Source organism: Leuresthes tenuis, unplaced genomic scaffold (assembly GCF_036924035.1).
Source record: "Leuresthes tenuis unplaced genomic scaffold, fLeuTen1.0.hap1 SCAF_9, whole genome shotgun sequence".
In the NCBI taxonomy this organism is placed as follows: domain Eukaryota; kingdom Metazoa; phylum Chordata; class Actinopteri; order Atheriniformes; family Atherinopsidae; genus Leuresthes; species Leuresthes tenuis.
The window spans coordinates 17,592,686-17,730,979 of NW_027325363.1; the positions used below are offsets into that span (position 1 = coordinate 17,592,686).

Consider the following 138,294-nt stretch of genomic DNA (forward strand, 5'->3'; position numbering starts at 1 on the left):
ACACAAGATTTAGCTGTAAGAAGGTCTCAATCATGAACCTCCCCTGATGTCACGTGGTTGAAACATTCAGGAGCCACTGGACTGAATTGCTGTACATTTAGAGGCGTACGTGAGGTGAAATTCCTCCCGAGATCAGAGAAAGATCTCTCCCTCAAACACACACACACACACCCACACACACACTCACACACACTCACACACACAGTCCATCTGACTCTCCTCTCTGAGAGGAGCCCTTCGGGTGGGTTTATCCTGTGACGGTCATTCCTGTGCGCTCCACTGCGTTCCTGCAGAGCGATAAGCTGCGCCCCGTGCCTGGCTACGGCAGCATGTGACCAGCTTGTGATCGTGAAGCTGACTTTCTGCCCTGTGCCTGAAAGTCTGTGGGACTCAAGAGGGAGAGGCATGAGGTGGAAAATCTCCCTCGAGCTTTCCACGTACTCACGTACCATGCGCCGCATATGATGGGGATACTAAGACTCGCTCTTATCTGTGATTTAATGTTACTTCTTAGAGCGTTTTGTGACTTTGTCAGGCACCTGTTGCATTTCATTCATTGCATTTCATTATGTTGGTTGCTGGTTGAAGTTTAGGAACAATCTGAATGCTTTTGGTTTTATTCATAATTTCTAAATTGACAGGGTGTTATTATGTAGCAGTTTTTACTCCTAAATAAATCATAGAAAAATTGGGCATAATAGAGATAATATACAAAATAACAAGAAAAAGAGCAGCGGTCATGAGTAATGATCGCAATTATATTGATAATAGTAGAACAGTATAGCTACTCTCATTTAAGAAAAATCCTCTATAATCCATATAGCTGTCAAAACTGATAGAGCAGCTGATATATTTCAATGTTAACATAGCTGTCTACACATGTTTCCTTGGCAACACTGTCTATGGTTTCATGTGTTAGTCTCTTCTCAGTGCTTTAATGCACGTTTTCTCTTCATGAAAAAAAAATGATGCTAACCCCTAACATCAAGTTTGTTTTGTGCTCTTCTTTGTACGACTACCAGTTTTTATTCTCAATCATTCTTGACTGTCTCTGCAAAGCGAACACAAGGATCTGCACCTGTTCGCTTCATTTATTTTTCATATGATTTAGCTTTTACAGGGGAAATTCAAAGAGAAGGAGAGAAAACGCCAGAATTCTGACACCATCCAGCTGACTTTTATGTCACTGAAATTAAACATCTGTGCCTTGTTGCTTAAAGTACTCTGTGTGGCAGTGAACACGATCCTCTATGTAAACTAATCATTCACTAAATTAAACTGAGTACGTAATAGGAGACTGTCTGAGACTGTTAATTCTCAAAGTGGTCCAGATTCTGTCAATTTCAGCAGCAAACTTAGACCAATCAGCCACAACATTAAAACCACTGACGGGTAATGTGAGTAACAGCTGTGTTACTCACATAAAGTGCTTTGGAGAGGCTCAGAGAACACGAGAAAGAGTCTGAGATGTTCACCTGGCCTCCAAATTCACAAAAACACCATCCTACAACCCACTGGGCCAAAATAATCTGTGGAAATCTCAGCATGAGCCACTCTAGGATACCCTCAGATGCTCTTTGTCCACACCTTTGACTGGTCAGAGCTCTTTCGGTGGCATGAGAAGGACCAACATAAGACAAGGCATGTGGTCGTAATGTTATGGCCCATAAGTGTATGTGGCATTTATGTACTGATAAAGTTTCAACAGTGTTCCTTATGGCTGCGTTTTTACAGTTGTTACCCCTTTGCAGGTGTTTTTTAGAGTCTTGGTGTTCACGGGCAGTGATGATGTCACAAACCTTTACTGTTAAATGCTGAAATGTGAATGCTGTGAGGTGCCTGCCTCAGCGGTGTGAGAATTGATCGTTTTAAAACCCATCATCTTTTATTTGCTGTGAACAGGAGCGTAGGAACGGTGTCGTTTACTTACAGAAATGAACTGAGTCAGAAGTGAATGCTGAGCTGACATTAGAGATACCAAATGTGGTCACAGTAGGTTAGTCTGCCGACTAGCAGGTGATTTAGGACAGATGCAGAAGATTCTGGAAACTGTGTTTCAAATTTCCTTAAATTGTGTGGGGTGTTTTTAAATGTCATCAACTCAAAGTTAAATGAAAGCCCCAATTTTGATTAATCCAGTGTATAATGTTAGTTTTCCACCTTCTTATCCTCTCCACATTACTTCGTACTTTTCTTTTTCAGCAGCAGATGATCACACTTGATCATGCGTACATTCCTGGTCAGACTTTGCTGAAGGGGTTGGGGGTTTAAGGAGGGGGGCATGGTGCACAAAACCCCCCCCATTAAAACACACATTTTTGCCTGTGGCATAATGGAGCACAGGTCAGCTGGTCTCGAGACAAAGTAAAATAGGAATCAGGAGTATTATCCAGAGCATGTGATGCTCGTATTAATGCATGTGTGTGTGTGTGTTTTACTGAGTGCATGAGATCACACATTTTTTTCAGAGGACAGCCCCCAAAACAGCTTAATGAGTAGGGAGAGAACGGAACTCTGCTGGCTGGATGGATGAGAAAGGGGGTGGATGGAGGCTTGGTAGATAGGTAGATGGTAAGTTGTGGAGTTGGACTTTGGTAATTAAAGATTGTTCATTTTCTCCACTTATTCTTCATGTTAACTACAGAACTCATCTCTAGATTGAACAAGAAGTCACTTTTTGGCAGTTATTAATTATCGCTCCTTTTTCTACACCAAACCTTGCAAGCTGCAAAGTCTGTGAGGGAAGCAGGTTCTCATCTCTGCTACAGGAGTTTCCTTTGTGACTGTGATCGGGACAGGAGTTGCTCTGACTCTCCACCATGAGGAGACTGTATGTGTCTGTTGTTCTGATGCAGCTCGTTTGGACCTGTTTATGCCAATTTCCTCGGCCGTGCGCCAACTCAGAAGGGCTGCGAACTAAAGAGTGCTGTCCAGTGTGGGAAGGGGATGGCTCACCCTGCGGGGCTCTGTCAGGCCGCGGATTCTGCACAGAGGTGTTGGTCTCAGATGAGCCCAACGGGCCACAGTACCCACACAATGGGATTGACGACAGGGAGCGCTGGCCTTTGGCTTTCTTCAACCGGACGTGTCGTTGTGCTGGAAACTATAGAGGGTTTGACTGCGGCGAATGCAGGTTCGGTTACTGGGGTGCAAACTGTGCTGAGTACAGAGAATCAGTGCGCAGGAGCATCCTGGGCATGTCAACTGCTGAGCAACAGAAGTTTATATCTTACCTCAACCTGGCTAAAAACACCATCAGCCGTGACTACGTCATCTCCACGGCAACGAGAGCAGAGATGGGTGAAAACGGTGAGAACCCCATGTTCTCTGACATCAACGCCTACGACCTGTTCGTCTGGATACACTACTATGTGTCCAGAGACACCTTCTTGGGAGGTCCGGGGAATGTATGGAGAGACATCGACTTCGCTCATGAATCTTCCGCATTTCTACCTTGGCACAGAGTCTTCCTGCTTCACTGGGAGAACGAAATAAGGAAGCTAACTGGAGATTTTAATTTCACCATCCCATACTGGGACTGGAGGGATGCCCAGTCCTGTGAGGTGTGCACCGATGCTCTGATGGGTGGACGCAACTCCCTCAATCCCAACCTTATCAGCCCCGCTTCTGTCTTCTCCTCATGGAAGGTAAGAAAGATGGTCTCTTCCGTGTGAAAGCATGCATATCTGCTGTAAAAGCAAGTCTTTCTTCTCCCATTCATAAGAGACTGTAAATCATTTTTTCTTGGAAAACAAAGGCTTGCTTGTTTTCATTTAATTCTGCAGATCTTTTGGTTGAATTTTGGTTTGTGCTTTTAATTCACAAAAATCAGTCTTGGTTGAAATTACACAATTTCTTAAGGGTTTGTCTTCGATTGACCCAGAAAAGTTGTAAAAATTGTTTTACTTCAGGATATTTGGTGGTAAACTGAATAAAATAACAGTCTGAGATAAATCCATAGGAAATCTCTTCAGGGTTTCACATAATTTCATCTGTTCTAACTTCACCCAAACATCCGCCTGTTCTTGGCCTACACGAAGTCAAAAGCAGACAATTAGTTTAGACTGAGAGTTTTTTAACTAGTCATAACGGAGGTATGTGAAAGTTCTTTAACCACAGTGCATCCAGAAACATGTGCGGTTTTGTTTTGTCTTTATTAGGTGATCTGCACCCAACCGGAGGAGTACAACAACCGAGAGGCATTGTGTAATGCTACCTCAGAGGGTCCACTGTTGCGTAACCCCGGCAACCATGATCCGAACCGCGTGCCACGGCTTCCTACGACAGCTGATGTGGATTTCACTGTCGGCCTCCCTGAGTACGAGACGGGCACCATGGACCGGTTCGCCAACATGAGCTTCAGAAACGTCTTAGAGGGTAGATACACTGACATTTCTCTTAATGCTCTGTCATGCTTCAGCACGGAATCTGACTCCTGCCTCTAAAAAGGGCAAGCACCATTCCATCAAGTGAATATGGATAATGATGATGAGAAGTAAAGTAAAAACTGTGGTGTGGGGACAGCTTTTTAAGGATTGGCAGCAGTTCTCAGGTTTTGACCTGCTTTAAGAAAGGAGAAAAAGACAGAGGCCGGGGGGGTGGGCCGTGGGAAATGAGAACAAGGCTGGATGGGAATTTATCGACATACGACAGGATGGGGAGTGTTTCAGGTGTTGAACTGTTCCTTATAAATATTATTGCACTGTTGTGAATGAGAAATGGCCCATTCAATTCCTATAATGTGGACAAACAGTCACATAAGGCTTTGAATATTCAAAAAACACAACGAATGCACCCACAAGCAGATGCTTAAAGTTTACATTTTCGAGACACTACAAGTCTCCTAATCCACTTGAACCAAAAATACCTCAGTTGTCTCAAAATACCTCTGATATTCATAAGGCTTCACATAGTTACAAAGCCCATTTTGTTACCATTTAAAGGATCATAGGGTTGTTTTTTTTGGGTGGATCTACTAAAACAGGTTCAAAAAGAAAAAAAATCTTTTTAGTGCTGTTCATTGCTGCAGCACTTCTTGCCAGACTGTGTCTGAACCGACAAACAAATTAGTACAAGGGGGCTGGTGGAAATGTGCTGGGTCTGGAGCAAATGGTTTGAATGCTTTTACGTCGCTGCTTCACAGAACTGTCAAACTGTTGATGAAGACTCTCATTCAGGTCGATGTCATCATAAGAGCTTGAATAAGGGCAGCTGGACTTCTTGGATCTTGAAGACGTTTCGCCTCTCATCCAAAAGGCTTCTTCAGTTCTGGTGAGTGGATGAGAGGTGAAGTGTCTTCAAGATCCAAGAAGAAGTCCAGTCGCCCTTATTCAAGCTCGCATGAAAACTGTCAAACATTTCAGTTTCCCAGTTCGTTTGTGAGAACGGCTCAAGAGAGACCAGCTTTCCGGATATGTTTAATGTCCGATTGTAAGCTTGGTGTATGAAGGCCCCTGAGGCCCCTCTTCTGAAAGATGCAAAATCCTTTGATTCGTCAGCCAAATGGTCAAAATAGAAGACAGCAATATATGACTTATGAAGATGTGTTACATGATGACGCACGAGAAATGAAGAAAAAAACAGACTACAGTGGAGTTGTTTCAGACAGTTCAGGAGTAGTGGCTTCTGTGGGAGGAAGACACTTTTTAACCTTTGATATTCATTAAAAGTAAGAAATGGCTATAAACTTAACACTTGTCCTCTATTTCCTCTTGATCTGGTTCACAAATATATCTCAAGTCCTTCTAAGCTGACCTTTCTCTCCTTACAATTTACTAAAGCACTTGTAATTTTCCCATCTCTTTGCCAACACTTCAGTCATAATCGTTTTTCCTTTTCCTCGCACCTGGTTGTCCGGTTTCCTGCAGGTTTTGCCAGTCCACAGACGGGCATGGCGGTGCCAGGGATGAGCACCATGCACAACGCTCTGCATGTCTTCATGAACGGCTCGATGTCTTCAGTCCAGGGTTCAGCCAACGACCCCATTTTCCTGCTGCACCATGCTTTCATTGACAGGTAACACATGCACATACACGCCCGATTATTAATAACACAAGGGCAAATGGCACAGGTCGTTGTTGCAGAATGCCTTGTTGTTTTTATTTACTGCAACAAATAATCAGATCGTCTACCACTCTCAAGAAATGCAGGAGCGAGTATTTGAGTGGATAAGACACGAAAAGCTCAGAACTTACATTAAAACAAGCAACGGGATGACGGAAAATGGAAAGAGAATTATTTAAATTGCCTTTTTTTCACCATGTCTTCTCTAGCATCTTTGAGCGCTGGCTTAGGACTCACCAGCCTTCCAGAACCAGCTACCCTCGTGCCAATGCTCCCATTGGCCACAATGACGGCTACTACATGGTGCCCTTCATGCCTCTCTATAGAAACGGAGACCATTTCCTGTCCAACAAGGCTCTGGGATACGAGTATGCCTACCTGCTGGACCCTGGTCAGTGCACAGCAGCTAATATAGCCACTAAATGAGCTTTTCTTACTTCTCTTCTTACGTGACACCATCCTAACCCATCTGTCTCCCCATAGGCCAGAGGTTTGTGCAGGAGTTCCTGACGCCTTACCTCCAGCAGGCCCAACAGATCTGGCAGTGGCTCCTGGGGGCCGGGGTCATTGGAGTTTTGATAACCTCAATTTTTGCAGCGCTGCTTGTTGTTGCAAGACGGAAGTGGAGGCGTAACCAGAGGAGGAAGAGGGCGCCGAGCTACGGAGAGAGACAGCCACTGCTGCAGAGCAGCTCAGAGGAAGGCTCATCATCATATCAGACCACTCTCTAACACGCACAGATCCCGTCCATATAGCTGAATAGGACTATATGAACTGCTCAGGATGACCACTATTTCCATAAAGGCGATGAATGAGATGAATCTGAACCGAAGACTTCACAATAACCACACAACACTCACTCCACTGAACAAATACAATGTGTGATTCGTGAAAGGTGAAAAATAAACAGTGAATTTCAGTTTCTGTCAAATTAAAGTACTCGCACTGGAGAATATGTACGCTTCACCACTTGTGATTTACTCAGCAGTCCATGACAGGGCCTGAGTCTGGATCAGCAAAACATGTGGCCTTGCCCCTTTTTTTTTTGGAGCCACACTTTATGTAATTATTGTTTTATTACACTTTATTTATGAGCAGCTCAGTTTACAGGGTGCATACCATGTGTTAGTACTCAAAGTCATCGACGAGGGCAGTGTTTGAACTTCAAATAAACGTAGGCTAATCACAACTTCGAGAAAAAACATCACGCAGGCTGATACGGCCATGTCATTTACTTCCTCGCACTGAATAAGGAAATAAGGAATAAGGAAAACTAACAACTATTTTTCTAGATGCAACTTCAATCCAGATTCCTTTGAACAAGAATCTCTAAATAACACACATATATATATATATATATATAGAGAGAGAGAGAGCGAGAGAACTGGTTTATACATGTGTAAATGTGTAAATAACATATACATTTACACACGTATAAAGCAGTTCTGTTCAAAATAAGCCTCTCAACAGGTTATATCGCCTTGTAAGCTTGCAAAACTCTACCCTGTTTGCAGAAAATACCAACTAAATGTCAAACACACTCCGGTGTGTTACCAGCGGTGCTAAGGGATCACAGTGTGATATAATGTCTGTGATCTCTCACGTGGCAAAGAAACCACAGAAACCATGACAAAGGTGAATCGTGTTGCATTAAAATCAGATTTGATTCAAATTTCCCCGGTGGTTTTTCTTCATGTTGAATGTTGATTCAAAATGGTTTCCTCTGACACTTTTTAGACCAAAAAGAAAGTGATGCGTCTCACACGTACGGCTGTGGTGCAGTGAGCAGGATTTATCCTTTGACGTTTGAGGCACAGAGACCTCCCTGCAACACCACTACTGTTTTTGGTCGACAAACATCCTTTATGTCAGAGATTAGAGTTTAGGCGAAGAAATAACGTCTCATTAATATTAGTAAATAGTCTATTAGACAAAACGGCGGTCACAAATCGAGCTTTTGGGATGTAGAAGAAATAATACATTTAATCCAGATACAATAAATAGAAAATCTTTTATTTCATAGTTGGCCTTGGTCTTAGAAAAGAAGGTCATTGAGAAAGCAAACATCCAATTTACCATTTACACGTATTTCATAAATGTCTAATTATAGTAACAATGTGTGATAATAGGGTTGTTTCTTTGCAAAAACAAAAATGTGAACATTATTTTCACAGAACAGTCGACTTATTCTCATAATTCATTTCTCATCAGTCATTTTAATATGCGGATGAATAGATGCAAAAATATTAACAAATACTTTGTGGGCAAAAGGCCAAAGCCTGCTGAGGTTTGATGTGACATTCTTTACTCTGTAATAATATCTAAATTATGAATCGAAAAATAAGAAAAATACCCAAAACAACTAATAGTAGCTCAACCCGTGGTGCAGGTTTTCTTTATAAATGGCAGATCTTTGGTAAATAAATAAGGACACTGAACCATATGTGTCCACTGTATTTCAGTTTCTATTCTTTCCTGTTTAAAAGGTGAGTCTTCAGATTTAACACGCTTCCCTTCAGGCTGTCTAAAAGACCCAGCATCGACCAATCTGTGGGGAGCTGAAGTCCTGTACCCCTTTTCTGCGAGGGTGGGTTGGGACTGCTTTTTAAAAAAATTTGATTCTTAATGCCCTTTACAGTGGGGGAACATACAACAAAAATCAATCCTGAAGTGGCACTGAGCAAAGGCTTGACTTTATAAACTAATATGATAACATTTGGAATGCTAGCCAGGTGTCAAGTAAAGAATAAAAGAAGTCTGACTGTCTTTGGTGGTCACTGACCTCGCATTTGGTTAATACAGCTGACCTGTTCATATGGCTCCGCCTCTCTGCTCTGTGAGCACTGCATGTCAAACGTTTGTATGAAACCAGCTTGTATCATCCCTGAGTGGTGTTTCTGCCCTGGAAAGATGGATTGCCTCCGGTGTTATATTTAATCTTGTCACGTTTGTGGTCGGGGAATTGCAAGTTGAGTCAGATGTTTTTTTCACGTTAGCCTCCAGTATGAGGAAGCAAATGTCCCCCACAGAGGGGCGCGTCTAGGAAAAGCAACATCTTGAGAAAAACAGAAGGCTATGAGCGGAGACTCTGAACAGGGTGCTAGGTTCCTCAGTTTTTCCCTAATGATGACTCAATCACGTGCTGAAGCTGAGGCAGAGCTGATCTGTGGAGGGGAACTGGCCTCGTGGAGCGAGTTAAGCTTTGTCTTTGTCTTGAGTTTGTTCTTCTTTTTTTTTTAGGCAGTTTCATAAGTGTCACCTGACAGCCTGCAGATTCACAGGCATGTACAAAAAGTCTAATATCCAGATTTCCAGAAGCATACTTCAGCTCAAGAACTGTTGTCCCAAGATGAATGAAAACCCATCCATCCACGCTTTGATGTGAAAAATCAGCTGAACGACTCTTTGTTGAATTCAAAGGTCGTGCCACAGGATCGGGCTGAGTTACACAGTCTGTGCAGAGTCCTGGAGATGCCCTTTGGGCCACAGCAGAAAACCCCCACCTGCTTACTGAAACCACAAAGAAAAAAAAGAGGAGATTAAGACTGTTGGATGTTCATTTCATAGCAATGAATAAACAGTCCTCTGGATGTTCCTCTTCCACTCACTGGTTATTGCTCTTTCCGATCTCATCAAGAAGCAACTTCCACTTGGGCCGACCAACCTGCAGCCTTGATGCGAGTGTCCGGTATCGCTCCTCAGCCATGCCCTAAAAATCAAAAAGTAAATGACAAGAATGAAAAACAAGTTTAAATCCTCATTTTCATCAGTGTTGTTAATAAAAATGTTCATACTGAAACTCTTGCAGGAAAAATGATACATTTTGGTTGGGATATGTGGAAGCCAGCAGTGATCTGGCAGTTAACAGAGGAGGGAATAGATTGAGTGTTTGCTATATTCGCCTCCACGTGTCGTCTATAGTTTGCGGGTCACTAGACAAAGCAAATTACACTACAGACAAAGTGAGGCCAAGTAAATAAATATGAGCCGCAAGGGTTGTTTGCTTTAAAGATTTAAAGTACAACCTATTCCCATCATAAATCTGGTCAACACCACCCCCTATAGGAGGGTTAGGGTCTAATTTAGTTTTCAACATAAAAAAAAGAGAACATTTTGCTTCTAAAGCCTCTAACCTCTAATATCCAACTATTCCAGGAGACAAAGTCAAGCTTGAACAAGCTTTAAACAAACATTTTTTACCCACTAACCTTTACACAAGACAAAGCCTGAAGTCTAATGTTTTTTTTGTGGTCACTAGTTCAATGGTTGTTGTTTTTTCTTCAGCAACTCTGACCTTAACAGGGGTCATGTACACGGTTTGTTACGGGTCAGGAGCTTTCTGTCAACAGGGTGTAAGGTAACATACGACGGTGTTATCTGATTTCCTCTCTTTATTTGAGCTTGTCTTCGAAAAGAAAAATCAATAAAGCTGCTCGTCTGGGCAGTGCAAAAGCTGGAACTTTTCCAAATAAAAAAAATCACGATGTTAAACACACTATTGAAAGGAGTTTGGTGGTATTTCAATTGTATGCAGGAATGTGTTTTTGTGACCCCATGGAAACTCACTTCAACAATAAACTGACAAGAGAGAGAAAAAAAAAAAGATTTTCCTCTCCCCGTCGGGGAATCGAACCCCGGTCTCCCGCGTGACAGGCGGGGATACTCACCACTATACTAACGAGGAGATGAGAAACAATACCCACACCATACACTAAATAGCAATAAATAGTACGATACATTACAACGGCAAACCATATGTTTGACAGTAGAAATATAAACAATTACAAAACGTTTTCTTCCGAGTTACTTGACACAATAACAGATGGATTATGAGGATTACATGGATTACAGTGGATTATGACTGAGATGCTCACACTGTGTGACAATGAAGAACAATATGAAATATTGTGACACAATAAGATTCTTGTTTCCATGTATTAAGGAAGAGAACAGACTTAAATGGACATTCATAAGTGGAAGTCTTTGGTCTTTGTGCTCCAGTTTCTCTGTAATGCACCGCCCTCTAGTGGCAGACATTTAAATGTCTGGAAAAACATGGAAGATAAAGAAATGTATGGCTGACAAAATACAGTTTAATGTTAGTATGGAGAGAAAATGTGTGTGTGTGTGTGTGTGTGTGTGTGTGTGCATCACGCATACCTGCAGACTGTCTGTCTGACTGACATACAGTTTCAGATTAAAGTAGTCTGGTCTGTTCTCCTTCCAAAGCTAAATGCAAAAAACAAACACGAAGAGTTCGGTGTTTAGTGACGCTGAGACCAAATACTGCACAAAAAATACAGATTTGCAACATGGTTTACTTTCATTACTGTAGAATGGAATGAACAGCTTCTGTGTCTTCTTCACCTCAAAAGAAGCTCTTCATATCTACAATTACATCTCCTCTCCCACTTTAATGTTGTGCTAGTAGCTAAGAAAGGACAAACCACACAGCTCTAAAGAGGGAATTAAGCATTTTTCATGGTCACTGCTGTTTCTCATCAATGTTTTTCAGATGGTGATTGAGGTGATTGCAGTTTAATTGGCTGAAATCTGCATTTTTGTCACTAGATGTCGCTGCATCCCACAAGCTGGACTTTAAATGTTCTCAATCTTAACTCCTCAACTGTTTCATCATATATGTGCTGACTACTTTAGTGTACGCACACCATCATTGACAAAGAAGTCTGAGTTAAATTTTGTGAATGCATAATAAACTATGAACGAGTAAATTAGGCATTTTGGAGTACATCTTTATAACATACTGCTGGCAATGAAGTGATCAAAGACAATAATGTTGCAAGAATCACAAAACTGCAGTAAAATCCATACTTGATCCCCACCTTTTCATACAGGTTACACAGCAGCTCCGCAAACCAGTAGAAAGACTGGAGCTCCCTGCAAACCCATACAAAGTACAACCTCTGCAACCTGAAACCCCTCCGACCATCACTGGGTGGGCGACAGAAAGAAGAAACACAGAAATACTGGCTGAAATAGCTCATCGTTTGTCAGTTTGGGACAGTTTCACAAACTCACAGCAGAGCATGCAGCACGCAGGCAAACGGTGTGACTCCAATTCCACCAGCGACGCAAAGACTGACGTCGTAGTTGAACACTTCCTCTGAGGGACTTCCAAATGGACCATCAACATAAAGCCTAGGCACAAAATATGGATAAAAACACAACAGACAGTTGGCTGAGAAAATACACAAATATATAGATCAGAAAGTTGATGAAAATCCCACATTTGAAATCTAACAACAGCCTGTAAGAATGTGTGTGTGTGTGCGCACGTCAGCCATTGGACAGCAATCCCCCAAACACTCACACACACCATCCTCACAACAGCTGCTCAAATATTTGTGCCGTCAAAACACACAAAAGAAATGCACTTTTCTCATACACACGCAGACCCCCCACCCCCGCCACACACACACACACACACACACACAGACTAATGCAAAAATCAGACATACAATGGTCACGCCAAACATCTTTCCACATTAAGCTCCACTGCTTTGTTCCAACATAATCAACCCTTCTGGCCACAGGTGGGCACTGTGGTGCACAAACTGTGGGACAGAGTTTGGAGGTTTGTCCAGTTTACTGTCACAAAACAGTTTCCCTCCCTCAGAGGCACATCTAACTCATCCTGCTTGACTATGGCAGGAAGAGAACGGAGTCAGAGTTCAGCAGGTCGAAAAAAAAAACCCTCTGCAATCCAAAGCCTTTGTGAGAAATCAGAAGCCAGCTACCCCATGAACACATTATAGACACACGCAGAGACCTACTTGGGGTATCTCCTCGGCTGCATAATGGGAAGGATCTCCAAGTCGATCCTTGGCGGAGGGAGTAACAGCTGCGTGAGGCGCTCTGAAGACAGGAGAGGTCTTATGATTACACAGTTTTCTAAGAATCCCAATTCAGTTCACTCAATTTCCTCACAAAATGTAGTCATGGTAGAATTGGAGGCCAACATAAACAAGCCAACTTCCCTTCCTGTGTTCTGAAAGGATGTGAGCATGAATATGTACAGTAGCAAGTGCAGATACATGTGCAGGCTCCCAAAGGCAGCAGCTTCCTCTAAATGGGAGTCCCTTTTGAGTTGGCCACAACAATCCTTTTCTCTGACACATACAAGGGTTTTTTCTTTTGAAATACCATGTTTTAAATGTGAAAAGCAGAATGTTCTAATCATTTTAAGTCCAGTTTTCCAGCTTTTATGTTTAAAAAGAAGCCAAGATGTTAATGTTAATCGATAGTCCGTAGTGTGTGTTTGTGAGTGTGTGTAAACTGTGGGAACAATGCTGGCCTCAAGGTATAGGGAGTTCTCTCTCTCTCACACACACACACACACACACAGGGAAGCACATACTAACAGAGGAACAAAGATCAACACACACACAAATAAAAATGCAGTATCTCAGAAATGCATCCTCCCCAGAGATGCATTTCCCCAGAGAGAAGAGAGAAGTTCCATCCTGTTGACTCTGTGTGTCTTTTTGTCGGCAGATCTCTGCATATGTATGTATGTGTGTGTGTGTGTGTGTGTGTGTGCGTGTGTGTGTGTGTGTGTGTGTGTGTGTGTGTGTGTGTGTGTGTGTGTGTGTGTGTGTGTGTGTTTGCGCGCGCGCGCGTGCATGTGTTCCATGTCTGTGTGAACCCACCAGTCCAGTCTCCCACGACTCGCAAATGGATGCCAAAAGTTTCCTTGTTTGCTGTGGGACACTGTAAAGAGTTAAAGAGTTAGTCACAATGAAACACACACACCCACACACACCCACTTAAACACCCGTTCCCATCATAATATATAAATACACACACACACACACACACACACACAGACAGCTGTTGGAAAATATGAGCGAACACACGCAGATAGATGAATGTGCAGCAAACCAAAGACAATCTGGTGTGCACACAAACACACAATCCAGAGCCCACACAGAGCATATAGCTCCGACTCTTTTCATTGAATTGAACAATGCACACACATTCACACATAGGTGGACACACACACACACACACACACAGGCTTCCTGTTGGCAGACAGCATTACTGGCCTCAGGGGTCTGTCTGCTCTCTGTCAGTGTGATTCTCTGCCCTCCTCCTCAAAGCTCCACAGCACGCCAGGCACAGGCATGCACACAGTAATTGTGGTTCTGCGTGTGTCTGTGTATGTGTGCACATGAGTCAAGGTGCATCCCCGTATGCTTGGCAAGAAGAAAGTTATTCACTTATTCTTTGCTTTTGTCTGGTGCAAGCTGAAGGAAATCTCAAACATCAATAAACAATGGGAAACGTAATATCACCGCACAGCCCAGCTGTCAATCAAAAGCTAGCCAGCAACCAAGGGGGCGGAACATTAAGTGACACAGAACTGCATGTTCCTCGGAAGCAAAAAGAGAGAACGAGTACGTGAGAGAACAAGCGTGTGTGTGTGTGTCTACATATAAATGTCAGTGGGCTTGCATTGTGTCACGAATGAGGAATGCGTTAGAGGGAGTAAAACTTACCGTTGTCAGCGTGAAGGGATGGTTCTCAAACGACGACACACCTGGGCAGTTCAGAACAATATACTAGGGAAAAAAAGAAGGGCAGTAAGTGAAGGAGAGGCAGGATGCAGGATGGCAGAGAGGAGGAAAGAAAGTAAGGATTAAAGAGGAGGCATGTTGAGAGAAAGAAAGATATATAAAGCACTTAATACAGCAGCGGACATTAAACATCATTATAGATTTAAATCAGTCAGTAAATGTCCGGGAAGCAGACACCCTTTCCACTTTTAAGATTAGGCTTAAAACTTTCCTTTTTGATAAAGCTTATAGTCAGGGATGGCTCAGGTAATCCTGAAACATCCCATAGTTAAGCTGCTATAGGCTTAGACTGCTGGGGGACCTCATCTGTCACACCTTTCCTCACTTTGCTCTTTTTCCCCTTGTTTAATTTCACAATTGATTTTATGTACATGGGACATTATTGTGGTTATTAACTTATGTTTCCCTGTTCCAACAGATATCCTTTGAATGGCGTTATGGTTATGGTTTTTCCCCCCTCTTTTCCCTCTTTTCTGTCTTCTCAAACCCCAGCTGGTCGAGGCGGATGGCCACCCTTCCTGAGTCTGGTTCTGCAAGAGGTTTCTTCCTGTTAAAAGGGAGTCGTTCCTTTCCACAGTCGCCACAGGCACGCTCAGGACGGGAGATTGGACTGAAGACAAGTTTCGGTGCAATCTGTTGGTTTCCTTAGCTAGGATATTAATTTTTGAATTGGCTCTACATGAATTAATTGGATTATGATTACAATGAATTGAATTCCAATTGACTTGAATTGGAGTATATTACTTAAGTGCCTTGAGATGACAATTGTAGTAATCTGGCGCTATATAAGTAAAATTGAATTGCATTGAATTGAAATCATTTGGAACAGCTGAGATACAACAAAAGCAAAAATCTTGGGCGATGATCACATGACCTCTCACCTGTCCTGGTCGAGCTATGAAGTTCTTCTTCAGCATGCGCAGCTCGATCACATCACAAGGATGCCTGATGACTGTCACTATGGTAACGGGGTCACGGCTGCGGATGTAGCGGTATACCCGCTCCACGCAGTAGAGACAGAGAGGACCGGACACCCAAAGCCAAGTCTATGCACAAACACACAGCGCGGGTGATGGAGGCAGTTTTACAACAAAGCTCATGGTCAGGAACATGGAAGTTTAAAAAAAAAAAAAAAAAAAAGTCGTTTTTCTCTCTGTCAGCACTAACTTTAATATGAATGAGTCTCATTCAAACACATGAAGTGGGACTTTTTTATAGGTCTCCCACAAAGTACTTGTTCACAGCCTGTTCTGACAATTTGGTCACCCCGACAAAGTTTGCATTAATCTTAGCAGAGGGAACATATCTGAGCATAGCTATCATTAACCTTATCTACAGTCACACTCCAATTGTTAGTGCTCCGTTTGGATTTATTGTTCAGATCATTTCTAGTTTTGTTTTGTCACAAAATCAACACCAAGGTCACTTACGTCAGTTTAATTTTTTGGCCGATTTTGTTGAATTTGGGAGGAGATGATAACGAGGCTGAGCAAAACAAGAACAAGTTATGGCTTTTTGTGACACGGTGGGTGTTGCCGACAGTATCGAGGAGTGCTCCCTAATGTGCACACAGGGTGCGAGGAGTGGTGAGATCAACACTCGCTGTGAAACACTCAGTTCAGGCAACCCATCGCCCTGAGAAAGTGTCAAACAGTTGGGTTTTACTGAGTTGTAACCGATAAGGCCAACTGGCCTTAGAATGGGTCAAAGTCGCATGAACTCAGACTATGGATCGCACTCCCTAAAAACTACAGCTGAGGAAATTAATCCTTGCTATAACATCATTACATGTGTCGATGGACCGTTTCCTATTACCTCAAACTGTAGTTTCATAAGACCTAAAATAACAGCACTGTCACCATTTTGCTGAGAGCTTATTCACATCCAAAACTATTTCCGGTAAGTACAATTTAAATTGTAAAAAGAAAAAGAAAAAAGGACCAATGCATTTTTTCATGTACTCTTACAGGGAGACCAGTAGGGACATAACGAGTCAATGCGTTTTTTTTATGTTATACAGTAAAAAAAACACAGGAAACTGCAGTTTTGCTTTCTTACCGCTGCTATAGTTGCTGTGCTTTTGGCACCTAAAAAAATGATGGGGCTTTGTGCTGTAAAATGATGTCTAGTCTGGACCAATGCTATTCAAAATTCAACAGGATCATTTTCATCCTATTTTTACCTTAATATAGTTGGTTATTTTCTTGAGAGACTTTTTTGTTCTTCTAACTTGTTTCCCATTCCTATAACACAACAGGGATCTTAACCAAAACTGGTCTAAAAGAGTGTGTTCGTGACTTTAACTGCTACATCTCATCATAGACAGTTTTGTTCTGCTGGTAGTTACCCGTAACAGGCTAATTGCTAACAGCTCCAGTAAAGCCCAAAGAACACATTCAGGTTTAAGGAGGGAATTTATGAAACAAGCACCTTCCTTAACGACTATGTGCAAACACATAATCTCTCTCACACACACACACAAACACAGGCCTTGATGTAGAAAGCCCCTCCTTTACAGCTCCACACCGCTAATAAAAAGGGACCAACTCCCCCTGGTACTTCCCAAATACTCAGCTCACATGGAGAGCACTCACCCTGAAGTCACACAAACATTGGCTTAAGATCAAACACACACCATTAAATACAAGCTCAGACACAGACGTATACGCAAAGAAACGCAGAAAGACCTGAGGGTCGTGTGGCTGGAAGTGAGCATCCTCTCTGCATCTGCTCTCCTCATCTTCAGCCTGGTCCAGAGCCTCGCCCTGTTGTTCCGTGCTGCTCTGATTGGCTCCGAGGCAGCCGGGCGGGTGGGCCTCTATGTTGGTCTGATACTTCAGAGCTCCACTGGTGATAAAAGACAATAAATCAGCCTCACCGTAGTCTATTTTATGGCGGGTTTCATAGTCATGGAGACAGAAAAAGACAAGAAAGACAAATTCAAGAAATGATTGAGCCTATTTTCACTTCAACACTCAGACTGAAGAAGTGATGCGAGCTCATAATAAGACTGAGATGAATGTGATATCTAGAACAAATACTTTATATTGAAATAGGTCCAAAAAACTAAATAACATCAGAAGCAAGAACAAACCCAAATCGTACTAATTTTGACTGAATGTCGCCGAAGGTAAGTAAAAAGCTTTCCTCCGCCCCGTTTTTACAGGTAAAATTCACTGAAATGACAGCATCGTGCTATAAATATAACTAGAGCAACATTACAGTTTGGGAGGGTGAGGTTTAGGCTGCAAGCGGATCTTAGAAACCATCTTCAATATTTGCTGACACTTTTAGTGAGGTAAATGATTATCCATCCTCTGGAGGAGCATGAAGCAAACACACACAAACACACAGTCTGTTAGCGCTGCCTACCCGACCATGTGCACCATCAGGATGATGTAGAAGACAATGAAAAGGTTGTGTGTGTACCAGAAGATCTCATAGTTGAACATCCTATAAAAAAATGCACAAGGACAACACACATGATTATCTTTTTTTTTTTTCGTTTGTTTGTTTTCTATGTTTTAAAGGGCTTATAACAGCAAAAAGAGAGGAATAATAACTTGGTTATATGATGCAAAGAAACAAAAGAAGCAGAGAAACAAAAAAGTGGGGAGCCGGAAGAAGAGAGCCAGCTTGCAGTTTGTTCACATTCAGCACCGGACGGACTTAGTTCAAAGCAGGTTGTCAGAGGTCAGTATTAAAGGGGTCATTACACACAACAACAGACCATAAACCCAGTAATTAGCATTATAAAAACCCTGTTTTCCTCCCGTTCAAATGCAGCTTCTTTAATGGTTGTTTTGTTCAAGTATAAACTGAGGAAGATGATCTTCAATGTTAGATCAACTAAGATACGTTGCTCTCAAAACATGATATTTTGTTTTGTGGGAGTATTTTCTCATTTACTAGCGTTGCACCAAACTGAATTTTTTTTCTGGAGCCCAAATTAAAAACACTGCATCTACAAAACTGTGCAACTTGCAAGAAGAAAAGATGAGCACGTCACTTTTGCAAACCATCTTAAAAAGGTAGAAAAGACATTTCGGAGGAAAAACATCCAAATAAATTTGCATGACTCATCTTGAACCCTGAGGCATGCCCTACTTTGCATTCGATGAGGAAGAATGGGAGGTGGTGCCTGCTCAAGACTGTGAATCTGACCAGCAAAAAGTTATTTGACTGGATTTTCTCAGAAAGGGGGCAGCCAATGAAGCCTGTAAACTTATATAGTACTAATAGTAAATAGTACTACACTAGCAGTGTCATAAGGGATTTTAATAGACACACAAAGTATTATAATTGATAGAATATTATTAACCTTATGTGTGTTGCTAACATAATTTGTATCACTGTGATATTCCAGGTTAATATTCCTCTGATGTGCAGTAGCCATCATCCCAAGACTCCAACCACTTATCTAATGCCCCTAATGGTCTGGAAAAGCCTCTTATCCTCTGTTCATTTACTGAAGGAAGCCAGGAGAGCAAACACCCACACGTAAGGTTCACAAACCTGCTCTGTGGGTGACCCACTGTGACCTGAGTAATGACAGAGCTGTGATGTGCTGCTGAGCAGGTCTGCTTATCATCCCCATCGTGCATTACACAAGATATGAGACATCAACTCAGACAGAAAGACAGCAGTGACCAGACATAACATGAAGAATCAGACACAGAGGACGGGACGCATAAATGGAAAGGGAAACAAAATCCTATTTGTATTAAGAGAGGCTCGAATGTGCTTCTTATTCTTTGCAGATAAAGTTGTAAAGTGTAAAGGTCAAACTGATTTTCTCTCACACATGCTGTAAAATGACTCGGGGAGGCTTTTGGACACAAAATCTGATCAACTAATCTGTCGTGTCCTGCCACTGACAATGACTATCACTGGGTATACAAGGCCAAAGTAGATCCTCTGGGTTTTTTTTCTACTCACACAAAGACTTCGGGGATCGGGGGAGGGGGTGTTGGTTTAACCTACCGTACGCAGTAGGAGGAGGACGTGAACATCAGGAGGAGGATGAGAACCAACACAACACCAGTGATTCCTGGGACTGATGAGAATCATCCAGTTACAGAGCAGAGACGAACCAAATAAGAACATTAACAGTCGAGGCCACTTCAAGTCCTATGCTAAGAGATATGTCTGCTCACAGCGATGATCCTACATGATTCTACCAACAAAAATGGCACAAATTCGAATAGATATTTCTTAAAGGGCTGGAAAAAAAAACAGTGATACGGTGAAATAGAGATATGAGAATAAGAAGTTGGAAAATGCAGGATCTACTTGGAGCACTACACTTTCTAAGAAAATATTCTTACTTGTGGTCAAAATAATCACCTTGGGGTCCTGGGAAGAAAACAGAGAAAAAACACAGCTCAAACTTCAGCACTCATTTTTGTAAAAATGTGTCCACACCACATGAGTTAATGCTTTCATGTTTCAGTTGGTAAGTGCATTTAAGACAATTTAACAGCAGCTATGCTCCCTCCAATGCACCTTTACAACCTAAAACAGAGAAGACAGTTTGAGTATGCGCTTTAATACAGCTTTACGCAGCAAATAGCCAGATGTGAGGCGATAAGGAACAAGATCGATGGCTCATTTTTACCCCTTAATGACACCATCAGGACCTCAGTCCTTGTCATAATCGAATACTGCTGCTTTCAGATGTGGTCAGACAACATGTTTAAGACGCATGTTAGTTTAAAAATAAAATATCACAGCCTCCACCATTGAAGATGCGTTATTGTGATGGTTAAAGTAAAAGGCCAGGGAAAGGCTCGTGTCAATTGAGCACAAATGAGTACAGATTTGAGTCTCACCTCTCCTCTGTAGCGAGCCAAATTGAGAGCGGGAAAGTCATCTGAGTAGCTTTCGCTGAAGTTAACAACGTTCACCAGGTGGGCTGAAACGTGCACAACTGGAAGATAAAAAAAAAAGAGCACTGCACAAAACTGATTCAAAACACACAGCAGCACACATAGAGGACTTTTCTCCCCCAAACAGAGACGGTTAATGAAGTGCTGGTCGCTAGTCGTACAAACATCTCTTTGTCCATTCAGTGAAGAAACACCAGAACTTACTGAGACACACTTACATACTCTAAAACGTCTCTCTGACATCACAGGCTAACCACGCAGCCGTTCAACAGCTGATGGAGTTCAGGGGGCGTAATCATGAGACACAAGGGCCCCATATCCTTTCCCACTCCCACTGTTCCACTTTTTTCTCTCAGTCTCTTTTCCATCCTGCTGCCTCTCTGTTCTCATGCGTCGTCTCAGAACTTCCTCTGAACAAGAAAACTTTGCCCTCGGGAGGACACGTGTGCGTGTTTTTAGGAGTCGGGGAGTGCACGGTCACGACGAGAGAGTTTACAGACGATGCAGTCGTGGAGGAAAGATGCAGCTCTTGCAGCTTCTATCACTGAACTGGCTGTCAGCACGGCAAACAAAAAAAAATTCAATAAAAAATTAATTTGTTTTTTTAAAAAAGCCCCAGCCATTCCCATCAGCCTCAGCAGTACTTTGTGAATGATTGCTTTCTAACTTGCAAGTGTATAGCCCCCTTTGACCCATTATCATCTGCCCCTTTGAGTGTATTATGAAGGTCCTTCAGTCCTGCATCAAATAACTGCAGCGGTTGGAGGTATTCATTGGAATCCAGTGGAAAATAAGAAGATCCAGTGGAAAAACAACACCTGGGTGCGTAAGTGATAATGTTGAACATGCCCATTTGTCTTTTAGGATGTTGACGTTTGGCAGTTAGATCCCAGCTGGGCACTGCATTGCAGAGCAGCTTGTCCAACTATCCAGCTCATTGTGTTTATGTGTTCTTATCGAAGAAGACATTTATTTATGCTTAACAGAGCAAGTAGCATGCAGCCTGTCAAAGTATCTTTTTGACTCTTCATATCCAACTTAAGGCCTACAAATTGGGCATATTTAGTTTAAAAGACCTTGGTTATTAAAGCCACAGTAAAGAGAGTGGCAATTCTTTTGTTCGTTGGCTCCCTCATTGGCTCATTGGCTCCCTCATTGGCTCCCTGGCTCCATGGTTTTGGGCTCTAACACCAATGCCATAAAAGCAAATCTCTGTCGCAGAGTTGCGCACATCCACAGCCATTTGGAAAAAAAGTGACCGAACATTTTTACAACAGAATAACTCTGTTGAAAACAGCAAGCATCATCTGAAACTAGACTAAGACAGCTAACTGATACAAGCAAACAAGACTATTCGGTTTGAGTTTTCTCCATTAATCAGGACAACATCCAAAAATGACCACAAAGCTTGTGCACTACTTGTAGAGACTAACAAACTACGAAGGGACTACAAAATTTGAATTTCTATGAGGGCTGAGAGAGTGTGAAGGAGACTTCATAACGTCATTCACTATGGGCAATGTCCAAGGAAAGTCTTTCTAGCTCTTTGGCATAAAACTTGGCAAGCCTGAACTTTGCCAGAGAAAATACGAAGACTATTCAAAGCCTCTCCAGATGAAACTGTGAGGTCAGACGGTGTTCTGCATGTTTGGAGGGTAGAGTCCTTACAGTGAAGCACAGAGGTCAGAGTGTGATGAGCGGCGCAGGACAGGTTGGAGAGATTATATTTAAAGATAGCATCATGACTGTCTTTGGATGTATCAAAATACTGTTAAAGAATTAAACAAGAGAAAACCATCACCTGTCCTTGTAATCTAAGAAGGTAGAGAAATGTAACACCATCAGAAGAGAAAAAGAAGGACAGAACAACTCTTGGTTTCTTCCTTCCTGTGAAGGACTGAGTTTGTCATTAAATATAAGGAAAAAAATAACATTTTATCATAGATAATCAAAGATGTGCTTACCAGCTGCTGGGTCTGTATTTTCCATTTAGTAAAAAGAACTGTTTTTTTTTTTTTAATGTTACATAAATACCAATACCCTGGTGTTTTCCTTAGTTATAATGCAGTTACTGAGAGGTGAGGCAATAATGAATGAATCAAATCTAAGTGGTAGGGGCGCGTTCACTGCTGCTCTATGATGTATTTGATGGGCTGAATACTAAAAAACAGCATAGCTCTCTCCTCTAAGTCACACTTTCTGAACACGCATATATTTTTACTCAGTCTTCTACAAGCTGCCTAATGATCATCTGCCACCAAAGTTGTTATTAGTCAACAGATATCAAGACCAGAGCAGGACAGCAGAGGAGAAACTCCGAGCAGGAAGTTTAAAGTAGTGAGCGCGGACTTTTCTTTTGTTTTAAGTCATACTAGCATGTTACTGTAGATACACAAATACTCCCGACGTGGATAAGTAAAAGGTCTGCAGACCAGGGACCGAGAGGCCATGCAGCTGCCCGAGGCAACCGTCATGTCATGAGAGCAGACTCACAAAGATAACAACACACACTCACAAACCTGGACAGAAACACATACACACACACACACACACACACACAACCAGCAAAAAGGATATCCCATCTGCTGCAGCAGGAATGCTGAGCCAGCCTGGATCCATTTATCTTCACTTCACACAGGGGACTGACACATACATGATAAGTGAATAAAAGAACGTGTACTGGGGCAATAAGAGGCGGTTCTTTTACCGGAGAAGATGCAGATAGCGACGCCACAAGCAACGTGAAAGGTCTTGCTCTTGTCCAGCAGTCTGCGCGTCTTTCTGGTTGACACCTGAAAGAGTGTGCGCAACACACACAAGAGAATTACTGCCGTGGCTGTGGATCAGGGGGAAACACATACTGTTTTTCAAACCCAAGAATAGGATTTATGTATTTTTTTAGCAGTTCGCAGAGCTGTTTGTCTCCTTTGAAGTAACCTGCAACTTTACATGTTTCACAGAGAGAAAACCTGGTTCAAATCTATTAAAAAAAAAAAAAACCTTCTCTCTTTCATCTAAAGTAACTTTGTGACTGGAGTTAATTAATCTTGAGGCTCATAAAGTTCCAGTTCATCCACGTCTGTTTCATTACATTCCTCGGAGGCTGATTATCATGGCACCCCCCCCCCACCCACCGACACACATACACACACACACAAGCGTCCTGTTCTGCGTTCGCCCGACTGTGTCTGACTTACCGCGTGTGCTCCTCGTATGAAGGTGAGCAGGGAACGGCACATAGGCAGCAGCACCAGGCTGCAGTTCAGGTTCAGCACAGATGCAGACGCCCTGCTGATGCACAGCCCGAGCTGGGAAAGACACACACACACACACACACATTGGCTGACAAAATTAGGCCTGATTCAGCGGAAGTAAACTGATTAAGATACAAACTTCTTAGCTGTTCCTTTTCAGACTTGCTTTATCAACTCAAGGCCAGCTAACAGTTTGAGGCATGACTTCCCCACAAACCTTTGTCTGTCTCAGTCTCAGTGTGGACCAGTCATCCTTAGGGTGTTACTCAGCTTTCCCATATTCATTCCCAGCTTTATCCCATTAAATAGAGTAGCTTGCTTTGGCTTTGTTAGGACAGTGGCACATAAAAATTCCAAGCATGTTTAGAAAAAAAGAAAAATGTGCACGTCATTTCAGATAAAAGCTTAATGTAGACTTTACAATGAGTCATCTATTTGTTACATGTTAGCTCAGGTTTTAGCACTACATTTCAAAATAACATGTTGAGACAAGCTTTGATACCCAGGTGAAAAAGGGGCCTTTTTTTGCTGCAGTGACATGTTGTCAGCTGTGTAAACCGGGTTTATAAATCTCAATCTACAGCTCAGTAATCAAAACTGAGATCAGGCAAAAATGGTGAATGCACTTTGGCATCTTTTAAACTCAGTACATATAAACACTTATTTGGGAGTTTATTCTGTTTATTCCGTTGCCCCCGACAAACTGAAGAGTGGGTTTAAGAGAGAGATGACAGTTTACAGGTGTGGAGATCAAAAAGAGGCATAGAGACATGCTCAGCTTCAATGCACACTGTGATAAGATACCAGATCTAAAGCTCCCGTCAGCTGAAAATCAAGATTTAACATCATTAACATGTCTCTAAGGTGTATTTTATGCTTTACACAGCATTTCATGAGTAAAATTATCCATCAGTGTTGCGGTTGAAGATTTCAGCTTTGCATCTCTAGAGCGTCAAGTCTTTCCCCTGAAGAATGAAGTCAGACAGACCGTCTGTTCTACGTAGATTGTTTTCAGGAACCAATCCTGACCCCTGACAGCATGGGGCAGTACAGTTCATCTGTATGCATCGTGGGGAACCAATTAAAAAAGAAGATAGCAAGCTTTAAGAAGAAATTAGCAAACGCAAACTGGAGAAGACAGTAGAAGCGGGACTGAGCGAGGCTCTCGACTGGCTGAGTGAAAGTGCAGAGGTGGCAAGTTGAAACGCCACTGATGTACCTTTGATACAGCAAGGAAGGTCGTCACAGAGACAGAACAGCCCAGCATCGCGAGACATGTCACTCTGACCAACAACGCTGTCCTCACACAGCTGATGCCGCCATACCGGCTTGATTCTGTGTAAGCAGTAAACGCCAATGTGGAGCTGAGCCTCCTCTGCCTGGCATGTGTGAATTACCAAAGTGTTGCTGGCCAAGCATTACAACAATCCATCCACATGGATGTAAGCGCTCACAATTTGCTGTCCGACTGACTGAGGAGTTGAAATATAAGAATGCAGCAGGGAGCCGGCCAAAGCTTGAACCTAAATATAGTAAGTGAATGTTAACGCCGATGCCTTTACCCTTAAAAAACGTCTCCTGGACGACACACATTCAAACACGGAATCCAAAGAAAAGCAGTGACAGCAAAGGCACGAGCAGGAAATCTGATATCTGGCTGTATATCCCAAACAATCTTAACACACACACACACACACACACACAGTCATGCACACTGAGCCATACAGGTGAATGAGATAAGGTGCAATTTGAGGTTATTTTGAAGTATTAGTGCTTTGAAATGCATCTTGCTCTACTGCGTGTCTGCATGTGCACTTGTAGACGTGCAGATACCCTCACATAAACTTAAGCCCTCTGGCGAGGCATTCAGTCAAACCAGCAGCGTGCCCAAACTTGCCCTTTTTCCCCCTTTTCCTCCCACCGTGCAGGGAGGGCAACAGTTCACACATGCTGCTCGCTACCGCTGCTGATACTCTTTTTTTTTCTTCTTTTAAATGGGGCATTGCCTCAATGTGTGAAGCTGTTAAAGCTGCCAATTTAGATAAACTTTTACCACATACAGTATTTACACATTTCTGTTTGACTTATCAGCTGAAACAGTTACTGTTACTGAGTTACTCTTTCTACGTGCTAAATAACATAAAAATAAAAAGAAATGATGACGAACACACAAATGTTGTTCTTTCCTTCAAGTTCCCCGATGAGCGAGAACAAAAACCACATCATCATGCTCTATTTGTAATGAGAGAATGTCGTTTCCCTACAGTGATGCACAGATATATCGGCATAATAGTGGTAGGGACTGATTCTCAGCTTGTTAACAGCAGTCGGGATCAGCAAATGGGATAACATCAGCTGATGGCAGTTGTAAATATTCATGTGGCCCAGTTGTTTTGCATTGAGTTTGCCCTGAAACTTGTTGGGAACACGGTGTTCTAGTAGATTCGACTCAGAAAGCATTCTTTAATTCTTACAACTGGGAATCAATTTGTCAGCCAGATCTTTGGCATTCATCTCCCTGACACTTTTTTTTTTAACTCATTCAGCCCCAGATCGTTGCAATATAAGGCTTTATCAGGTCTCCTACTCTTGACCTGGAAGACAAAGTTTTAATTTGGAGTGATATTGAGGAGTGACAAGGCGCTGCACAGAGCTGTGGTGGCAATAAGTTTCTTGGTTCCAGTTCCAGCTGGGGGTCTTTCTGTGTGGAGTTTGTATGTTTCTGACTAACGGATGAGGCGACAAAGAAGGAGATGGGAGCAATGCTGAGCAATGATGTACATGTGTATCAACTGTAGAAGTCACATTGGGGTCTGTGAAGCTGTTGAAACAAGAGGTCTCATTTCGTTAAATGCATGTAGCCTCAACTCCTCTCTCCTTGGAATGCTTCCTTGTCTCCGTGGTGGGAGGGACTAAGACGTCAATAGAGGGACTTATGTGAGAAAGCAGGGATGTACAAACTGGGAAATGTGATAAGAGCATATTCTTTGTCCATATTTCTTTTTCATAAGAGGAAACTTATGGAGTTGTTTGGCATTTAAGGGATCTTGCAGCGGACTGTACTCACTGCTGATGTGAAGTGGATCTGGGGAAGGGACAACTGGCAGCATGTGGTTGAAAAAACTCTGAACAGTAATATCCGAGGTATTTGTTTGCTCTTCACCAAAGACAATGAAGGCTTTTACTCACTCAAGCATGCATGAGACACAAATACAGACGCAACATCACGAACTTGTGACAGAATTAAAACACGAGTCACCGAGCACCACATTCGAATCCAGATTTTGTGCGTCTCTCACTGACGGTTCAGTCTACAGTCCGCACAGACACACAAACACACACAGATAGCTAACCGACTGCTGTCACAAATCAGACTCATTAAATCTGCATACGAAGCTCCAACGTTCGTCACAAAACCTCGTCCTACACAGAAGCCTGAGGCAAAACATCCGTTCAAAGGCAGATTTAGTCTCTGCACACATGTGAACTCTAAAAGAAAGTGTAAAATGACTATAAAGTGACTTTGAGGCCATGCAACATCATAAACATCCAGGAAAAATATCTGTACTGAATGTAGTAATTACTAGTAATGACAGATGTAATCTGATCTATAGTTTATAAAAGTAGTACTCTGAGTAACCATCGTGGATGTATAAGGCTTTGTTTGACGTTACAATTCAAATGAAGCACTGATGCAAAGAATCTACCCTGTCTGATTAGACGAAACACGCTAAACATCTGTGTGTGTGTGTGTGTGTGTGGACCACAGGCATGTAGGAAGAAATCCAAAGGAATTAAATCCCATCTGACAACAGATCTATTCTTACTGTACTGTCACAGATAGCAATAAGAGTGTTTCCCATTGAAGCAAACCGCTTCCAGGTACAAGTGTTGTGTACTGTGGCTAAGAGTGAACCACATGGGATGAAGAGAGTGAAGAGAGTCATTTTGATTTATCACAGCAGGAAAATCACAAGTGTGACTCACGCCGAGCATCTTGTAGAGGTAGTGGTACTGTGGCCCAGTGGAGTACAGCAGGAAGGTGTTCAAGAACAGCCAGGTGTTGGTTCCCAGCCACAGCATCTACACACAGACACATCATGTTCAAATAGAGAAGGTTTGCACTGAAGTCAAACCTACATGTTCACTGCGAGGCAGGGAATACAACAAAAACAACGAACAAACAGCAGATTTTCACATGTTAACGGGAGCGAACTGTCATTGTATGCTTCTAAAATGTACATTTGGCCTTAAAATTGGCGCAAAGTGGTTATAGTTGTCGCAGCTCAATGTAACAGATTTTTCTACAGACTAAAAGCTAGCGCAACACTTCGTGAACATATTGTGTTAGCTGTCTTGAAAACTGCGTTTAAGCTCGTTATTGGCAACTCAAACAAATACTGACGACGTGGAGAAGGTTTATCAGTTTTAAAGTTTCTGACAAAGCTTTGCCCACCAGAACCAAGTGCTTCCCTCCTTCGTTGGCGACCCAGCTCCGCGCCGACACAGCCATGGTGCCTTTAGGGGTCCGCCGCTGCAGCTGGCAAACTTTTCACCGAAGTCGCGGTCCGGCCGAGCGGTTGAAGAACTCGTCCTCCCCGCGGCTGAGTCCTCCTGTGTGCCCACACGCCGGCCGGTGTCTGCTCCGCTCCGTCCTCCCAGCTCTCACGCCGCTCCTCTTTGCTCTCAGCGCGTTTTGACTTTTCATCCCCCCCCCCCCAACAACAGCTCCGAGCAGCTCAGACTGAGACACTACAACATGCCCACCTGCGTCCTCCTAACAGCTCAGTCTTATGTACGGCAAAATCAGCCATGGTGTAATGTAATGTAATCGTAATGTATTAAAAAAGAATAACGTGTTGGTAAAAATAATTATTTTTTTAAAAAAAGCAGCAAACAGACGAGAGAACAATGAACATCTTTTTACTGCCACTCGATGTTTCTTTCTGCCACTCGGGGGAGATATAGACCAATTTGTCTTATGACAAACTGTATGGGTAAACGCATTGTGACGGTTTCTAATTATTGACGAAAGCTCGTTGATTATGACAGGGCTTGTTCAGTGAAACTGAATAAAATGAATTTATCGACATCTCAGCAGCTCTCCAACATTCTTTATTAATTCTTGTCAACACTGCAGACAGTGTGGTAGTGAGAGACAATGAGTGTTCATGAACATCATTTATAACACCGGTATCAAATGGAAATGAGCCAGCGTTTTGTTTCCCTTGGCAACCGAATCTAATGACTTTATATCCAAGTACAAGCACCAATACAACAGTGTAGACTCGTTGGTCATGCATTTGTATCTTGACTTAAAATTTTTAAAAATACATCAGCCTCCAAATACACTTAAAGTACCAAAAAATAAAAGTACTCTCAGTGCAGAACAGCATAGAGCAGAATCATCTTGGCCTGTAATAATACATTCAAATATGTCTGATGATCATATTTTAATTGTTAATCAACACAGTAAAGTCACAAGATGAATACACTGGAATATAAACTACCATATTAGCTTCTGACTGATGACAGAGTAGAGGATGGTTCAGCAAAAATGAAATACTTGAGATCTGATCAACACAAAAAAGTCCCATGGAGTAAAGTAGCCTAGTTAAGTACATGGACTTTCCAATAATAGCTGTTTTATGTCATGTTGGGTTTTTTATGTTTTGCTTTACAGTCATAGAAATTACGTATAAATTGCGTTACTTCATTTAAAGGATTTCATGTTAGGAAGTGGCAAATGCTTCTTTAAAATTCTGACATGCTGTGGGTGTGTGTGGGTGTATTTGCAATTGCTGATTAATCTGGGTGACATGGTCTGGCTTGTAAATATGCAGATTAATGAACTGAAAATGAGTTAAGAGAGGAAAACCAGTTGACTGCAGCACATTTTCTCCCAGATGAGGTACAGCTACTACCTGGACCCTTCGATGTTTGAATAGATAAACAATTTCACTTAAACAGTTTGGGAACTGCGCTCTCTTGTTTCAACATTCCCCTGTGCACAGAGCCAGATCCATGGGGTCTTTCCAGACTTCTGTGGAAGAACATGACTGTTCTGATCAGACGCCTGACATTAACCCCCCTCTAACCATCTTTGGTCGGACAATCCATCTTTTTTGTGTTTTAAAATTCTGCCACTTGAAAGTACCTTTGTTTCAAGGCAGTGACTGAGAGATTTGTTTCATACGAAAAACAGAGAAGAAATACCGCAAAATAGTACACGTATGTATGGTGTTTTTGCAGGGATTTTGTTTAAGGAACTCCATGTCACTCCCTCCATATGGTTCTTACTCTTCATGACCACTCTCTGACAATATGTATATTATTAGTGTCAAATGTGTGATCTATTTATTAATTCCAGTGATATTCTCAATTCTTAATAAAACAAATGATTTGAGCATAATTCAAGCATAAGAGCCTCTCGTATGAAAAGTCTGAATGCATTTACATGCAGCTAATGATACTTTTAACACCACAGAAAACAAGTGTGAAAGACATGGCAGTCAAGTGTGTAACAGCAGTAATGTCCAACAGTAGTATCAAGGGGACTTCATGAGCCAAACAACAGTTCAGATATCTAAAAGTCAACCTCTCCGTGCCACCTAAAGGCCACTCGTTCAATTAAAATCCAGTCAAACAGCGTGCTGACGATTAATCAAAGCTGTGCCCTGTTTTTGCTCCCAACATTCCTGAGAGCAGAGAGCCTCCTCCCCACTTCACGCTCCAGCCCATTGCATGAAAGAGCCATCCTTCCATCTACACAGCTGTTCACAAAGCTGGGGGGGGGGGGGTCAAGCACAAGAAGGGCCTGCATGTTCCCGTAGTGTGGGAAAACATGTCTGACTACCTCTTGCAATGCCATGAACCAGTGGTGTGACATGTGTCCATCCCTGGACTGAGACAGATCTTAGAAAGGAATTTACTAAACTTTCTCACAACTTTTCTTGTATAACTCATCTGAAACTCTGTGCACCACCTGAATGGCTCGATATATCGCTTGTAAGCTCAGGTAGGCTGAAGCTGTTCAGACATGTCAAGAAAGATGTAGAGGGAGCACGCTGTGTATGAGGAAAACAGAGGCAAAATTTGTGTGGGGATTTTGATTTTCTCTTTATTCTCAGAATTCTTATCAAGTTTGACTTAACATAGCTTAGTAGACATGTGCTTTCAGTGTATGCAATGAGTGTAAAAGCTTCTGCAGCAGTTGAAATGTCCTTTAATTTAATTCCTTAACAGTCTTTTATGGTTTTAGACTATGTTTTAGTAAACAGATGCAGGTTTTTCTTCTTACAGATATCTAACATTCTTGCTCAGCATCTTGCTAATGTTACGACCGTGTCATGTGATTTGCACTATTTTCATCCTCATCAAATGATTTGGTGACTTGTACTCTGTACAGATGCATCTACTCTTGTTCTTACAATTCTTTGTTCAGGCCTCCTCTTTACTTTTGCCTTCAAAAAAGGTTTGATCATCATAACACACTGTGGTCACTTTAGCGCAGGGTAACCGTTTACATACTGTAAGTATGGCTTGTTTAAAACTATTTTGACTCTAAACAAATCTTTTTCTCATTAGCTCAGGAGCTACAGAGTATATGCTGACCCTATTTTACTCAAGAAACTCAAGTTTTTCCTCTCAACTTTCCTGCGCACTGAACTAAAACGCCTTAGCCAGGCCTGAATTTACACTGTGTCTCCTCAGAGCAGCCCTCTGCACACACACTGAGTAATACTGAGTCAGCACAGGAACAGCCAAGGTGCCCAAGACAGCAGGGAGTACACTGACAAAGCTTTGCACCAATGACGAGCTCCCTCTCTCAGCTTTTCACTCACTGCCTCTTTCAGCCAGAAACTATCACCTTCGCCCCCCTCCTTCTATCGCTCCGTCTCACTCCACTTCACTCGGCCATTCCCTCTGTGTGCACCGCTTAAACAAATTACACACTATCTTTGTCTCTGCAGACCATGCCTGCAGAGCCTGTCGGACCAGTGCGTGGACGCCTCGGGGACATAGAGCTTTAAAATGAGGAAGGAGAGCAGACTGATTCGCTGGATCTGGTGGATTGTAATTGTGACAGCTTTGTTCTTGATGGGCTTCATCATCGGTAAGAAACAGAAAAAGAACCTGGTACCAACTGAATGCTGTGCTCGTTTGTGTTGGAAAGCAACTGTTCGAACAATGAAATGAAGAATGCGTAGTTTTAACAATTAACTTTCTGATTACTTGGATGAGAGTCACTGAAATGATATCAAAGAATTCAAAATACAAGGGGATAAAAGGATACAACAGGTTAATTGTTTAGCTATATATATATATCTATATATCTATATCTCTTTTTTTAAATATGTATTTTTATTTTATTCTATTCTATTCTCTATATCTCGAAATAGATAGATATAGATATATATAAAGATATCTGTAGATATATACATAAAAACAACGTATGAGCAATAGTGCTGTTTAGCATCAGTGTGAGCTGTGGTTTGTCATCAATATGACATATTTCACATCTTTGTGCTCGGAGCAGGTTAACACTCACCACCCATAACCACAGGTTTCTTAAAAACATAGTAGTGACGACAAATTGCTGAGAGCCAGTAAATGTGTCATTGAGTAGAGCAGACTCTTTATTATGTACAATCCTCCTTGCTGTGTAACACTGGTATTACAATCATCTTTCTTGAAAATAGCCATTTTTAAACTCATGATAAAGTGATTTATCTCCAGATAATGACCGTCAAGAGAACCCATGATGTTGTTAAGACACTTACTGCTTGCTTATACTGTCTGTGTGTGTGTTTGCTGCAGGCTGGTTTGCAAAGCCCACACAAACAAACATTAAAGATGACAAAGCGTCCAGCAAGTATTTGAGACAGTTTCTGGATGAAATGCAGGCTGACCAGATCAGAGGACATCTCAGGTAATGACTACCATCAAAGCGAATGGGGACTGTCCAGTAGTGCCTGTCATCTAAAGCAATTTGTGGCATGTGGTAGACATCTTGGGGGAGGGGGGGTCCTTATATCCATACACCTTAATCCCCACCATCTTTAGCACCAGACTTATGTCTCAGACTAAAAAACTATGGTGATGCTCATATTTTTAACTGGTCAAAGTTGTGACTTGTACAACAATTCCAGAAAGAATGCAAAAATACTGACCCAGATTAGCTTTAAAGTCAGAAACCTCAAACATCGTTCTAAACAGCAAACATTTAGTTTGTTTTTTGTTTGATTGGCATTTGAGCCATAAAAGCATCTTATAATGTTTCATGTGTTTTAGTGAGGAGCAAAACTATAGCTACTGATTCTTAACACCACTGATAATAATAAGAGGCAAAATGTGGATCATAAAAGCAAAGCTGAGTATCAAGAAACCGCTAACTGAATAGCCTTACTTTATTCTCTGAGGCCTCTTTGGCCACAAGAGTGTCACAGCATAATGTCGACATCTACTTCACAGGAAATTTACCCGCCTCCCCCACCTGGCTGGCACAGAGCAGAACCTGAAATATGCAGAGCAGATCAAGAAAGAGTGGCAGGAGTTTGGATTAGACTCGGTGGAGATGGTGCCCTATGACGTCCTGTTGTCCTATCCCAACGAGTCACAGCCAAACTACATCTCAATAGTTGATCGGCTCGGCAGTGAGGTACAGTACATGCCTGCAGAGAAGGTGTGCGCAAAAAAGTACATGCATGGACATTAAAAAAGAGAAACACAAAGTAAAAAACAACTACATCCCGTTGAAGATGAGAATAACATGTCTTGTTTGTCTCTGAGGCTGTATTGTGTTTATTATGACCATTTGCATGTCTTGTGTTCATATTCACTGACTAATTTGAAACTATTTCTAGTGCCAGACATTTTGTGACACTAACCTAATTTACTATTTTAAGCATTTAGAGAAAATACTCCATTCTCCACACTTGCGTTCTTTGTGACTACAGTTTTAAAGCAGGCCAGTTTCCTCGCACACTTGAACAATAACATTAATTCAAATACAAATCCCTGATCCCGTCCCTGGGTGTGTGCAAAGTTGCAGCATGCATGCAGAAATCACAGTTGCAAACCACTCCAGGACCTCCTCCCAACACCCTCCTGCAAGCCTTTGCTCATGTCCAAAGTCCTTTTATGGTCTCATTGTGAGATAGACCTCTATTTATGTCTTATGACAAGAGATAATGATACAACACAGAGGCAACAAGGAACAGGGTTTGCGGCTGTAGTATGCTGTGATGCATTCAGGGACTTGTAGACAGTCAGAATTTACATTTGCGCTAATTCACAAATCAATTTCGACTGATAACTGTTCAGCCAACGTAAGGCGTCCACACCTGATGAACACCTTTGGCTAGCAGACTAGAATCACCTGGTGTCTGCAAATCATTCACAGAACATGTTTTGCTATATAAGGTGGACATAAAGAGAATGTTTAGGTCCTTATTGCAGGTAAATCTATCATTTAAATTCTGTAATTAGTCACTCAAAGTTAATGAGTGTCTTAATGTTACGAAAAGGCATGTAACATTGTCAGTGCAGTACTGACAGTGTGACTGTTTTACTGTAATTTACAATCTTATCACTTTACTGTTAATCATACATTAATGTAGTGGTGTTCATTTTCAGCTATGTGGCACAAGGATGCTTGTATATTCAGTCAAAGAAAGCACAAAGAAATTGTTTTTCAGATGAGGCCAAATAGCAAAAATCAGATATTAAAAATACTGAGAACACAATGACATAGATCTAGGAACTAAGGAAAGCTTTGAACAGAAAACTCAGTGTTGAACGCAGACCACCTGACAACTGAAAGGAAAGGACGTTGTACTATAAATAAATCCAAGACTGATTGACTAACTGATCACAAGTAATACAGAAAATTTAGAACAAAACAGAAAAAAAAACATGACAGCAGCAGTTTTTTTCCCTCAATGGATTAATCTGCTGAACACATCCTTAGATAATTGATTGATGATTTCATCCATGTAACCTGCAACAGTAGTCAGAGATGCCCATTCCTATTGCAGCTACTGGACAAGAAAGAACTAAATTAGAATAAGGAGAAACAAAAGAGAATGCAGCAACAGAGATTCTGAGCAGGATTTCCCAACTTGTTTTGTGTCAATTGGGTTTGAGTTTGATCTATAGAAGTAAAGTATTTAAGTAAGTAATCATCAGATAAGCTGCGTGGAGTAAGATGCGTAGACATCAGTGAGAGGCCATTTTCACAAGTACGTTTAGAGAGCAGGCAGACTTCAGGTTCTTTTAACATAGAGCAGGAAAGGTTATCTTATTACAAGAAATCGAATTATTGTGGTCTCATGCTGTCTTTGCTCGCTCAGGTTTTTAACACTTCCCTGGCAGAGCCCGTTCCACAGGGTTATGAAGACATTTCCAACATTGTGCCTCCATACAGTGCTTACTCTGCCAAAGGACAGCCTGAGGTACACAACACACACACACACGCACACACAATCCTGAAACAACAAGCAAAAACCTAGGATGGCCCCTTTTTCTCTCTCTGTTAAGGGGGATTTGGTGTATGTGAACTACGGCCGTACAGAAGACTTCTTGCAGTTACAGAGGGAGATGGGAATCAACGCGACCGGGAAGATCGTCATTGTCAGATATGGGAAAATATTCAGAGGCAATAAGGTAAGAATAGGTCTGATCTGAGTTCTAAATGCTTACAGAACACTGTGATGTCTCGGAAAGTTTTATATTTCTTAACATTTGATACAATGTAGTAGTTTAGGGATTATTTATCGTTACAAAACAATCGCTGTCCATCTGTCCTTCAGGTGAAGAACGCCATGTTGGCTGGAGCGAAGGGGATCATTATGTTCTCAGACCCAGCAGATTACTGGGCTGCTGGAGTCCAAGTAGGTGCTTAAGAAGCAAAACTTTCAATTATGTTTCATTGTTTAACTGCTGACAAATCATGACGGGAAAGAACAGATATTTGAGATCTTAACAAACAGTATGTAAAGGTGTGTTTGTGCACAGCCCTACCCTGATGGCTGGAACCTGCCTGGTGGAGGAGCTCAGAGAGGAAATGTTCTCAGCCTGAATGGAGCCGGAGACCCACTCACACCAGGTTATCCTGCTAAAGGTGTGTTGGTACTTTTTCTGGAGTCCATATAACTGTATATGCAGTGAGTTCTTAGATATGGACATATCTACTCTTTTATAGAATACACCTATAGATCCAACTTGGAGGATGGAGTGGGACTTCCCAATATCCCAGTGCATCCAATCGGCTTCCATGATGCAATTCACCTACTGAAGTATGACTGTTTCTCTTCTTTATAATGTAAATTTTCATGCAGATCCTGTTTTAATATACCTCTTTTAGCTCATTTTAGGCCAAGAAAGGAAAACCTTAACTGCAGTTTCTAAATGACAACGGTAATTTGTATTGTTTACATTGTATGTGAATTGGTCACCATTTAACAGGAACATGGGAGGACAGATTCCACCCAACAACTGGAAAGGAGCTCTGAATGTCTCCTACAGAATTGGCCCAGGCTTTGTAGATGACTACAAGACCCAGTAAGTGCACTTCTAACGCTAGTGTTCAACTGGCCACATACGTCCTCTTCACCTTGCTATAATGTCACTCTCCCTCCTCCATCTTGCTTCAAAATAGTTATCTTCCTTCTTTTGTTCACAGTCCCTCCTTTGCGACTTTGCTCGTTTTCACTCGTTTTAGAGCTTGAAGTGTCCCCCTCTCTTCAGTTGCTCTTCAGATAAAATGACCCTGCAGTGGCAAGCAGCCAACTGAAGTACAAAGGGGTCTCTTGTGCCTCCTGTTTGTGACACACATTCATACAGATTCACACTGCACAAATATGTCATGTTAGGCACCATTTGGAGGAGAAAAAACATCCTTTGTGCTTTTGAATAAAGAAGAACTGTCTTTGCATTTTCTGGAGCAGACATTCTGACTAGTTTCCTTGCACACCCTCTTACTTTTCCTCTTTGTTGGTCAATCTGCATCTGCCAGAGCATCAAATATCACACCAGTTATCAAACATTAAACCTATGTCTGGTGATGTGTTTCTATACATCTTTGCCTATATCTTTCTCTCATTGTCTATGGCAGGAAGGTGCGCATGAACATCCACACTAACAACAAGGTAACAAGGATCTACAACGTCATTGGGAGGATCAGAGGAGCTCTGGAGCCAGGTATTTACAAGTAACAACAACACTACATGCACAGTAGTGCTAACTGAATAAATTTGATGCCTGCAGGCAGGGGTAATGCCTGACTTCTTGAACTATCTGAAATTAGAAAACAGATTGTCTCTCAGTCTCTAACTCGTCACTAAACTGGTGCTTCTGCTGGGTTTGTGTAGACAGATATGTGATCCTGGGTGGGCACCGTGACGCTTGGGTGTTTGGAGGAATCGATCCAATGACTGGAGCTGCAGTGGTCCATGAAACTGTGAGAACTGCTGGCAGGCTCCTTGGAAAAGGTGCAATTCTGCAAGTGAGAGAAAAAAGGACTAATGGAGTCAGTGCTCAGTTACTCACTGTGTTTGTGTTTGTGTGTGTGTGTGTTTGTGGGTGTAGGCTGGAGGCCGAGGAGAACTATTATATTTGCCAGCTGGGATGCAGAAGAATTTGGACTGCTGGGATCTACAGAATGGGCAGAGGTATCACACACACGCACACACACACACACACACACATGCACGCACACACACACGTATTAAACAGGTGCCATCACTTTCAACAGGACAACGCCAGGATTCTGCAGGAGAGAGCTGTCGCTTACATCAATGCAGACTCTGCCATAGAGGGTGAGTATCAGTGTGTTTGTGTCTGAGATTCAATATGATATTAATTATGATATTAGTTGCAATCATTTAAGCTAAAGTCGGTTTTAATTTGGGTGCATGTGTGTCTTTATACATCAGGTATGTACACTCTGAGGGTTGACTGCACTCCATCACTGCACACTCTGGTGTACGACCTCACCAAGCAGGTGAGCAAGTTTAAACACACAGCACGTCTGAAACGGTCTGACGCTGACATGTGATTAACTTTGGCCTCTAAGGTTCTCTAATACCCTGTGTTCTTGTCCCTTTCTCTGTGTTTTTGTTTAGATAGTCAGTCCAGAAGATGGAGAGGAGGGAATTTCATTGTATGAGAGTTGGCATAAGAGGGACAACTGGACCGATGACCGTAATGCACCCAGGTACAAAGCCTCATAGTAATAAACTACAGCAAAAATACAGTGATAAGCAAATGGGGTAGGAGAGGACAGCGCATCATGCTGCTGAAATGAGTCTTGAGGTATCTAGAGCCGAGGATTGCAAATTCATCACCATGACTTTTAAAAAATGTGAACGTATGAACTAAACTAAATGTACAGCAGCAAATTTCAGGTTTTCCACTTTTTCTTGTGTCAAAGAAAAATGTGGCAAATTCCCAACAGGCTTCTTTCAGTCAGTCAACTGTAGATGCTTTAGTGATGTGTTATGTCCAATTAGTTAAACAAGGAAGAGACTTTGTATGTAAATTGATGTGGAAAAACTGAAATGTTTGAGTGTAAAACAACCAATGACAAAAAGATTGTGAAAACTAGAAGAATTCCTTTTACTTTTTACAAACTATTGGACAGCTTTTCCCATCTGATCTTTGGGTGGCCACATGTTGGGTTCACAGCAAGCTTTGAATTGAACATTTTATTTGGCCATTTTTATCTAATCATTAAGAAAAATCAAGAAATGAACTAGAAAAATCCCTAAATCAGTCTGTCCTTCACTCTGCTGTGTTGTAGGATCAGCAAACTAGGGTCAGGCAGCGATTTTGAGGCCTATTTCATCCGTTTGGGAATTGCTGCAGGCAGAGCAAGATACACCAAGAACAAGGTAATTTTAATTTGACTCATTTTAATTCATGTTGGGATTTGATCTGTGTAAACCTCTACCTCTTTGTACTCTGCTAAAGTGTGGAACCAATGCACTTGTCTCAGGACATGTTACTTGCTTAATAGATTATTTTTTTGCAGTTGCACCATAACTTGTGTCTTCTCTTCAGGATTGAGTTGAAGTAACAGTAAAAGATGAGAAAAAGGTTCTTTGCATCAGTGAAATGTTTTGCGTGTGTCCATGCAGAGAACAGAGCGATACAGCAGCTATCCGGTCTATCATAGTGTGTATGAAACCTACGAGATCGTGGAGAAGTTTTACGACCCCTCCTTTAAGAGGCTGCAGGCGGTGGCACAGGTGAGAGGCGGGCTTATCTTCCTATTGGCTGATTCCCAGCTGCTCCCTCTTGATGCTAACGAGTACGCAGGCTCACTGAGGAGGTACGCACAGAGCATTGCACAGCTGGCACAGAGGAACCCGGCGCAGATAGAGACGTACAAGGTGTCGTTTGGTGAGTTCATATTCACCATCACTAATCTGTACCGTTCAAAGCAATACTAGTACAGTAGAATGAATTTATTTTGATAATGTAATATCAAACATGTGGATGTTTTCATTTTAGTTGCTTATTTGTCTTTCTCTCTTTAGATTCTCTGTTTTCCGCGGTGCAGAACTTCACTGTTGCAGCCAGGGACTTCCACGAGCGTCTGCTGACCCTCAGCAGGGAAGAGTAAGTGCTCACTTTTTATGTTCGCCATATGGCTCAACGAATTCAGAAATGTGTTGAGCTGAATGCTCTAATCTATATAATCCTTGAAACATGGGGTCAGTCTGGACACGTGGTCCAAGGCAGTTGGAGATGTAGTGACGTTTGGTGTGTCCACCTCAGTCCCCTGCAGGTCCGGATCATGAACGATCAGCTCATGTACCTCGAGAGAGCCTTTACTGACCCTCTTGGCTTACCTGGAAGACCCTTTTACAGGTTAGTCTGACATAAACACATGCTTGCACACCATCTTCCTATTCTTTACTCACTTCAATACAAATCTCCATAAACAGTGAGACTCTTGAGTGCTGTGAGAGTGAGTAAAAGAATGCTGGTACTAGATGAGTTGCCATGGTCAGTAAAACTAAACCCAACATCACTGGATTGATGTTAGTTTATAAGTAACATTTTCCTAATTAGTTCAGGACATTATTTCCATCATTTCTCCCACCCGCTTTTTCTAAGCAGAGCTCTGTTTTCTCAGTGGACTGGCTGAGATGGGCTTCTGTGGGATGTGAGGAGCGAAGATAAAGCGACTGATTCGAGTGAAACACTAAAAATTCGTCTTCAGAACTGTGTTCTGTTGTTAAATGTGGTAACACTGCCACAATGTATCTATGCCTTGATGATTTTACTCTTCCCATACAGCACAGTTTTTTCATCATATATGAAATTTGAGGTTTCTATATTAAGCCCATTTCCTCGTCCATTTTTCAGTTTTCAGTAAGAAGAATTTTAAAGTTTCATGGACTGTTGTAGAGCTCTAACTAGGACAGATATGTTTGAATAACTTCACACCTCCAGTGTTGGAAAGTGTTTTCACTTTTCTTTCTTTTCTTCTCATGACACTTTCTTCTTGTAATCCACCACATCTCAGAGGGAAAAATAAAAAAAAAAAAATAAAACTTTCACTCTGACAATCTGACTGTGATAGTTACAACTTACTTTGTAAAGAAAGATTTTCTTTTTTTCTGATTTATCACGTTCGTTGGCCTAAAAATTCCAGGATCAGTCATGAACTAATTTTTGCCTTAAAGCAGTATCAAACATGATCATTTGCTAAAAAGTTCGTACCGTGAATAGTTGATTAGTCAAATAGTAACTGTTTTTTCTAATCATTCAGATCATTTGTGTCGCTAAAGTAAACAATTAATCAGTTGGTGGAGAACGTAATCAGCAACTGAATCCATAACTATTATTAGTTGCTGTGGGTAATAAAACAGCTCAAAATGAATTCTACCTTCCTGAGACAAAGTTATGTCTCAGAAAATGTTTTCATTATACATTCAACTCTTTTATTTTCAATAATTTAAGTAATTTTTCTGACAATTTTCCACTTTCAGGACATTTTCAGTGCCAGGCTTTGTCATTTAAATACTTTAACTTCAGGGAAAAGAAAATAATGCATATTTCACCCATGCATACAGTACATGGAATTGCATACTCTGCTGGTTCTGAATCTATGGCGGTAGTTTAGAAAAATGCTAAATTAAATCAGCTGACCACTAAAACCCTGAGCATGCTTTCCACATTAACACACAAATGTGTTGTCTCGGTTATCTTCAGCACATTCCTCAACACGACACTACTACTCATTACTCACCCCTCCTCTGTTCCAGGCATGTCATTTTCGCTCCCAGCAGCCATAACAAATATGCAGGGGAGTCTTTTCCTGGGATCTACGATGCATTGTTTGACATTGAGAACTCGGCTGACCCAGAGAGGGCCTGGCAGGAAGTCAAGCGACAAATCAGCATTGCAGCATTCACCGTCCATGCCGCCGCCATGACCCTGACACCACCGGCATGAATCGCAGTCTGAAACAATGTGAAGTGAGGATTTTTCTAGTGTGAGGATGTGATGAAACGGGAGCTACTAACTTCAACACGCGTACATTCAGAGCTGCCGCTGCATCTTATCTGGTCCTTTTTCCAGACCTTAGAAAGCACTGTGACTGGCCACATCACATGTCAAGAAATCCGTTACGTGGCTGCAATGAAAGGTTTTTCTGTTGGGACTTTGGAAGGACTTTTTTGGCTACAATGTACCCCGATCAAATCAATTCACCCTTTTACATGTGGGCAGATGTGAACTCAGACTGTAGCCATGTAGTGGGCGGACAAATGACGTAAATTGTGAGAGAAATGTAACTGATTTTCATTCAAATGTCTTCTGATTAATTATTTCACACAGCTTGTGCTCACCAAATATGATAAAGCTCTACACAATTTGAAGTTGTTGTTTTTTCCTCGTGGATATACAAACATTTCAGTTTCATGGGGAATGTTTTTTTTTTAACTGACAAAGAAAAATCAAGCTTTCATTAATGCTGAATGTTTGATTTCTAACCTCCCAGGGTCTCATCTGGCTTTCTCTACTCTTTCTCTACCTTGGGGAGAGGACAGAAAAGGGCTGAGTTCACAAGGCATCCCAGAATTCATAATTGTATTTCTTTTATTGCCACAAGAGGGCGCCAAAGTTACAACTTTTCATAGACAGAGCGACACTTCCCACTGGTTTTACTGCAGTCCAGTCAAATAATATATATATAAGCGACAATACCTTTACAGTCTGCAGGAAATCCTTCATCTTTCGAGCACCACATGTATGCTCAGCTGGAAGGATCACAGTCTGTGTTAATGAACATACTAAGATGGTGTGTATGTAAGAGTGAGAGGAAATTCCTGCTGTCATGACTGCAGGCCCAGTGTAGCATTGCTGTCCTCAACACAGCTGAGCTCAGACAAGAAGTTCTCGGAATAGCTGGAAATAGTACCCTGACTGCCGGTCTGGTGCAATTCATATTCAAAAGATGTTCATTCCCTAGAGACGGAGAAGAGCAGAAAAATACACGATGATGGAAACATTTAAGACGTTTTGAGAAGGCAAAATGGCAAAGACGGGAGGCAATTTTAAAAGGCTGCAAAATAAAACTTCACGTTCACGTCAGTTTTACGTGAATAACACATGAAAAATGACACCATTTGGAAAAAATATTAGTTTAATTCCTTCTTTTATGAGTTAAAAATTCAGAATTCAAGGATAAATAGTGTATCTGTACAGTAACAATAGTATCACCAAATATTTGCATCATCTAGGCTTGACTGCTTCCTGTGTGACCTAGTTATTTTTCCTCAACGGGACATCGTCTCTGCAGCCTCGTTGTAACAGAAAGGAGTCGCAGTCTGATTCAGTACTTTTATGCTGCAGACAAACGTGGCACACGTGTGAGAGAGCACATCCAACTCAAGTTCTCCACAAGTTAATGTAGACTTAGCGTGCCAACACAATAATGAATAATACAATCTGCTTCGTGTGCTCTTACTGTTCTTGGAAAGCAGGAACTCCTGGGTGATGTTTGCAGAATTTGCTGGTTCAGAGTAAGTCTGTTGAAGGGCCAGAGAGTCTAAGAGAGTCGGTAAAAACAAAACATGCAGATTATATTCTACAGACAACTTCACCACTTGTTTCCACGAATATCTAGATTGTAAACTTTACATTTTGGCCCCATTATATTTCTCTCTGCCTCCACATTGACTTGAATATGGAAGTGCCTCTTTTAGTAATGGGCCCATCATTTCTCCTCACTGCTAAAACAAAAAAAAAAAAAAAAAACTGATATAAAATTTGTGACAAATTACCAACCTCGGCTGCTCCGATAGTTCCGGAGCTTAAATAATATAACTCCTCCTCAAACCCATTTTCTTAAGTTTTCACCTATGGCTACACTGGTGCCAGTGCCTTCTGATAGCTGTGAGTAACCCTGCTGCACCACTCAGACACATTCACACCAAAATGTGTAACAGTTTGAAGCACTTACCAAATTCAGCCTCTCGTTAATGGGAATGTATCTCCATACTCCTCTCTGTGTAGACTCACTTTGATACTCTGGAAGTCTGAGGAGCCTTCAGTGCGCCTCTTGCAGCAGGACCAGCCCTGTAACAGGAGGAAGAACTTTGACAAATCATTCAAAGCAACAATAACACACTCCTTGTCTCAAAATTTGTCTCAAACGACATTCACAACACCATGAACTCACACGACACACAGAACACAAGAATGTGCATCTGGACGGCTTGTCTGAGTTGAGCCAACATACCCTGAGTGCATCATATAGCACAAAGGCATACCATGGCCTTTATTATTCTGATCTCAATTATCCATCTAACAAAAATAGATGAAAAATATTCTCTAAAAAGATCAAGAGTTACAAAAAATGTTGTAACTACTATATTGGATACATATAGATATGTATAAACGTGTATGTTTGTCTGTGTTTGTGCACAAAAGTATTGAATAAGGCCTTCTTTCCCATGTTTGGTCTTTGTCAAGCACACAGGGTTTACACGCAATGAAATGTGCTGTACAAATAATGCTGGCTAATTTGCCATCTCAGTGGTGAAGGATGATTTGCAATGCAAATTTACACGGTATGTAACACAAAGCGCCAAAAGAAGCTTTTCCTCTGTCTCCTGGTTTTGTGACACGATATATTTCCATGTTCCATTTCAAAAACTGATCAGATATATTTGCTTCCTATTTGATTGCACATTCTTTCAAAACTGTTCGGCCTTTGAATGTGCTTTTCCTTTTAGTTGGTGGAAACAGGGACTTATTGTTTAATCCATTTACTAATACTGCCATTTTATTCTTATATATAAAACGAGGGGGGGGGGGGTCCTGATCCTGTTGCTGTAAGATAAATAATTAAATCAGCGCAAGGCTCATTTGTTACAGTTGAAGTTGTTAGAAACCTTCAAATCTTAGTTAAGATTAAGTTATAAAGGAAGGAAAGAAAAAGTTAGAATGTGTGTCCTTGCCCTTTGATTGAGAATTGTAATCCTTTAACGTTCCTTCCTTTTTTAATGTCTGTTCCTCTACTTTGAAATGTATTGAATTAAGCACCATAAATGCATTTGAAATTAATATTATAAATAAAATAAATAAAGGTGCACAACAAATCATACAAAACAAGAAAGGGACAAGGAGATGTAAAGAGAAGGGTAGCACAGAAAATGTTTTTGGTTATATCTTCTATTCATTTATATATTTACATATTCTATTTTGCATATCGGTTTGCTTATTCACTTATAAATAAAATGAATAAAATAAATAAACAAGTCAGTGTAAGTTAAACTCCTGATGGGATATTTCTGTTCTTTAGTAACCATCCAACTGGTCTCCGTCTCAGTGGGAAAACCTCCACAGAAGCAAATCTTGATCACTTCACCCGGAAAATTTAATTTCATAGAGAAAAGCTACAAAGTCTGCAAATATCTTGGAAGATATGGTAGATTAACAGTGGAAATATACTTGGCTCGGTCAGAAAACAATATTGACACATATTTGTGGCTGACGGTACAATCATCATAACTATCAGTGCAGCTAGTAAATGTCCACCAAAAATGACCAGCTTAAAATACACGCATCACATCTTTGGTGCATCTGGGACCAATATTACACAACACCTGTCATTTTTCTGAGGGCAAATTACCACCCAGTTGTGGGTGTGTTTCTTCTGTCAAAAAGAGGAAGACGGAAACAGCTCGATACGTTCAAAACCACTGCTCTCATTTCTCTGCCAACATTTCTGTCACATTTTTGGAGACCGACAGCAGGTTTCTCATTGACTCGGTAAGTACACCATAGATCCAATGATCATTTACAAAATACGAGGGTAATAATCTGTATGTGATAAATCCTGACGAATGACACAAAATATCAATAAACAATTCACATTTTTCACCTGCAATGTTGCAGATGCTGTGTAGCTAATATATTCTCCCTCTACTTACCTGGTGAAGTCTTGGTGGAGCTAAACTGTTATTTCAGTTAATTTCCAAAAAGTCTTAAGAGAACACAAAGAGTTAATATCGCAGTGGTGCGTGCATTCCGAGTACTAATCATGCTGTGTGAATGTGAACATTTTGATAAGCATGTCCACGTGCTTAAGGTGCGTGACACAGATGTGGGATTTCTTTGTTAGTCTATTTATGAAGTCTTTCTGATCTGCTTCTGAAGTGCGTCCCACAATTCTTTCCTCAACTCGCCTGTTTTTGTGTGTTTGTGTGTCGTTTTATATCTGGTTACAGACCATGGTTCAGCTGATCTATCCATCACTGCTGCTGGGTATGTTACTTTCTCCTCGTTAGAAACCTTCAAATCTTAGTTCTTCTGGAACAGACCCACAAAAGATATTCTGAGACACCTGACTAATAGACTAAGACTAATATATATGGCACTAAGTTATAAAGGAAGGAAAGAAAAAGTTAGAATGTGTGTCCTTGCCCTTTGATTGAGAATTGTAATCCTTTAACGTTCCTTCCTTTTTTAATGTCTGTTCCTCTACTTTGAAATGTATTGAATTAAGCACCATAAATGCATTTGAAATTAATATTATAAATAAAATAAATAAAGGTGCACAACAAATCATACAAAACAAGAAAGGGACAAGGAGATGTAAAGAGAAGGGTAGCACAGAAAGTGTTTGTGGTTATATCTTCTATTTATTTATATATTTACATATTCTGTTTTGCATATCGGTTTGCTTATTCACTTATACATAAAAGAAATAAAAGAAATAAACAACTCAGTGTAAGTTAAACTCCTGATGGGATATTTCTGTTCTTTAGTAACCATCCAACTGGTCTCCGTCTCAGTGGGAAAACCTCCACAGAAGGAAATCTTGATCACTTCACCCGGAAGATTTTATTTAATAGAGAAATGCTACAAAGTCTGCAAATATCTTGGAAGATATGGTAGATTAATAGTGGAAATGTACTTGGCTCGGTCAGAAAACAATAATGACATATATTTGTGGCTGACGGTAAAAAGTGGTAAGTATCAGAAACATGATTTTTTTTTTTGTCCCTGCCTCGGAATATCAATAGCTTTAAAAATATTTGCACAAAGACCTCATTACTTTTAACCCATGGTGCATATTTAGAACCCAATCTAGCATTTGCACTTCCCAGAAATGATTTAACATCTCCAGCAAGCAGTAACAAAGCATCTACAATTCCACTTCTTGTGATTCTCATCTTGTTTCCAGGTTATATAAGGAAATCAAACGAAGACTATCACATATATAAAAATAAATGGTATCACTGGAGGTATAACAACTACAAAAGGTAAATAAGTCTTCTACGAACTCAGTTATTAAAAAAAATATTTCTATTTTTTTGTTTGCTAGTGGTATTAGCTGTAGGATCCAGCATGCTTGTATCCCTTGTTTTAATGGGCCATGTATTTTATTTTTTCGCAGATTAAAAATCCCAGTACCATCAAACAATCGCACCACTGTTAATATAAAAGTCAGAGGCACTAATTATCAGCTAAATGTCAGAACACGTGCTGATCATGAAGGAGGTAAGTACTTTCATCCAAAACAAGCAATCTTGGGGATCTCTTTACCTCAAAACCTTTGCACTCGAAATCATAAGTAAATTAACCAGTGAGTTCATTTTAGAGGTGACTTTGAAAATGGTTAACACTGGATTGATCCATAAGGTCCATCAACTGCAGATCAAGTCTAGCCTTCACGGTGAAAGTACTGTAAATAAGAAAAGAAATACCAATTAAATGGATTTCTGTCAGAAGTAAATCCAGTATGGTGCTTCTCTGCCACATTAGCAGGGTCACATCACTTTTTATCCCAGTGATGTATCTGACAGAAGTGCTTCTTGTCAAGAGCGTTTCCAGTTTGTAAACTGGTCATGTTCCCAGAAGTAAAATCCTCACAGAAACACTCCTGATGGACTCACTGTTTCACAGAAGGTGTGAAGACTTGCACTGTATGCATGCATGCGTTGCACATAATAAAAGCTCCCCTTTTTTTTTTTTTTTTAATCAAGATACATCTCCAAAGTTCTACAAGGAATCTGAAAGCTGGATCGACGCCTTTAGAATGTGCCAGAATCTAAATTCCGACCTCGTTCAAATCACCAACCAGACAGTTCAGACTGAGGTGAAAAGTCTCCTGAAAGAGCAGCAGGGCTTGCAGAAAGGGATATGGATCGGCCTGGAGCGGTCCATCTTCGGCACCAATGTCAAGTGGAAGTGGATATCAGGGTCAACAGACATATATCCACTGTGGAACAGCAGCTTCCCCGTCAACCGTTTAGATAACCACTGTGGAAAGGTTGTCTGGGATGAGATTACGCAGGAAATATCCTTGCTGGATGCCAACTGCCATGAAAGATTACCTTTCATCTGCCAAGGTAAGCTGCATTTGTGTCCGAGACCAAGTTGGTAGGTAGTTAATCAAATTTATCTAAAGTTGCAGTTCTCACTGTTTCCTTCTCTCAGCAGGTCGGAAATAAACACTGTGTAAAGGTCTGGAAACTACACATCCTCTCACTGCTGCTTTGGATGCTGTGGACAGCATGACGCAGCAATAACCATTTATGACACTGCGCTTCCATTTCTTAATGATTTGTTTTCTTTCCTTGTGTTGTGTGATATGTGAGCAACGTGATACATCATGATATCATTAATCCAGCATATTCTCTTTGTTTTAAGGTGTTTGGTAAGTAAATAAAGGGCTTTCTTGCACATCGTTTTGGTCTCTTTTTTTTTTTATTATCATCGTAAAACACTGACCTTTTAAAAGTTCAACCATAACGGACAAGTGACAACTAAACAGCTAAACCTCAGTTCAGGATTAAACAGCCCATCCGATGCAGAGTTCAAGGTTAATCATCACATCTGTTAATGTAAAAATAAAAGAAACTCCACACTGCAGCAGAACCCCTTTTATGAAATTTGATTTGGTTTCAGGGGCCTCCTGCTTAAAGGCCAACATCAGCACTGATGACAGGAAAGCAACTGTTGGTTCTTGGTATGAGGTTTGACAGACTAGCCGTGTAAAAGCACACACCCTTAAAAAAAGAATCCTTGAAGTAACAACGCTTAACCAACATTTCCAAACCATTATATGGTTTTTCCTTTGCATCGAACAATTCTGACATGTCGAATGAGTGCGTTTGGGTTGGTTCAACATCATCCGTTAGGGTTTATCAAACTTCTCTGTTAGGAATGAGTGTCAGTTTTTATTGGGTGGGTTGTTAGTTGTTGAACGAACTAGTAGAAGTGATGCCTTCTTTACTTGTATCGGTCCTGTTTCAATTAGATCCGTTTTGGTTCTTTCAACAACACTTAAGTTACATAGATGAAAGATGTTGAACCAGGCACACTAAAGTAATGACTATTCCTTTTTTTCACCCTTTACTCAGTCCACTCTTGTCTCTGTCGGGCAGGGAAAAGCATTTTATTCTCCAAACACGTCACTCAGCTCCACGGCAGCACCCTCCTGAATCCATTAGCCATGCTCAGCACCGCGCTGCTCCTTGTTATGTCCCCAGCAAACATGATCAAAAAAATAAAATCTGTTCATGTTCATTTGCGAGCAAAGCTTCTTTCATAACCAGGTGCATGTCATTGCCTGGAAACTGCGTACCTAATAAGTGTATAAACTACTTTGTTCACAGGATCATTAAGGATGCACTTTGGAGCCCAAATTACCCAGTTTAGTTTGTTTCAAACTACACCTCGGATCAAATATATCTCAACCCATCATATAGAATGGTACAATACTGATTAAGTTAGTAATATAGTGTTTATTTAGTAATATAGTCATTTTTTTCTTATATACTCTGGATGGTTTCAAAATGACCAGAGACTGAAATGAAAAAACTGAGAATGTACTTTCATGGCGCTTTTTGTAAAACAAGACAAATGTACGTTAGTCTTCTATGTAGTACACTGTACTGGAATGCATAGAATCCGTTTTCTTTGCGTTGTCTTTGTTGCACCAGTAAAAGTACTGACACTGAGTCCCTCTGGTGACCTAATAAAAAGAAGCAGGGGTTTAATGTGAGTAACTAATATCAAAATCAGTGCCATCACAGATTGGAGAATCGCATTTTCTTCAATAATAACTTCTATGTTGGGACAGAAATTTCAAGGCAACTGAACAGAGCAGAAAGTGAACTCATTCTTCCAATATGCTTACAGTAAATGACAATCATTATGAAATCCTCTGACTCCCAGTTTATTCATCACTCTGGATCATCTCTCTCAGGCACTCCATCAAGTTCTCCACCCTGTTTTCAGGAGCTTTCTGAATGGTCTGCTCCAGCAGCCTCTGCACCTCATCCAGTTTATCCACCTTTGGGTAGCTGTGTGGGTAGAAGTACCCCCTGAGAAGATTGAAATGGCAGTGCGGGGACATCAAACCACACAAATAGCGCAGGAACATGTCGTAGAGGCCCAGCGGGGAGCGGAGGGTTAGCTCCAAAGCATTCTGGACAAGGCCTTCAGCTGACTTGGTCGTCAAGAACTTTGGCTTCAGCTCCGAGTACGAGTCGAGAACATTCTTCGACTCTTTGTGAAACATCATGAAGACATAAAGTGCAGCAATGAACTCCTAAAGGAGAGGGGGGGGGGGGGGGGGGGGGGACAAAGTCATTTAATGAGTATTGAGGTTGCACTTTTGAGTCGTTCAGATTCTGCTACAACAACTTTTTTTACACTGCTCAGCAGTTCTTCAACTGCTCTCGAGCATCAAATGAAATACACCGGCTGGCCATAAGAGGGAGTCAACAGCAGAATTTAAACAAGCAAACGGTTAAGAGCCTCTATTGAAAAAACAGAAAATTCAGAAAACTTTAGCAGTTAGGATTAAATGTATGAAAAATATTAAAGGTATGACAAGAGTAAAAAAAACCAGCCCTGCTGTAAAGGTTCTTAGGGTGTAAAGCACATATAGAATGTAAGTTCAGGTGTTTTTTTTATCCAGTTGGATTGAAATCTTTTGAAAACTTCTTTCGTGAGGCCACCCCAGCTCTTGTCTGAGAAAGGACACTTTTAACTAAGCTCAGAGTCCGAAATCCAGTAAACACTAAGGTTGCATCCCAAAGATTTCTGTCCACACTGTCACATCTCTTTCTGTTACTGTTGGTGTAGAAAAGTGTGACTGTTATAAAACACAAATGTTCACAGCACTCACTGTATTAAAAGTTCAGAATATTGTCATGGATTATGGACATGTCAATACTGAACGTGGAGTGGAAAGATGGAGTTACAGAACATAATCAACGGTTTGTTTCTTCCACAAAAGCACAGTCCTTTAGCTTTAATAAAGTGTTTTCCAGCCTCAGTGCCTTTACATGATTCATGGACTTATGTCGCGACTGATTCTCGTGTCACATCAACACAGAACTGAGCACTGAGGAGATGCTGCTTTTTTTCCTCAAGTTCAGCTGTCAGGTTTTTTTCAAGCACTTTCCAAATGATAAAAAAGGGAATTCAGATTTATCTCAATGCTTGTATATATTAGATATGTGCAGATATGTCATAATTTGAGGATGAATGACTTAAAAAAGGGGCTCGCGGTTAAAGCGAACTCAGCCTTGTAATCATGAGACACTAAACTGTGCATATATTCACCAATATACACCTTTCCTTGGCTCAAAGACATGCAAAGCCACAACTGTTCGTGATCACTTGCAAACACAACATATAAACTTGGCCTCGCCTCCTCGATAAGATGTTCCTTTGCCCAGCTTTACACACCTGGAGACAATCCCCTTCCTCTGTTTACCAACCAGATTGACCTCAGTCCCTTTCTTCAGTCAGACATTGAGAAAGACAAAGGTGAGTGGCAGGTGGACAGAAATGGAGGGAGTTAAAACTATGTTGCAGGATCAGTCAATTCAATTTATACTGCTACTTAAATGAAGGTCTGAGGAAGGCTTCCTCCATTCAAAGTCAGTTTCAGCATGGGTGGTTGATATATGCAACAAATTCCTTGATATAACAATAACTACTGAAACTGAACAACTGCATCTTTGTCTTGGCAAACGAGACATTAGCTCATCAAGCTAACGGAAATGTGTTTCATTCAAATGATCAAGACTTCGGGCCTCATGTAGAACTGAGAGAGGCAAAGAAAAGGAACTAAATGTACATCCGACATGTGCCGAACCCACTTGTGTCTTCTGCAACATGTTCGCTTTTCATGAAGGGATTCGAGGTTGTGAGGAAGAGGTGGCAGAACATTATGGGACATTATGGCCTCAATTCAACTTCTGCTTTTAAATCAATAACGCGTGAATTGCAATTGAAGCAACACCAGTAAATACTGGGAAAAGCAAAGCGTTATACCTGAAAGGTGTAGTGAATAAAAGAGAATGTCCTTCTACAATCTGAGGCGGTAGTGTGGAGCTCAGTGCACAAGCCTGATGACACGACCACCTCCCACAACCCCAGCCCAGTCTTCTTCACGTCTTCTTCAAAGAACACACTGGTGTTTCTCTCCATCATCTTAAAGGCCATCTTCCCCATCCCCAACAGCAGGTTACAGTCGTCACTCGACCATTTCTAAGTGAAAGAAATGAAGACATTACAACTTCTGTCACTGAAAGTAAGCTGGTCATCAGAACAATAGTTAGTAAAACTAGCAAAAGCACACAAAAAAAAAACGTTACAAAGTTATGTCTCGGATGTCCGTAGTAGAACTCCAGTCTGCGATTCATCTGAATGATCATCATGTCAATGAGAAATGGCGTCAGTCTGGGAGGGTGAATCCCGTAGTCGGCATAACAGAAGCGGGACACAAACATTGCCGACACAATCCAGCAGACAAAGGGATGGCGAGCAAGAATGTGAAGTGTCGGCAGACGCTTGTAATGTCTTATAATTTTTTCTGCTAGCCCGTCCTCGATCAAGCGCTTGGTCAGGTATTCATCTTTCATCTCATCACTGGTGAAAAAGAAGCGACAAAAGATTAAATACGGATACGACAACTAACAACAAGCAGAGAGACGTCGCTAGACAACAAACGCAATCAGCACACACACCTGAAACCCTGTATTTCGGTGACGATATCTATGAATTTAGATGGTATTTGTGAGACGGCAGCTCGTCTGCCCAGGATCCATTTGCGGGCCCCTTGAATCAAATTCCCTCGGAGGATATTTACAGTCAGGACATCGAGGTGTACTGGGGTGTTCATGTCAGTGATTACAGGAGCATTCTGGAGAGACAAACCAGAAAAGAATAGTGAAATGTCAAAGTTTTCCGTCATCACCTGCGAAATCATGCTGATTTCTAATCTGGACTGCTGACAATTTCATATCTCTGAAACAATTCCAATCATTTGCTGCAATTATGAGTGAATGGGTGTCAAGTGTATGTCTGCAGATGGGATACCTCCCAGTCAAGAGGAGCCTGATACTGATCGAAAGAGTCCATTATGAGGAGAAAGTTAGAGCTCTCTTCCAGCAGGTACTTTTTGCATTTGACATCCGGCAGATAATAGTCCAGCACATTGCAGAAAGACATGTCCTTAGGAGGTTCAGTTTTGGTGCGCAGAATCCACAAGGACTGAAATGACAAGCTGATGACAAACTGCAGATCCTGCGGAAAATGTAGACAAAAAAAAACGGTATTCATCGGCAAAATGTCCACAAAACAAATGCAATTCTCAGAATTACGAGGAAGAGCCATTTGCAACGGTCATCTGTGGCAAGGTAAACATCTACATCAAATATTCCCAAGACAAAACTAGCGGAAAATTTCACACTAAGTGCTGAAAAGGAGATGTTGCGAGAACTTTCCTATTCACACAAACACTTGTACTGTATTGCATGCATGTGCTGGTTTGACCATCAACACTTTAAATGGAAAGGAGGGAACTATCCCATGAGAAAAATCCACATACATTGTAACATATTACAGCCTCATAAAGTCCACGTGTCCCTGTGTACGTCCATTTCAACATGCATCTTGGGTAGGAAGTGACAAGTTGACAACCTTAAGTTATATCAATTCATGACAGTGAGAGTAAAGTAAAAGTAGAAAAATACATGAAAGATACTAAAAGAATACCAGAGTAAGAACACCCAAACGGAGGATTATGCTGTGATTTCATCAGTAATACATATATCTACCAGCTGCAGTAAATGGAAGGTCATAAACCTTTTTTTTTTACATTTTGACTTGAAATAGTACAAACCACATGTCAGTTAGAGGAGAGCCTGATTCTACGCGCAAGGTTTTCCACCAAAGTGGTTCTAGTGTGGGCTTTCAGCAGCCGGATCACTCATATGGATGTGAAAGAACTCAAGGAAACCCACACATACTGACCAGCACCTGCTCTGCGACTCACATCGTCCACTATAACACAAACTGGTTGTCATTAGAACTCTAAAACCACCGGGCTGAGAGCAGACCTCGGCTGAAGAAAAACAGAAGGAACGCCAACACTTCAAGAAAGCTCTGCAAACCTGTGGATATCAGTGAAGAAATCTGGGCCAAGCAATACAACTAGAGACGCTAAGAAGAGCAGGTGCAAACATACTGTAATTCCAGATGTGGCAGGAGTGTCAGAGAAACTTCGAAGGATCTTCTGCAAACACGACACTCCAGTGCACTTCAAACCCAGGAGCAGCCTCGGACAGAGGCTGGTTCACCCAAAGGACAAAAGGACCAAACACAAACTGAGTGGCGTTGTGTATGCAGTGCAGCGAGGAGTGGGCGGACCTCTATGTGAGAGAGACCAAACAACAGCTGAGCCACCTCTTCGGGTCAAGATTCAGCAGTGCACCTACATCTCAAGGAGAAGGGACACTGTTCTGAGCACAGTAAAGTCAACTTTTTTTAACTATAGCTGTTTGTAGGCTTTGGAGCAAGGCACATAGACCGACATACATACATACACAACCCCGACAGAGAAGACAGATGGATCGAGAGACGAATCAAGGAAGCGATGCATGTTAAAACCATCCTTAGTAGTGGAGTGGAGGTGGCCTCAGGAATCACCTTCCCTGCACCTTCAAGGCAGCAGTTTCCAAATCATTCCCACCTTGGGTCCTCTGACTAAAACTTGCTCTTCAGACAGGTAAACAATGTATAGATGAGCATGACTTAAACGACACACACATTGGTCAGAGGTGTTCAGTGACACGTGACTGTAACAACCTGCCAAGTGTGAATGGGCCCTCTACTGCTTACAACCTAAACTGGAAATATTAGGACATAGCTTGCAGGGAAAAGAGACAAACGCGGTGACCTGTGAAGATGAACTGTCTCCCTACACTGTGCTCCACCACAGAATACTGTTATCAATAATCGAGGGAGGTCCAGACGAGTATTGGGACAGACGATTAAGGTGACATATTGATGTGGCAAGTCATATTTTCATCACAACACTCGACATTCACCATCCTTCTACAGAGTATTGTGGATCCAGTTTTTTTAAATCACCAAAGATTGCAAGAGGCACCTTAGATCGTTAGTATATAGTATTTAGAGGAGCTGAGTCAGTACGACTGAATTGTTACCAAAATTGTTGTGAAAAAGTTGACATTCGGCAAGAAGAAAGTCATTGGAATCGGTGTGTGTGGTATAAAGGTTCAGCAGGTGTCCGACTCCTCTGACATGGATGAAACATTCTCTTAAAATGTGTTTCTGTCAGATCGTACCTTGTTGGCGCGGAATTCCGCCCAGTCCATGGCGAATTTCGCCACAGAGACGGACATTCCGACTCCTGCAAGCCCAGTGGTCACTACCGTCCTCACAGGCGTGCCGTCATCTTTCAGTAGTCGGAAGAGATTGTTCACGCCGACAAATGTGTCGGGACTGGGAACCTGCGCTGGCGTCGGAGGGTGTGGTCGGAGCTCGTGGTCGGGGTAGACTCCCCCGTAACCGCAGGCAGAGATCTGGGGCTCTACGTAGACTTTGTCCAGGTAGTTTTGCTTTCCGGCTCGAACAATCCCCTCGTGAATGATCCTGTGTTTCGAGGTTAAATTCTTATTCATCTGAAAACGAACCAACGCTGACGGCAGAGAAAAACAAATTGGGGAGTTAGGAAATTGTGTGTTCATCATCTCAATATTTCGGTCAAGCTCGCATGCTTACAGGAAGTTTTGAATCTGGAACTGAAAGCATAACCTCTCAGCACTGACTCCTTCTGCTTTATGGGAGCCACACTGTTGCTGATACATTCACACCAGAAGGAACGTGTTACGCTTTACTTTACTAATGCAATATCATTCCTGCTCAAATAACACCGGAAAGTACATCAATTGGGACAGAAGCAGTCAAGTGCCTCCTTACCTCTCTGGCATTGATCGTGCAGTTGTTTGGCCTCTGCCACCTTATCCATATTTTGAAGGGTATCTATGGTCTGCACGAGGGCAGTATCCTGGCCTGCGGAACAGAATATTAGCAAAAGAATTAGCAATCAGTGAGAGTGCATCCGGGACTGTGCCCCCGACAAGCATCAACACTTGCTTTTACAACAATACACTCGTAGGTGAAGCCATGACTGTTCCAGCTACAGAATCAGGTCAGCCACGGCTGCGTTTACCTACCAAGGAGCTCAATCATCCTGTCCACAAAATCCAGGAGGTCTCCTTCCATCGCCTGCTGCAGGGTTACTTTACGTTCCCACTGGTAAAACCTCATTTTAAACGATAACAGCTCCCCTTTGGTGAGGCCTGTCAGTGTACTCTGGATAGTCTTCAAACAGACGGTAAAATAAAATAAGAAAACAGCCGTTAATGTACTGCCTAATGAAATTAAATAAATACATTCTAAAGACAATTTATCTATACTCTTGAGAAGATTTGTAGTAGAACAGCAGAATTGAGGGCTTTTTTAAAATTAGAAATAAGGTTTTCATGTATCATTTTAAAGAAATAATAGCGATGACCTCTTTAGCAACACAGTGGTGAAGTGTGTATTATGAAGTGTGTATTATCGGTTTATATCAGTCTGGTATAATCGGTCAAGTCAAATGCATCCTTGTCTAAAAAACCGTAATTTTTGTGAAAGAAAATAAAAACAGGAGTAAATGGGATGCACCAACTCTGAATACGTGAGGCAGGTCCTGTTCTGGGTGCAGTTCGCCTGGCTGGTTGTTGTCATTGCTCTGCATTGAATCTTCTAGTTCAACGGAATCAGGTGGCTCTGGGGAATGAGTTAGCAAAGGTTCATCCTCATCCTCAGTCTTTACATCCTCCTCTGAAAGACATTCCAGATCAGAGGACCTGAGAAGGAACAGGGAGCTTATTCAACCCTCGGTTTTCTTTTAAAACTTTGAAGAAATCCAACGTTTGGTTGTTATATATATAAAAAAAAAAAATTGTATTTGTATTTGAAACATTCATTCACAATGTTCAAGTGAATAAGTCAAATTAATTTCTAAAAGAATTGAGCTCTTTCACCTGAATAAAAAAATAATGAGCAATAACTCCCCTTTACATCGAAGAGATGTGCAATGAAAGAGTGTGTGTGTGTTTGTGACTGAGCGTGCGTCCTTCACCTGGTTTCAATCACCAGCGCTTCCGGCGGTTTGGTCTGCTCCGTGCTTATGGTGCAGAGCGTCTCTGGAGACGAAGGGCGATACATCTGCACCCTGGCAAACATTAATCAGAGGAGCACAAACTGTATGAGGCCTCCGGTCTCACATTAACAACTTTAAAAGCACCAAAACTTTGCAGCATTCGGATGTTTTGTGGGTCTCCACAGAAAGCCTTTCCAATCAAGCAAGACAAGTGTGCTTCGGTGTTTCATTCGGTGTCAATATTTTCCTTTTCAGTCAAGTTAGTGGACAGGTAATTGTAAAAAAAAAAAATGTAAGTATAAGAAAAATAAATAAACAAAAACAGAATCATTCTAAGATGGCGTGTCAATAATATGGCCAATTTTCTGCAAACCGATTTGCACGTCAAACTTAACTGAAACTCAGAGCGAGCTTAATAAATTTTGTTCAACAAACCAAGCGGCAGTAGTGGCCAACTCGCTTACATCTAGGTCAAAGCAACAATTCAATCGGATTCACCACGATGCCGAAAGATGCAGACGAGTCGCGACAGTGCTCCGAAACATAGGACATACCCAGTCACTGCTTGAGGAAGCGGCTCAGGCAGCACTGCAACCTCCACCTCATCTTCCTCCTCCACCTTCTTCTCTTCCAAGTCATCGCTGTCGCTCTTCATTGAACCATAGCTGGAAGGTGGCCTCTTCCACTTCTCATCTTCCCCGTCCTTCCTTTTGGTGAAAATACTGAGGGCGTGAACAGAGGCTGTTAGCGTGAAAGCACGAGAGCAATCCCTTTTCCTTTGTTCAGGAAACACATCGACAGGTAAATGCACATGTCAGCCATAACATTAAGACCAGCTGACTAATACTGTAAAAGTCTTCCTCGTGCTTCCAAGACTTGTTTTGGAAACCTGACCCTTGGAGTGGCTTAATTTGTCTCTGTGCTGGATTGGCAACCTGTCCTGGTTGTTAAAGGTCTTTAACCCACTGGTAGCTGAGATAAGCTCCAGCTACTGAGCAACCCTGAATTGGATTAAGCGAGTATAAAAAATGGATGGATGGAGTCTGGTGGCCAGGTGAACACTTCACACTATTTGTACACCTGACAAAAATGTTGAGATAGGTGGCAGCTGTTGGAATAAAATCCATGTGAATGTTGGGATGAAGCTTTTTTTTTTTTTTTCCCCCCAGAAGAACATTTCTCTGTATCAAGATGAGCACTTTGCCAGTATGTAGTTTTAGTGCTGTGACTGTAAGTTGTTAGTAACCTTTAGAGAACAGTTGGTTAATTAACAAAAATATACATATTCTACAACTAAAGACATTAAGTTATAAACTCACAAAGCCTGTATTTAATACCTATAAACCCACTTATGATCAGAGGAATATAATACAAACTTAAGCGAGTAAATCACGCACACGTAAAAGAAGAATAAAAAGAAAAAAATGACCCTAGACCGCACTGACTAATTAAAGTACATCAACTCGGTTTCTGAACTATTAGGAAGTGCCAAGATAATAAAATATGGCGGCAAGCTGTCTCAGTAGATAAATATGAACACCCACTTCTCCACTTCTGTGTCCGAGTCCATGGTCCGAGGGGGACACCGCCTCTCGCCGCAGGTGTAAAATGGGTTTTAGTGAACAAAACTGTACCAAACTACATGCAATTACTCCCACGCGGCAGACAACCACCTGCATTTATCTGCTGTACGTCACCACACCTACGGGCTGTCACTCTCTGACGTTACTCTATACGAACATTTCCATGGGGCTAAGCTAACACACTGCCTTACATACAAACGCTTTGTTTCGTATCAAATGATTACTACAAATAAAGTAAACTATTAACTTTAAGAAAACGACCCGAGCTCTTCTTTACGATTTATGGTTTCGATTACGAACTGCTTCCCTGTTTTCTAACTTCCGGGTAAAATGTTTCAGAATAATAGCAAAATATCAGGAATACCGGAGTGTTATGACGTTCAAACACAGACTCAGAAACGTATATTACCTTATTACATTAACGTAATGACGGATTATAATATAACAGGTCCTGTGCATGGAGTAGTCAAACATTTTCTGTTAGTTTTGTCACTTCTTTAGTCGTTTAGCTCTACCTTCTACTTGCCGTTTTGTGTCTCTTTGTAGGTGTTTTCTGTTCTGTGAAATATGCCTTATTTCTTTGTTTTCCTCATACCCTTTAAGTGATTTCTATTCCCTTTATGCTGAGATTGTCATTCACTGTGTGTGTGTGTGATAGAGAAAGGAAAATAACATCACACACACCCACATTTTTAGATCGGATATGGCTCTTTAGCTGAACAGCCATTTCCTTTCGACAATAAAAATACATAGCTGTAATATTACTGAACTGCACAGTTCGAGGTGCATCGTTTCAAATTTCTAATCTCAATTAGCAGTGATAAATCCTCTGTAGATAGAATAAAGGCATATTCACTAACTCGAAATTGAAACTGTATCTTATTCTGAAGGTTCACCATTCACAGGAAGTTTATTATTTCTGGAATTATTATTATTTCGCAGTTTTTTTTTTTTTTTTTTTGTTTTTTTTTTAAAAAGGTTATAGATATATTAGTTCTATTCAAATTTAGGGAGTTAAAAAAAAACTAAATCAGTTTGCAAATTAAACTTCCTCAAGGTTATCCAAACCCTGATCCTGAGCACCTTTACATACAACAACTGTTGTATGTATTTAAGTAGGGTAGACCGTAGTAGGCTGTTGTGGGCTTTACACGTTTTCTGAAGTGTCATGTTATCTGAAAATGATTCAACTCCATGTTTTTTTTTTTTGTTGTTTTTTTTTTTTAATTGACAAACATGTAAATATCATACAGAAGAATTAAAGGCAGGTGAGACAGATTGAAAAAATCCTAACGGACAATAATAAAAAAAATTAGATTGTCTGTGGGACGAAAAAGAAAAAGAAACCCACATATTAACCAAATAAAACTGCACATGGTCACAACTCCAACGCGGGAACCGGTCCTCAAACCTTCATCCTCCTCATCATCTGTGGGAAGGGGAAAAAGAGAGAGATTAAGCCATGGCTGACAGAAAGCAAACCTCAACAACGTCAACATTTTTAATTAAAACCTAAATGCTGAGCTGTTAGTGTTGTGCTCTTAGAACATGTGTGCACCCAGCTGCTCCATAAGTGTGAAAAACACCTTGAACCACCAACCAGTCTTTAATAAGTGCTTCCAAAAAAAAAGAGAGTCTATTGATAGATAGCAACCTTTTTGGACATCCACCAGGTTTTTCCTCTTTTATAGACACCTTCTTCTGAAACAAAGGTTCAAATTCAGCAGAAATCAGTCGCTTCTATTGACATTAATTCACTTGCAGTCATTTTCAAATACACCCTCACCTGTTAGCAGTTTAATGCAGTGTGATACTACAAAACTATATTCCTGAACTGTCTCTGTTAAGAGGAATCCAGCTCGAACCGGTTTGATGAGCCATCATTTTTATGGTAATGGTGTGTGTAACTGGGCTTGAAGAGGTCGAGTCGTCACCTCAACACCCCCACAAATCTGGTTAGTCAGCATTCAGATTCAGCACAGCGACGGCTGAGTTGTGCTACAGTTGCTACCATCCTCGTAACAGTACGAGTGAATCGAAAATGGCATTTCGTGTTTTTGTATGTCAGACTTTTTCCAAGTTTCTTCATGCGCCCCTCAAAAAACTGCCCAACACAGTTCACAGAAACTCTGATATTTCCTCTCCGGCATCTCATTGCCAAACTTGGTGCATGTCCCCACTACGCCCTGAAGTATAGAGTTAGTTTCGCTGCAAGTTTTGCCAGATTTTGGCCTCACCATCTAATAAAACTCACAGAACGTAGTTCACACAGGAGGCCGCAAAGAAAGCCCAAACGACTTGCCCAGGTGCTTTACGTAGGGCTTTTCTCATTGGACATTTCAAGTTATATCTGCAGACAGCATACCTTGTTTTCAGAATTCTATTAGGACATTTGTCAGTCCTCATTCAGCTCATTTACAGCTGGCTCAGTGTACATGCAGCAAGAGAAGGAGCGTGCGCTGTCTGGCGACGCGGAGGCTTATTAGCTATTGTAGCCAACCTACGGCAGCTCCCATAGGTCCAAAAGAGATGTCAATCAAAAGCTAAGAGGGCAGGCATTTCAAAATTTAAATAACAAAGAATGTTTACATTTATGCTGGATTTTATAAAAAAAAAATAAAAACAGAATACAACAAGAGATGAAGCAGAGCTGCCGATTCAGGGAAAACGATTGCAATGGGAAGCCATCAGCAGCTTTGTCAGTGTTGGTTTACCTTACGAGCGCTGGCTGTCAGTCCAGGAGACTTTGCAGACCTGCTGGTGGCTTGAGGAGATTTCCGCTGTCCTTTAGCCGCCACCGTCTGGGGCGACTTAAAGTTGCCACCTCTGCCCGCTCGTCCCACTCCGGCTCGAGAATTCAGCGAAGGCATGTTCTCCTGGCCTTTGCGCGCATTTGTCTGAGCGGGCGACTTCTTTGAATTTTTGCCTGGAGATTTCCTCGTGGAGCTGCGCAGTTTGTTTAGCCCTTTCTTTAAGTAGTTGTTGTTCTTTGGAGTGTTGTCGATCGTGAACATCATCGACTCCCTCCTTCCAGCCTGAGAATAATGCAAGTGAAACTGTTGCTGAACCATCCCAGATTTACTTACAGTTGAGCAGAAAACTAAAAATACAATAAAATAATCCAAATTTTAGCTGTGCGTGCATTTATTATACTCACAGGACTGAGGATGGGCTGAAGATGAGTGCTGGATGAGCTCACATTCTTGTTTTTGGGGGTGAGTGGGCGAGGGAAGCAGCTGGCTCTGATCTTTTTCTACACACAGAAACAAAGCCAAACGCGAGAAATGAATGCTAGTTTTTCTGCACGGTTATTAGCTTAAATTTTCAGTGATTCACCATCTTTTAGGGTTTAGAGGATGACACTGAAAACAATTTTAACAAGCTGGACAACTCATCTGAAATTCATGTTTCTTTATGCGTTCATCTTCTAAACTTTAGTCAGCTTCAAGCTTTGAATAGCAATGCAAAAAAAATAGGAAAATAAAATAATAATCTTTGCAAGCTTCTGCAAACCAACCTCAGGTGAAAACTGATGTAAAGACAACATTGATGAGGATTTCTTTGGGCCCTTTGGGCTCCTCGTCTGAGAGCAGCCGGCAGTTTTTGACGGCAGCTTGTCTGGCATCAAAGACAGACGGTGAGAACGAGAGCCTGCAGCGGCGCCTGCCTGACCCAGCAGGAGGGAGTGCCGATGGGAGACGAGGGAGTCTTGCAGTTGACCCGGCATCGTGGATAACCGTCGGATTGTGTCGGACGGGTCACCATTACGGAGCTCTTCGTCTGTGAAAATGACTGCCCTGCCACAGCAGGTCTATGGGAGGAGAGAGGGAGGGATTTCATAAAAACAGTCACCATTTAAATTTCTAGGCATGAATTTAATTAGCAGGTTAAGTTTTACAGCTGTTGTGCTCAAAGTTCCTCTGAAGCTCTCACCTCTGACTCCACAGGGTAGCTGCTCTTTAGATGAGGGAGGCAGGCCTTGTTCCTTGCCTGGAGCTCTGCAATCCTCTGCCAGTCTTCGGGCCCGCCGTCAGGTTCGTTCTCTGCTCCCACACAGAAGGTGCTTGCGGCTGGAGGCAAATGGATTCACCTTAGTACGGATTCCCCTTAATGCTGATGATTTAACTCATCAGTTGAGAGACCCCAGTGATCCATCACATTTTGTCCCTTGAAACAATTTCTCAGTGTACACAACTGCTGGCTCCACTGCTTTTAAAATGGACACGTGCAACACAATTATAAACGTCCACAACGTCACAGTCACTGTTAGCGGAGACTCTCAGACTGTAATATGAGCTAAAGGCTTCACAGATGCAGAAGGATACCCGTCAAGCAGCAATTTGGGTTTGCAGTCCTATAAAGTGTAACAAATGGACTAGCATTGCCACAAACTCGCAAACAGATCTACCCCAAGTGGCACAGGTTGTCTCCAAGTCTGACCAATCAGCTGCATAACTGCCCATCATTATCAGTATATGTACAACAGCACATTATTGAACAACGTAGCCATCTGTTAGCTTCTCTCCTACTCTGTTTGCTGTCAGACACGAGAACAAGCCTGGAATAGCAACTAAAAGATGGCCCATTATGATTTTCTTTTGGGTTTTTTTTGTAAAGAATTCTAACCATTACTTTATACGAGTCCAAGCTGTCAAATTAAAATATTCAAACCTTCCCTAAAACATAAGTAATACATGTACTTACTTTGTGAATTAATTGTGCTCCGTCTGTACCCTGGAAGACCAATGAGCTGGTCGCTGGCAGCACTGGTCTTACCGACAGGTGTGTCAAACAGCTGCGTGGACACGGGTCGTGCAGAGAGTGCACTGGACAGGTTTGGTTGGGAGCGAGCTGAAACCAGACTGTAGAAAGTCTCATCACCTTCATTGCTGCCTGGAGTTTTCTACAGAGCACACGTAAAAGTTATTTAGAATTACAGTAACACCGCAGCAGGAAGTAACAAGGATGTTTTGAAAGGGCAAAGTGAAACAGTAGGCTCAGGTATTTATCTTCTCGTTCGTATTGGAAGCAATATTAGAATCTTTTTTTTTTCTTAAAAAGAGTTTCATCCACCTTGGTCATGGTGATGTTTATAACCTGTGTGGTTCTGCGTCGTTTGACAGATGAAGTTGGATTTTTTTGGGCCGAGTCCAGCTCCATGTCATATTCTGTACTGGGCCTAGTTGATAAAAAAAAAAAGAAAAGAAAAAGAGAAGAAAGAAAATGAAACAAAGATCTCAATAAAAGTGTATGAAGAAAAAATCTGTTTGATTACACACACAAATAAACTGGCACAGCATCGCAGCTGCTGTTATTCAAACTGGAGCAATCTACATCAGTGGCTGTGGGAGCCACGGCAGCACAGAGTTGATGAAACATAATTCCAGTGGTTCATTTATTATTCTGCTGTAGCGGTGCACATGCAGGCTGCACGGAACCGTAGCTGTTCCTCCAGTGCCTGTCACTTTGTCTCACTCAGAACAAACAGACCTAAAATGGAAGCAAAACTCACTGACTCTCAAAACAACACGACATACCGTTTGGTCTGTCTAGTGTTAATAGGTGTGAAGTACAAGGTTTCCAATGACTCGGCCTGTAGGCCTCTGCGTTTAGCTGCCAAACGTTCTGAACTGCGAACAAGTGGCGTGCTCGATTCATCCGGCGCTGACAGCTTCCTGCGAAGGTAAAAAAACCGGAACATTACTCAAGGTTATAACCATCATTCCCATTACGCTTCAGAAACAGAGAACATGACAGTCTCACAAGAGCTCAACCAGCTGCGTGTAGGAGAGAGGAACCATGACTCTTACTCTACCTTGTCGCGTTCAGAGAGTCTTCCAGAGAGCTCTGGTCCAGGCTGTCGGAGCTCATGGACCTCTTCGTCTGCACTTTTGTGCAAACGCCCGAGAGTGTGTTGGGAACCTCCAAGTAGCAGGAGTCTGCCGAACTTCCTCCGTTGCCATGAATCTTATTCTGCGCGCGCAGGGTTTGGTCTGCATAGGTCAGCTAAAGATTAAGACAAAGTGATAGAGATCAGGATGAAATGCATCAAAAATATACCCCCCCCCCCCCCCCTTAAATTGACTGAAGAGACAGTGTTTCCACTTTGTGTTCAGCAAATACACTACTAACCTGTGCTTCCAAACTGGCCACCATGCTCAAAAGCTTCTTCTCGTTGCTTTGGGCCTTTTCCAAATCAAGTTGAAGAAGCTTTTTCTCCATGGTAACAGTCTTTACTTCCTGGTCTTTAGCCTCTAAGGAATGTTTGAGCTCCATCGTCTCTTCTTGACTTTTCTGGAGCAGCTGCTTCTTGCCGTTGTAATGGCTCATAGCTTTCTCCATCTGCAGCATTGTGATAAGAAAACAGACATCTCGTGTGAATATCTCACCCAAGACTACTCGTTTGACCCCAAGTCAACCAAGAATGCACATGACACGGTTAACATAAAACCAGTTAATGTTACTGTCCATCTGAAATTAGCATAAAATAAATTTTCCATGTACACAGTTGATGCTTAGTGAAACTTTAATAGGTTTGGAGGGGCTGTTTGCAGTCGCACCAACCTGAGCCTTGTAGTGTTCTGCAGCCTCTGATTTAGCTGTGAGCTGTTCCTGTAGGTCTCTCTTTCTCAGCTCAGTTTCCTCTGCCTTTTCCCTCTCTTTCAACAGCTTCTCCTTCTCCATTTTCAGCATTTCCAGCTCCTGTTGCAGCACAGATTCAAGTTTACGAGAGGTCATCCTCTCTCTCTCCATGGCCTGATTGGCTTGAGCAAGTCTCTCCCTCTCAAGGACCACAGCTTCGACTTGTTTCTCCAGGGCTTTTTGATCCTTTTCCGACCTGAGTATCCTGGCCACGAGTACTTCTTTTTCCTGAATGAGAACTTCCTTCTCCTTTAGTGTGGCAACCTGCAACTCCTGCACAGCCTCTGTCAGCTTGAGGTTTGCAGCCTGCGTTTCTTCATGTTGGTTCAGCTCTGCGCTGATTGACAGAAGCTGCTGCTGCAGGAGGTTCATCTGCTGAGCCGACTCCTGTTGAGTTTCAAGCAACATCTGCTCTTTAGCAACAAGCCTTTGAGACACGGCCTCCACCTCATCTTTTAGTTTCTGAATCTCACACTGAAGGCCATCTTTCTGTTTTAGGCTCTTGTCCTTCATCTCAACCAGGATTTTCTCACTTGCCTCAGCTTCCCCTTTAGCTTTTTGTGCAAGGTCGGCTTGGGCCGCCACCTCATCTCTAAGCATGTTCAGATTTTGGTCTTTATCAGCAATGATCATCTTGACGTCCGACAACTGTGTCTGAAGGCTCTGAAGCTTCTTTTCAGCTTCAAGGAGGAGCTTTTCTTTCTCAATCTGGGATTCTTTTAGATTTTGAATGTCTTCTTCACGTGAGGAAACCTGTTCCTGCAGAGCTTCCAACTGTTGGACTTTTTCTTGCAGGCTTTGGATTGCCTGCCTCTGTTGAGTGTTTTCTTGCTGCTGCTGAGTCAACAGAGCCTCCTTGGACTGCACATCTTCCTCACTCTTCCTCAGTGAGGTGCCAAGAGTCTCCACCCGTTTATTTAAACTTTGAATCTCTTGATTTAACAAATCCACCTTTTGTGAACTCTCAGTCTTCAGCAGGAGCATCTCTTCTTGTTTGGCTTGGATCTCGCTTTTCATCCTCCTCACCTCTTGGTCAGAAGCAGACAGCTGTTGTTGCAGAAGCTCCTTCTGATGAGCGCTGTCCTGCTCCTGCTCGTGAAGCATTATTATCTGAGTCTGAACCTTCTTTTCTGCCTCTTTGAGAGAGCTTCCCAGATCACCTAGCTGGATTTTTAGGCTGCTGATCTCTTGCTGAAGCGTATCAGAATGTGTGGAGCCCTCCTCTTTTAAGGTGACAAGCTGCTCCTCTTTAATTTGGATCTCTTCCTTTAACTTTCTCATCTCATCTTCAGTGGTCATCATTATGCTTCTGAATGTATCCTTTTCCTGACAAATCTCAATTTCCTTCTGAGCCAATAGGTTTTCTTTAGCCTGCACCTGCTCTGTTGCAGTTTGAAGCAACTCACTCAGACCTTGTACTTTGTCCCTGAGAGTTTGGATCTCATTCTGCAGGACTTCTGACTCTTTGCAGCTCTCAGTTTTTAATATATTTACTTCGGCCTCTTTCGCTTGAACGTCACGCCTCAGCTGATTCACCTCCTCCTCAAAAACTGCACTGTGCTTTCTCAGTTCCTCGATCTGCAAAGTGCTCTCTTGTTCCTGCTTTATCACCAGATCTTCTTTGGCTTTGACCTGGTCCTTGGCTATTTCAAGAGAATTAGTAATGCTTTTTATTTGCCCGTTTAGAGCTTCGATCTCCTGCTGCAACACTTCAGAGTGTGTCGAGGTCTCTGTTTGCAGCTGAACAAACCTCTCCTCCTTAGCATTTATTTCCTCATTTAGCCTCTTCACTTCATCTTGTGATGCTACCATCTGCATCTGCAGTGCCTCCACATGACGGGTGCTCTGCAGTTCCTGCTCGGCCAACAGATTTCCTTTGGTCTGCAGATTCTCCTCAGCTGCCCTCAGCGAGGCACTGAGACACTCAACTTGTTTCTTTAAATCTTGGATCTCTTGTTGTAGAATTTCTGCCTGTTCTGAACTTTGAATATTCAACAAGCTCATCTGCTCCTCTTTAGTCTGGATCTCCTCTTTCAGGTTCTTTACCTCCTCTTCAGAGGCAGACAGCTGTTGTTGCACAAGCTCTGTTTTGTGAGCACTGTCCAGCTCCAGCTGATTAAGCATGACAACCTGACTCTGAACTTTCTCCTCTGCCTTTTTAAGAGAGTCACCCATATCATTTAGCTGGAATTTTAGACTGCTGATCTCTTGCTGAAGCATGTCAGAACATTTGGATCCCTCTTCGTTCAGGGTGACGAGTTGTTCCTCTTTCATTTGGACCGCTTCCCTTAACTTTGTCATCTCCTCTTCAGATTTTTTCATTAGGTCTTGAAATGCATCCTTTTCTTGAGAAAGCTCCATTTCCTTCTGAGCAAGCAGGTTTTCTTTAGCTAGAACATGCTCTGTTGCAGCCTGAAGTGATTCATTTAAACATTGTACTTGGTCCCTCAGATTCTGGATCTCATTCTGCAGGACTTCCGACTCTTTGCAGCTTTCGGACTTTAACCCATCTACTTCCTCCTCTTTAGTTTTGATTTCTTGCTTCAGACAATTCACCTTGTCCTCAAGAACTGCACTTTGCTTTCTCAGTTCCTCAGTCTGCAAAGTGCTTTCTTGCTCCTGTTTGGCCATCAGATCTTCTTTGGCTTTAACCTGGTCTTTTGCTTCTTTAAGAGAATTACTCATACATATTATTTGCCCGTTTAGAGCTTCAATCTCCTGCCGCAGCATTTCAGAGTGTGCACAGGTCTCCGTTTGCAGCTGAACAAACCTCTCCTCCTTAGCATTTATTTCCTCATTTAGCCTCTTCACTTCATCTTGTGATGCTACCATCTGCATCTGCAGTGCCTCCACATGACGGGTGCTCTGCAGTTCCTGCTCGGCCAACAGATTCCCTTTGGTCTGCAGATTCTCCTCAGCTGCTCTCAGCGAGGCACTGAGACACTCGACTTGTTTCTTTAAATCTTGGATCTCTTGTTGTAGAATTTCTGCCTGCTCTGAACTTTGAATATTCAACAAGCTCATCTGCTCCTCTTTAGTCTGGATCTCCTCTTTCAGGTTCTTTACCTCCTCTTCAGAGGCAGACAGCTGTTGTTGCACAAGCTCTGTTTTGTGAGCACTGTCCAGCTCCTGCTTTGTGAGCATAGCCTGCTGACTCAGAACTTGTTCCTCAGATCTTTTTAAAGAGTCATTCAGACTTTCAAGTTGGCCTTTTAGGCTGTTAATCTCCTGCTGAAGGGCTTCACACTGTTGAGCGCTGGCATTCTTCAGCATCACCAGCTGCTCATTTTTGTCCAGCATCTCCGTTTTAAGCTTCTGCACCTCCTCTTCAGAGCTTAATATCTGGTCTTGAAGTAAATTCCTTTGTTGGACATTCTCCTGTTGGGTCTGAGCCAGTAGGTCTTGCTTAAGTTGAATTTCCTGCTCAGCCTGTTTCAGAGATGAATTGAGGTCTTCCATATGGACTGTTAAGGTCTGGATTTTACCTTGAAGAATTTCTTGTTCATCAGACTTCTCTTGTAGTAACTGAGCAAGTTCCTCTTCTTTGGCTTGGATCTCATGTTTTGCGTTTTCAGCTAAATCAGTGAGAACGTCAACTTCTTCTTTGAGGCCGTTAACCTGATGCTCTTTATCAGCCAACTGAGAAGTAGCAGCAGATAGCTTTGTCTCAAGATCCTTCACCTTTTCCACTGCCTGATGCAGAAGGCCTTCCTTTTCTCTCTTGTTTTCCCTTAGTGTTTCCATTTCTTGTTCGCAGGCAGCGATATTCTGTTGTAATCTGGTCACCTGTTCAGTCTTCTGTTGCTCAACATGCTGAAGCTGAAGCTCCAGTTTCTGAATCTCTTGTTGAAGAGCCACTCTCTGTTCAGTTATATCCTTCTGTAATTTGTCTATAATGCCATCCTTGGCTAGAATCATTTCCTCAGCTTGGGCCTGCTGTTGCTTTAGGAGCTCTTTATGTTGCATTATTTCTTGCTGGTACTCGCTCAGCTTCTGAGTTTTGGTTTGTATCTCCTCTTCTGCCTTTTTTAGAGAGGAAACTGTGCGCTCGAGCTCATCATTCAAACCATTTATTTCAGTCTCCAACTTTTCTCTCTGGACATTTAGGAAGAACAAAAATCCACTTAGTAATCTATTACAGAATTAAACTTTCAGAAAATGCAATTAATTTTATTCATTTGTTCCCATTTGTATGGAATTATGCACTTTACCTCCATTATAGGCCCCATGTTTTCTCCTACTTCCTCCTCAGTGGCCCTGCTTATTTCATCCTCTAAACAGGAAATCTTCCCTTGGAGGATCTGAATTTGTTCAGTCAGGAGCTCCTGAGAAACAAAGACAGTCATGGTACACTGAGCTTTGCCTATAAAAATTCATACAATTGCTTTTCTTCATTAGAGTAAACAAATAAGGAGTCTTTTAGTGGGAATCTTTCATTCCCAATGTCACAAGAGAAGACCAAAGTTTAGGGGTGCCCGAGCATCCCCACACAATGAGGACCGTTTTCACTGTGACAGAAGAAAGATCGATGATTTGTCTACCTTTTGGTTATTTGCTTCGTTGAGGTCAAACTGTAGATGGCTTGTTTTGCTTCTCCACTCTTCTTCAGCAGATGCTTGAGTTTCTGTCAGTCTACCAACTTCTGTCTCGAACACGGTCAACTGTGAACACACTGCTCTTACCTGAGAAAATATGAAAAAAAAAAAAAAAAAAAAAAAATGCCTTCAACATCTGGATTGAGTAAAAGTGTTAATCTTTATGTAGCTTATGAATGCTAAGATTCTTAAACAGATAACAAATATATTATTTAAAAAAAAAAGGTGCAAGTGTTGTGTTTTTCTATGTTGTTAAAACGGATTGACGATGAACAAAACCGAAGAAAAACCTGACAGATTATACGCAATGACAATGTGATGTGAACAAAAAGCAGCATTTTAGCATTAAGAGGAAAAAACACAAACAAGAAAGAAAAATTTATTTGAAACAGCGTTGAATTTATGAGACAGAAAAAAAGCTTGCAGATTATTTACCTGAGAGGAGAGAGCACCGTTTTCTTCTGCAAGCTCATCAATCTTCCGCTCCATATATGAAGAGGTAGTCTTAAGCTCTTTATTTTGCTTTAACATCTCATTAAGACGCATTTGCAGCCTAAGGGGGCAAAAATAATAAAATCCGTTAGCTAAGCCACCCCGATACGAAACCAGCTCCACCATTGAGCTTCGATAAATAAAGCTGCGCCCACATCTTTGCTGTATCCAGTGGTATAGTTACAGACAGGCATTAATAAATCAGACTCAGTTATGGTTTTAAAAAATAAAAAAATGTATTTAGCCCCATTCTGGGATACTCACGTGTTGTTCTTGGTCTCAAGCTCACTGATTTGTTCTCTAATGGTCTGCTCCTGATCACCTTGATCTTCTTTCAGTTTATCCAGACGATACTGCAGCTGACTGATATGAGATTCTGTAAAAAGTAAAGTATTTAAGTAAAGTTAAATATTAAGATATATTAAGAAATATTATTTCATCAGACACAAAGAACTCACTGAGGTAACTACAGTGTGGTAAATGTGATACCTCTCTGTGCAATGAGTCCAAGTGTGTTGGCCAACTCCCTCTCCAAACCATCTCTGTATTCTCTTTCCTTGACTATCTGTCTTTGCATCTTCCTCATCTGAAACTTAGGTGTATTCATAATCTCTGCCAAAGGAGACTTGCTGTGGGAATGAAAGCAGATCAGGAAGGTAAATCCCATGGATTTACCGAAGTAAACACACAGAAGTTTACACATTGGCCTTAAGATCATGTCACTAAGATTAGACGAATGTTTGCTTGAATTTGAATGCAAACCGATACCTGACAGAGGAAGATGCAACCGTTTCCATGTCAACAAACGTGATTCTATTCGTGCGGCGAAAGACAGGAGATTCATCATCCGAGAGCGAGGAGATGGTTGAAACATTGGATGTAGAAGTGGTTGCTGACTGCTCAAAGATTTCACGGGAGACGGGCAAATCTGAGACACAGTTTACAGGTTTCATGTTACATCCAAACCAGGGGACAGACTGCAACACAGCTATGTGTGAGAGATATTAATTCCTGTTGATATGGTGAACCATAAAAAATGTCTTTTTTTTTAATATATATATATACTTACATCTCTTTGCCAAGTAGGAATCAAGTCTGTTGCTCAGATAAACACAGCCCTCGCTCTCCATCACAAAGGAGCAAGTCAGGTTTGCCAGTTCTCGCTAACAGAGTGAGAACAAACACATTAGCACAGATTTAAACGGTAGAGCAACACAATCAATGTTAAATGAAAAAAAGAGTTGTGCAGCGGTGGACTGAATATAGTGAGAAGCATGTTAGAAGAGAAGCTTTTGCTTACCTCCACTTCACATTCCAACGTGTTTAGAGTGCAGCGGTCATTCATCATGTCATGGTACACGAGCAGCAAAAGCACCTGGTGACATAACAAAAACTGGTCAGAGTGGGTCTCTGTGTTTGTCGTCTTATTCTTATCACAATTCTTTCTTTGATTTGTACCTTTGAAATTTCCACTGTGAGGTTGTTGCCATCTCTTATGTTGTCCCAAGATACAGAGGCGCCTATGGCTGGACTAAATCTGCAATCCCCTATCAAAAAAAGAAAAAAAAAAAACAACAATTATCAAAATTCAGGAAAAGGTGGTCCTGAGGAAATGTTACCAATAGGTTAACATCAGTGCTGCCACTGACAGAAAGCAGTTTTTGCAGGTTATACAGGTGCAACACCACACCCTACAGTTTATCAGGGTGCGGTCACCTAGTTTTCATCTACACGCTGTCATGCTGTACAGTGACAGGTCTGAGACAAGACTTAACGCTAAAAGAAGTGATTTAAAAGAAGCTGCAGACGTAAGCATAGTGTGCTTATTTAATACAGTATAGCTGTTCAATTTTTTTTAAAAAGATAGCACAAAAAAGGAAACAACATTGAAATTTTTAAAAAGACAAACTCACTTTCTAAAAACTCTGCAATGAGTCTGAATCGATCATCAAAGGATTCACTGAGGGTGGGGTTTTGTTCCTTTCTCCTGATATGACACAAAGGTGATAAGAACAAAAATAAGAAAATAGTATTACTTTGTTTTAAAGTGCCCACAAACAGATGAAGTCATGTTTAAACGTTCACTAGTCATTGTCCTTTTCTCATTTACACAAAGCAGACATTTCAACACACAGCTGCTACTCACAGCATATAAATCAGTTTCACCAGGACCTCCCCGTCCAGTAAATCATTTATGTTCATCTCTCTGTCAGACAGTTTGACACTGTTGACCTATAAAACAATATTTGGAGAAAATAAGGGTAATTAAAACCGCGCATGAGCTGAACCTTACAGGAATGCTTAAATTAAACCGAGTGACTAACATCAGTATCAACTTACCCAGCTCAGAAGAGCTTTAACACCCAAGTTCGTCATCTTGGCTGACCCTTTAGCGATAAAGGGACTTCAACCTGGAGGAGAAAAAATAAGTTCTAGATATATTTGCGAATGCAGTCAACACCGTCACCAAAAAGAAAAATAAGACAGTTTAACTCCAAAGAGCCTTGATGTTAGTACCTTTTTGCTAAACAGTTGCGTTAGTTATAAGCTAAATTAAGCTAACTGCACCTCCATCATATCCATGCATCATCGCTAAGTAACGTTGCTTCCAACAGGCAAACGGCAATAAAATATTATTACAAAGCAGGGATTTACCTAAAAAAGCCAACGATTCTTTCCTCGTGTAGTGTACCACTGTCTATCACATTAAATTATCTAAGCAGACTGACGAAGCTACCGAAAGGAAATAAACAGTCCCTTCATGTGAGACGATACAAAATTCAAAAAAGGTTGCAGAAGATTGAACCAGCCAATCCACATTCAAGTACTGACGCGTATGAAAACAGAGCAAAATGATTGGTTTAAAGGCCGGAAGTTTTACGAACATTACGCACATTACGTACTGGACACTCACCAAAATAAAGCCGCCTACAAGAGATTGCGCAGATCATTACTGCAGTTTTATTTTATTCGAAAATAGTATGGCCTGTACCCGTTTCGATAGGTTTATAGAGTCCAGAAGTTGCCGAGGCTGTTGAATTTTGGTTAGACGCCTAAATGCAATTTAAAGTACTTTTGTTGCTAGCCAGTAACATCACACATATGGCCTATTTTAATTAGCTTTAAAGTAAATGTAAGTCACCGAATAATTATATATGTCTTTCAGGCATTTTGTAGAAAAACTGATTCATTACGGAGACATTTCAACTACAAGTCCCATAATGCATTTATTCGTTTCCCTGGAAACGGATTGTTGTTGCTGACAGCAAGACCTAAACCGAAAAGAGTGTTTCTATAGTAAATGACCGACTTTCACGTCCGAGTGTAACATTTATTTACTAATAGTAAATACATTATATTGTCGGTAAGTGTATAAATTATGCAATGGGTCGTTGACATTGTTTTTAAATTGTAAAGTCTTGTGCTGATCTCACCCGGATGAATATGGTAGATAAATAACGTACTATATGCTAACTGAGACGCTATTAATAATGTGTTGTTGTCATGATTAGCAGCGCATGTAATTCATAAACATATGGAATATGTTAATGTTGCGTTTGAAAATTACGTTAGTTTTATGACAAGTTGACTCATAAACTGATTCATCATCACTCCGCAGATTGGCGGGGTTTTCACAGGTGAGACCATGTGTGGGGCTCCAGTGGATTTATCTTTCAAAAATATCAGCAAGTTGGCAGGTGCTACTTTTTTATGATATTCCTCAAGATAATTTTGTGGATGATTTATTTGTCCAAGACATTTTCTCTGAAAATGGATGACGACAAAGATTGACATACAAAAGTCTTTAGAATTCATTAAATGTATTTGTAATCTGCAGGATTATATTGCAAATGTCCAAAAAATGGCATGTAATTTGTGTTCACAAACAGATGGCATTTCAAAAAGAGTGACCAGACCGTGTCTTAAATTACAATATTTGTACAAAATAGAAATAATTTTTCATCTGGAATAAACTGATCAATAGTGTCCTTACTTTAACCCAAACAAATTACCAACTAGTGCTATAAATTCCCTGTATTTGTTTTAATATGCTGATTCAGATGCGTTAACAGAGGAGCCCAGCACAAGTCTGAGGCCTTTAAAGAGAAATTCTGAAAGGAAATACCTCAGCTGTTCCCTGCGTCTCAGCAACAACAACATCACTGACCTCTGTGACCTCCAGAGGACTGTTAGCCACTTCCTTGCTGAGCCATCGCATCTTGCCTGGCTGGACCTGTCCTTCAACAAAATCACACATATTGACCAAGTGAGTTCTCTCGATCTAACTTCATGTGTTTTCTTATGCAGTTGCTTGGCTTTTATTTTTCTATCTCTTGCACATAGAGTATAAAAATATATATATTTCATTTTTGATTGGTTGTTTTCTTTGTTATAAAGAAATATCTATATGTGGGCATATATAGAACATAGAATATTTGTCACTGCGGGGATGTTTAACGTTGGATTACACATGCATTTCAGGTGTTGTGTGAGCTGCACGGGCTGCGCGTGTTATATCTTCATGGAAACAACATTTTTGTTCTGTCAGAGGTGGCCAGGTTGGCAGTGCTACCACATCTTCACTCCATTACTCTACATGGAAATCCAATAGAAAGCAACAAAACCTACAGGTGGAGAATGTCCTCTTCTTTTCTTTTTTTTAATGTATCAAACACACACACATCGTGCTAAGCTGCTTTCATTCCAATGTTTTGTGAGAATTGCTGTGCAAAACAGCACTGCATGTATGCTATTTGTTTGCTGTGTACGTGACAGTCAGCAGCCCTTTAGTGTTATAAAGTTCACGAGTGCAGAGTGAGGGATTACTTTTGAGACTTGAGTGCTCTGCAAGCATGCGCATGCATAACATTGCAACAGGTGCTCAAATGCATATCAAGTTCATTTCCTGGTCTGCATAGCAACAGTGGTTTAACACACACACACACATACTCACGCACACAACCTCAGTACAGTGATAAAACCCTATTTCTTAGTTGTTTGCATTTGATATCGCATGGTAAAAAATGTAGCTTGTGTTTCTTTGCGTCTAGGAATCGTGTGATTTCTGTTTTGCCTCGGTTGAAGACGATGGACTTCAGTGCCGTTACACAGCAGGAGCGAGTCATGGCAAACATTTGGCATGGAGGCCACACCCGCAGCGGAGGCACCAAAGGGTCTCCAGTGACTGCTGGCCCTTCTTCGCTGTAGTTTGACAAACACTTAGTTCGAACTCATTGTTTTGTGCCTTCCACATTCTCTGCTCACTAGAAAAAAAATACTACAGAATATGTCGATTTGCGCACCCTATTGGAAGTCGAATTCAAGCATTGTTCATTTTTACATTTCTTGAGAAATTGCTTTCATGGTTTTCATCATTTCAACCCCTTTGTGGGTCCTTTCACTGAGATCAGGCTGTATGTGTCGGCATAGCTCAACTGACGCCTTTTTCCTTTGCTCATTCAGAGAATACGCTGCCTAGTCCTGCTCGGGAAAAATAAATCCAAGGATTGTTGTGGTTTTTTTTAAGTCCTCTGCTCTGAATTTGCTAGAATTATAGAAAATAATGTTTAGATCAGTGACAATTAAAAAAAAACGTACTCTTGCTTTGAGGCTGTTGTATTGTTTCTACGTGAAAGTATTGGTTAGGCGGATATATATATATATATATATATAGATATATTATAGCAATAATAAACTAATCTTTCAAAAACTAACACACCTTTCACAGAGAGGTCCGTTTGGCCTCACTCTTGTAGAGCTGGTGCCGACTGAACAAGGAAGACACTTTTACACATGGAAGTTCCAAAAGACGAGCTCATAACAAAGTAGTTCTGTAAACTGCGGCTAGCTCACAACAACATTAATTTAACTAGATAATCATGTCTCTAACTGGGCGTCTGATGAAGAAATATTTGGATTTTTAGCTTTTTGCTTTAACAGTTACACACACCCTTACTGTTGTCTCACTATTTATCAGATATGAGCATGCGGATGTCAAACTTCTTTAGTAAGACGAGTACTTTGTTGAAAGTTTTTAATGAACTGATTAAACAACAACAAAAAAACAAAAAAGATTTTAAAACTTTTTTGGTACTTGCCTAAGATATTACAAACATACAATATTTCAGGTAGTATTACACATTCGAGTAACAAACAAAAACAGAAAAACAAAAACCAAAAGAAACGCCAAGAACTCATTGCAAAAAAAAACAAAAAGCTCAAATCAGTTGCGTGGTTTGAAATAATCACAGCCTTGCAGAACATCCCTTTAGCGACCCGAGAGCATGCTCACGATGCTCTCTGCCTACACAGTCGTGCGCTCTCTTTCTCCGGAGAGCAAATATACACTTAAGAACAAAAATAAATAATCACAAAAGGGTCTGAGATCATTTAATCTGCTGTGGTACATAGATTTGTTAGCACTCCCCCCCACACTGCTACAATGGTTAGTTTCTGATTAATATGAACAATCTGCAGCTTAACGCTTTGCGTAAAAGCAAACAAATGCAGGCCTTAGAAGTGTTGCCGTGTGTTTCATAAAAACTCTCATCCTCACAAGATCTTTGCCGAGTCTGACCAACGATCTCGAGACACAAAGAAGAAGTTCATACATTTCATCATCTGTCTATATGGTCGATCAGAAAAAGTCTATACAAAGGCATGAAAACACAATGTCTGTCCCTGCAATCCTCCCCACGCCCATCCCCTTCAACTCTGAATGCCTCCACTGCTATTAAGCACGCGAGGCTGCGGCCAGCTCATCTGTAGGGCTGGAAACTTGCACACTGCTGTCTGTAAAGTCGAGCACTGCGCCTCTAAGAATGATCAACCGCTTCCCCGTTCCCAGTGACATCAGTAGACCTACCCAGCCGGCAACCGTCTGCTTGCCTATGTATCCTCACCCACCAGAGAACACTATTCGTAGAAGGCCAAATCATGGTTACCTGTGATGTGGCCTCAGAAGGAATACCAGATCGCAAAGTGGGAAAGAGATCGTTAAACCCTTCTTCTGCCGTTATCGTTTAAACGTAACGGCAGCTAGTTCATTTTAATACAGCCAGGTTGGTGTGATGGCACATGGTTCTTAGTGCAAAGTGAGACCCAAGTTACCCAAATGCATCAGGACAACTGTTACAATTATAATGAGATCTTAATCTTGGGGGGAAAAAATAAATAAAAATCCCTTTTTTTTCCAGGCTCTATTGTTGATATCTTATCTATTAAAGGAAAAACTGAGGAAAAAAAGACGGATTTTTTTTTCCTCCCGTTTTTGTTCAACATGTGCATTTGCACCTGAAAATTCCCACTATCCGAAGTTACGCAAACTCCTCAGATGTCTTGTTCCAGTGGACAGTCTAAACTAATATATAAGCCAATAATCCCACAGCTCTGTTGCAGGTGATTACACTGTACATTTTCCCATGCCTCTGGACAACCGCATGGTGTGAAGCGCACCGTGTTTGATGAGTATACAAGCTAGGGAATCTAACAAAATCTAACAAAAGATACTGAGTAGGCCCTGAAATCCTCGATTTAAAAAAAAAAAAAAAAAAAAAGAAATGATCAAGAAGGATATATGAGGATTTTTCCCCCCCTACACCTAGTGTGGACAAAGCCTGTGATCCATGCACTATGTACAGAGCAGGCCTTGTTGGAGTATGAGATCATACCCATCTACACTACATCATCTTCAAATGCTCATATGATAACTGACAAATTGCCACCGATTGACATTTAATTTGACAAAAGTGACAGCCAGGGGGTGAAATCCTTCCTGTTCTCTGAGTTTGTAGCAGTTAGAGGCATAGCTAAGAAGCACATGGATCAGAATGCTTTAATAAAAGGTGGGCTGGAGGATGAGGATGCAGGAATGACACAGAGAAGGTGGGACGGGAGGAACAATATGCAGGCCAGAATCGCAGAATCAGGGAATGGCAAACTGGACCACAAGTTCCTCTTTAGCATCCACTTTGATTTGAGAGATTGCACTGTAAGCATAAGCTGCTATCTTGGATACCTGCAAAGAAAATGAGAGAACAGAGTTTGTATGTTGTTGTTGTTGTTAAGCAAACTTCCCAATTTGAGCACTGAATTTCTCATTTGGTGGATCAAAAGTGCATTAAATGTCTTTGAGATCTATTTTAAGACTGAAATACCGCACAGCCCGTCATGCTGTGTACTGCTTTCCAAAATGCTGACTGGGCCCAACAGGGAGGAACAGCATATGACATAAAGCAATGCAATGTTGTCAGTGTGTGCCCATTTATGCATACCTGCTGAACATCTGAGTATGGCACCAGGTCACTTGCAAGCACTTGGTGGGGCTGGCTGGTGAGGGAGGGGAGAGTGAGGGCTTTCTTTTGGGGAAGGCTGGTGCTCAACACAGCCAGCTTTGTACTGGAACAAAAAAAAAAAAACAGAAGCTTACTTTGCTTGTTGAGTTAAGGTTAAAAAACACACTTTGCGTGGAATAATCTCTGTCACAAACCATACTGCTGACATCTCTGAGAACCTAATCTGCACCTGGATTCTAGTCTAAAGAGAGCTGCTTTGTTCCGATAGAAAATCTTACTGCCACTAGATGTCACTAAAAAAAGGGTCAAAGCTTCAGGGGAAACGCTAGCACTGTTGTAACTTTGTGGTAAAAATCAACTGCTTTGCAAGCTCCTCTTCAGCTTTTGGGTCGGTGAGGAAATTTCTTGCAAACACTTTCATTTTCCCCACCTTCGTGTGTGCAAAAAAAACAAAAAAAACAACCAAAGGCGTCCCCCAGCTGGCCCACTACATAATATCATCTAAAGAGGAATCTAAACGGTTTAGTAACCGTCTCCTTTTCCACATTGCATTAATTAGACAGGCATAATCACATGACAGCACAATTTCAAGCTCAACATTTTCAAAATGACCAAACTATTATCACCCTATGCATCTAATATTCAGTTGACATGCTACAGACAATTCAGCCAAACAATAATGTTCAGAGGAGGGCAATAAAAACAGTTTAATCTCAGTTTAAAGCCCGCTCTGGCCCGTTGACGAGCAGCAACAAAAACACCTCATCCACATACCTGTATTGTCTAGCTTTGTCCATGTACTCATGCTGCTCCATCACAACAGAGTCAGCTGCTGACACGTCAATGATATTCCTAAAAGACAAGAAATTATGACATTATCGTGGCTCCCAAATTACCGTTTTACTGTAAAAAAAAGAGAACTCCTGCTGTAACTGAACCAGTCAACGCTTGTATCAAGGCGTCTTACTGTGCCGTCTTCGTCAGGATGGATGTAAGTAGGGCCTGCTCATCTGTCCGCGCTGACGGGACGCTGTTTGTGATCCAGTCAGTCCCATTTGGAGGTTTGCTGACAGGGTTTGGGGGGATCAGAGGCTTTGTTTCGTCATTAACGTCCTAGAACAGAATCAGAATATAAAATGAAAGATAGTCTCAGGCAATTTTGACAAATGATTCAAATTAAATGAAGCATTCTATCGCTATTAAACAATCAGGGGTGGTAACAACGACCTGAGGGGTTTGCTTAGCCAACTGTGAACAACACTTACAGACGGTGAGCACATCAACGCATATCAACCTGCAAACCCCTGGGCCGAACAGTTCAACCCGAGAGTTCAACACAACAAAGGCTGCAGTGTTATCAGAACATATATATTTACTCTACCAACCTTGACACAACCACAGATTTGACTGACTGTTCTTTATCAAGCAACAAGAACGTTAACAAAGATATTCCTACAAGCAGTTAACCACCAAGTTCTCTTCCTAATATCAGGTCATACAGCAGCTTCAATTTTAGAGGCAAATTTCTTGTTTTAGATGCAACAGACTGAAACTGCAACACTAAAGTTCGATTTGAAAGTAATCTACTGTAAATCAAATCAAAATGTCCCCGCAAAAGGGGACTATTAGAAATTGGGCATTTTCCACAAATCGATATGGTCGAATCGTCACAGGGATCCTTTTAAAAAAAAATACAAAAAAGTTTATCAACTAATATGCTTTAAAGCGTTACAACACAGACGGAGAGAAAGGGTGCTTTAAATGTATTCCCATGAGGATAAACTGCTTGTGAGTTAAGATATTCCGTATGAAGGAGGAACAGACTTTGTTTCCGTTTACAAAAATAGCTGGGAATCTTTAAGGTCATATGACACAGCGCACACCAACAATGAATCCAGAAAGTCAATCACCTCTGATATTGGTTAAAAACACAGGTCACAATTGACTATCAGGTCAACAAGTGTGAACAAGGTCAGCGCTTATCAGACGGAGAAATGTCTAAATAGGTTCAGAAAGAATTGTAACGAAGCCAACAATTCAGATGGATGAAGCTCTTCTCCTCTGTGGTGGTTTTCACTGGTGCCAACTTCACAGTCTGACCCGAGTCAGGCCTATCCCGCAGGCTTTAAGCAGCAAGCTAAAGCTGCTTTTCGGCCTCAAAATATTATCCGTGACAAAATGACCCCTTGAAAATGTCGACACAAACGTTATTCAAATCACTCATAAACACCCTCAAAGCATTTAACACCAGCGCGTACTTGGTTTCTGGGGAAGACCAGAATGCATTTATCGGTTTTAGCCAGCTAGCAGCTAACTAACTACCTGACTTGTGTTCTCGTTCTCGCTGCTGTAACAGCAACCCATGGCAGCGTCCGAGGGGCCAAACTACACAACCCCGGCTTCACTGCTCTCCGTCAGAAACGAGCCGTGTTGTTCTTCTCCAACAAACATAAAACTCCTCTCCGGGGTGTTTTTACTTTAGCCTCATCTAAAGGTAGGAAGCCACTGTAGCCAGCAGCTTCTCAGACGAGCTATCACATGACAGCAGCTGTGGTGCAACAACAACACAACGACCACTTCCGGTATTTGAGAAGCAACGACGGCCTCCATCACGTGAAGGCGGAAATTTCAAACGTGACCAAAACGAGCAAACGTGCAGTTTAGCGGTGTATCTGGAAATAAGTGCAATGTATAAAATGACGGAAATCAAATGGTACATTTCAGATTAAAATTACACAGCTATTTCACTGCGGTGCTTTTTGTTATTCAATTATTTGGGCTTTTCTCTGCCAGGCAGCCTTTACAGTGATATAAAGTAACCTGCGGTTCTTAGGTTCTGCAATATTTGGATTTCATGCCATCTTCGACTCCATGTGTTTCAGAAGGAGATACTGTATAACTTTAAGTTTAAATGTCATCATTTCAATGAAGAAATTAACGATGATGACTTCAGCGGTACATTAACACACTTAACATTACATAAAATGACAAAGATCCGTTCTGCTTTAGGTACAATGTGTAAATATTAATTTCATACTCATGCATTAGTATCAGTAAACCAAGATTTAAAGATTTACAAGCAGAACACTGAGCCCCTTTCCGTTCGTCATGAAAACTTAAACCTCGTGCTCTCAGAATGTTTTGCTGATAAAACTTGATTTTTCATCTATAAAGTTTGGAATCCACAGTTTTTACTTGCATGTATCTCAAAATTGTAGTATAATAAGCACTTCCTCCTTCTCTGCTCACAAAAGAACAATACGAGCCACAGTCGATCCCACCCCTCACCTTTTTAAAACCTTGTCAATCAATAATATTGGTTTAAAGACTATACATGAGAAGCCACCATGTGTCGTCTCTTTATATGCAGACAGTACACAGGAACTTAAGGGTGACATATTTGAAAATCAACTCATGGAGGACGGTAGCTGTAGGTAAGAGGTGCCCAACATCAAACTTATGAGCACTAACCAGCCAAGTTGTCTTGAATTTATAAACAGGAATCTTGTTTGGCTTCAAATATTACATCACTTTGCTCAGCGGAAAGCTAAAACTGATGTATAACAATAAGGCCCCCTACTTGAGTGAAGTGGCAACCTGCTGAGCAATGCTTTTCTCCTTTGCTTCGTTGTTGACAGCTCCTCTAGAAACTTTACTTGTGTCTAAAAGAGTTTGTAACGTTTCTACTAGAAACTGCAGGAACCAACATGCAGGATGGGGCACGTTGGTTGACATGTGGCAGTCTTTCTGGAAAAGATGACACCCTCTGGCTAAATACAAGATGATGGTGTCACACACGCTGAAATGGTAGTTTCAACTGTGAAATATTATTCTTATTTAAATATTAAGTGAAGTGCTATTCAAATGCTAACACAGAGACATGGATTTGTGCGAGTTTCTTTCCATAAGGAATTGGAAAATGGAGTCGCATCAGTTTTATTCTAAAACCTCTCTAAAAAAATATAGATGTGCTCTCAGGTCAGCCCCTTCGAATACACAAGTTATTTTCACTGTAAATGTATGTAAAGAAGTCTGGAGTCGAATCACAAGGTGAGCCATAGCTGCAAAGAGCCAAACTTGACTGTGCTTAACTGTATCAGACTGAAGGTTTGTTTTCTTTGCCGTTCGACACAAACAGCCTGCATGACACATGGAAATGTTCTGGTAATTGTGGAGTCAGACAGCAGTCTGATGGGGTGGGATAATGGCTGGGAGGCGCCTGCCCTCTCATTACCCCACGTTTCTTCCACACCTCTTTATTTACACCTTCAGGTCCAGACAGAGAAGCTGCGAAGACTTCACTCGGAGCAAAAACAATGTCTGTTTTTCTGCTCAGCTTTGTTGTGCTGTTCAGAGGATCTCATGCCTCCGATGCAGTGCCTCCTGTCCCACTCGGACCGCCTTCTCTCGGGTTCAGCTCCTCGGTACGCTCGGTGTGTAAACCCATGCCGAGCACCCTGTCTCTGTGCCACGGGATCGGCTATAGGCGCATGTGGATCCCCAACTTGCTCGGCCATGATTCACTGAAAGAGGCCCAGCAGCAGTCGGCGGCCTGGCTGCCACTAATCTCCAAGCTGTGTCACCGGGACACGAATAAGTTCCTGTGCTCACTGTTCGCCCCGGTGTGTCTGCCGGAGCTCAACGGGCCCGTGAGCCCCTGCAGGAGCCTGTGCGAGGCCGTGCGGGACGGCTGCGTGCCTGTGATGAGCGCGTTCGGGTTCCCGTGGCCGGAGATGTTTAACTGCACCCGGTTCCCGCTCGGAACGCAGCTCTGTATCCCAGCAACCGGGGAGCGGCAGGGGTGGACGGAAGAGGAGGTCAGGCACGAAGAGACGCAGAAAGGTTGGTAAACGGATCTGTCACGTTTTATCTCACGTAGCTATTTTTTTTCTTCCCTAATCAAAACACTCCACAAAGTAACATCACAAACACAAGTCACTAACATGGCATACATCAGACTATTTCCATCTTCAGAGCAGGCGAACAATCACGGGGCGTTGACTGTTCTCTACTCAAGCAGCTGCTTATGTAGCCTGCAGTTTGTGTTTTTAACTACGTCAGTTTATACCAAATAGACATTTTTCTTGAAAAGTCCATCTCACTTTCACTCTAGTAATTGTTTAAGACTTAAAGGAGTTCAAACAATCAAGCTAAACTGATATGAATACTGGATTTAAATAAAAATTTCCTCTTTCATAATTTTTTTCCCCCCAAGACTCCATCGTGTTGCATAGTGACCCCTTGGTTGGAGATTACACAACCAAGCATCTGAACTGTTAGTAAGGATTAAAATGCAAGTGTTTGCACTTTGTAGCTCCAATAGCAATACAGAAAACGTGACAGTATAATACTAAGGCCATAGATCTCCAGAAAGAGCACTTTCAATTTTGATACTTTTAGTGCAATGAGTTCTCATCACTGTTCTTTTACTTATATAATTATTTGATTAATGCAAATGTACACTGAAGTGCTGCAATGATCCCATGATATCTTGGCGCAAAGCACAAAATAAGTTCCAAATTTTTATCTCTAGTGATTATCATCCTCAACTGTTGATAGTTACTGTATAATCAGGCATTGTAATATTAGTAATGCATTTAGCATGTTGTAATCTTTTTTTTTTTTTACATACATAGATATATATTAACATTTTATTATTGATTTTCTTATTTTATTAATTTGATAAACTGTTTCCCATTCTTGTTTGTTGCACAGTAGTAACTGTGGAAATTTCACTTCACAGATCAGTTAAGTTATATTTCTCCAATATGACATAACCTTAAAACTGATTGGAATTATTTGAAGTTTCTGCTGTTGAAGTTCAACAGACAAACCACCGTCAAATGATCTAATTTTTTTCCCCATCTTCCAGGGAGTGTTATGTGTGATGCCTGCAGCCTGGCTGCTGAAGGAGAGGCTGACATCCAGGAAAACTTCTGCCACAGTCCATATGGTGAGAGCAAATGATGTGGGTTCTCAGCAAATGCTTCTCCTTTTCCACGAAGGTCATACAATGTAGCATAACATTAAAAAAAAGACAGCATTCTTTTAAAAACCTGGAGCAAAATAAATTAAATAGGGATGTTGTTTTAGTGATTCTAAAGCGACACCTGTTGAATCGTGTTCTTTTTGTCTCTGTCGCAGCCTTAAAGATGCGTCTGGGCAGCATGTCGACAGTGGGAGGTGACCGTCAGCTGGTGCCTCTGGCCCGCAGCCGCGTCCTCAGGTGGGCAGGGGGAGGGCCAGAAAGGGCGGAGGACATTGCAGGCGCGATGGCCCACGGCGCTTTGTGGCTGCAGGAAGGTGGCAGCTGTACTTGTCCCGGCTTAGACTCTGCAGAGACAAATGAAGACACAGAGCTGGGGGAGCAGCAGATAGATGGGAAACAGGCAAAAGAAGGAGGGAAAGTGGGGAAGCCTGTCTATAGCGGATGGTACTTGGCCCTGGCTAAGGCTGAAGAAGGAAGACTGGTGCTGACTCGACTGGTAAGATGGACCAGAGGGGACAAAGAGCTGAAGAAGTTTATCAGAGCTCTTCTTAAACAATCCTGTCCAGACCTTTAACCAGCAAGTTATTAACGATTGCAGTCCTTCTCTGTGGATGCTGCTTTATGCAGGCCGTAACCGTGTGTTGCTCATAGCAACACTTCACTGAAATGTACACAAAATCTATCACACTAACCCAGAAATCAGCCATCAGGAACAATATACGAATAAATGAGCAGATAATATTTGCTAAATAGCTCTGAATAAATCACCTAAGTGTAGCTGAAAAACAATACAGAATGACTACACGTTGTGTGCCTGCTGTTAAACTGACTGTTAAACGCTTTAAATTGTTTTTACGAAAACATTTTTTTAAAGAATAAAGATTATTGGTTCACTTTGGTCCCCAGTTCTGATATAATTCTAGGAATGCCACAGAAACAATGATGATGAGGCACAATCACAAAAGTCCCTGTTTGACTATAATACAATTACAACTGGGCCAACATTTGTGTATATTTATGAACATGGAAGACAGATAATGTAGCTCACTGATCAAATAACTAACAGAACTAAAGAGGTGAGTTGTTTTGGGGACGATCGCTTTAGACTGATCTCACTCAGACATATTTCCAGTTAAGGGGTCTAAAGGTCGTTAGTCCTTTTTTATTTTGCTATTATTGGATCATTTGTGCCACATCAGCATGAATCTTATACTTTTTGTTGTTTGATGAGTTAAAACACTGACAAAGACAACGAGAACAACAAGGCTGGGACACAGCAGAGGAGACCCAGTGAAAAGAAAGGTGATGGGACACATAAAGACAAGAACAATTTTTTAGTTTTGAGTTGCTTTCCTTTTTTCTATTTTGTATGTTACATTTATTCTTGCCTCGCATGGTTTCCCTGTGTTTTCAAATGTTTTTTTGCCTGTATTTGAATAAACACGTTTATATAACGTTGGAGTTGTATTTATGGAGACTCAGACATGAGCTTTCTGCTGTTTTTTTCCTCGATCTTTCCATCATGACTCAGGAAACTGGACTCCATAGAGGCACACACAGATGCACACCTGTTGATGTTAACTTGATATATCGGTTTCTGCAGCACTCTGTTGCTCTGTGTCTGCTCCTTTTCACACTGTTAGCCTTATTTTGAATGTTTTTAAGATGGCGGTATTTAGTGCCTCGTCAAAAAGGAGAAAAGGCGATGTTAACACGCTATGTTGATCTCAGTATCTGTTAACTTGACTTAACTACAGGATCTATATCATCATGCACGTGATGCTTAAATTATTCATATTGCAGAGTCTCTGCCCTTCTCCTGAACGCACACACTCTTCGTATTTCTGCACCTGTCTCAGCTGAAGTACTACTTATTGGCTCTGTTCATCATCAGCCCCTCTGCTCTTCAGATAAATAGGTGAGCTTTATTTTGTGTGCGCATTGTTTTTCCCTGGGGCAGTCAGAATATCTTGTTAGGCTGTAGCATCTGGTTGGTGTGACAGCAGAGAGTCTGAAGTCTACAGTTACCTGAGGCAGAGGAAACATCTAGAGAGGCACGACACTTATTACCTCATCTACTACAGCATGGGAAAAAGACTTGTGTAGAGCTGAGTGTGTCAAAAATGTATTTTATGCATCTAAAATGTAACTTGGTGGAGTTTTTAATTTTCTAGAAAGCCCTTATAATTGTCAGCACTATCCCAGCACAATATTTTTTCAATTTAATCATCTTTCTTTGCATCAGTTACTGAGATTTTGACATTTTACAGCAATTACTTGTGACCGCGACTAATAACATCATAGAAGACATGTATAATGGCCAAACATGACCATATTGGGAAAAAAATGACTCAGCAGTTAAGGAGTAGAATAGATTGTGTAACGATTGTTGTTAATCCTTGTGTCCTCTTACGTCCGTGAAAATGATAAATACCCTGCTTCATATGAGAAGAAAACTGCAGCTGTTTCAGAAAACAGAGCAGTGCAGTTGAGGACAAGATACATATAAAATCAAGGATGGAGCTGCTTTTGTAATTGATATAAGTTCAAAACTGATACATAGGAAACATAGTGTGACATATTAGAATATTTAAACATCAAATATGATTTGATGGGGAGTGTCAGGACCACATTAACAATTAGGTTTAAAAAAGGAAATCTGCAACTGAATCTCGCTCTTTGTGTGCGTGTTTCTTTCTGTGCAAGGATGGTGTCACCAGCTATCGCCTTTGCCTTCATTCCTCTTCTGCTGACGCTGATAATTCGGTACCGCTACTACTTTGTGCTGTTCTATCGGGCGGTCCTGGTAAGAATATGGAAGGACTGTGTCACTGGTCTGAGCCGGGAAGAGCGGGCCTACCAGTATGTTCTCACTCACTCCACCCCTGGAGACCCTGACAGCATCCTGGATGCCTTCGATTGCTGGTGCAGCAAGGTGGAGTTCATCAGCAACATTGGGCCTAAAAAAGGTGCTGACAATGTTTAGAGGACGGTTCTAAGATGTAGAGATAAAGTGTTGATGTAAAGTCTAAATCCCAAATCCACATATTTCCTTAGGCAAAATCCTGGACCGTCTGCTGATAGAGCAGAGCCCTCTGACAGTGCTGGAGCTGGGGGCCCACTGCGGATACAGCACCATACGGATCGCCCGGACTCTGCCTCTGGGGGCCAGGCTCTACAGCATTGAGATGGATCAGAGGAATGCTGCTATTGCTGAGAAAATCATCCGCCTGGCAGGGTTTGATGATGACACGGTGAGACAACAAGAACATGTCAGCTATTTACAAAAATTCCACATCATAGCCAAAGTACTTCATGCACTTTTTGGCAGCTTTTATGTACCTCTGTGTTTCTCCAGGTGGAGCTCATCGTTAATCCATCTGATGAAGTGATACCTCGGCTGCGGTCCGACTACAATTTAGAGAGGGTGGACTTTGTTTTCATGGACCACTGGAAGAAATGCTACTTGCCTGACCTGCAGGTAATGAATCGTTAAAATTGCATCTTATTTTTTATGATCCCAGGCGGCTTAACTTAAGCTCTTCCTCTGCTTTGCTCAGAGGGCTTGAGATATAAAAATGAGGGACCTGGTTCTTCTTACCATTTTACTTAGATGATGGCTTTCAAGGAGTAAAGAGTCCCTTGACGAGCTGAGCGTTTGTGCATGTAAATGTTCCCCATTTGAGTCCATTAAAGATGATTATTAAGATAACAGATAAAAGATTACATTGGAAAGAAAGCTTTCTTTTTACCGACTCATCTTCTTCATTTCCTGGCTCTGTGTGTCACAGATGCTGGAGGGCTCTGGCCTGCTCGGAAAAGGATCTATGATTTTGGCCGACAACGTTTTGTTTCCTGGGGCTCCGAAGTTTCTTCGACACCTTCGCAAAAGTGGCTTGTACGAGTGGAAGATCCACAGAGCCATGCTGGAGTACAGCAAAGGCATCAGGGATGGGATGGCTGAGCTGGTGTATCAGGGAATCAAGTAGACGAGAATTTCACAGTCCACGTTTTTAGATGTGCAAAGGAAAGATGGAACTCTTCATGTTCAGGCAAATCTTCCCTGAAAATCCATCTCTGCCTTAAGATTGCAGCATTGCGCTGTCTAGTTTCTATTACTTCATCAGAGCATTTATCATTCTGTAAGATTACAAAAAAAGCTATAAAGACAAACTTAATGTAACTTTATGGCAATTTGGAGCATGAGGAAAAAAAGAGGGAAATGTTTAGAGCTGTTTTTAAAACTGTGAAACAGGGCACTGGCTTTGGCAGAGAGCTGGTACCAAATGTCCTATCTCAGTGTAAGGAAATGCTGGAATGTCCTCCAAAGTAACCCAATACTAGTGGTCTCTCTGGATAATGAAAAAAAAAAAAAAACAACCCTATGGAGCAAGAAACTATATACTAATTTCATAATCCCAAATCTATATTAATATTAATAATAAAATAAAAGTTATGATTAAATTATTGTTCAAACAGCAAAGTGGAAACGTTAGAAACTTGTTAAAACCGTACAATTGTGATAACTAAAATAAAAAAATATAAAAAAAGGCATGTTAGGTATATACATGCTTAGACTGCGCTGTTCGTGACAAAGGAAGTCTTTGGCACTTAAATGTTTCCTGACTTTGAATATCAAATAATATAAAGTAAATGGCAGACAAAAGAAGCAACACAATCTTCAATTTCATTACCACCAAATTTCACATGGGTATCTTATCAGAATAAGACACATTTTTATCTCACTGAAAAGCAAGTCAGCTTAAATCCAACTCACACTGCTCACTGGCGTGTTACATTTGATTGTTTATTCATAGGAGGTGAAAATACCCAAAACAAAAACACTTGTTCATCAAAAATAATTTAATAAAATTGTTAAAACCAGTCGTTTCAGTAGAAATAACCAAAACCTTTGTACACAACTGCATGCCATGAACACATGAGGGTTAAGATGGTCAGTTTTCATTGGTAGTAAAAAAACGTCTGAACTCATCTAAACGTCTGAACATTGCATGTTTTACAAGGTTTTGTGAATATTCTACTGGAGGGGTGTCTGTAACAAAAGGTCAGCAACATGCATGACGCTGCAATGAAACATAACTGAATTGGAGGCCTAAGTACTGTCGTTTTCATCAGTAAAAAATTATTCCGCTGACTGAACCAATGTTTGTGCTCAATCAGCTGTTTGGAAACTCTTAATAGCACATGACTGACGATATGACGAGGTTAAAGTTTAAATGGGAGATCAATGGGCCAATCCGTGAAATTGCCACTGAGCGGGTGTGCTCATCCAGTTACAAAACACCAGCACTGTGTTTGTGAGTCTATTTTAGAGCAGCAGAAAGGCTCGGGGCTGCTTTAAGTGGATCGTACGATTATACCGTCTTGGCAGGTTCACAGAATGCCAATAAAAACAGGACGTGTGCACAGGAGCTTAAGTTTAACGGCAGTGTCTCCACGCACATATTCATCACACGAGTAGATCAATTAGTGGCAAGCAGCAACACTTGCAGTCGTGTCCAAAGCGTTCGGAGACTGACGGACTTCAGCTTGAAGTTTGAAAAAAAAAAATGACCGGACCTCAACCCGTTTTGCGTTTCAACTGTATTCTTATCCTAGTTTCACAAATAATAAATAGATGTGTCGCAGATGGCTTTTCAAGTAGGGATTGGTAATTCAGAGCCAGACAGCTTGACAAAAATTGTCCTTTGTCTTAAATCATCCATTGGTCTTGGTCTTGGTCTGGGCCTTCCATATCCACCTGACAGAAGGAAACACAACCAGACAGAAGATAATCACTGCTCTGTTTACTTTGGAAAAAGAAGCTAGTAAGATAAAAGGAGATATTATAAGTGCTGTCATTGGTTCTTTCTACGTCTCATAAGAATCAAACCACATGCTTGGTCTGGTTAATGGCATCGCTGACCTGGAAAAACTACAACAAAAAGGTTCGATGAAAGCACCTCATTGATCTCGCCATCATCAGGTGACTCGTTGTAGTCGTTCATTTCATCCATGTCCTGCATGTCCTCTTCATCTTCGGAGTCCTCCTCACTGTCTTCTTCATCCTCGTCATCCTCTTCTTCCTCCTCTTCATAGCCTGCCTGTACCCACGAAATGCAGATCATATAAATAGAGCAAACTTCAGCATATAAGTGGCCCATGTGTGAAACTGTGGCAAAACACTCATGAATATACCTCGAAAATAGGTTTTCCAATAGGCATCAGGTTGTTGTCTTTTTCTGCAATGCTCTGCAACTGCAGCAAACGGAGAGCGCATATTAAAACATGAGAGGGAAGAGTGAGAAAGAAACGGTGCAGGAGCAGAGGGGGTACCCAGGTTTGGTGCTGCTGCTCCTGCTGGTGCAGCTCCGCCTCGTCCACGCACGGTCGGTCCAAGTTAAACCACAGCGACTCCGTTATCCGCGGTAGCAAGGAGGGGAAGAGCGTGGACATGGCTGTCACGAAGGGACAACATTATACACAGGGTAAATCAACGAGTTAGAGATAAACCCCCCACCACCACCTTCAAAGACAAAAATGAGCCATTACTCATCAGTTCGCGTTTTTCTGGCATGAACGACACAGGACCAGCACGGGAACTTAATATTTATAGTACGAATTAAAGTCTCTCCGAGCTCAACACTATTATACACTTCTGCAGGACTTTTGTGTAAAAAGAGCTGAAACATAGGCGAATATCAACATCAAGTAAACTTTAATTAGTATTCAACGTAAGTACCTGGCAGTCTCCTTGTCCAGCTTTTAAAAATTTCAAAACAATTTCCACCGGAAGTTACTGGTGTTCATCTATAAAGAGTCCCCTCTCCATTAGCTTCAGAGTGGTTCCGATTGGCATGGGTAATGAGATCCAGGGACCAAGGCAATGATGTACCCTGGCTGGAATTAGAGTTATTATGCATCTGTGGAATAAATGGCGCAGATTATTGGTTTCCTATATCACATGAATACTGAATAATTATTGAAAACATAAACTGATAGCTTTTAAATCAATAATTTAGTTATCTCAACTGATAACCTGTTCTTGTTCCAATTTACTTAATCCTCATAGACTATATAGTCTGTAGTAATTATTTTGTAAACATGGACAGATTCCTGAAACAACAGGGCTCTGGACACTCTTTTTTTAAACTTTTTTTACACGGTACAATAAAACAGACCGCTGGGATAGGCTCCAGCCCCCCTGCTATCTGACCGACGGATTAAGCGAGTATAGAAAATGGATGTATGGACAATAAAACAGTATGATTGTGTTGGAAATTCAACAACAAGCTGTTCTGAAGATATGGATGATAACAAAAAAACATATTTACAAACTTAAATGAAGGGGATTTAAAACTCTTTAATGAAATCAAACAATACACTGACAAATCAATCCACTTTAAACAAATTATTGCTTAAATAATATGACACCTTCCAGTAGTTTGTAGCTTGTTATAGTTCAAGGCTTGTTTTCTCCACTGTTGCTAAAATTGAAAAATGTCCTTGAACTCCAAATCTGTAACTTCTTAGATACATGCAGACAAACACTGATTTATACTCAAGTCAGTGTAAATCAAGCACTCATCTTGGCATGCTTGTAAAGTTTTGGATTCATTGGAACCAGGAAAACACTAACACAGATGCAGCAAAAACACATCTTAGCCGCCACATTTTTGCTTTTCTTATTGCCTTCACGGGTCACATTGCCATTGCCGGAGAGAGAGAGCTGGAAGAACCTTGAGATAAGCCAAATCGTTCTCGCAGTGATATGTAACAAAAGATAGACGGTCACGCACATACTCATTAACACACACACACCCTATGTGTCTCTTGTTCTTTCTCACTATCTCAAAAACACACATACATGGACTTTGGACAGACTTAGGACTTTGGAAACAAATTAGTTAATGGTACTGCAAGATTCAAGATGTATCAGGGGCAACCTTGCTCTCAGTCACACTCCTCTCACAGGTTGTCTCACACACACACTGGGGCACAGATGTAAGTTTTGTAATTCCTGTTTGGTCTTGAGAAGTGTGCAAGAGGTTGACTAGAGAAACAGATTTGTTAGCTATCTCTTCAAGACAGAATCATCGCTGAATCTAACAAGGTAAAGTGAACAGGTTTATTCTTATGTCTCACAGTGTAGTTACACTCTAAATGCAGCTTTTCTATTCTTAAACTATAACATACCATTTTTAATTTATTTTACAAGAAGTAGAATGACTTAGTAGTTAGCCTATGTCCGTTGCTTCCAACATAAGAATATTTTTACTTGCTTGACAAAATTGTTGGAAACTGATTACTTTGACTGCTTTTGAATTTAATTGTAAGGTTTATGCTTTACCTACTGACACTCTTTACCTGTATGTATTAAATAGCTTTACATTGTGTTTTTTGGAAATTTAGAAGCTTTAATTTGTTTTTTGGAAATAGCATCTTGGAATAATCTCCATCCTTTGTTACACAGAAACGAGAAAGAAAATGGATGTTGCTTTGCCAGAAATATAAATCAATACATTTACTATGGATGAGTAAAAGTCTGATGTATGTTCTATGAGTAGATTTGTTCTTAAATTTTCTGTAGGGCTCACAGCTCATGTGTATATCAGAACCTAAATTAGAATCAGGGTTATTGCCCATCATATAATATGTTATTCCCTATCAGTTATTCCCCTGCACTTGTAATCAAATGTTGAGTTCAGTAACAAAGTGTCTGATTGTAATTCATTTCTAAAATCAGTGAGACATTTACAGTCTGGTTCAGTTTTGCTCAAGCTCAACATATGTGCTGATACCTTTTATAGACCATCACAATCCCTGCTAAATGCTGAGAAAATATTCTAAAGTGAACATTTTATGCACATCCCCTTTCTTGTTAACAGTGGTTTCAGCAAGACATGTTGTCTCATGTGTTTTGTACAAACCAAAACTTTGTCATAACTGTGTGTTTTAGCTGATGTCACAACCGTCAGAGTATTCGGATCATATCGTATTAAAGTTTCAAGTCAACTCTCATACTTATGCAGCCAAAATGCCTTTTTTCCCCCACCACACCTGGATTGTAAAGGCAACTGGCTTTGCACACTAACGCTGCTTCCAGTGAGCACTGCGGAACATGTCTGTAGAAACCCTGTATTTTTCCACTGACTAACTTGTTTCAGCATGATCTCAGCTGTGAGGTGCTCCATCTCCTGCTGATGTAAACAGCAGTACCTCTTGTTCAAGGACAAAACAATTAAAAGCCCCCATGTATAATGCACTTGGTGCGCTCTGGAGGCGTTTGACCATATGTGTGGATTTATAAGCATGGTCAAAACCAGAGGTTCACCAAGCAAAGAATGATATTTGTACAACAACCTTTCACTAAAAGAGTTCTGTTCTTGCCTGCAAAAAACAGGAGAAGAGAGGATAATTGTTTGTAAGTGTAGGGTAGTGATGTGAATGCACCACTATATGGCATTGTTGCTCCATGTATCTCCTTGAAAAAGAAGCCATTTTGTGTTATTCATGCCTTCAGGGACACCGTAGTCCAACATTTTTAGCGGGAAAGACCCAGCTTACTTTCATCACTCTGAATGAAAGCAGCATTAACAGCGGTCTGCATCATAATATATAAATATCCCGGAACTAAAACTACCCAACCAGTTAATTTCTTTATGTGAGGTTTGTCAGGCTGTTGGATAATAATTAGGTCAGTAAGAGTCATACTCATGTCAGAGGTTACAAGACCTCTCTGTAACAGGGTGGATTTTTGAACTGGGTCACTGATATTGCTTTATTTTCTGTTCTCTTGAACATTTTATGAAGACCTTCCTTTTGATGTACGTTGATGCTTCTCTTCTAGAGTCATGTGGCAGTTTCTGGTCTTGTTGCTGGTTGTCTCCCGAGGAGCTCTGTCTCAGGACAAACTTAACATGTGTATGGATGCCAAACACCACAAAACAGAGCCTGGCCCAGAAGGACTGCTGTACTCTCAGGTAATATCTGCAACCACCCATACACACCAAATATAGAATTACCATAACCAAAGGGTAGGATTTTGTGAAGTTCCAGTTGTTCGTGCCTATTTTTGTCTTCTTCTCCATCACTTTTTCATGCTTGAACTGTAAGGAGGGCCATATTTTTGTATGCATCCACATGTAATAATCACTCTTTCTCTTTCCAGTGTGCTCCCTGGCGAGATCATGCATGTTGCACTGCCAATACCACCGAAGAAGCCCATCAGGATAACTCTTACTTGTACAACTTCAACTGGAATCACTGTGGCGTTATGAGTCCCCAGTGCAAGAAACATTTCATCCAGGACACTTGCTTTTATGAATGCTCACCACACTTAGGACCCTGGATAAAAGAAGTGCGTATTGTCAACACGTGCTACTGAGTCTCTTATGTATGCGTTTGTTTGTAACACTAGATGGCAGCATAGCAAGTTGAGAGGAATGAAATGGCTTGTATGGACATATGGGTTCACACATGTAGTCATTTTCAAAAAAATGTGGGAGAACTTTGTGTTTTGCCACATTTTAATAAATGTATGAGGACAATTAGCTATTCAAATGTATAGTTTGTGCTTTCAAATGATGGATCAGACTAGTCACTGGTGTGCATCTTTGTAGGCTGATGAGAGCTGGCGTAAGGAGCGAATCTTGGACGTGCCTCTCTGTAAGGAGGACTGCGAAACATGGTGGGAAGACTGCAAGAACGATTTCACCTGCAAGACGAACTGGCATAAGGGATGGAACTGGGCTTCAGGTAAGATACACGCAGAAACACATTCAGGCGAATTCATGTTGATTTATAACACTGTAGGTAGGCACAATGCTGTGCTCCTGCAACATTAGAACAAGTACATTTGAAGATATTCCTGTTTCGGTAGAAATAATAGTTTTTTTTTTTTAATCAAATTCATTCAGTTATAATTCATATTCATCCATCTTTTTATCTCACAGGCATGAACAAGTGTCCTGAAGGAAGCAAATGCAGGAAGTGGACTGAAGTTTACCCAACACCCAAATCCATGTGTGAACAAATCTGGTCCAATTCTTACCTTTATACCACGTATACCAAAAACTCTGGTCGCTGTATGCAGCTCTGGTTCACCGGATCAAACCCCAACAAGGCGGTAGCTGAGCACTACAATAGCGCGCAGCAGACCCAAAGCTTTGCCCTGACAACACTGCTCCTCCCGGCTTTCATGTCGTTCTCTGTGATGATGTACTGAAATGACACTTCTGGCAGATCCTGTCAAACAATGAAAGTGGTTTCTAGTGCTCCTCTGACTCTGCTGCTCCTCTTTTAGATCACTCAGGCTCCTAATTTGTAGTCAGTCTCCCCCACCAGCTTTCCATACTTGTTAAGTAAGATCCGACATTTAACCTACCACTCATGTACATAACATGAATAATCTTCTGCCAGTGACACAAAGCTCATACAATAGTATGGTTTCCATTCAATCTTGACAACACAACACCTTAGAATATAATTTCCACCCTGCCTGATGTGATTAATAAAAGCCAATTCAGAAATTGATACATTTCTTGCTGTTAGGAGTGAACTGATGTCTAAAGAGAGTTTGCAGACCCTCCTCCTTTCATGTGGGCAGAAACCTAAAAAGTATGAAGTAAAAGTAATACTCTTAATTTGATATATGTTTCTTTCACATCCACCTTTCCAGGTGTAACAGTTCATGCTTTCTACCACATGGAAATTCTTTCCTACAGTCATTAGTGGGGAAGTAAGTTGTTCCTTTTGAAGACATGCCACATTTTTCGCTTTTTCCTCTGGAACTGGGATAGGAAAACATGAAAGAAATATAACATGTGTTCACAAATGAAACAGCAATTTCAATACCAAAATGAAAGAAGCCAGAATCAAGGGAAAACAGCAATTTTGTGTCTTTGAAAGTAATGCAGATCTGTAAAGTTGCGTGTGGATGAGGAAAATAAAACAAAAATAAACTCCTGCATCTGGATGAGCCATGAAGCGACATGCCACATTCTGTAAACTGTGCTGCTCTGGGTTAAGACTTTTCTTAAGTGCAGACTGTAGATCAGTTTAATAAACCCCTTCGCAACCTAAACTACCAGTGGGCAAACTGTAAAACTGACCCCGAACCTGCACTGAGGAGAATATGTTCCTCTAAACTGGGCCCCAGGAATCACACCATCACATGACCACGTTGTTCAAGCTAGTGGTTAGTGGGCTCCAGTGCTTGGTAATTATGGAGTTCCAGTCCCCTGAGTATGTGTTATAGAAAGAAGGGAAATGGAAAGAGAAATAGCCTTAGAGAGTGTTAATTTCTCTGACAATGTTATGCAGAATTTCAAGTTCAGTGTAGCTCAGCACCGGCCTTTCTTGTCTTCATACGCTCTCACAGTTACCACAACAGAGTACTTAACCTGAGTTTAAATGAGATGACTCATTAAGCACATTTGCAAATCATACATTTGTCATCTTTTTTACATAAAATAAGGTGAATACAACGTCTTCCCCAAGCAGACACAACACATCTATTCATTCATGCACTGAATGCATTTCAGAGGAAAGTAATTTACACCATTGAGACATAACATTATAACCACCTGCTTAATATTCAGGAGGTCCACCTTTTATCACCAAAACAACCCTGAGCTGTTGAAGCACTTCTCCTCTGAAGGTCTGCTGTGGCGTCTGGCACCATGCCATCAGTACTACATCTTTTAAATTATGTAAGTTGCAAAGTGCAGTAAGTTCATGGAAAACACTTGTTTGTACATCACATCCCACAGATGATTGATTGGCTTAAGATCTCTAGAATATGGAGGCTAAGTCAACAAGTCAAACTCATTATTCTGTTACTCAAAACCTTCTCAAACCATTTTGTTGTAGGTTGGCAGGATGCATTATCCTGCTGAAAGAGGTCCCTGCCATCAGGGAATACTGTTTCAATGCAGAGATGTAATTGGTCAGAAACTATGCTTAGGTGGGTGATGCGTGTCTCAGTAACATCCGCATGAATGTCAGAATCTAATGTTTACTAGAACATTGCCTAAATCTTACCACTGCGCTAACCAGCTTTCCCTCCTCCCATGGTGGCTTGTCTTTTCAAGGTAAGTGACGCCAGCATATTGCCCATTGGTCCAGTTCCCGTTTTAGGCACTTTTGGCATTGGACATGGGTCAGCACAGGCAACATGACCGGTCAGCGTCTACGTAACCTCACACATAACAAACTGCTTTGCACCATGTGTTCTGACACCTTTATATGAGAAACAGCATAAACTATTTACTCAACTTGGGCTACAGTATTAGATAGACTAACATAGGTCAGTGTTCTCTCCCCTGTGTGCATCACTTAACCATGACCACCCATGACCCTGGCGCCAGTTAACCAGTTTTCCATCCTCTGGCTTCTTTTGGTGAGTCCTGACCACCAAAGACTGGTAACATCCCACTAAAGCTGCAGTTTTGGAGACGCAACGACCCAGCTAATGTTTTTCTCTTCACCCACAAGTGGTCTTAATGTTATGGCTGATTAACGTACTTTAATGTGATGTTCTTTACCCAATGGTACAAGTCTGTTTGGTTTGCAGCCTCAGACCATAACTGATAGTTTGATTCAAAGTTCTCAAAATTCTCAGATAGACCCTGACCCAGCTTTGATAATTCTGTTCATTTCAAAGGACGTAAGAACACTTCACTGAAGAAAAAGTTGATCTTATTTGAGTTCTTCCATCTTTCATCTGACTTAAGGAACTCAGTGAATTACTGTGCAAGAAGGTTCAGGGTTAGACTGGTCAAAATTAGGTTAAAGTTTAAAAAAGGTTAAAAACACTGTTTCATTTACCTAATTCTTAATAGTCTCTTGCAATGACTGTTAAGAGTCTAAAAACACCTTATGACAAAATGGGCTTCACTTTTTGGGTGTTTAGCTGCCACTGCTGGCTTGTAGTGCTGTTAGTGTTGCTTTAGGTTTTTAATCTAGCAACAATGGTGATAGATAATCCTGTTAACATGACAAAAAATAAAAGATAAACAAACAAAACAGAACAATGTAAAGCTAGTTATCCGTTAGGCGTCTTGCTGACAAAGTACTTTTGATTTGATGGTACATTTGCAGAAGTCTTCTTTGCTGTTTGTGTGCAGATGTTTTGTTAATCCACACACTTATACAGTCAACTCACACACAGGCAGACACACAGTGTGATGCCACAACCAGAAATAGAACTGGGATGGCTGCTGTCCATGTGGCTATTAATACTCAGCTTTTCTGAGGTCATTGGCAACACAGACCATCCTGCCTGACTCTCACTGTATATCGACCTCTCTCTCTCATTTTGTATGTGTGCGTACCCACGCCACATTTCAGGGGTCAGACTTTAGACAGGAAAAAAAAGGGGGGCTAAATCAGAGTAATGAGGAATGATCTCTAAATACTAAATGGTTTGTTTTTTTGTGGTCTGCCCATCTGGCTCCTTGGTTGGCAGTTACACCTTGTGGGACTGTGTGCGTGCATGTGAATGTGTGTGGTCCAGAAAAGAATAGGATTGCATAACTGGATTGCAGCTTATGTTGGGAAATTGCTGCAGACTGGTCTCCTCGGTGGTTGCAGGTTACTCAAAGAGGAAAGCCCTCTGGCATTAGTGACTGCTTTGACACGTAGGCAATAGAGTGAGAAAAAGCTTTTTAGCTTGGCTTTTAGTCACTGAAAAGCTGATTTAGTTGAGAAATGCAGAGTGAAATTGCAACTTGAAAAACATTTTGTAAGTATTCAACAAAATTCTCCCTGCATCTTAATAATAGTAATAGCACTTTGTAAAATGATAGAATTACATAAATAATTTTGCGAATGTAACACTGAAGAAGCAATATGAATATTAATATGTCATGAATAATGTAGTTTAGCTTGAGCAAAAGTAGGTATTTAAATCCACTCACGCAAGACATTCAAAAGTCCTACATGTAAATCTCAGCCGAAGTAAAGAATACTATTAGCAGCAGAGTGTGATTCAGTATTCAAGTGAAAGCCCTGACATGGTTCCTCTGGCTGGTATTTTATCATATATGACATCATCAGATTATCAGCATGACAGAAACAATGAGTAAGCAGCATGTGAGTTGCAGGATCTCGGGGTGGGGCTAGTTTTATACACTCCACAATATACTGTGCAATTTTATAGGTCTATACATGGACACCAGAGCAAATGTCAGGGGACCTGAGAGGACTGACGACGAGTAAGAAGGAAAATAAAGCCAAATCAGTTTTTTTTTTTTATTTTAGAAAGAAAAAAAAAGTTTTTTATCATCTTAAAATTCTTTGAATGATATTTGATCGTGTGACTTATTAAAATGAAACCATGTGAGAGGTTTAGCGGAATAAAATTACACTGGAGCTGCTTGAGCTGTTAGAAACCTAACAACATCTGGAGTGAAACGTGACGCTGCCAACACGCTGATGACGTCAGACGTCAAAAGTTAAAAGGTTGCAAACCACAATTAACAACGTGAAGTATTACATTTTAAAAAAAAATTTTGTTACTTCCAACCACTGCACACACACTACATAATGGAAAAAACATTGCTCCTGAAGGTGAGATTAATAATGGCTGGTAAATGTTCCCCATACATGAGTAAGTATTACTTGACATACTCTTGATTTATCAAATGATTCCCTTTGCTGTTTAACCCTTATTTTCTTTATTCATCTGCCCTCCTTTTCGGTTAACCTAACTATTGAGAAACACCAGAGGAAATAATTTTTCATCGTGTATATCATGCTAATAAAATCTCTTTTAGTGGGAATTCTTCGCTGATCGGTTTCATTTTGAAAGTTCAACAGGAAGTTCTTCATTTGGACACTTCTCTAGTGCTGACTGTGCTCGTCCCCGCCGTTGCTGCCCGGTCTCCAGTGTGGATTTACATACCCTGATTTCCGTGGGACTGGGGAGCGAAAGAGGAGGGTGGTGCGCCTTTTTTAGGAACAGCAGCAAACAGAGTAACTTCACCAATTATCAACTTGTAACCGTCCCGTCGTTGTCTCGCGCCTCGGTCGGAGTAACGTTTACTTTTCTCCGCTCCTTTTGGCTCTCCGCTCTTCTCTCGCTGGAGTATTTCTCCTGTCTGGAGGAGGGCTGGGAGGTTTCTCGGAGAGGACGGGAAGCAGCTCGAGTTAAACCCGGTTTGAAGGGCTGTGGCCATGGCCGGGGGAGGCGGAGGTGGAGGGATTTCTCCGTTGGGGCCCGCACCGCCGATGTGGTATCACCGGGACCTGAGTCGAGCGGCGGCCGAGGAGCTGCTTGCCCGAGCCGGGAGAGATGGCAGCTTTCTGGTGCGGGACAGCGAGAGTGTCAACGGGGCTTACGCGTTGTGTGTACTGTAAGTAACTTCACCTTGCTTTGTTTACCTCTGCTTTAACTTTAACCGTGTTTTGAGTTAATACACAGCACACGTAGCGAGTCTCGAGCTTTTGGGTTGGAGGCACAGCACAGTCCGTTACTGTTCTGCAAAGTTAGGCTTTTTATAAGTTGCATAAACTCTTGTGCAGCAAACTGGAAACCGACGTGATCAAATTGTAGTTAAAGCCTGCGTGAGCCAGTGTTTACTTTCTCCTGGAGGGAAATGAGTGGGAGAGAGGGAACTGCCTGTCTGCCCGGCAGTGAAACTCCAGCATGGCACAACTTTAGGGCTGTCCCTGTCTGTCTTGTGTGTGATGTGGTTGCCTTCAGCGCCGTTTTTTTTTTTTTTTACTGGAGTCTGCTGCAATCAGCCTGCGGGCTGCGAGCAGCGGCCTTAAACTGAACGGCTGTGGGGGTAAATGAAAGCTTCTGTGGCTTGGTGAAGCCTCTCTGATGTTTTCATTTAAAGGTCTCCCATGGGCGAAGCGGTAGCCCAGGAGTTGCGCACACAATATCTTCCCATGTGCTGTAGCGCATCGTGAAAGCCAGTAATTTGCGCCTCAGTGAAGTTCAAGCTTGTCTTTTTAGAAGGAACTTGGAGGGCTTCACATCCACTTTGCTCAAGTAAGTGGTGAAACGTCCAGCCTCCATTTCTCAAGGAAGACTGTGCCACAGTCTGCCTCCATATTCAGCCAGCAAACCAGGCAAACTCATGAAAAGAAAAAGCACTTGATGATCAGATGAAGGTTTACTATACAGTGCTGCCAGTGTTGCTAGCCACTGATAACCACCCAGGTTAGTGAAATGAGGCTCAGAAAAGGGATGTTGAGCTATAATGACCTAAATGGCTTGCGCTTCCACACCGAGCTAAACAGATATGCACAGGCAACAGATTGTACAAATGCAGGAAATGAAAAGCCACAACAGCAACACAAGCCAAGTCACTCTGCTGGTGTTGATGTTGACCTCCATCTCCAGATGGTTAACCCCAAGTCTCTGTGCTTATACCTGTGCACTTGCACTATGTGATAAGCACTTATGGAGCCACGATACGGACTTTTACGAACATTTTCTGTAACTTTCAAGCGATGGCCGCCACAGGTGAAACCTTCAGTCACAATGGAAAAATATCATTTAATATTTACTGTTTTCAAGCTAGAGAGCCCAATAATCACAAATAGTGCGTACGCATGGGCCGGTATGAGATTCTGACAGTATGGCAAAGTGAGGCAAAAATACTATGGTTTCACAGTTGTGAGTGCGGCTCTAAAATGTGTTATTTGTAAAGGTGGGAATAAGAAACAAAACGTGTGTGTGTATAGGACAGGAATGAACTGAATAAACACCATCTGAATAACTTGATTTAAAACCAACAAATACGACTTCGTATTGATATTGATTCTGTTGTTTTGACGCACACGTTTGTTTCTCGATCTCCCTCAACGCCTGTGTACCTATGAGCACTGCAATCTGGTCCCCATGTTTACAGGAAGTCGCCATCATGTTGGGGGGCCTGTAAAGCTTTTGTTTCCATCATGGTATAAAAACCACGCGCACACAGTTGCTGCCATGTTTTCACCTGGTACTACAAAGAAGACTCAGGACTGTTGAGCAGCTTGGATCCTGTTTTAGACAAGAATGAGACAACATTGCCCTCAAAGGAATTGTATAAGCATGACAAAGCATTTCTAGTGTCGACTGCCTGTCATGTTGCTGCTTTCGTCATGCATCCCTGCCACTTACCCTCTGAAAACTTTTGAAAAATGTACAGTAGTCCCGGCGTCGACTTGACCTCCGGCCTTTTGAGGACAAACAGTAGTGACTGCGTTTATTTTTCTTTCATTCCTGGATGCACTCAGTGGGTCATGACATTCCTGACATCCATGCATCATTTGTTTCCAGGGTTATTTCCACCTCTCCCTTCCGCTCTACTTTCACCTTTCATATCTTGGACTTTGCTTCGTGGCTTAAGAGTTTCCCTCACCTTAGCTTGAACGTGTCCTGTGTGGGCTTTAGCAGCAACGTGCGTCGCGGGCAGTTTTTCGGCGTATTGCTCCAAAGTTTGGCCGCCCGATGCGGAAAAGGAGCAAAGTAACATGAAACGCTCAGTCACCTTTGCTATTTGCTGTCCCTTTTTTAGAGAAATAACCTTTGATCCCTCCAGTGACAGACTCCAAATGTTGTCTGGCACATTTTTTGCGATTATTTCATCGCAGTATAGAGCAGGATTGTAGTTAGACTCAATAGATTCCTGCCGTTTTCTGACCTGAATCTGGACTTCAGTGTTACTATCTAGGTTTATTTATACCTTTCTGTGTGGATTGCATAAAAAAACCAACAGCTTGAGTGCAGCTTTTTCATTAAACGGCACCGTGATGTGTGCAAAGCAGCTGTTGAATGTTGTGCTTTGCTCATGATACAGCTGTTATTCAGCGCTCTTAGAAATCCAAGCTTCAGGCTAAAGTCGGGTGTGATTGGGACACAAACTATTTATTACATGAAAGAGGATTGGATCCAAATTTGAGCCAAAGTGGGAGCAGTTTTTCTGTACATGTTACCGTTCTCGTGATTTTTGAGGACAGGTATGGCTCAAGGCTTTCACAACACTCTTTGAGGTCGAGGAGGAGAAGGTAACCTGCTTAGCCGAGTGACTTATTTCACATCTTTTTCTCATGCTGCTGCGTTCAGCAGGAGCACTTCCTGCCAGTCAAATCTGAGTCACCAGAGGTTTCAATCACTGAATGGTACTGAATGGTTTAGTCACGGGCTCTGTGTGTTGTTCTGGAAATTCAGGTCAGCTATTCACACTATGTCCTCTGATGTTGAATGGAATTTTATGTATTTCAAACCCTCCTGTGTAATTTCCTGGGTGCTGAAATGCCACTATGGCCTATATAAGTGATGCTTGGATGAATAAAGTATTTTCAAGCATTCTAGTGTTTAATTTAAGTGTTAAGATTTTTCAGTGAAGATCCGAGATAACGTATTTGACGCCATCAGATTATTGTGGGTTATAGTCCTGATTATTCAACACGGTCAGCTGTTCAAATTCACACGGTCAACGTTTTCATTTATTGTCGCAAACAAGACGAAGCTGCTACCTGCTGATAAATGCTGTTTTAAATGTCCTATGTTTCAGCCTTTAAAAAGAACATGTAAACCACATGTCTCTCTAAAGCACCCCTTAGGTTTCAGTGCTAAACACCTGCCAGATCGTCGGTGTTGGCCTGGTTATACACCCCGCCCCTGTGACTAGTTCCCACAGACTTGCTGTCCAGACATCTTTCTGTAAAAAAAGAGGCCTGTACCTTACCTCGTGTTACAAACGATACCCTGGCAAAAAGAGGTCAGCTGATCTGGCACCGTATTCAGTCGACTGCACGGCAGCGGACGGAGACATGAGTGAACGTGAGGGGAAACAAAGATATTCAGTTCTCTCTGACTGATTGTTTTACTTGTAAACATACCCGAAAGCACAGCTGCTGTGGTCAAATTATCTGAGTGTGTGTGTGTGTGTGTGGCCATTTTCTTATGGTAAGAAAATCGAGATGGATTTCAACCGCGCCATGTTTCAGACGCTCTTTCACTTCGTCGTGTTTGATGACAGAAAAAGAGGATTTTGTTAACGTTCTTGGTAAGTTTGTGGTAGTAAAATGCTGCCGATTGTGAGCAGATGGAACGAGGAGAGAAGCACACAGATGGTAGCGTTTGCCACTGTGTGGAAACCACCACACGGGCGGGGATTTTGTCGTAGGGTCAGTTTAATCAAAAATGAAAATAATGCCGTGGGCCCTTCGGTTGCTCAGAAACTGAGCGCTCGCACTCTTGTGTTTGCTATTTTTGGCAGCTACAGAACTTTTCTCCATACTGCAGCGCAGCTGATGTTTCTGATTTGCTGTGGCAAACTGTGGCATCGGGCTCTCTTCAGAGGAAGTGAGTTATGAGAAAGTGGGGTTTGCCGGATTTTTAGCTTCATGGCCACTTGTGATCGATGTCAACAGAGAAACTAGATGCACCTCCTGCTGGTTTACAAAGCTGGGATGCCGTGTCGTTGTCATGTAGTTTAGAGGCGCCGCTCACATGGCACCAGGACACAAGTTGTTGTTGGTTTTTTTTTTTAACGTCAGCGTTCCTGTGCGTTAGACCTACGTTCATGAAGCTACATTTACAGTTTTTTGTTTGTGTTTTCCCCTGTACGTGGCTTTCTGAGCTTGCCCTCGTGACTTTTGTACAGCAACTTCCTTTTTAAGGCATCTGGAGGCACAACTTTGTTTAGGAAGTGTTTCCAATTTTGTCGTGAAGCTGACCCCGGATCCTGTCTGTAGGCCTTTCACTTCCTCTTAGCGTACAGTTCAGTCTGGAAAATTTCTGTTTTGTGTGTCTGCACACAAGCTTAGTTTAAACAGGCTGTTCAAGGAGGCATTCGCTTTGACCGTCTTCCTGTTTTTATATATATATATATATATATGATAATGTGATGAAAAAGATCAACAGTTGCAGCTTACGACTTGGGACTGTAAAGGACAAAGGATTGTATTTATGTGCTAATGATGATTCACGTCAGTAATGGGTTTTATACTGAATGCTGGAATTTGCTGTAACAGTGCGATTAACTATGGAAAGGAAATCCTTTCAAAACCAGCAGTCAAAACGACATCCTAACAAATGTCTCTGCTACAGAGTCATTGAATTGTTTTCTATTTTTGCTGTCAGGATTGTGGTCTTCGGTATCACTGCAGCGCGTCTTAACATGTCAGGGTTCAGGCTGTCTCCCTGTTACTGTGTGTGGGGTTGAAATGTAGGCTTTTCTGTCAAAGCATTCCTTACCAACAAGGTGAGAGGTGCATGTGTGGCCTTGTGGCTTTCTCTTCTACTGTATACCTTTTTTATGAATAGTTGGTAGGTCAGTGCACTTTAGGAAATAACTTGGTGATGCGGTCTTATCATTTGATCCTTTTTATTCAATGTTCGACTTGAAATTTCTATTACACACGAGAACGATGTGTGACTAGAATCCTGCTTCACTTTAACTTTAAGCTCTGTCCGTGCACCATGCGAATGCCACCGTGTGAAGAAAATGTGACGTTTTGGGAAAGGCTTAAAGATGATGGAGATGTATGGGGCGCTTTAGATGCTTCAATTCTTATTCAAGCTGGAAATGTGATGAGGAGGGATCTGATGGATCCCAAATTCTTCCTCCGGCAACAATTCTTTCTTCTTTTCTCATGCAAAACATTCAAACGCACCAGCGGTAATTCCTTTTTATTTTCAGGCTGCAGCTCCAGTTCTTGAATAGAGACATTTCTTCAAAATCTAACAGAAAAGTATCTACAGTCTTGGACCTTATTCTCTTTGTTTTTTTGTGGTTTATCTGAAAATATAAAGTGCATTGCAACCTGAAACTTACCGTGCTGTAGCTGTAGTTTTGGAAATGAAAAGTTATATTGGCATCTAATAGATACGGAGGAAAGAAACAAGATCCCTTTGTGTTGTCAACAAATATAGGCCCAGTTTTAACGTTAACTGCTCGCTGGCCATTGTCAGGTCTTCAGTGCTTGGATGGTTACTTGAAGGACAACAAGAGGACGTGTGGACGCTGTCCACTGTTGACCACTCTGTGGACTTTCAGTATCTCTGTCCCACAATAAATCTCGCTCTCTTCCTCCGTCTTTCTTCCCCCGGCTCCTGGAACAATAATATTTACCCCACAGACCTGCGGAGAGATTCCGCTGCCAGCAGGAAAACGTGCACGCGCCGACTCCCACGTGCACGCTGCACACAGCAGTGGTGGCGGGGTATGGCATCTCTGCCAGGGGACCTCGGATGCATTGTGTTGATTACACGAAGAGCTGGTTTTAGGGGAGTAAATATTTGTTCAGCTTGTAGTGTTGGTCTGAGTTGGTGTTTGGAAGTAGTCAGATGAATGCAGTCTGTATATCAATCAGCTCAACGTGGTAACTTCTGTTCACAGTGTTTTAGAAGCTTAGTTCCACGTTATTTGTTTAAGATGCGAGTTCAAATCTGTGCTCTACGGCTATTCTTAAGGGCAACCTTCATGTCTTCACTCTTGGAGCTGTCAGCTAAAACTTGTGGTCATGCTGCCTTCAGAAACAGTCAGCAGGCAGTAAATGTGCTGCAGCAGCGCAGCAACACAAGAGGTCTGTGATGTGGCCACGCAGTTCAGCAGAGCACATGGAACATACATGCCACGTTGCCTTTATAAAGAAAGCCTAATGGCCCTTAGTGCATAGAGTCAGAATTTTCCTACAGCCACATGCCATCCCACCACAACAACTGATCTCTGCCTGAGGCGCAATGTGAACCTTATGTAAACCTGGTGGCAGTGGACGGGAGTTGTTTAAACAAAAAAAAAAGAAGTAACTTTTCTACTTGTATCAGCCTGTTTAACTCTGGCTGGCTTAGTTGTTTATTACACTCGCAGTAAGTTTGTTGAAAAGCTTAATTTTTTTATTTCGCTTGGCTCTGAGCTCCGATCCTTGTGTCTTTTATGTCTCAGACAGAGAGGGGAGGCTGCAGCTCTTGACCTCAAACATCATAAAAGAACCAGCAGTTTTCTCTGGTTCACACGGCTTAAGTGCTGTGAAAAAAAAAGAAGCTTAGGCACCATATTAAATAATGGAAGAGAAAAACAGACATGCCAATTCCCATGTGAACTGTCGGTCCACCCATTTTTCCACCAGTGCCAAACGGAAAACGTGTTGGGTGTGATGACCAGTGTTGGCCCATTCAGATGTCTCAAGTTTAACAGTGCCGTGTTTGATTTCAGCCTATTATTTCTGTTGTTTTGTTTGTTGCTCAGATGTAACATTTCTAATATTGCGTGTTTTGGTTCAGGTCAGACAAAAGGCAGAAAAAAAGAGGCGAGCGGTGGGAGCAGGATGAATCCTGATTATGGATTCATGCTTCCCTCTGTTTACTCATGCTCATGTTGTAAATAAAAACGGCACTGAGGCAGAAGCAGAAGCATTACACAAGTATTTTGCATAGGCTGCCGTCCCAACACCTACACAGGCGAACACACACATGCATGTTTTCACCAACGGACGAAAAACCATGACATTTGCTTGGCAAATGGTCTGCTGAGCCGACATGAAGCGCAGACGGGTTAATCTTTCCACGTCAGCTTGTGGCTCCAGGCGTATGGTCACAGCTGGGCAATCACAATGTCACAGTATTGATCTGTGATTGATTGGGGGGGAGAAAGAAAAGTCACTGTTCCAATCAGAAACACAATTTACAATCCGCTTTATATGTGCAGTTATAAAAATGTACACATCTGGCGTGTTTTTCCTTTTCTTTGATCTATTTTTTTACCCTAACATCACAGATGAAGGTGTTTCCTGTCACTTTAACTGTTTGATTCATAAACGCTGGGTTCTGCTTTACTGTATCACGCTACTGTAAGGATAAAGCACACAGTCACAACGGCGATGGACAGCGACAGGTGGAAGCTTTCTGTTGCAGCTAACCCCCCCCACCACACACACACACACACACACACACTCACACACACACACACTGTCAACTGAGCTCAACTACAGAAAGGAATGTTAATTTTTCTGGAGTCAAATAATTATCTTAGATAATCCTAATGTCTCCTGCCCTCTTTTTTTAAAAAAAATTAATTAATTAATTTAAAAAAATACATTTTTAAACTCTATTTGCTCCAACTTTCTCTCTTTTTTTTCTTTCTTTCTCTGCTTTCTCTGACATCACTGTCCCTGTTCTTCCCTACAGGTTTCAGAAGCATGTCCACACCTACAGAATCCTACCAGACGAGGAGGGATTTCTGGCTGTACAGGTACAGCAGTGACGCACGCTCTCTCACTCGTGCTTCAGCAACAGCTGGCGGGCAGGGATGCTTTTGTTGGCTCAGGGCTTTCTCTGGCACACACACACGCACACACACACGCATGCACACACAATCACACAGCGGTGTCTTTGTGTCTTTTGCCCAACAGCTGTGAAGTCCCCTCCACCGCCAGCCTCTCACACAGACACGCACACGACAACATGTTGCTCCAGATCATGCTGTCACATCACAGATGTCTCTCTCATTGCTGTATCATTTTTGGGCCTTAGATGTTGTGGGAAAAAAAAAAAAACCCGTCTAATTTAGCCTCCTGGAACCAAATATTTTACCAGCAGTGTTTATAAAAACTGCTCTTCCTGGTTTGAATTATATTTAGCCCACTGGGCTGCTTCTGCTTACACAACATGAAATATGGAACAATAGGGGCCACCAGAGATTCAAACTACATGACTATATGTAGCCGAGGAGTTTGGATGCAATTATTTGGATCATTCCATGTCGGAAATAACATCCCTCTCTGTTTGGCTTCCTTCCTCTCACTCTCAGACATCACAGGGCGTACAGCCTAAGCGGTTTAAGACGTTGCCAGAGTTGGTGTCACTGTACCTGCAGCCCAGCCAGGGTCTGGTCAGCACCCTGCTTTACCCTGTGGACAGAGAGGAGACGGCTCTCACTGACGACAGGGACTATTCAGGTAGCTCACACGAGCAGAGCCGCAGCCACTGAGATATCCTTTATGTCACACCATAACTCGTTTTCTTGTTATTGGTAGATGGAGAAGATGAGAAGCCGGCCCTCCCCCCTCGCACTACATCCACCTCTACGTCTCCTGGACCAGACACACCCACGGAAAGGTACAAAGTCTACATTATGGATCTTCTGATTGTGTCTTGTTCGCACTTGGATGCAAACGCTAATCACAAGCCACCTGCAAGACCTAACCATCAACAGCATGTTTATCATGCCGCAGACACACAGACATCCTCTTTTCAAATGCACACAGCGGAAGGTTGTCGTTTCACACAAATGACATCTAGTCAGTAAGCAGAAAATATTGTTAAGCACATGTGAGTCTGTCGCTTTATTTTTGTAATATCCTAAGAAATGTGTCCTGCAGTAACTATTTTTACATGAACTTATGAACCATAAGTGCCTTTTCCCATTCAAATTAATTGGAAAACGCTCACTCTTGTTAACATCCTTTGCTCTACACACATTTCCCCCTCGATCTTTACAAAGAATGCAAGCCACATCCTGCTGGAAACCACACTGACAACAGATGATTTTAATGAAGTGGAAGCTGCCGTCTGTGTGTGCAGCTCAAATATGTGTCGATTAATAATGAGCAATCGGATGCGCAGGTTTCTTTAATCTTACAAATATCATCTGGAATAATTATATAATTGTACTGAACATCTCCGCAAAGCACTTCAGAGCTTGTTCTTAGTTTTTAAAGCTGCAGCTAACGAGCAGGGGTGCTACCAAAAAAAGGTGTTTGTGCTCCTGTGAAATGAATTAGACTGAGGCCTTTTCTGAGTCACAGTGGTCCTCGGGTTTCCATGGAGTGAAGCATGAAATTAAACATGGGAATCAGCTGTTGCGCTCGATATTTGAGCCATAACATTTTCCTAGATCATTGAAATGAGAAGAGGAAAATGCACGATTGCGCAGAGGAAGTGGAAAACACGAAAATCCTTTTTTTTTTTTTTAATATGTGCACGCTCGAAAATATGTTACAGGAAATATTTCTAGTGGTTTTGTGGTAATGTGAGACAAACACATTTGTAGGCCATTAAATTGTGTTGAGGAGACGACACAGCAGGTAGAAAAATAAAGCTACACAAGAGAATAACAATTAGACCGTCTTAAAAGTGCAGCTCAGAAGAAAGTGTCATGTGGAACCAACGCAAAGCTGTGACACCATTGAATGCAAATGTTCACAAGTTGCAGAAAAGTAGTGTGTTGGCTGTGAGATGGTGGCACTGCCTGTTCACATACCAATCACCATGAGTTGGCTGCAGTTTTATAAACACGCACACACAAACGTATTAACTTTAATGCGCGATTAATATCGGTAACGACATGAAACGTGTACAAAAGAGCGAGTAAACGACACACAACAAAAGAAGAGACAAATAGCAGACAATATCATGTGCCAAGGTATCTTTTATCTCATCTTTAATCGTTATACTTATGTTGTGGAATGGTGCTTATAAGTGATCACTTGACTTGAATTGGATTTGTTTTAGCGCTCCTGCGGCTAATGGTCTGAGCACCATCTCCCATGAGTACCTGAAGGGCAGCTACGCGTTGGACCTTGAGGCAGTCAAACAGGGAGCCTCCTCCCTGCCTCATCTCAACAAGACACTGGTGGCCTCTTGCAAACGCCTAAATGGGTGAGCTCCACGCACCAGCACATCTGTAGACGCATATATTCCACAGACACACACTCTATTATCCATACATTTCACATACAAAGCTTTTCTTTTGTATCTGTGAATGTCACTATACTGACAGACCACCCCCCCCCACCCTCACCCCACCTCAGCCCGCAGGACTGCCTGCTTCCTCAACTCAGCTCTTGTTTTGGTCACAATGGCACATGTTTCCCATTCAAATATTGAGATAAGCAACAAAAAACAGACTTGAATTTAAAAAGAAACAAACGCATTTATATGGTCGCTCATACTTTTTGATTCATTGTACAACAATATAAAGAAGACGTTTCCCTATAGATGGGTCGAAACAAAGAGAAATTTGTGGCTTAACGAAGAAAGACCAGTAAGTTGTTCATCTCAAAGTCTTTGTTTTCTCAAACAGGGAGGTGGATAAGGTTCTGTCTGGTCTGGAGATCCTGTCTAAAGTCTTTGATCAGCAGAGTGCTTTCATGGTCTCTAAGATGATCCAACAGGTGAGCATCTTTGCCTTTGTGTGTTCATGCTCAGAAGATGTTCAACAGCTGATCCATGCAGTTATTTGTTGGCCCATTTTTCCTCACTTTCATGTAACAAATACTCTTTGAAACCTTTGGCGCACATTTAGTCCTTGAGGTGCAGTATTTCAAATGTAAATCTTGTATGTTTCACACAGGCTTAATGAGATCTTACAGATGGTGGTGTATATGAGATTACATGCTTAAGTAACAAGTAACCACTCCTGCTTGAGCTGTGTATCATAGTAAAGCTTCTTCTAAACAGAACTACCTGTAAGAATGGGGCACAGGAATTTAATAAGAAGTTCACTTTCAATGTAAGCGCAGGCTTTCCTTTTGAGGTTCTGTAGGCGCTCGCTTAAAAAGGGGGATTTTATGGGTCGTTTGATGCGTCATCAGCACAAAAAGAACTGTGCCATTCGCTCTGCACTGCGTTGAATAAGACTGAATAAGCCCTTCCATTTGTCTCACTGTTAGTGCAAAGCTCATAGAATAGCTGAACTCACAGCTCAGCAGGTGGGCATAGATAACGTATTTCCTCTGCTCGACGTCACAAGGCGTTAACCCCACACTTTGTGGTTAGTCAAGTTAAAATCCTGTTTGCCTGATAAAGTGCTGCATAGATGGAACTGAATCAGCCTTGTATTATTTTTAAATTTGGCAGTAAATGTACCAACATTTGATTCCTCTCTGAATAAACTGACTGACTTTTAAGATGAAGGTTTAGTTTGCAGTTTGCAGTAATGAAGTTGTTGTTTTGATTCCAGTTATGGCTCACAGTCCAGCTTTCCTTTATCGTCACTCATTTAGTTTAGTTCATGTATCAACATAACGTCGATTCAGTCGTTTTAGTCCGATTTTGCTGTCCGCTATATTTAGGAAAAGAATCGGTGAAAGGATGGAGCTTCTTACAGACAGTTTAATCTATGTTACCGTGGTGATCGAGCCAGGTTAAAAGAGAGTCGCCCTCGTGACCCCAAAAACTCTTGACTTTAGGCACAACATGCCTCACTAATCCCACTTCATAGTGCACCCCTCTGACAGAACTGGTCACACTGCAGTCATGTGTACTGTTCTTGAAACAATTTGTCTGTGTCTGTTTGGCATATGATGATCTTTGTAATGCTCCTCCAGTGGTTTCAGGTTTCTATTTTGCACTATTAATCCTTGAAATGATTTTCAAGGCAGCTGGAATGTATTGTTTGTCCATAGATTTCCTGATGAGCAGTTCCCAAAATGTGTGATCTCCTCTTAAATGTCACACGCTTGCATCCCGTCCTCGACGAGACGGATCCTAGTTGAACGTGGATTCTAATCATTATTCTTTTTTCCTTGTTTTTGTCCATCAGTCAGTGAATCAGGGTGGAGACCAAGAGCTGGAGAACTTAGTGACCAAGCTGGCAATTCTCAAAGACCTGCTGTCCTCGATAGAGAAGAAGGTAGAGACACATACATTCAACCATGTTTGGGCTTTAATCCTCACAAAAAGGGTGTTTTTCCACCAAAGCCTTTCCTGTGCTGGTTTGCAGCGAGCGCCTAACTTCAAATATTTTTCAAGGTGCTACTAGATTAGAACGTACGAGTTCACTTTGCCTGAGAACTGAGAACATGAGATCAACGTTACTTTTGTTCTCCTTCTATTTAATGCTCTATTGTCACTAGTGTCTGTGAACCGCTGTGGTCGAAAAGGATGGAAGGATCTCCACCCTCCCTCTTCCTCTCTCTCTCGCTGCCTTTCTGTTTCTGTTCACACACACGCATAAACACACACATACACTCTGTTAGATGGAGCTGATTTGGTCAAATAACCCGTTCCGTTTGATGGATCATTTGTCTTGAGGACCTTCTGAGATTGTTGCCTGGAATCGCAACTGTAAGCTATCACTTCTGAGGCGTTTACATTTAACACATGTAAGACACCCAAATGGGGAGGGAAGAAGGGAAGGAGGGGGGTGGACGGGGGGCTATAAGCCAACAGTGCTCTTCCTGATCTGGCCTCGACTTCCAAATGTAGCCGTTTCTTAGTTTAGTTTGAGACCGCAGAACTGAAATCTGAAAACACTTTGATCTATTTTTATAGCTTTGTTCTGCTCTGTGGCTTTCAGTTTAATTTACTTATTTAATAAGTGTTACTATAATGGTTGAAGACCAGTATCTGAGGAATGTTCTTGACCCCTCTGAGTTGTCCCAATGACTAAATTTCAGGGGAATTTTTCCAACACCAAAGTGGTTGTTAGTTTTATTGTGAAAATTTTTAAAAAGTACCCCAAAATTAACATTTGGAGAGATTTATCATTTCAATTTGCTGCATGGGGTGTAGTGTAACTGTAGTTTATCACAGCAAAGTATTAAAAGCCACAGATATTTTTTGAGTACAGTGAACCTCACTTATTAAATTGAGCTTTTCTCCTTAATTTTGAATACAGTTAGACTCTTCTGGCTCTTATTTGACATCATTTGTAAGGAGGGGCTTTAGCCGGCTCAGGGGGAAACAGCCTCTAGTGCAATCAAGCTATATGTTGGGACACATGTGACGGTCCAGGCTCCACCCTCTCTGCTCCCGTTAGATCACATCGCAGGAAATGGGAAACCCTTTCCTTGCTGACGCTCAAAAGACTGAGGTTGAAAATCCTATTCGTGTATCTTCTTTTCCCCACATACATTTGCCTCCCTCTTAATTCTCTTTCATTTCTCTTCTCACTCTGTGTTTTAATTGTTTCTCCATGTGCCTCTCCCCCTCTTCCTCTTTGTCCCCTCAGGCTCTGAAAGCTCTACAGGACATGAGTGCGTCCTCTCCGGGCTCCCCCCCACCTCTTTCCATGCGTCACAGCAAAGCCATTCCTGTGCAGGCCTTCGAGGTACACGCCAAGCCTCTGCACGCACGCCAGCCACTCAGATGCACGCTCGTGGAATTCATTTGTGTTTTCATAGCTCCTCACCTTGCTATGATGTGTTACCCTTTAAATCTTTAGAGAGCGGTAAAAAAAAAAAGCAAAAAAAAAAGCACCTTTTTGCGAGAAATGTAAATCCTTTCTTAAATATTATTGGTATGATGCCTAAATTACAATTAAACCGTAATGTTATGTATTCTCTTACCCAGGAAGTTAGTCTGATTTGAGTCCAGAAGAATGCTTGTAATGCGCTTCCTGTTGAATCATCAGTGACGTCATGATATTCATCATTTGTGGTGTCCAGACATAGAAGAAGCATTCAAGTTAGCAAGAATAGCAAAAAGATATGCCTTAAGATTGTTGCATGTTTGTTTTAAAATGTGCCGATAGCATTAGTATCGTAGAGTTATATTTACGTGGAAGGCTGTGTTGAAAAGGGGAGACGAAAAGATCAGTCAGAAGAATGTGAATGAGAATTAGGTCAGTGATGGGGTGCACAAAGTGGGGCAAGGAGGTGATACGAAGAGGGATGAAGAGATGAGCAGGTTTGAATATTATCTGTCAGCTCAGTCTGCATCCTCTGTGGTGACATTCTTTCAGCAGTTTCCTGTTGAACAGGAACAGAAACGTTCACTCAGACAAATCTTCTGGGGCAGTCTAGAGTCTGATGTTTCTGGGTGTAAGAAAGGTCCACATAGTCCCATTTAGTATGGACTGAACAGAAATGTGATAACTTCTTTCTAAAACAACTGAAGAGAGACTCAGGATGCTTTTTCTGTAATCATCAAAATTCCAGCCTAACTGGCTCTGATTTGTATTGATGTATTGTATTGATATCATATATGTAATGATAACAATAGAGAGTGACACCGTTCACAGTTCTGCTCTGATTTGGGAGACCCCTACTGGTCCGAAGATTATATTATCTGACATCACCTCTGGAGACACATGAAACTTAAACGCCATGATGCACCAAACTGACATCAAGAGCCAGCAGTGACCAAAAGCCCCCTCACATCGCCTTGGTCTGAGAAAATAAAATAAAACAATCGCATTTGAACACACCACAAAGTTGACATTACTTTCCCAACTATACGATCTACGTCCTGCTGAACAGAAAATCAAAGCCAGACTGAGTTCAGCATGACGAATGGGCTAAAAACCGTTGACAGGGTCTGATAGTGCTGAAGGTGCGGGACACACTGAAATAAAAACAAGCTCATCGATGCTCCTAATGTTCCCCACAGCTGACCCGTTGGCTTGGTGTGCCACGGCAACAGGTGATCTTATTGTCTGTATGCATGTGTGTGTTGGTAGTTACATTTGTTTGGTTCGTCACAGGTGAAGCTCGACGTTTATCTTGCTGAGCTGACAAAGATAGGAAAGAGTCAGAAGTACACTCTGTCTGTGGATGTGGAGGGAGGAAGGCTGGTGGTGATGAAGAAGGTGAAGGACAACCAGGAGGACTGGACCACCTTCACACATGATAAAAGTAAGAACGACATCTTCAAACTCTTTAGACGCACGCACAAAAGGTGAGTTTTGTGAGATGAGTTAACCGTTTTATCCCCAGTTAATCGGTGAACAGAAATTCTCGTTCCTTTAAAAATGTTCTTTTCTGTGTTAAACAGTTTTCTTACACTTTAACCTGATGCTCAGTGTTTCTTGTATAAAGATATATTAGGTTTTATATATCAGACACTTTGTCCGAGCTTCAGTACGCAAATCAAAAAGTTTGCATGTATTTGTTAAGCTTTCTCAGTCAGTTGCTCAACCTTTCTTCCTTTAATTTATCTTTAACTGCTCTCTGTAACCCTCTGTCTGCCTCCTGTCTGTCAGTACGTCAGCTGATCAAGTCTCAGCGAGTGCAGAATAAACTGGGCATTGTGTTTGAGAAGGAGAAGGACAAGAGTCAGAGGAAAGACTTCATCTTTGCTAGTGCCAAGGCATGTACTTGCACTCTCTCAGACTCTCTCGAACATACTGATTTTGAGGCACATGAAATCATCTTTTACAGTTACTCCACCTGAAAGATTTTAAGAAACATGAACAGTAAATGCATTTAAAAAAAAATTCTAATCTATATCAACTTCCACTCGCTGGTTTGTGTGTGTGTGTGTGTGTTTTTTCAGAAGCGGGAGGCATTTTGTCAGCTGCTGCAGCTGATGAAGAACAAACATTCCAACCAGGACGAGCCAGACATGATTTCCATCTTCATAGGTTCCTGGAATATGGGTTAGACACAAAGACACATCTTGTAACACCACCTTCAGAAGAATTTGGTGTTTTTTTTTTTTGTTTTTTTTTTATTTAACAGACACATTTTTTTGTGTTTTTGTCTTCAGGCTCAGTACCTGCACCTAAATCTGTGGCCTCGTGGGTTTTGTGTCGCGGTCTCGGAAAGACTCTAGACGAGTTGACTGTCACCATCCCTCATGACCTGTATGTGTTTGGAACCCAGGAGAACTCGGTGTGTGAGCGGGAGTGGGTGGAGTCTCTGCGTTCCATGTTAAAAGAACAGACGGAGCTGGATTATAAGCCGGTGAGGAAAGCATGAGGTGACAAATAAAACGGGACCCAAATGCTTCATGTAACGGTCTTTGATTATCTTGTTATATTGAGTCATCTGCGCTCACTCACACCTACCAAACCTACTGAAGTCACAAAAAAGATGTTGGAATAATTGAGTTGAAGTGAAGTGGGACTGTTTTGTGTGGGTCTGAATGAGGAACTGATGACTACAGGTTCCCCACTGTCTGCTGTCTGTAGATCGCAGTGCAGACTCTGTGGAACATCAAAATTGCTGTGTTAGTGAAACCTGAACACGAGAACAGGATCAGCCACGTGGGGATGTCCAGTGTCAAGACGGGCATCGCCAACACGCTGGGTAACAGCAGCACTCTGCTTTCAGTCTTTATTCTTCCTTTAGATGTTTTATTTCCAAGTGAAAATCTGGGAGGAAATAACGCAATAAACTGAGCTGTTAGCACCCTCTGGATTTTTGTCTTACAAATCAGCTGATTAAGTAGTTTATCATGATTTTATTATTGTTTGTCTTGTGACATGAACCTATAAGAAGATTGCTGGTACTTATTATGTAAAGTCTTCATCATTTTTTTTATTTCATCTAAAATGAATCCACGTGCTTTATTTTAATAAAAGATGCTTTCCATGAGTCAAATACTGTGGCATATTTAGTTTGGATGTTTATTTTGATCGTTGTCTAGGTAACAAAGGAGCAGTGGGAGTGTCTTTCATGTTCAACGGAACATCGTTTGGCTTTGTGAACTGTCACTTGACATCAGGGAATGAGAAGATTGCCAGGTACCTGTTACAGTCCCACCTAAAAATATATATAGATAACATCCACACTTCCACCACAGGTACTTTCCAAAGGAACCAGGAACCTTCTAAGCTACTTGGTGCCATTAAACTGCATTCCAGGGCATGAATTAAGCTCCAAGGAATCTGTAAAAGTCCATACATTTCTGAGGGTTAAAGAATTTTTTGCTGAGGTTTCATTTTGTTTAATTTCATTTCAGTCTGTCTTTGCAAGAGTTTGTAAAAATCAGTTGCTGTTTCTGTCATTAACTCAGTAACTTCCTTTTCAAAGCCGTAAACCAGCAACCTCCTCCTAGCTCACTGCTGTTTGTCACATCATACGGAGTCACAGTTTTTACCACCACCTGCTGGAATGGCGTGGAGCAGTTTGTTGTTTGCTTTCATGCAAAAACAGATGTTGCTATAGACTTTACCAAATTCATTGTTTTAGCTGTTTGAAAAAGGGCACCAGGGCTAAAAGTTATGGGTACTTTTTGGTGGAAAAACAGCTTTTGTAGGGGATTTGCTGATGGCAGGGATTTCTCTGTTGTTGTTTTTTTTTTTTTTTTTTTTTTTTTTTTTTTTTATTTAACTAATTTAACTCCATTTTTACTATTTAGTTTTTTCTTTAGTCCCTTATTGCTTATCATGCATCCAACCTTTGCCCCCTTCAGGAGGAACCAGAACTACCTTGATATCCTGCGGCTCCTGTCTTTAGGAGACAAACAGCTGAGCTCCTTTGACATTTCACTGCGCTTCACACACCTATTCTGGCTGGGAGACCTCAACTACAGGCTGGATATGGATATACAGGTGATGCAGAACAAACTCAAAACTGTGCAACACGGCTAATTTAGTTAAAACAGAGTTTTCCTGAGCCTTTGTCTTTTGTCTCTGTCCGTGTAGGAAATTTTAAACTACATTAACAGGAAGGAATTTGAGCCCCTGCTAAAAGTGGACCAGCTAAACCTGGAGCGGGAGAAGAATAAAGTCTTTTTACGCTTTGGTTAGTATGCCTTGGCCAGAAGTGGGTACTTCCTCTCCCTGTGCTCAAGAAGATGTTCATGAGTTTGGGCAAGGACTTATTTAGCTGTAGGGAAGTAATATTTAAGATTAGCTGAATGTCAACATTAACAGAAGCCTCTCTCCCTCGAAATAGAGTTCCAGAGGTCTAATGAATACAGATGAAGTGATGACTCATACTTCCCAAAAGCACCTGCTTAGCTCTGCTGCTTCGTGAATAGCTCACCAAAACCACAGGTTTCCTGTGCTTACTGTAAGACAAGAACACCCAGAGAAAGAACGACTGCAGTTTAGTAGAAAAGCTCAGCTCAGCTCAGCTGTTTGTTTATTTCAGTCGGACTTTGGAGACATTACTTTTGCCATAAAATACCAAAATGAAGGTGCTGGTGCTTTTATTTGTGCGAGCTTTTCAAGGGAATCAAAAGTAACACTGCGTCTCTTATGTGCACCGCAGTTTTACACCCACAGCTGTCTATACAACCCGATGGCTGAGATGAGTAGCTTTCGTCAGTATTCGAGACCCTATTTCACAAATAATCTGTGTCCGCTGGGGAGAAAAGAAAAAGGGAGGGGGGTGTCATTACAGAAGGCGAAATGAAAAATGTTGATCTAAAAAAAAAAACTCCACAGAGGTGAATGTGCATCTGTTTTGCTTGCAGCGGAAGAAGAGATCTCATTCCCTCCCACCTACCGTTATGAACGTGGCTCGAGGGACACGTACGTCTGGCAGAAGCAGAAGGCCACGGGGGTGCGTTTTCCACCCTGAACATCAAGACACTTACACCACCACCCCGGACATTTTGAACAAATACCGACCCACTTGTATTTCCTCCTTATATTAGTCATGTTGATTATTCTGTTGTCTTCTTCTTCTTCTTCTCTGTCTGTCCCAGATGAGGACTAATGTTCCATCCTGGTGTGACAGGATCCTGTGGAAGTCATACCCAGAAACACACATCGTCTCCAACTCCTACGGTGAGACGGAGGTCTTTTTTGGCATTTTTAGAATCGAGATTTAGTGGTTAACGTCACAACCGCATCACGGTCATGATTCTGTGAATATATGTTTGGAAAGTCATTTACCCCGTGAGTTAACTGAGGTAAATGCTCTTCTGCTGCCAGGCTGCACAGATGACATAGTGACCAGTGATCATTCCCCTGTGTTCGCTACGTTTGAGGTTGGAGTGACCTCCCAGTTTGTCTCCAAAAAAGGTATTAAAAAGAATATTAACTCATTGAGAAAACCTTTTTTATATTCATTTCCTCCTTCGGCTCTCTCTGACTTTGACTCCCCTCCCTCGTTCTCCTCTGTTAATGACGTCTTGGGATAACCATGCTGTTCTAATTGATGACAGTTAATTGCACAATGTTTAATCTGCTTACAGTCACAAACTTGTGTGTTTCTGGCTCGCTCCCTCTGTCTTCTTCTTTCATTGAACAAAATGTCACATTTAAAAGCTGCTGGCTTGATATCTTCCCTTGATACTTTGAAGCTTGTGCCACCCTTTCAGGTCTTTCCGTCCCTCTTTCGCCTCTTCTATCTTCCTCCAGCTCCATTCCCTCCTCTTAACATGCATACATTTTTTTTTTTTTTTTAACATGTAGGTCTTCCGAAGTCTTCGGAGCAGGCTTACATTGAGTTCGAAAGCATCGAGGCCATAGTGAAGACGGCGAGCAGGACCAAATTCTTTATTGAATTCTACTCTACCTGTCTGGAAGGTGAGACGAACCGACCTGCTCGGCTGCAGTGACTCAGTGTCATGTGATCCACCAGGAATCAAAGTGCAAACATACTTCCTATAACACAGCGTTCTTGTAATAAAACTGAGTTTCCCTCTTGTGTTTACATCCATCTCCCTCTGACCCTCCTCACCTCAGTCAGTCAGTATACCTTAAAGCGAGACTCCATTTTTGACCTGTGTTGCATGCCCCCCTCCTGTACTTTTGAATGAAATGTGATAGAAACATCTCCCTCCTTCTTTCCTTCCCTCTTTGTCCCCCTCGCCCCTCCCGCTATCTTCTCTTCCCTGCATTTCTCTGTCGCTGTCGTATTTTTTCTTCTTCTAGAGTTTAAGAAGAGTTACGAGAACGACAGTCAGAACAGCGACAACGTCAACTTTCTGCGTGTGGGCTGGTCCAACAAGCAGTTAACAACACTCAAACCTCTGCTCTCAGATATCGAGTACCTGCAGGACCAACATCTGCTACTAACAGTGAAATCAGTGGATGGATATGAGTCCTATGGTATAGAGAGACTGCTTTTGTATGATATCAACAAAGGGATCATTTATTTTTATGGTCTGACAACCAGCGGTGTGTGTTTGTCTGTTTTTCCCCCATCAGGAGAGTGTGTGTTGGCACTTAAGTCAATGATTGGCAGCACAGCACAACAGTTCCACACATACCTGTCCCACCGAGGTGAAGAAACAGGAAATATCCGGGGGTCCATGAGGGTCAGAGTCCCTTCTGAAAGGATGGGAACCAGGGAGCGGCTGTATGGTAATGCAATACTGTGAGGTGGACGAGGAGCTTGAATAGGAGTGTAAACAAAAACAAAAAGCACACAAGTAGCCAAACGAAAGGAAATCTAAATTAAGGACTTGTAAGCTTTATTAATCGGCAGACATGAATTGTTCAGCTGATGCATTTTTAACCAAGGACTCGAATGGCTCTGATTTGATTGTAAAAGTGTTCTTACTGTCGTGTTTCAGAGTGGATCAGTGTGGACAAGGATGAGACAGGCGGACCCAAAGGGAAATCCACAATGGTTTCCAGAGTGGGACACGAGTATGTGAAGTCAGTACGCTTTTGTTTTATTGTAAAATTCCCAAAGCTGCACACATTCTTTACAGGAGATTATGCATATTTATCCATCAGTGAGCCAGTGCATTATGACCACTTACAGATAATCTAACAGTGGGAGACACAAGACAACAGATGGTTATCATAATCGTTATGTTGCAGGCATGATAAATGGGCCTGTGTTGATGGAAGGAAACTACAAGCCGATGAGCTGCACTGGAGGTCATGTTGGAACAAGTTAGCTTAGTGATGACGGTTTAGTTTCATGAGAACTTACTCTACAAATGATGCGTACAACCAGTAAATGAAGGTAACATGAGGCAGATACTGCAAAAGTGTTTTAAGACCACATTTGAATATCTGGAAAATAATGATTTCAGCTGGGTTCAGGATAATGAATTCACACATTCGTGTCTTAAACTGTCTCATTTTGTCATGTCATTGATGCCCACACAACACTGTGATTCTCTCTGTTGCTCCACATGTTAACTTGTTATGATGTGTTTTGTCGCAGGACGTCTGTGGTTCGAAAACAGCTCGGAGAGCTGGGAAAGGTCAGTGAAGAGGGAGAAAGGAGCAGCAAGGAGGAAACTGCTGCAAGGTACGAACACTGTGCTGACATGTTTTTTTTTTTTCGTTATGGGGAGATTATTGGACATGATAAAGTCTGAAACCATTTGTTATATTTTTTTGTCTATGTTGAGAAGACCCAAACAGGACACCTCAGACGGGGATTCATCTATCTGCAAGAACAGCTACAATAATCCGGCCTACTATATTCTGGAGGGAGTTCCCAACCAATCAGCTGCAGCTGAGCTCCTCCCACCTAATACTGCTGCAAACCCCCCCTCAGCCAAAGCCCCCCCTCCCTCAGCTGGGGCTCGGACAAAACCCTTGTCTGCAGCCTCAGTGCCCCCTCACCCGCGCCGGCCTTTAGCGGGACACTCAGCCCGTGGCATTAGCGAGGAGGGCTCCTCAGAGGACGATGGAGGTGCTGGTATGGGGGGAGGAGGTGTCACAGGAACAGTTGGAAGCACTCTGAATCGACCCCCTCCTGACTTCCCTCCTCCTCCCCTCCCTAAAGGGGCCCTGGAGATGGTTTCGGAGGCTCCTTTCAGTAAACCCCGTCCTCTTTACCCCGACCTGGCTGAGGTTAGGATCCCACCAGCCGGCCCTGGTGGCCCACTTGCCCACGGAGACGGCTTTAGGCGGGGAGGAGTCGGATCGGGGGGCGCGGGGGCGTTGGATGACCAGTCGTGCTCTGTGCTGCAGATGGCAAAGACACTGAGTGAGAGTGAGTTTACCGGACAGCCTCCTCGTGCTCCTTCGGCACCACCTCTGCGAGGGCAACCGATGGGTTTAGGCCTGGATGCCTGCCGCACCTTCCCACCCAGAAACCCCATCACAGAAAGTATCGCCGAGGACATGCCAGAGGAGGTAAAACATGAATTCACTGCAGTGGATAAATCAGCTGTACTTTTTTTTATGTACTGGGATTTTTTACTGATTTGGCAGATTTTATTTATTTATTTATTTTTTTAATGTTTCTGGTATTTTCTTTCAACCCACATCAGTTTTTAACACTTCCTTACAAATACAGACTTTCATAACATCTTACGTTTCCGCCACAGGATCTGGGTTTCTTCTTTTAGTTTCAGTACCTCATTGTTGGGAAAATAAATAGATAATTTTACGCTGACGCTGCAATGCATTTCTCCACTCAAGGCTCTCTGGGGCAGCAGTAGTTCGTCTTTGTCTGTGGGGGAGTCTTCAGTTGGGGAGTGGCTGCAGAGACTGGGCCTGGAGAGGTATGAGCAGGGCCTTCTACACAACGGCTGGGACGATCTGGAGTTCCTCAGGTACATAGTTATAAGCTCAAATTTAGACTGCTCTGCTTTGGTAAATGCGATGGTCAACTGAAATGTAAGAAATGTTACGGACATGATAAAGTGAGTCATGAGAGTTGGCAGGAAATTCTGCAGATTTAGTGCAGGTGGTGTGAGCTCCTCAAGGCCTGAGTTTTAAGCTTGTGATGTTTTCAGCTGAGGCGTGCTGATATTATTTTATTTCACCAATCAACTTGCTCCGAATCATTCAGTCCACACGCTATCTGTCCTGAAAACGCCGGGTGTCCCTCGAAAAACCTTCAGTTTAGACATTTGTCATTTCCTGTTTCCAGTGACATCACTGAGGAGGACCTGGAGGAGGCCGGGGTGCTCGATCCCGCCCACAAGTGTATCCTGCTGGAGAGCCTCAGGCAGCAGCAACAGAAATAAACTGCTCCAAACCGGTCCAGACCGGCCCGGAACCACGTCAAGTCCCAGAACTGAACTAAACTGAACTGAACTGAACCGAACCGAACCGAGCTGGAACGTGCCAACTGATGCCAGACTGTGCCTTTTGAGAGAAATTGCACTCCATTTGTATTTTCAAAAACACCCTGAACCAACGTCCTATTTCATTTGTACTGTATGTGTTGTAATTGTTGTAGACGTGGCCTTATTTAATGATATTCATTTCACGCCTTTAAGCATCACTACAGAACCTCTGGCTGTGACTGCAGCCATTATTTCTCTTAACAGCCAGATGTGGAGGCACAGCTGATATCTGGATGCGGCGCGGTGTGATGTAGCATCAGATCTCACCTGTAGCTGCAGGATAACATTTAAAGCTTGTTTTTCTCTTTTGTCCTGTTGACTGACGAGTTAACTGAGTGTAAGATTCTTCAGACTTTCCCGTTTAAAGAGAACGAGGGATTTTTGAGAGGCTACAAGCCTTGACAGAACATCCTGCTGGTGTTTAGTTCGGAATCTGTTAACAATAATGTGATCTTGTGAGTCTCAGGTCCCCCCCCCCCAAACACACTTGTGGTCCTGTTTGGGAAAACTGAGGGAATCATTTGAGAAATGTCAGACAGAAGAGGCCCTTTAGCTTCCGAGGTGAAGGCAAACAGGATGTGGTGAAAGCAGAGAAGCTGGTAAGCCCAGTCTGAAGTTAACCTGACGCAGTTTTCTCAAATTGTGTGCTGTTGTGATGACTGTTTATTAATTGGTGGCCTGTTGGTGACTGTCGCTGTATTTATGATTTATTTTTTTTACGATAAAGGGAATATTGAGCAAACCAAATTAATACTTTAAGAACCACGTATTTCACCTTGGCACAACATTTACACGACTGTATTAGTTCTTTTATTTAGTCGTCACTGACATTTCAGATCTTTTTCGTTCACTCTTTTCATTAGAAATTTTAATTATCTCCAAATATTGATGGACAAATACTGTGTTGTTTTTGTGGGTTATTTTTCATTTGTTTATTTTTAATTTTAGTGTTTTTTTTGGCTTAATCAATTGATAAGGCAACAAAATCACAGGTCTACTTGAGGTAATAAATGCTGTACCAAGGTGAGATACGGCTGAAAAATGCGTTTCTCGTGCTCGTACGTTGCCTGTGAGGACGCTAAATTTCAGAAGTCTCTACATCACGCTGCCCAGGTTTAATTTTTACTCATTTGATTTTAAGTGTTCTAAATGGACCTATTTTCAGGGAATTTGGTAAACTTAGCCAAATAGATTGAGTCGTGGTTTCTCTGCTGAAGAAGCCGTCGTGCTGTCGTGTGTCGCCAAAACACGTGTCCTGTAAAATGATGCTGACCTGATGCGTTCCTTTAGTTACATTGGACACATCGGCTCGTTGATATGACGTATAAAATATGACATATTTTGTACACCGGAGAGAACTAACAGTTTTAACACTTTAAGCGCAGGAAAGAGCGGACACGTGCTGTATGAGAGGGCGCCTGTTCTCTGATGTAACCAGCAGGTGGTGCTGTTACTCCACAAACTCCCATCAGTCCATGCTGACTGGAAATCATTGGTCAACGATTGACTTGTTTTTTTAGGCCATTTCAGCAGCTTATTGTAGCAGGTGCTGAAAAGTCAAACTAAATGAGGATGATGAAAGCTCCGTTCATCTGTAGAAAAAGATTCCCCTCTCTGCTCTTAGGTTTTTTTTTTTTTTTTGTGACCCGGATTATTATTTTGCCCACATGCAAAATTGGATTTGGGCTCCGTGCCTGTGTTCCATGTTGTAGAAAAGTGTCTAATCCTTAAACAGCCAAACGAGCACAATGCAAAAAGAAAAAGAAAAAAGTATGGGTTGTTGGGATATGTTTAGCTCTTGTGTCCTTTTAAAGCCTCTTGGGCCTTTCAATGTTCTCAGTGATGAGTGTGTGTGTATGTGTGTGAAAGAGAGACTCACCGTTGTTATTTTCTATGACACTCCATTTTGCCTCCATGTAGTCTTTATCCTCGGCTGTGTTAACTTAATGTACGTTGTTCACCCTCGTAATTTTTTCAAGTAAAGTCTTGAATCTTTCCTCGTCTTATTCACTCTTTGTGTTTTTTGTTTGTTTCTTTTTTTGCCTGCAGGGAAAGTCGAAGGGATGAAGCTGTTATGCCTCACAGGCCTGTCTCAGAAAGGGAAAGATTGCACCATAAAATCAAAACGGTGGCCATTCCAGTGTTTAGCTCTGATTTCTTTTTCTTATTTTCAGAATTCGTGAGGCTCTCCAGTCTGACACAACACAAAGCAAAACGATCACTTCGTCACACACAAGAAAACCAGATCACGAGATCCGTCGGCTAGTGCCACCATAATGTAGATTTATTAGAATATTCAGAGTAGTGCTATAGCTTCTCATTCATTTAGAGCTTCCTGTCTGCTTTCGTTGATGTTCGTCTTGTGAGACAGATGCTCTGCGATGAAATAGATCTGGAAATCAAAAGACAAAAAAAGGCTACCTAATATTGATATTACTACTTACAGAATTTACAGTCACAAAATTTCTGGGGCAATTCAAAGAAATGAGGGCTTCTCACTAACATAATAAAAATATTAATAAATACTTTTTTTTTTAATTGTTTTTTGTTGGTTTTTTTTTTTTTTTTTAATACCATTTTTAAGTAGATTTCTTGAGTGAACCCTCTGAAATCGGTCCCGTAAGTGATTCTCAACAAGCTGAAACATGATGTACAAGCAGCTTTGTGAGGTGAAAGAAAGTTCTTTCTCTTTTCACCTTTTTTTTTTTTTCTTTTTTTTCGCGGAAAAAAGATGTTGGACAAGAGTACAGTCAGGACATTAATGAACACACAGTATAAAATTCCACCTCTCAACATGTCGCCCATGAACGTCATTTCTGAGTATTATTTACTAATCCGTCTTTGTCAGGGGGGTGTTGATGAAAACCGGGATGAAGAAAGGACCAGCAAACTCAGTGGCTCAACTAAGAAAACAGTTGCAGGACCATAACGACAACAGCACAAGCCAGTTCTGCTTAGACTGATATGTTTCTGGGACGCTCTCGGGGTGTATAACTACAACTCGTTGTCTCTACACCCAAAGAACGGGTCTGAAAAATGCTAAACGGGGGTCAAACGCCTAAAGCTCTCTGTCGCTTTTCAGGAAAAACAAAGTGGCAAACTGTTTGTTAGAGCAAAGCATGATGGGACATTACGCCTCGAGGACACTGAGAGTATGGGAGTCGCGACTTGATACAGTAAATAAAGAGGAGGGGATGAGCCGATCGGGGGAGGCGTCTGGTTTGGACCTGGCTGCTCTAATTGGATTTTGGGGTGCCCCGCTCGGCAAAGAGATTTAGGGGGACCCCCCGTTCCTTCTGGTGGAAGTCTGGGAGTCAGGGGCGGGCCAGTTGTGCTTGAGGGTGGAAGTTTGCTTTGTTTCCCCAGCAAAGGCAGAGGCATGATGTTTGGATTTCTGCTTTAAAGTCGTACCTGACCGCCATGCTCATCAGAGCTGCCGCAAAAGAAAACGGAAAAGATGTGGTTCAGAGAGGTCGTGCGTGGATGTGTCCATGAGTCAGACCGGTTCTGTTCACTTAACGGTTTGAGGGATAGAGAATGTATTGAAGTTTTTTTTTTTTTTTTATCTGAGAAAGAAGGATTTCTGATCAAACTGTGTGAAATACGCAGGTTCAGAGTAAAGTCACAGCAGGGAGGAAAGTGCCCACGTCCTGGTGGGGCTCTGGAGATACAATCTGCACAGTTGCATAACATTTTAGGGTTGATAGAGAGCTATCAGACCTGTGACGTTCATCATCTGAGCTTTAACAAGATATTGAGAGCCTTGCTACACAACAGCTGACTCCCTCACTGAGTTCAGCCTCATAATGGGCAAGTCTTGATTCTCTCCCCAAAAGCTACAAACTCCTCTCTGCTCCAGTTTCCTCTCTTCTCTTCCTCTGTGCTTCAGAACAGATTCGTCTTGATGGCAGGGTTGGGTTTTCTGTGGAAGGAGGACAGGACTCCAGCAAAGGGCCCGGTCATACTGTCCGCCGGCTGCCAGGCCTTCAGGATCTCCTGAGTCTGGGCAGCGGGCTGCGCCACGGCCGGGTTGGACGGGCCCAGGCTGGACCAGCTGGGCGGCTTCAGCCCCTGGAGAACCGGAGAGCTGGAGGTGTTGACGTAGCCGCTGTTTGCAGGAGCTGGGCTGGGGCTCAGGCTGGCTGGGCTCCCCAGGTTTCCATTGGCCGAGCCAGGCAGGGAGGCCGTGCTGTCGGGCGTGGGGCTGCAGGTGGACTCCTTGGACTCGTCATCATCCGATGAAGATCTGTTTTCCCCACCCTTCTTCCCTCCAGAGCTGTTGCTCGCGTTACCGCCTGTGGTTCCAGCAGCGCTGTTGGCTTTAGCATTGGCCGCACGCTCTTGCTTACGAAATTTGGCACGCCTGTTCTGAAACCACACCTGTCAAACACACACACACACACAGGTAACGTTTACATGCGGCCGACGGCTTAAAATGAGCGGACGCGGCCACATACAATGACATTGTTAAAATATTGTGAAGTGGCGCAGAGGATTAAAGGTTCGCTCATCGCACCTGTACCCGGGCCTCGGTCAGGTCTATCTTCAGCGCCAGCTCCTCTCGGGTGTAGATGTCCGGGTAGTGCGTCTCAGCGAAGACCCGCTCCAGCTCCTTCAGCTGAGAGCTGGTGAAGGTGGTCCGGATGCGCCGCTGCTTCCTCTTCTCGTTCAGGCCGGAAGGGTCCGAGAAGAACTTGTACGGGACTGCGAGGGGATAAAAGTGTCCGTTTAGTGATAGAAACGCCCACATTTAATCGTGTTTTGGGTGTGTAATGCAGAGAGGCCGTGCGTAAATGGAGCAGGATTCGTCCGGATGTCGCCTAAAGAAAATAAAACTGGTAATAATTTAGCATTTTTAAGGAAACCTCTCATTTTTCTAAGGCCTGTGTTGGTTTGATTAAAAAGAAAAGAAAAATTGCACTATTTCTTGGTTTGTTGGCGACTAATTGGTTGATTTACTGGGTTCAGAAAACAACTCAGTCCGATATTAGTTTAATTATTTAATATATACTGAAATGTAATTTTAAAAAAACGTCCAATGATAATTAATTATCCACGTAAATAATTCAAAGAGGCCCACTATATCATTTAAAACTGAGAATTTGGGCCCTTTTAATGCAGTAAAGCGACTGATAATTTGGACGGTTTTCATAAAGTTTTGCATTTAAAAAAAAACGCAGCCTACTTTCTTAATTATTCAGAAAATGCGCATTATCAGCATACAGTCTGTGGTATACAGAGACTGAAAAGAAAATTAGCTATATTTACTTGGATTATACAGTTATGGAAGCAAAGCAGCTTAATTGATGTACCTTTTTAAAAGCTTTTCATCGAATTCCGCTCAATTAAATCCCTGATTGAGCCTGAAAATGCTCAGAAGTCAGGACCCCACCTGTGTCTAATCTAATGAACGCAATGCATAACAGCTAAGGCCAAGGCCTCAGTTTTGCGTAAATGGTTAGTTCATCCTTGACGAAAAACGCTGTTAATGATAGTTTTCCACCCTCGCACTTGCTTTTATTTTTAGACAACGAAACAGATGCGTGGCTCCTTCCAATGACCCTTCATCGCTCTAAAAAAACACACATTAACCCGGTCTCTCTCTCGTCTCGCAGCGTTTGTTGGAATGCGCGGAGACTTTCAGAGGAGAGTGAAAGATATGTCCTTACCCGAGGAGTAAGGTGTCGGCTGGTGCTCTCGCAGGGCTCCCAGGGTGCAGCTGGCCGTGCTGAGCGGAGTGCATCCCGGGTTGGAGAACGGTCCGCTCCTGATCGGGTTGTACTGGAACGAGCTGGCCTGACTGCAGGAGCTGAAATCAGCGTAGGCCGACGCTTCCATGGCCGCCATGCAGGAGTCATAGGAGTTCAGGTAGGAGTAATCCATCTTATACATGGAGGTCAGCCGGTGGAAACACCGGGCTGCAAAACGCGGTGAGGTGAGGCTCCAGGTGTGTCTGCGGAGATGCGCCAAACGTCGTCAAAAACCAGGCTTGGTCTCTCACTCCAGAATCTACGAAGTTGGTCTCCAAACCTCTCGTGAGCTTTGTGGTTTATATCTCACTGTCACGCGCGAGTTTCTCTTGGTAAGTAATCCAGATGTTTTCTCTGCGCTCCCCACTCTCCTCCTTCACTTGCCTCTCTCTGTCAGTCTGTGTGAGTGTGAGAGTGTGTGTGTGTGTATGTGTGTGTGTGTATACGTGTGAGTCTGCGTCTCTTCAGTTGTCCCTTCCCTGGGCTGCGCTTCGCTCTGCGCTCGCGCTCCGTTTGACAGCGCGTTGAGGCTCGCGCGGTGTTTATAATAAACTTGGCAGGGCGCGAGACAATAGCGAGGCGGTGGTCTAGTTTCCATGACAATGCCACCAGTGAGTGAGCGTGGAAACGGACGGCCCCCTCCCACAGCTCACTGCACCGCCCACGCGGTCCACAGCATCGCGAGCTCGCAGGTGTCAGCGGAGTTAAATCACCAGTCTTTTTTTCTTCTTCTTCTTCTTTAAAAAAAAAAACACAAAATAAAACCCAGCAACTTCTTCGTTTAGGTCCGTTATAATGCTTCCTTTATCGGACATCTCTTCATTCTGGTAGGTGTTGTCCTCCTCTCAGCTCAAAATGTGACGAAGTCAAACATCCTCGTTAAAGTGACCAATTTGCTTTTACATGTAGCTGTTATCTGCCTAAATTATCAGCTCATAAATGTCCCATACATACAGAAAAAACCTCTAAAAAAAAAGAAAAGAAAAGAAAACAGAGCCACTAACTCCAATTTGCATATTTCCTCTCTGTATTAAATATACCTCAGACAAGCTAAGGCCTATAAATCATATTAGTGAGTCTGAAATGTGAAGATAACATCAGAGAAAATGTCGATGTTGCCTCTAGAGATTTTGTTTCCCCCCCAAAGGGAATATGGGAACGACGATCATAGGAAATAGTTTGGATTGGGATTTAAATTCGTTCCATGACACAAACATTTAGGACAAATTCAAGCATTTGAAAGATGTGTCTGTTATTTCTTGATCTATATTTGCTTTGATATTCAAGCCCTATACATAATTATCCTGAACAGATTCCTCCTAATCTACGCGACCCCGATGGATCAACTTCAGCCCCCAAATGATGCTCCACAGCCGGTCAGTGCTGTTCCGCCGCCCCTCGAACGGCGAGGTGGAACAATCCGCGGCGCAGCCACACGAGTCTTTATGTGAGGGGAAACGTCCAGATGTGACGGTGATTGCTGAGATTAAAAGCTTTGATTTGATTCCGATCACTTTTACGGAGATGTCACCAGAGTGAGCGTCACTTTGATGTATAGGACTGGAGAGAGGGAGCCGCGTGGCTGCGGAGACAGCTGAGCAGCCACGACAGGCTAACCATAAACGCATTGACGCTTCAAAAATTGGTTTAAGTTTATTGTTCGGTGTCATACAATGTGATAAGTCATATCCCACACGGCCCCGTCTCTCTCACACGCACACAGGCGCGCGCTCCACGTAGCAGTTTCCAAATCTAGAGCTATTTTTGAGGGAGAGGGGGGGAGGGGGGAGAGGGGGGTGCTGTACGCTGTTCATGAAATTAACAGGCTTTTTATTAGTGGGTAAATTTCACCAAATAATATAATCCACAAAGCAAAATTACGCTGTGCGTGCACGCGAGAAAATTAATCAGGTTTGGCCCCGCGCGCCCGCTCCTAAAATGGCATTATAAGGCTCGGAGTGCGCGCTCGTATCTCTGCTCGACCAGAGGCTGCACGATGATACTCCTTAATGACATTAAGACGCTGCACGCTCGCGCATGCGTGCATTTGCCGCTCCACGTTCGTTTAAGTAATAATAAGATTTGTTTACAGCGGTTGTTGTGCGGTCGGTGAGAGGTGGTGGATGGATGAGGCGGGGCTGCACGCGGAGCTGCGGGTGCTCGTCTTCATCAGCTGATGCTGGCCAGAGGTTCTCTCCGAGCGTCGCTTCATCTCAGCCTGCAAGAGATGATTTCCTATTTTTGCCAGTAATAATTAGTAGTATATTGAAATAAATAAATAACTAAATGTGTCCAACTCTCGCTTTAATGTGAGGTTTGTAGCTCACTCTGCTGCTTTAGTGTTATTATTGAGCCAACGTGGACCAAGAAACGCGCTATATAGTAGTTAAAACTATAAAAAAAAGGGATTGCGTATTTGAAAGTAAAGAACACGCTTTTTTTGGACACATTTTGTGTCCTTTTCCCCCGTGTTTACGCAAACTCTGCGTGTGTAATGAATGTTTTCTATTAGGACATCAAATGAATTCGGTGGCAGGCTAATTTTGCAGGCGTTTTGTCTCAATCTCTTCTCTTGAACGGGCACCTTGAACACCACGGAGTGATTTCACAGGAGCCCTTTGAAATTAATGCATGCGTTTTAAAAACCAAATGAGCCCCCCCCCTCTCTCTCTCTCTCCAAAAAAAAGGCCCTCCCGTCTGTTGTGCGTCCTCGTCTGCTCGGTTCAGAGGTGAGTTTACCAAGAAACTTAAACAGTTTTAAAGTTAAACTCTCCAGGCGTCCCACACACACACACACACACATGCACACGTACAAAAAGAGCAGCAGTAGCGACTCTAGCTCTCCCGCTTTCAAGCATTTAGACTCTAATCCCTTCAAAGAGGTAGAACCCGCTCTCTTCCAGGCCACTAATCCGCCCTATAGTGCTCCACGCTGCGCAGGGGGAGACTTCTCCTCCGCGGAGGTTTTAACTTTGCACTTTTACATTCATGGGGGCGATTGGACGGAAACAGTAACGGAGAGCTTTGGCATTCATGGCGTCTAAGTCAACAGAGGAGGACACAATGGTCCCCTAAAGACTCCTGAGGGACCCTGAGAGAGCAGCTCCGACTATAGGGATTATAGGCCCGCTGGTTAAAACCTCCTGGACGACCGTAACGTGCCGTCCGTTTCTAATCAGAGACGTGATTAAGTGCAGAGTAATTCAACCTTTCAAAGATCAGTTTGTGATTTACAAGCTATAGAAGCATTATCCCGTATTAAAGCATCAGATTTATGTTGGAAGGAGACAAAAAAAAAAAGGAAAAAAGAAAAAGATGCGCCTAATTGAGCAATTAACCATCATGTTAATTACACTTAATGAGGAAGTATTATAAGCTTACAGCATGGGTTATAATAGAGATGGGCGGCTATAATAAGATTTTGTAATGTTTTCACAAGCATCCGTTTGCCCTTTTTTTAAATACTGTTCATAATATAATTAATGACTTTGAATAATGCACCCTTTCATTAGGCGGATTGGGAGAAGTTGAAGCCTGTAATGAGTAAATGTTTTTTGCAGAGGCCCTGCGATTAGTTTCTGATCTGCAATGTTTTCTGTTTTTTTTTTTTTAAATTTTATTACAATGTGATCAAAGTCCCCCTTCATTGTCCTGTCTGTCTCAGATTATTTTAAACACCGAAGGGTCACGATCTACAGAGAAATCAAATTCCCAGCGTTTGTTCTCTCCTGCTACTGTAATTGTTTGTGATGGACTTCCACCGACTGGAGACGCGCGGGGCTGCCTGCGCGCGTGCAGATTGGCCTGAACGAAGCAACAAGAGGGGAGGACCGGCGCAGGTCTGGAGAGACTGGGCTCAGCGTGATGGATGGCTGGATGGTCCCGATGAAGACACGGAGAGATGTAGGGATAGAGACACCGGGATAAAAGACGAGTGAAGGATGAGACAAGGCCAAGCGGGAGGCCCAGTCCGGTTTCTGTCCCCGTGCTCACGCGGTGGTCCGACATCCAAGTAAGACTGTCAGTTAGAGAAGGAGACTGCCAGGTCCATCCATCACGACAGCTCAAAGGAGAACATGTCCCAAAGCCGTTCTCCCGCCCCAGACTCGGGAAGCTATTGATTCTCAGGTCTGGATATTAACCTCCTCTTTGTGGAGCTTTGTAAAAACGAGCAGATACACGCACGAGGAAAACTGGATATTACACCCAACGTTAGAAAAAGTTATTTTAAGTCTGTCTTGCAGGTAAAGTCGAGCACATTTTTTTTTAAACTGTGCAACTGCTGCAAAAAATAACCGGTCAAAAAGAAACCAAAATGGGGCATTTAGATGAATTCTTTTATGAGCCTGCAGCGTAGAATAAGTCCAAGTAAAATAACATTTAATTCAATGGGTTCTTGTTTTTTTTTTTTCTTACATTTTTTTAAACAAAACAAAAAATAAAATTCTGTTGTGTAAAGGGACCATTTTTATTATCAAGAGCACAATCACATCTATCAGATTCAGAGTTTTCTCATTCATGAATGAGGGCCTGAACTCAACACCGAGTGAAACCAAGACACATAAAAGTGATGGTGATCAGCAAAAAAAAAGAAGCTTCTTGCATATAACACGCAGAATGTACACAATGTCATATTTAATATCCCACAATCCAGCCCTGCAGTTTGTGTCTGTGTGTAAACAGTTTCTAACAAGTTAACTTTGATCTGTTCGGGCTCCATCCTGCAGCTCTGCTGACTGCGGTAAAACGGTGCCGCTGACTCGCTACCTGCAGTATCACTGAAATGTGTCGTGTCATCGCCCCTCTTAAGATCCGCTTCCCTGAGAGCTCGATTTGATTGCGCATAAAAATAAATTCAGAGCTCACAGGTCCCGCCGTTAACATCGGCCTGCGTGTTTCCAGCAGCAGCAGCAGCAGACTGGCGCATTTGATTTGCTCGGTGATGGATGAGAGGCGGAGAGAAAGAAGAGGAGGAGGAGGAGGGAGGTGGGGTGGTTGATGGGCCCGGGGGTCCCGTCGGTGCTGCCTGCATGTCCCCACATATCAGTCCCCAATTACCGGAATGTACCGTGACGCTCCGGCTCGAGACCACGTCTCACATAAGAGACGGGGTGAAGCTGCAGTCAGCTCCTCACTAAAGTGATCAAATTCAGCTCAGGCTGAGGGTGAAAATGGAGTCAAGTAAACCCTTTGAATGTTGCTGAATGCCCTGATTATGATTTTTCTTATTTTTTCTGCGGGTAACCTGGGCAAACGTGCGTCACATAAAGTGGGGGGGACATAAATTCTGTTAAAACCGGTGTAATGCAACGGAGAAAACAAATGAAATTGGTCTTTATTAAGCGTAAAATCTCATCACTACTGCTCCAAATGTTCCATCACACGTGTTGTTAAAATCGCGCACTAAAGGTAGAGATACACGCCGTGTGAACGCGCTCAGAGAAACTGACTGATGCGGATCATATGTTTGAACACCGATCTTTGGCTCAGAATAATCAGAAAACAATTAAACTGTGATCCAAACCCTCTGTTATGATTGTGTAGCTTAAAGGCTCAGCAGGAAGAAGTTGCAAATATTGCCCCCAGAGATGACAATAGGCTACATTTGAAGCCACCACACTGCACTCATCTGTATCTGAGTCCCCTTTAAGTTGCATTGAACATGCATCCATCAGGCGGAACATGACGCAGAGCAGCTGCGGTTATTCACATGCTGCGTCCATCTCTCCTGCGGCACCAGACCTGTAGCTATTATCCTAATGGACGACGGCATGTTACTTAAAAAATAAGCTTTTTAGGATAAAAACCAGCTCCCCGGGGACCACAGTATACACACACGCACACACATTCACGGGCACACCACAGCTGGAGCAGCGAGGGATAGCCGCGCGCAGGAGAGCTTCTCCAAACACGCTAATTAGATCTCGAGCTCTGGCCCCGCGCTCTGAAAGCAGCCCAGCGGCGGGGCGCGCGGAGCTGTGGAAAGTTAATTGAATTAAATTCCCTCTAAACTAATTAGACTGCAATCTGCCACGCGAGCTGTCCCTGTGCAAGGTTCGAATTAGGCGGAATGGATTTGTTCCCTTTCTTTAAAAGAAAGAAGGACAGACTGGTGCGTTTTTTGGTCTTCTTTTTTTTTATGTTTTAACTCGTCTTTTATGCTAATTCTCTCGGTGGGGGCCGTCACGTGACGGCCTCGAGGTAACCGGACGGCATCCGGAAGTCGCACCCCTTCCACCGACCCACATCCCTGCTCGAGACGCAGCGCAGCAGCCGCGCAGTTCAGGCGTCAACACGAAGGATGGAGAGTCTCGTTTTTAACAAACATGTGCAGCGAGCGGTCGGCTCAGGCTGTGATAAACTGTGCAGCTTTAGAGCCGCATGAATAAGGAGCGACCTCATACGGAGAGGAGCTGAGTGGACTGAGGTAATGGAGGTGAAATCGATCGCTTTCCTGGGGGAGCACAATGAGAAGCAGGGGGAGGGAAGAGTGGAGAGGAGTGCAGAGGGACACGGATGAAAATCCCCTGTTAAGAGCAGGGACAGATATGATAATGGGAGAGCCGCTAGTAGTCGTTCATCATTCACCACCTCCACCTGGCCGCTGCACCTCTCTGCTCCTGCAGCTGGTGGCTGGGCTGCATGTCTGTTCACACACACCTCACCAAAGCTTTATTCAGAGGAGGGTGAACTTTAAGGACCCCTACAGCCTCCTGACTGAAAATAGGCAAACTTTAATACAAACAAACTCATGAACACAAGTAAACTCCACTTGATTTAGGGACTCTGGACAAGAAATGAACGATAAAGCTTCTGTACCTAAACTAAGCATTTTCATGATCATATCAATTGTATGTACTTTCTCTCTTTTTTTTTCTTTTTTACCTTCTTAGTTTAACATTTTTCCTGCATCTAAAGCCCTCATCCAGAAGAAGCAGGTGGGAGAGAGGCGCAGGACAGGGACAGGCAGATGGACTGCAGAGCAAGAGGGAAGGGCTGGGGAGAAGAAAAAAGGTGGAGGAGAGACTGGGGGGGAGAAAATGAGCAGAAGGCAGAGGGAGGAGTGGGTGAGTAAAACGCAGGGAGATAGAAGGATATGGAGGTTAGGACGATGGAGGGCCAGGTTTCTGTTTCTCCTTAATCTAATCAGAGAAATGGCAGCAGTCAGAAATAGCCTGACGGACAGACTAAGAGCCTCTCCTCTTACTCCTCCTCTTCTTATCCCCATCTTCCTCCGCAGGGAGGGTAAATGGATACATGCAAGCCCCATTTTGACTTTCTAAAACCATAAAGCGTAGATGCGTGTGAGGGTTATGAGACATGGCAAGAGCCTCAAGGTACCAGAGCAGAACCTGATCCACTGTCCAGATGTAGCTGCTCCAACAGTCGCGTTTGCTCAAACATTTGCTGCTCGCCTCTCTGCGGGCGCTTCATCCTTATCAGCTTCTGGCAGATGACACCTCAGATACTTGGCAGTTCATCTGCAGCAACACCCACAGTCGCGGGGGAAGATCTGGCTTCACGTTTACAAGGTGGCGGACCTTTAGGGGGCACACTCAGTATCAAACAGCCTGCAGCGGACTTTGTGAATGCAAAAAAAAAATATATATATATAGTGTGGTTGGATTGTGAGGTTAAAAAAACAAACAAAACATAACTCACTGTTTTTATTTGAATCAAAACTATATCTATGTAAATAAATACATAAATAAAAGAGGAGATGGAGATGTGAAAGCTACACTTTTAAGTGTAGTTTCGAGCTTTATTTCTCAGATTTGATCTAGTTTAGTGTAAAGGAAGAAGCTCGCTTGTGGAACTAATACCTTCACATGAAGCTCTTATTTGTACATTTTCGTTGCAAGTTACCCAAGTTGGCCTCTTCAAACAAGAATTTTGAGCTGCATCAACTCCAAACTAATCAACTTGCCAGAGTCATCGCACTGAAACGGCTGAAGCCTTCAAATATCTTCGTTGTCGACGGCTTCCTTAAATCTCATCATTCAGCCTGTGAGAAAAGACAGTGATTTGTAATCAGTCTCTTCTCCCTCAGAGCACAGCTGTAATTCGGAGTAGATGTCAATAAAACGAGCTGTGTGTGTGTGGGGTGGGGGTGGGGTGGGGTGGGGGGGGCACAGTAAGAATGAATGCGTCTTCTCCCCACATGCTAATTTCTCCCTATGGAGAACACATTCCTGCAGGGTGTTGTGTGTTTCAGAGCTTTGACCGCGCTGCATTCCCTTCTCAGCGTACCGCCTCGCCGAGCAGAATTCCAAGGAAATTCCTCCGTCACGTCATTTCAGAGGGTGGTCAAACGTTTTTGTTGTCGAAGAATTCCCACCCAGAAACGGGTCCCTCAAACACACACACACACACACACTTGTATACACCATCCATCCATCCATCCATCAGGGGTGTCAGTGCAACACAGACAGAACAAAAAACAGGAATTCCCTTTTTGTTGTGACGGCTTTATTTACACGTGGGAGGTTGGGGGTACAAGAGTGAAAAATGTCGCTCCAATACATTTGACGCCTTGTCGGCATGCTGTTCCAACAGTTACGATGCAACGTGTCGAGCG

At 42.1% G+C, this 138,294-nt stretch overlaps 15 protein-coding genes and 1 non-coding gene across 18 annotated transcripts in view; 8 read left to right on the plus strand and 8 right to left on the minus strand.

The window, feature by feature from the left end:
* Positions 1-2,819: 2,819 nt before the first annotated feature.
* On the plus strand, positions 2,820-6,920 carry tyr (tyrosinase). Its single transcript, XM_072391745.1, has 5 exons — positions 2,820-3,647; positions 4,161-4,377; positions 5,868-6,015; positions 6,273-6,454; positions 6,547-6,920. The coding sequence occupies exons 1-5, from the start codon at positions 2,820-2,822 to the stop codon at positions 6,792-6,794; spliced, it is 1,623 nt and encodes a 540-aa protein (XP_072247846.1). The 3' UTR covers positions 6,795-6,920.
* Positions 6,921-8,704: 1,784 nt separating this feature from the next.
* LOC140314445 (NADPH oxidase 4) lies at positions 8,705-28,613 on the minus strand. Its single transcript, XM_072392627.1, has 18 exons — positions 28,259-28,613; positions 27,790-27,885; positions 23,746-23,856; positions 23,256-23,340; positions 20,492-20,589; positions 19,988-20,015; positions 19,644-19,716; positions 18,033-18,113; positions 17,348-17,507; positions 15,542-15,706; positions 14,583-14,645; positions 13,734-13,794; positions 12,858-12,939; positions 12,103-12,222; positions 11,907-12,015; positions 11,224-11,292; positions 9,672-9,772; positions 8,705-9,573 (listed from the first exon to the last, which is right to left on the minus strand). The coding sequence occupies exons 1-18, from the start codon at positions 28,313-28,315 to the stop codon at positions 9,453-9,455; spliced, it is 1,680 nt and encodes a 559-aa protein (XP_072248728.1). The 5' UTR covers positions 28,316-28,613; the 3' UTR covers positions 8,705-9,452.
* On the minus strand, positions 10,676-10,747 carry trnad-guc (transfer RNA aspartic acid (anticodon GUC)). Its single transcript has one exon. It is a non-coding gene; the product is annotated as a tRNA-Asp (tRNA).
* On the minus strand, positions 12,307-72,584 carry numa1 (nuclear mitotic apparatus protein 1). Of its 2 annotated transcripts, XM_072392623.1 has the most exons (24): positions 72,465-72,584; positions 72,271-72,356; positions 72,038-72,111; positions 71,583-71,671; positions 71,425-71,499; positions 71,194-71,287; positions 70,893-71,052; positions 70,614-70,753; positions 70,389-70,500; positions 70,068-70,185; positions 69,579-69,719; positions 69,249-69,362; positions 64,960-69,132; positions 64,528-64,737; positions 64,211-64,401; positions 63,933-64,070; positions 63,469-63,574; positions 63,100-63,298; positions 62,329-62,465; positions 61,913-62,206; positions 61,553-61,648; positions 61,110-61,430; positions 59,753-59,824; positions 12,307-12,316 (listed from the first exon to the last, which is right to left on the minus strand). In XM_072392623.1, the coding sequence occupies exons 1-23, from the start codon at positions 72,498-72,500 to the stop codon at positions 59,801-59,803; spliced, it is 7,128 nt and encodes a 2,375-aa protein (XP_072248724.1). In that variant the 5' UTR covers positions 72,501-72,584; the 3' UTR covers positions 12,307-12,316; positions 59,753-59,800. The 2 variants fall into 2 exon arrangements, with proteins under 2 accessions (XP_072248724.1, XP_072248723.1); XM_072392622.1 differs by lacking the exon at positions 12,307-12,316 and having other exon boundaries at positions 59,703-59,824.
* naalad2 (N-acetylated alpha-linked acidic dipeptidase 2) lies at positions 31,543-41,696 on the plus strand. The gene is made up of 20 exons (XM_072392601.1): positions 31,543-31,918; positions 32,623-32,734; positions 33,277-33,463; positions 35,157-35,258; positions 35,344-35,469; positions 35,616-35,696; positions 35,821-35,926; positions 36,008-36,101; positions 36,271-36,366; positions 36,920-37,005; positions 37,176-37,295; positions 37,393-37,475; positions 37,559-37,622; positions 37,740-37,807; positions 37,929-38,020; positions 38,606-38,696; positions 38,943-39,207; positions 39,345-39,426; positions 39,586-39,678; positions 41,082-41,696. The coding sequence occupies exons 1-20, from the start codon at positions 31,837-31,839 to the stop codon at positions 41,269-41,271; spliced, it is 2,220 nt and encodes a 739-aa protein (XP_072248702.1). The 5' UTR covers positions 31,543-31,836; the 3' UTR covers positions 41,272-41,696.
* Positions 46,746-47,882, plus strand: LOC140314428 (lithostathine-like). Its single transcript, XM_072392603.1, has 3 exons — positions 46,746-46,830; positions 47,316-47,681; positions 47,773-47,882. Exons 2-3 carry the CDS (start codon positions 47,369-47,371, stop codon positions 47,781-47,783), a joined length of 324 nt encoding a protein of 107 aa, XP_072248704.1. The 5' UTR covers positions 46,746-46,830; positions 47,316-47,368; the 3' UTR covers positions 47,784-47,882.
* On the minus strand, positions 51,758-58,674 carry nlrc3l (NLR family, CARD domain containing 3-like). The gene is made up of 11 exons (XM_072392602.1): positions 58,357-58,674; positions 57,367-57,534; positions 56,792-56,884; positions 56,336-56,516; positions 55,839-55,986; positions 55,582-55,674; positions 54,948-55,300; positions 52,675-52,881; positions 52,323-52,498; positions 51,955-52,224; positions 51,758-51,847 (listed from the first exon to the last, which is right to left on the minus strand). Exons 1-11 carry the CDS (start codon positions 58,380-58,382, stop codon positions 51,844-51,846), a joined length of 1,719 nt encoding a protein of 572 aa, XP_072248703.1. The 5' UTR covers positions 58,383-58,674; the 3' UTR covers positions 51,758-51,843.
* Positions 72,585-73,737: 1,153 nt separating the features above from the next.
* lrrc51 (leucine rich repeat containing 51) lies at positions 73,738-75,696 on the plus strand. The gene is made up of 4 exons (XM_072391746.1): positions 73,738-73,822; positions 74,186-74,391; positions 74,607-74,755; positions 75,176-75,696. The coding sequence occupies exons 1-4, from the start codon at positions 73,771-73,773 to the stop codon at positions 75,330-75,332; spliced, it is 564 nt and encodes a 187-aa protein (XP_072247847.1). The 5' UTR covers positions 73,738-73,770; the 3' UTR covers positions 75,333-75,696.
* Positions 75,697-76,590: 894 nt separating this feature from the next.
* lamtor1 (late endosomal/lysosomal adaptor, MAPK and MTOR activator 1) lies at positions 76,591-80,990 on the minus strand. The gene is made up of 5 exons (XM_072392604.1): positions 80,741-80,990; positions 79,386-79,531; positions 79,193-79,270; positions 78,398-78,521; positions 76,591-78,141 (listed from the first exon to the last, which is right to left on the minus strand). The coding sequence occupies exons 1-5, from the start codon at positions 80,780-80,782 to the stop codon at positions 78,049-78,051; spliced, it is 483 nt and encodes a 160-aa protein (XP_072248705.1). The 5' UTR covers positions 80,783-80,990; the 3' UTR covers positions 76,591-78,048.
* Positions 80,991-82,690: 1,700 nt separating this feature from the next.
* On the plus strand, positions 82,691-85,845 carry sfrp2l (secreted frizzled-related protein 2 like). Its single transcript, XM_072391747.1, has 3 exons — positions 82,691-83,260; positions 84,291-84,371; positions 84,563-85,845. Exons 1-3 carry the CDS (start codon positions 82,735-82,737, stop codon positions 84,979-84,981), a joined length of 1,026 nt encoding a protein of 341 aa, XP_072247848.1. The 5' UTR covers positions 82,691-82,734; the 3' UTR covers positions 84,982-85,845.
* Positions 85,846-87,114: 1,269 nt separating this feature from the next.
* tomt (transmembrane O-methyltransferase) lies at positions 87,115-88,396 on the plus strand. Its single transcript, XM_072391748.1, has 4 exons — positions 87,115-87,376; positions 87,465-87,661; positions 87,766-87,888; positions 88,199-88,396. The coding sequence occupies exons 1-4, from the start codon at positions 87,115-87,117 to the stop codon at positions 88,394-88,396; spliced, it is 780 nt and encodes a 259-aa protein (XP_072247849.1).
* Positions 88,397-89,193: 797 nt separating this feature from the next.
* Positions 89,194-91,230, minus strand: anapc15 (anaphase promoting complex subunit 15). The gene is made up of 5 exons (XM_072391749.1): positions 91,150-91,230; positions 90,744-90,865; positions 90,606-90,665; positions 90,371-90,511; positions 89,194-90,168 (listed from the first exon to the last, which is right to left on the minus strand). The coding sequence occupies exons 2-5, from the start codon at positions 90,861-90,863 to the stop codon at positions 90,121-90,123; spliced, it is 369 nt and encodes a 122-aa protein (XP_072247850.1). The 5' UTR covers positions 90,864-90,865; positions 91,150-91,230; the 3' UTR covers positions 89,194-90,120.
* Positions 91,231-94,261: 3,031 nt separating this feature from the next.
* On the plus strand, positions 94,262-95,657 carry folr (folate receptor). The gene is made up of 4 exons (XM_072392607.1): positions 94,262-94,390; positions 94,579-94,767; positions 95,030-95,165; positions 95,363-95,657. The coding sequence occupies exons 1-4, from the start codon at positions 94,262-94,264 to the stop codon at positions 95,632-95,634; spliced, it is 726 nt and encodes a 241-aa protein (XP_072248708.1). The 3' UTR covers positions 95,635-95,657.
* Positions 95,658-100,225: 4,568 nt separating this feature from the next.
* inppl1a (inositol polyphosphate phosphatase-like 1a) lies at positions 100,226-125,962 on the plus strand. 2 transcript variants are annotated; one of them, XM_072392605.1, is made up of 27 exons: positions 100,226-100,765; positions 108,544-108,607; positions 109,166-109,313; positions 109,392-109,473; positions 110,869-111,015; positions 111,440-111,530; positions 112,901-112,990; positions 114,311-114,409; positions 115,784-115,934; positions 116,282-116,388; positions 116,575-116,677; positions 116,788-116,984; positions 117,212-117,329; positions 117,670-117,766; positions 118,438-118,576; positions 118,670-118,769; positions 119,446-119,534; positions 119,680-119,761; positions 119,909-119,998; positions 120,392-120,505; positions 120,854-121,030; positions 121,130-121,285; positions 121,498-121,582; positions 122,103-122,189; positions 122,296-123,025; positions 123,314-123,447; positions 123,768-125,962. In XM_072392605.1, exons 1-27 carry the CDS (start codon positions 100,587-100,589, stop codon positions 123,862-123,864), a joined length of 3,753 nt encoding a protein of 1,250 aa, XP_072248706.1. In that variant the 5' UTR covers positions 100,226-100,586; the 3' UTR covers positions 123,865-125,962. The 2 variants fall into 2 exon arrangements, with proteins under 2 accessions (XP_072248706.1, XP_072248707.1); XM_072392606.1 differs by having other exon boundaries at positions 121,498-121,573.
* A 267-nt stretch (positions 125,963-126,229) lies between these two features.
* phox2a (paired like homeobox 2A) lies at positions 126,230-130,222 on the minus strand. Its single transcript, XM_072391750.1, has 3 exons — positions 129,636-130,222; positions 128,483-128,670; positions 126,230-128,346 (listed from the first exon to the last, which is right to left on the minus strand). The coding sequence occupies exons 1-3, from the start codon at positions 129,856-129,858 to the stop codon at positions 127,852-127,854; spliced, it is 906 nt and encodes a 301-aa protein (XP_072247851.1). The 5' UTR covers positions 129,859-130,222; the 3' UTR covers positions 126,230-127,851.
* Positions 130,223-138,163: 7,941 nt separating this feature from the next.
* The window catches only part of clpb (ClpB family mitochondrial disaggregase), a 31,975-nt gene continuing 31,844 nt past the window's right edge, over positions 138,164-138,294 (minus strand). Inside the window, exon 16 of the mRNA XM_072392608.1 lies at positions 138,164-138,294. This exon is cut by the window's right edge and continues 1,032 nt beyond it. The gene's annotated coding sequence lies outside the window, so the exon portion shown is untranslated.

Coding starts and splice junctions, on each gene's coding strand:
- tyr (XM_072391745.1), top strand. CDS start 2,820: ATGAGGAGACTGTATGTGTCTGTTGTTCTGATGCAGCTCGTTTGGACC. Junction 3,648..4,160: donor CTGTCTTCTCCTCATGGAAG/GTAAGAAAGATG, acceptor TGTCTTTATTAG/GTGATCTGCACCCAACCGGA. Junction 6,016..6,272: donor CACCATGCTTTCATTGACAG/GTAACACATGCA, acceptor TGTCTTCTCTAG/CATCTTTGAGCGCTGGCTTA.
- LOC140314445 (XM_072392627.1), bottom strand. CDS start 28,315: ATGGCTGTGTCGGCGCGGAGCTGGGTCGCCAACGAAGGAGGGAAGCAC. Junction 18,114..19,643: donor TCCTCCTCCTACTGCGTACG/GTAGGTTAAACC, acceptor ATTTTTTTATAG/GATGTTCAACTATGAGATCT. Junction 14,646..15,541: donor TCATAGCTCGACCAGGACAG/GTGAGAGGTCAT, acceptor TTTTTTCCCTAG/TATATTGTTCTGAACTGCCC.
- naalad2 (XM_072392601.1), top strand. CDS start 31,837: ATGAGGAAGGAGAGCAGACTGATTCGCTGGATCTGGTGGATTGTAATT. Junction 36,367..36,919: donor GTAGATGACTACAAGACCCA/GTAAGTGCACTT, acceptor TGTCTATGGCAG/GAAGGTGCGCATGAACATCC. Junction 38,697..38,942: donor CAAGATACACCAAGAACAAG/GTAATTTTAATT, acceptor GTGTCCATGCAG/AGAACAGAGCGATACAGCAG.
- LOC140314428 (XM_072392603.1), top strand. CDS start 47,369: ATGTGCCAGAATCTAAATTCCGACCTCGTTCAAATCACCAACCAGACA.
- nlrc3l (XM_072392602.1), bottom strand. CDS start 58,382: ATGGACTCGGACACAGAAGTGGAGAA. Junction 52,882..54,947: donor CGGAATTCCGCGCCAACAAG/GTACGATCTGAC, acceptor CATTTTCCGCAG/GATCTGCAGTTTGTCATCAG. Junction 52,225..52,322: donor ACCGAAATACAGGGTTTCAG/GTGTGTGTGCTG, acceptor CTTTTTCACCAG/TGATGAGATGAAAGATGAAT.
- numa1 (XM_072392623.1), bottom strand. CDS start 72,500: ATGACGAACTTGGGTGTTAAAGCTCTTCTGAGCTGG. Junction 69,363..69,578: donor ACGAAGCAAATAACCAAAAG/GTAGACAAATCA, acceptor TTTGTTTCTCAG/GAGCTCCTGACTGAACAAAT. Junction 61,431..61,552: donor TTCAGCCCATCCTCAGTCCT/GTGAGTATAATA, acceptor CATTATTCTCAG/GCTGGAAGGAGGGAGTCGAT.
- lrrc51 (XM_072391746.1), top strand. CDS start 73,771: ATGTGTGGGGCTCCAGTGGATTTATCTTTCAAAAATATCAGCAAGTTG. Junction 74,392..74,606: donor AAATCACACATATTGACCAA/GTGAGTTCTCTC, acceptor CATGCATTTCAG/GTGTTGTGTGAGCTGCACGG. Junction 74,756..75,175: donor GAAAGCAACAAAACCTACAG/GTGGAGAATGTC, acceptor CTTTGCGTCTAG/GAATCGTGTGATTTCTGTTT.
- lamtor1 (XM_072392604.1), bottom strand. CDS start 80,782: ATGGGTTGCTGTTACAGCAGCGAGAACGAGAACACAAGTCAG. Junction 79,532..80,740: donor AGAACGAGAACACAAGTCAG/GTAGTTAGTTAG, acceptor ATTCTGTTCTAG/GACGTTAATGACGAAACAAA. Junction 79,271..79,385: donor ATCCTGACGAAGACGGCACA/GTAAGACGCCTT, acceptor CTTGTCTTTTAG/GAATATCATTGACGTGTCAG.
- sfrp2l (XM_072391747.1), top strand. CDS start 82,735: ATGTCTGTTTTTCTGCTCAGCTTTGTTGTGCTGTTCAGAGGATCTCAT. Junction 83,261..84,290: donor GCACGAAGAGACGCAGAAAG/GTTGGTAAACGG, acceptor CCCATCTTCCAG/GGAGTGTTATGTGTGATGCC. Junction 84,372..84,562: donor CTTCTGCCACAGTCCATATG/GTGAGAGCAAAT, acceptor TCTCTGTCGCAG/CCTTAAAGATGCGTCTGGGC.
- tomt (XM_072391748.1), top strand. CDS start 87,115: ATGGTGTCACCAGCTATCGCCTTTGCCTTCATTCCTCTTCTGCTGACG. Junction 87,377..87,464: donor CAACATTGGGCCTAAAAAAG/GTGCTGACAATG, acceptor ATATTTCCTTAG/GCAAAATCCTGGACCGTCTG. Junction 87,889..88,198: donor GCTACTTGCCTGACCTGCAG/GTAATGAATCGT, acceptor TGTGTGTCACAG/ATGCTGGAGGGCTCTGGCCT.
- anapc15 (XM_072391749.1), bottom strand. CDS start 90,863: ATGTCCACGCTCTTCCCCTCCTTGCTACCGCGGATAACGGAGTCGCTG. Junction 90,666..90,743: donor AGCAGCAGCACCAAACCTGG/GTACCCCCTCTG, acceptor CGTTTGCTGCAG/TTGCAGAGCATTGCAGAAAA. Junction 90,169..90,370: donor ATGATGGCGAGATCAATGAG/GTGCTTTCATCG, acceptor TCCTTCTGTCAG/GTGGATATGGAAGGCCCAGA.
- folr (XM_072392607.1), top strand. CDS start 94,262: ATGTGGCAGTTTCTGGTCTTGTTGCTGGTTGTCTCCCGAGGAGCTCTG. Junction 94,391..94,578: donor AAGGACTGCTGTACTCTCAG/GTAATATCTGCA, acceptor TTCTCTTTCCAG/TGTGCTCCCTGGCGAGATCA. Junction 94,768..95,029: donor TAGGACCCTGGATAAAAGAA/GTGCGTATTGTC, acceptor GCATCTTTGTAG/GCTGATGAGAGCTGGCGTAA.
- inppl1a (XM_072392605.1), top strand. CDS start 100,587: ATGGCCGGGGGAGGCGGAGGTGGAGGGATTTCTCCGTTGGGGCCCGCA. Junction 118,577..118,669: donor GGCTGGATATGGATATACAG/GTGATGCAGAAC, acceptor CTGTCCGTGTAG/GAAATTTTAAACTACATTAA. Junction 123,448..123,767: donor GACGATCTGGAGTTCCTCAG/GTACATAGTTAT, acceptor TCCTGTTTCCAG/TGACATCACTGAGGAGGACC.
- phox2a (XM_072391750.1), bottom strand. CDS start 129,858: ATGTATAAGATGGATTACTCCTACCTGAACTCCTATGACTCCTGCATG. Junction 128,671..129,635: donor GCCGACACCTTACTCCTCGG/GTAAGGACATAT, acceptor ATCCCCTCGCAG/TCCCGTACAAGTTCTTCTCG. Junction 128,347..128,482: donor TGACCGAGGCCCGGGTACAG/GTGCGATGAGCG, acceptor TGTGTTTGACAG/GTGTGGTTTCAGAACAGGCG.